At 36.0% G+C, this 130,618-nt stretch overlaps 4 protein-coding genes and 4 pseudogenes across 5 annotated transcripts; 3 read left to right on the forward strand and 5 right to left on the reverse strand.

Moving 5' to 3' along the window:
• The first annotated feature begins 30,977 nt into the window (after positions 1 to 30,977).
• Positions 30,978 to 35,114, forward strand: LOC143633006 (auxin response factor 9-like). Its single transcript, XM_077101391.1, has 13 exons — positions 30,978 to 31,194; positions 32,084 to 32,187; positions 32,325 to 32,420; positions 32,502 to 32,558; positions 32,641 to 32,793; positions 32,875 to 33,050; positions 33,122 to 33,286; positions 33,369 to 33,482; positions 33,573 to 33,645; positions 33,738 to 33,891; positions 33,994 to 34,364; positions 34,437 to 34,624; positions 34,727 to 35,114. Exons 1-13 carry the CDS (start codon positions 31,158 to 31,160, stop codon positions 34,851 to 34,853), a joined length of 1,815 nt encoding a protein of 604 aa, XP_076957506.1. The 5' UTR covers positions 30,978 to 31,157; the 3' UTR covers positions 34,854 to 35,114.
• A 2,547-nt stretch (positions 35,115 to 37,661) lies between these two features.
• LOC143633007 (cellulose synthase-like protein G3) lies at positions 37,662 to 44,332 on the reverse strand (annotated as a pseudogene). The gene is made up of 7 exons (XR_013153611.1): positions 44,037 to 44,332; positions 42,811 to 43,143; positions 41,144 to 41,293; positions 40,935 to 41,060; positions 40,043 to 40,463; positions 38,817 to 39,164; positions 37,662 to 38,279 (listed from the first exon to the last, which is right to left on the reverse strand). The product of XR_013153611.1 is annotated as a cellulose synthase-like protein G3 (transcript).
• Positions 44,333 to 52,098: 7,766 nt separating this feature from the next.
• Positions 52,099 to 55,745, reverse strand: LOC143633000 (F-box protein SKIP2 pseudogene; annotated as a pseudogene).
• A 3,933-nt stretch (positions 55,746 to 59,678) lies between these two features.
• LOC143633008 (glutamine-dependent NAD(+) synthetase-like) lies at positions 59,679 to 67,275 on the reverse strand. Its single transcript, XM_077101392.1, has 12 exons — positions 66,940 to 67,275; positions 65,255 to 65,560; positions 63,565 to 63,788; positions 63,392 to 63,495; positions 62,747 to 62,881; positions 62,510 to 62,678; positions 62,300 to 62,435; positions 61,762 to 61,900; positions 61,498 to 61,674; positions 60,610 to 60,873; positions 60,039 to 60,167; positions 59,679 to 59,966 (listed from the first exon to the last, which is right to left on the reverse strand). Exons 1-12 carry the CDS (start codon positions 67,131 to 67,133, stop codon positions 59,781 to 59,783), a joined length of 2,163 nt encoding a protein of 720 aa, XP_076957507.1. The 5' UTR covers positions 67,134 to 67,275; the 3' UTR covers positions 59,679 to 59,780.
• A 1,992-nt stretch (positions 67,276 to 69,267) lies between these two features.
• On the reverse strand, positions 69,268 to 75,462 carry LOC143633010 (glutamine-dependent NAD(+) synthetase-like; annotated as a pseudogene).
• An 8,388-nt stretch (positions 75,463 to 83,850) lies between these two features.
• Positions 83,851 to 87,349, forward strand: LOC143632995 (putative trehalase; annotated as a pseudogene).
• Positions 87,350 to 92,354: 5,005 nt separating this feature from the next.
• On the forward strand, positions 92,355 to 96,881 carry LOC143632996 (short-chain dehydrogenase TIC 32 B, chloroplastic-like). The gene is made up of 7 exons (XM_077101384.1): positions 92,355 to 92,576; positions 93,296 to 93,527; positions 94,147 to 94,383; positions 95,289 to 95,370; positions 95,537 to 95,624; positions 96,527 to 96,573; positions 96,669 to 96,881. The coding sequence occupies exons 1-7, from the start codon at positions 92,453 to 92,455 to the stop codon at positions 96,864 to 96,866; spliced, it is 1,008 nt and encodes a 335-aa protein (XP_076957499.1). The 5' UTR covers positions 92,355 to 92,452; the 3' UTR covers positions 96,867 to 96,881.
• Positions 96,882 to 106,259: 9,378 nt separating this feature from the next.
• LOC143633001 (uncharacterized) lies at positions 106,260 to 106,718 on the reverse strand. Its single transcript, XM_077101386.1, has one exon. It carries the CDS (start codon positions 106,716 to 106,718, stop codon positions 106,260 to 106,262), a length of 459 nt encoding a protein of 152 aa, XP_076957501.1.
• Between the last annotated feature and the right edge of the window lie 23,900 nt (positions 106,719 to 130,618).

Below are 130,618 nucleotides of genomic sequence, written 5' to 3' on the forward strand. Positions count from 1 at the left end.
TTATGTACTTAGAAAGAAAGGGTGGTGATTGTGAATGAATTCATTATCCATTATGCATGCTCCATAGTCATGGGCTAAGACCTTATCTATGTTATTCAGAAAAGACTTGGGCTTGGTCAAAAGTCGCTTCAACTGTTTATTGGGGACCATTGGATTTGGACCACTCCCCTCTTTTACTTTTTTTCTTCTTTTGTTACACTTACAAATTTAGAATGTGTTTGGGATTGCTTATTTAAGTAAAAAAAATGACTTTTTGTTAAAAGGGCTTATTAACTTATAAATTTTCTAAAAGAAGTATTTAAAAAAATTGGATTAGCTTATGTGTCGGAGAAAACGAAAATGACTAAAAAATACACTTTTTTAAAAAATGGGTGTAATATGTTTTGAGGGTTAGAGGGGTGTAACAGGTAAATCAAACTCATTAAGTTAATAAGTTAGAGATTCCTAACTTTTCGAAACCCCTTTATTTTGCCTTCTCCATGAGTTAAAATCCATAAAACCTTATGGTTTGCCAAACACCTTATACACCTTATTAACTTTTCAAAAAATTTATAAGTTATAAGTTGATGAAAATTAGGAATCCAAAACATCCCCTTAATCCCTCATTTTACAATTTAGAAAACTAGTGATTTGGAATTTCATGTTACAGTCTAGTTACTCATTATGCATCAAATTTATTATAAATCAAGCTTGTGCTCATATTATTTCCTAAAAAAGCACCTTACTTTTACTATTTTTTGACACGATTTTCGCAAATCGAATCTTTGTAGTTCAGTTTCATTTAAAATATCACTTTTGAGGGATACTGGATTATGTATCCCTCACTTGTGGGTTGTGGTATAGTGGTATGAATGTTTGGGGTTCTCCAGTGAAGACTCGTTCCTCACTTGTGGTACTTTGGATGGATATTGGCAATTAATGATTTGAGTTAAGCCTTGCGAGGTTATCAGTTTGGATCCCGAGCCAACCCTGGTTTTCATCTCACTGTGTGTTACGCCATAGAATTATGCTCTTGTGACGACACAACGAATGTCAAGTGGCAGCTAGCGGTATGGTTTCCGGTAAAATGTCCAAGCCAAACTCTGAAACCAACGGAGCTCTTCAAATTAGAAACTACGGTAGCCTTACCCTAAATTAAGTCGTCGTTTTAAAGAAAAACTAAGAAAACTTTTCTTGTTTTGCTAAGTCATGTGTTGTCATTAATTAAATTAATTAAGATAAAAAGTGAACCTCTACATGCCATTTTCATCAACATCATAGTAGTCATCATTTCTTACATGAAGCAATTGTTAGATCAACAATGTATAGTAAATTATTTTCAATGATTAATCTATGTATTATTACACAACTAATCATATACCATTTTTGCCACCAAAATATCTCCTCTCCTCTAGTTTCACACATTTGAGTATACATTAAATTAATATATAGTATCTCATTAGCCATATAATAAAACCTAATTGCCTACAAGTATCCTTGAAAGATATCTAAGCATCAAAGTTCTATTCAATTTCCCTAATGACATCATAACCTTAATTACTTTAATCATTTTTGCTTTAAACCTACTTTCTAGCCTAGGAACAACAAACAAATTGGTCTCCACATGGGGCATGAATTCTAAAATAGTTATTAGTTTCAACCATTATTATTATTAGCTTTTCTCCTATTTATATAATTTGCATGAGCATGAAATTAATATTTTATAACCATGTCTATTATTGTCACACAAAGTTAGATACTTGTGTGATAGTTTATTATACCGAAAGTTTTTCCAAATGTAGATAGCCGTATCGAGTCATTCATATATTACACAACTTAATGTGTTCAAATGATTATTCATAATTGTGTACTATTTAAAAGCCCGGCAAGTGCAACTTGTGAAATTAAAGGCAAACCTTTAGTACATTTTGTTTTTGTTCTGTTTCAATTTTGCTTTAAGGATATTAACAATCATTACTAACGGCTTTACTCACAGTCTAACTTACATTAGAATCAAGCCATAGTCCATAAATGAGGTTGTTTTGGTCTAGTTCTTCACCTCTTTGTTAGTATTGGTTGTAGAATAGCATTATTGTTTTTGTTATTTGCAGGGTCGTCTTCGCGTATTTAAATACCTCAGCCGAGCAAAAATAAAAAATGTATGTATACATTGACAAAAAAAAATTTATTCGCTAGCGTACATACTTTTATCGGCCGATTTATAAGCAGAAACCAATCTGAGCATATACTTATCTCATAAACCATTGCAAATAACCTTATTTTTAACACCAAAAAACATATATATGTAACATGCATAAAAAAGTTTGTGCCCCCGAACCTTATGTGCCACGACCAATGGTGCGGCTCGCACACCCTCCGAGCCTCCCCTAGTTATTTGGATCTAATTGCAATCTAGAATGTTTATTTGTTTATTATCAAACCTAGAATATTTTTTGCTGCTATATCTATTTAACTATTTTCTGTATATAAATAGTTTTTAGTATTAATAAGGGATATTAGTTTTTAATACTCCAAAATTTCACCCATTGGATGATAACACTCTCAACTTTCGATTTGTTACGCACCACTCACAACTTTCATCATATTTTCTTGTACCACTTCCCGTCTAATGATACACTAACCTCGTTAGTGTTTTGGACAACAGATGTCATTCAAATTAGTTTAGGGGGTGAAAAAGAAGTTTATTTTGTTTAACATATAACCAAATTTGCCTCCACCACACACTAGATCTAGCACCGCCACTCCACCACCTGCTTCAAGTACGCCTCTGACAGCCGCACCTCCTCCGCCGTCTCCCACACCAGAATAGACAGCTTCCTCATCATCCTCCGGCTACTCTTCTTATTCAAGTTATGATAATCCCAATTTTCATTTCTTTTTCAGCTGTTGTTAAACATGGTTGCTTGGTAGGGAAAGAACTCATCGACCAAGAACAAAGATCACCACAGGAATCAAGACAAGGTTTTAAAAGACACTTGATTATCAGTAGCAAAAATGATAAAAGGCAGAACAAGAGCTTTTACGCCGTCGGTCTGAAGCTCAAATTCTACATATGGGTTTTCGGGTTTTGATTCAGATCCTATAGGGTTTCCGTTGCCGGATCCGAATCCGCCCACGTCGCCGGTGAGTTTTTTATGTTCCCAGATCTGGTTTGGTTTCTTCTAGTGGTGACTCTTCGGTTTCGTCTTCGGTAGGCGGAGGGTGATGAAGGAGACATTGATTCTGATGAGGAGAAAGTGTCGGAGTTGCTGGAGGAGCAGCTGAGCTAGCATACTTGAAGCCGGTGGTGGAGTGGTGGTGCTTGATTTGGTTAGGCTGAGGGGTGTGGGGGGCTCTAACGGGGGCGCGAGTGGGGGCTCCAGCCAATAATATTGTGACGTGTGGCAGAGAGAGAAACTGGATGAGATGGGTGATGGAGCCCCCGCTGGAGCCCCTGGCCCTGGTGTGGAGGGGCTCCAGCAGGGGCTCCAGCGGATTTTTTTTTTATTTTTTTATAAATATATTCAAAAAACGTATTATTAAAAAAACTCATAAATTATTAAAAAAACACACATTAAAAAAAACACATTAATATCTAAAAATAAAAAAAAAAATAAAGTACTAAAAAAACATTATTCTTATTCTTCGGCTTGGTCTTCTTCGATCAACCTCTTTCGGATACGTTCCTTTTGCTTTTCCATCAGCATTTGATCGACCGGATTTAGGTTACTGAAGTCTCTTGTAAAGAAGTCCAAATCTCTCATTCGACTTTTTTCCTTTTTGTCATTAGAGACCACCTCCATGGTTTTGTTGAATTTATTGAGGGATTCAACAAGATCGACGATGTTTACGGCTCCCCCCTCAGCCGGTTTTTTCCCCTTGGCGTCCCGTCCCAATGGCCGCCTCCTCGGCGGTGAAGACGTTTCCTCCCCCGCAATGTTTAGGTCAAATCCACCGCGGCAATCCGACCCGGCAGTAGTGCTATACGCTCCAGGCGAACTAGTTTTAGACCGTTTCGGCCCTACTTTCGCATCAGTGTCCGGCGCCACCAGCTCAACCCACTTGGAACACCTTTTCAACCTCTCCCACAACTTTACATCGTACCACGTCTTCACCGTCCCATACCTCCGCAAACACTCCTGCCTCCACTCTTCGACAGTGAAATTGTAAACCGCCAAATCATCACTGCCACTTGGTCTCATACGACCGGCGTTCCTGTTGAAAAGATTAGTAAACAAGCCGACAAATTTTCTGATTTCGGACCACCGACCCGAAATCATATCGGCGTTTCGCTCTATACTCCCAACGAGCGTATAGAACGTCTCCCTAACCTTTGTCCAAAAAACCTTGCTTTTTTGGTAGTCGGCTGCAAAATGAATAATTAAATTAGATTTCCAGTTAACTTTTTTAATTAACTTTTTTTTTAAAAATCATTATTAAAAACGTTAAAACAATTACCGCAACGCCGATCCTCAGAAATGACTATCCAAGCCCGACACAAGGCTTCCTTCTCATCCGATGACCACGGAGTGGTTTTCCGTTTCATCCTCGGAGTCGAAGCCGGTCCCGGCCCGTCCGTTGCAAGTTGTTTTTTTCGGTGGACGCGTCTTCTTGCTCCCGTAGCATCACCGTGTGATTCTTGTGTCTCCGGAACAACAAAGTTAGGAGACGGTTGTATGTTGGATTGTTGAAAGCCGGATGTTTCTTGCGACCCCGAAAAAAACATCGATTGGTCTGGTGACGACCACAAATCGTCGTAACTATAACCTGAATCTAGGTTTGGGTACCAATTTCCAGACATGTTTTTAAAAAAAAGTTTGGAAGATGGGTTGATTTTGGGTTTTTTTTTGAAGTTGTGGTAATTGTTTTATGTGATTTTGGGTGTGGTAATTGTTTTAGGTGATATTGGGTTTATATATAGGAAGAATAATTTTTTTTTTATTAAATTAAAGAGCCCAACGGCTCATTTGTGTACACTCCAACGGCTATGTCACGCACCCCAATGCTCCTTTACGCCACCTTTCTCCCGCGACCCACCTTGTGCCTGCTTTGAATTCCGCGCTCGCGCCCCTCTCGCGCCCCGGTGGTGTGGTGCTCGCGCCTGGGGGCGCGAGCGGAGGGGCTCTCGCGCCCCCGCTGAAGCCCCACACCCCTCAGCCTTAGTGTGGAATGAAGGCAAATTTTGATCATGTTAAACAAAATAAATTTCATTTTCACCCCTTCAACTAGTTTTAATGACATTTGTTTTCGAAAACACTAACAAGGTTAGTGTTTCGTTAGACGGGGAGTGATACAAGAAAATAGGGTGAAAGTTGAGAGCGGTGGGTAACAAATCGAAAGTTGGGAGTGTTATCATCCAACTGGTGAAAGTTAGGAGTATTAAAAAATAATATCCTTATTAATAATGACTTATATGTAACAAAACTGATTTTGAGACTTAAAACCTCAAAATATAAAAAATTTGTATCAACTTTTATATTTATCTTTGATTATATCTATCAATTTACTTATCAACCATTCTGTAAATTTTTAGAAGTGTGTTTAAATTACTATAAACAGTATAATAATTGAAGAGAGATGACAGAAAGGAGTAAAAAAGCATCCTTTTTTGGGGATTGGTGGGGAACATATGGCACGTCTCTTGCGGGGGCTATTGAGGGGATCTCAAAGCTATAGATGTTCAACGAAACCGGTTCCTGGAACTGAACAGGTGGACCCGAACCGGACCCGAACCGGTTCCTACCCGTTTTTTGTAGGAACCGGACCCTATCTGATTCAACCCGATGATCCGTGACCGGTTCTTGCATTTCTGAGTGGGGGCGGGTAGGAACCGGAACCGGTTCCTAACCGGTTCTAGCCGTTGGATCGAATATAGCCGTTGGAAATCGTTTTTTTGGCCGTTTTTTGACCGTTGGGGTCAAAAATAGCCGTTGGATCGAACAGGAACCGGGTTAGGAACCGGTAAGAACCGGTTAGATAGGTTAGGGGTCCGAGGGTGGGAGAACCGGTTCGGTTCCCTAACCGGTTCGAGCCTGGAACCGGTTTAAAAGGGGGTTTTGAATATAGGAACCGGTTAGGAACCGGTTCCGGTTCATAGTCCCAAACCGTTTTGAACATGCCTACTCAAAGGTACTTGTCCTTTAAAACAACTCAAGAGTATATCATCACCTTAATTATAAAACAATCCAATGTCTATTATTGTTACTATATACAACTAAAATTTAAAAAGTAATAGACTAATTTATGTAATCTAAACTTTTGATACACAACATCCATTTATGTTATCATATTGAATGGTTTTGATTTCTCATGATATGGACTTTTCATTCACTAGCCATAGACAACGACAACGTTTGTAGTCAATCCCATATATATATATATATTCACGCATGGTGATCAAGAATATAGGTGACGCCTATGTCGTAAAGTATATTAAAATCAAGTTAATAATTTAAATTGTTTGAGTAAAAAAATTTATATCCTAATTTTATATAATATTGTTACATATTTGAGACTTTTGTAAAACCCTCTGATTTTCATGTAATTTTGTTTTTTGATAGTTTGGTTAATTTTTTGTAATCAATTTTGTGAGTTTTATAAATATTTGTTGTAGAAAAATAACATAATAGTCATATTTTCTTATTTAAACGCAAGAAAAATTATTTTAGCCACCACTTTATAATGTAGTTGTGATTTGTTACACTAATAGACAAACCTTCACACAACCTAATTGTGATTGGTTTGTCTCTTCTCTTGTCCACCATCTTTTTATGATTTTAACTTTTTTTCTTTTTCTTTTTGTCATGAGGCCTTAAATTAAACAATTTTAATATTTTTTATATAATATTAAGTGTGTTGATTTTGACGTAAACCGGTTAAATATATGTTTGTTTTTCAAGCTAAAGAGTCTCCACTCCAGGACATTTTAATTTAACAAATAAGTTAGATTTTTACCCATGACACATGTTAAACAATTTACAAAATAAAATTTGTCGTTATAAAAAGACAACATAACTTTCCTAAAATTACAACAAATGGGTTCAAAATAAATAAATTAAAAAAAATCAATTCAAGCAGTGGTGGTGGTGGCGATTTAAATGATTTGGGAATCAAGGAATGAAAGATGACTTAATTATTATATATTTATGTTTTTGAATGACCAACAAAATAAAATAAGCGTTTTAGCAGCAGGCTAGACACACACCCTTACAACCACCAAAACAAAAAAGGAAAACGTCACCCCCACCCTATTCCAACTGAAATTTGTGCCAATCCCCAGTCTATTTCTAAATCAAAGAAAGCCGGACACTTTAATTTTTGTCACCAAATTAAGTAACTGAATCAGGACAGCTCTAAACATCAACACTTTTCTAGTCTTCCACGAGGACCAAATAAATAACATGAAAAGCATTTGTCTTCCCTTTATGAAGCTAGAAGTACTTACAGCTCAACCATTTCGAAAACCAAATGAATAAAACATTGGTTACTTACACCTAGCTCTACATCGCTTGGGCAATATTACAATATAGGAACAGATGCTCAGTTGATTCCTTAATATAACCACAATACCGGACATGTCATCGAAGCAATGTTATAAAAGTAGGTCTACAAGGCCGAGTACTCGCAGGTATGGTGCCGAGGGGAGTTTCTTTAACTCCGCCTAGTTACTAAAAATTGTTCAAATGTGGTCAGCATCAACCACAAATACATCTAGTCAGTTAACTTGGACCTATTTTGACTTAAAAAAACAGCACGGTTCGTATTTCTATAGTATTCAAGAAAGAATATCATTTTTTTAATTAATGATTAACAATATTTAGAATAATTTATTATTTAAAAATGTATTTCTCTTATTTATATTGATATTCACTTATTTTGTTATAAATATTAGTAAACTTATGATATTTGAAATATATATATTACCCTAAAGTTAGTTTTCTTTATATTTATCATGTCCGAGTACTCTCCGAGTACTCCCCGAGTACTCTCTCCAATGGGTTCGGCCGCCTAGGGACCGTCTAACAACTTTTGATCTATTGTTATCAATGTATGGCAATTTATAAGCGCATGGTGTCATATCCCTCTGACATTTGCATTTGAGGCTCATGATGTCTTGGAGCTTCATGACAGTTTGAGGGACGGTAGTGCTAAGAAGAAGGTGATTCAATCGATGATTCTTATGACTTGGTGTTTACGGTAAGCAAAAAAATGAGGTGATTCACAATCCTAAACGAGCTTCTATTAATCACATCATCGAAGACATTAAAAGAGTTAGTTTCTTTTAAATGAATAACAGAACGACACTGGTTAGCCTATGTTGGGCATATTTCGCCTCTGACGTCTTGTTAGTCTATTTTTAATAAAACTGGTCATTAAAAAAAGTTATTTTATGGAAATAAAAATATTCCTTAAATATAAATTATTTTGCAAAGTGATGCAATAATTGGGGTGGAATCCGAAGTTTGAGGCATTTAAGGTATTAGGTGAGTATTCTTCCGAGGAAACAATCTCAATCATATATTTAATTTAATATAATAATATCATTATTATTTTCATCCGAGGAAGCAATCTTACTATATTGTATTTGAGTTTTCCGTTCAAAAAAATAAATAAATAAAAATAATTCGAGTTTTAGCATTCTATAAAAATCATATATTATAGTTAAAAAAAATACTTCGTTATCATTTAAAATAACGAGAGAGAAAAACTTCAGTGCCTCAATTAGAAACCAATATAACAATCTTCCTTAATAGGTTTCAAACGTTTTTAATAACGTAAATATTACACGTTGTGGCCGCCTAACAAATGTTTTAGTCTTGGATGAGAGTGTGGGATAGACAAACACCACAAACCTTTCTATTCCTGTTGTATTTTACTACATTTTGCCACAACTTACAATCTTACATTGTCTAATCCAACCATCATACCTTTCCTTTGTATGTATATATCATGTTAACATGAAGTTGAATATATTGTTCGTGTTCACATGTCCTCATCTTATGACAAGTTGAACACGTCTATGAATCATTTAAAACTTAATAAAGCTTCCTAATCAATGTTGACATATAACGCAACATTAGCATGATGTTAGATTATACCACGTATAAGTGAAGTTTTAATATTTTTCTATAAGCATCTAATAAATTAAATGATTAGACCATCTCCATGATTCCATCGTATGCCCTTGGAGTATGCTGGTCTAAATAGAGTGAGGTGGCGATCCGTTGAAAGGGATGTTGCCTAGAGATGAAGAAATGTGTCGGAGCTTCTCTTATTCAAGGGGTGCAAAAGAACGAGTTTACGAGGGAGGAAAGATATATCGAGACTCATGAAAACGAGAAGAGAGAATGAAAGGCTAGGCATAACTCTTTTAGCCCAAATACTAATACTGATAGTGAATCGGTACCGACTAAACATAGTCTGCACTAATACTCGTTTTTCATGTTTTTCATATTGGTACAGTTAATTTCCGGTATTTTTGGGATTTACCGCTCGATTCCAAGCCGAAAAATAAGTATTGCATTCGGTATATGGTTTCACTCTTAGAATTGAAATTGTTTGATTTATCAAAAACATATTAATAGAAACTAGGTAGAAAAAACATGAGACACAATGATCAATGTGGCATGCGTCGTCATATGTACCCGGTTGTGGTCATATGTAACATGTTGGATGCTAATTTGTTGAATGAAACGACATCGTAGAAGAATGCATAAATGTGTGGTGTATGTCGACCCATATGAAAGAGACAAAGCAAGTGAGTATGAAATGGACATTGGCGGATCCAGCATACAAACGGGTGGTTCCCCGGAACCACCCGAGTTTCGAAATAATAGTGTACGGATATATAGAAGACGCGTAGGAACCACCTTATAAATTAAAAGGGAACCATCTAAAAAAAATTCCTGGATCCGCCACTGGAAATGGATAATTGACTAGTCATGTGGGACCATGTAACTTAATCACGTGGCAATAGTATAGGTCATGTACTAAAGTGGGGACCTTGAAATAGGTAAAAATGTTTCCTCATTATTTATCAACCAACCACTTCCCCGTGGTATTGTGGGCTCCACTTATGTCATATTACTTCATTTTATCAAGTGGTTTTTTGGGATACCCACTTTTTTTCTAAAAAAAAACTTGTATTGTTATACGGGTCATATACGGAATACGCCCTATATATAGTTATACGGAGTGTATATGGGGCGTCTGAGTGTCCATAGTAAGACCCTTTTTATCAATTTTATACAACTTAAGACTAGTTGTTAGGGGGTGTTTTGGATTTTCTTATCTCACCAACTTATAACTTATTAACTTTTAAAAAAAATAATAAAGTGTTTGAGATTTGATTTTGGGGTGAGAGTGAGAAGTTATTAAGTTACTCTTATTTAACTTATTAAAAAGTTATAAAGAGTTTTTATAAGGAATCCTAAACACCTCCTTAGTTACATTATAGTCTTCACAGGGGAGGAAACAGTTTCCTACACCATCTTCCCGAGTAATATGGGACATTTTTGGAGGCATGAGTGTATCCACAATAAAGTATATGTGACTTGAAGTGACAATGATTGAAGACACATTAAGTACACATGTTTTGGACAAAAAAAGTGATGATGATGTGACATGAAATATTCTTTAAAAGACATTAAACATTACGTATTGCCTTACTACCTTAGTGAAACTCCAACGTAATCTAGTGACAACTATCGAGGTTTAGAATTTTGTTTGAGTAGTGATATGATTGGATAGCTTAATTGAATTATTAGCTTTAATCTACGTTCAAAGTCAAAAGTTAACCGATGATTGAACGAATTAACAAATTCGTCTATAATTGAATTGAATTGTTGTCAAAATTTATAAATGATAATTGGTTACGGGATTAATTTTAACGAGTAGCCAACCCTATTGTAACATTCGTCATTTTCGATCTTTTTTGTATTTGTATTTGTATCAAAACCCGACTCGATTTGTAAACCAAATCTTTCACTAATATAAAATGTTGGATTTTTATGTTTCATAATCATCTCTTACCTTTTGGATTTGTTACTAGATTGTATTATTTAAACTTTTTTTTAAAAAAAACACATGCAAGTATTGATATAAAACAAGAAAAACAAGTTTGACTCCTTCCCTATATAAACAACCCCATCCTCTTTATTATTCTTTGCCCATTCATCTTCTTTCTCTCCCAAATAAAGTTCATATCTCTAACCTCTAAGGTTCTTAATAATCAAGCAATAACCTTCTTTAATTCTTGTTTGTTACTTATTAATTCATATCTTGTGGCACAACATATATATAATATGCACCCCTTGTTTCCTTCGGCTTTCATCTTCTTTGGGAGGTGATATGCTACAAGGCAAGGCTACATGGAGAACTCTTTGTAGTTTTTGTTTATACTATTTTCCTTTAATGCTTTCCTAGTCTTGTTCATATTGTAAGTAGTTTAGCTTTTAATTCATGTTTAAAGAGTTTCATGGTATTGGTTATGAAGTCACTAGTCTCGGTTTTATCCCGAGATTAGACCCGAATCAAGACCGAACCAAGACCAAACTCTTGTTTACTAGTCTTGTTTATACTATTTCCATTTAATGCTTTTGTTTATATTGTAAGTAGTTTAGTTTTAATTCATGTTTAAAGAGTTCCATGGTGTTGGGTGTGAAGTCACTAGTCTCGGTTTCATCCCGAGATTAGACCCGAATCAAGACCGAACCAAGACCGAACTCTTGTTTACTAGCTTTTGTTTTAAATAGTTTTGTTTACTAGTTTTGTTTAAAATAGTTAAATAAACATGTTTATGAAAGATTTGAACCTTGTAACTTCTAAAACCATTTTGATAGTTCTATGGTATTTGGGTATGTGGCAACCATCCTCGGTATCATTCCGAGTCAAGGACCGAACCAAAACCGAACTAAACCGAGTTCACTTGCCTAAGACACACAAGTGTGTTTTTGGCCATCGAAACTCATCTTTTCTTCAAGAATGTATCTTAAACTAATTTTAAGTATTTTATCAACTTACTTGGTGTGTCGGAATCCAACTTGATCTTATAACAAGCTTGGACCGGTGATACCAAATACACACTTAACGGACGTTAAGGTTCTTCATAATAGAACTATATACTTGGTTAAGTCTTTCGATTTTATTGAATTATCTCAAAACATTTTGGAAAGTTAACTTTGAGTTTAGTTAATTATCTAGACCCAAGTTAACAAATCCGAACACTCGATTAAAACCTTGTTTTGGTGTTCATATACCCAAAGGGTCTTGCATTAGTGCATTATAACCCACATAAGTTACTTAACATAGGTTGAGTAATAATTATGAATGAAATACCAAGACCCGGTTTCGAGTAAACTTACCTTTTAGAACATGTCTTTAATTTCCCATGTATTTACATTTTTAAACCATAAACTTCATTTATTTACTTTACTTGTCATTTTTTATTTTAAACCCTTCTAAGACTACCTACTAACTTAAGACCCGTTTAATCTAGGTCTTGCTCGTTAAACCCGATCTCCGATTATTCACGAATCAATCTTTCAAGTTACTTAGTTAACGTGAGTACATTTCATCCCCCGTTTTCACTTTTATCTTTTGGGGGTAACATGCATACTTATTCAAACAAAATTGATTTATATTATACTCATTTCTCAAACCACAAACTTTAGGGTATATGATGCTAGAATACTTGCTCTATTGTGTGTTATATGTCTCATATGCTTGACGTGCGCGAGTGTTTATTTTTATGTTGTTGTTGAGCCTCATTAAGTATGATCATACGCTCCCCTAACTACTTAGCCTTGTGCTAGTAGAATAGGGCCTCATTATCCAAGTATGTCGGTATTCTTACCGATTAGAAATGATCCTCATTTACATATGTTTTATATACCATGATTGATGATTTTATTTATAGTCTCATATACGTTTGTAGATTTCACTCGTATTATATATACTCAATACTATGAAATTGCTCACCAACATACGTGTTGACAAATGTTATTTTATGCATGTTACAGATTTGATTATTACTTGAGTTGGAGTTTGAAGACGTCATTCTATTTTGATACCGCTAGGTTATTAGAAGAATGAACAATATCTATTTCTTATGTTTTGATGTTATTTGTATGAACAATATGTGTTACTTTGGTGATTGAATGAAATTAATGAGTTGATTAAATATTTAATAATGTCTTGTGTATTTGTCCAATCACGTTGCACCCCGGCATGTTCTGCCGCCTTTGGTCGGGGTGTGACACCTATTGGTGCTTACCTCTCACCCGTTAGACTTTCGCCTGCAAATTGGATGTTAGCATTGGAGAGAGCTTTCATAACTCTCACCCCTTAGATGTTCACCTGCAAATGGGATGTTAGCAGTGGAGAGAGCTTTCATAAAAGTTAGTGTCAACAGACATGTTGATGAAAGACAACGAGCAGTAACGTTTATTGTGAATGGACACAAGAAAGTTGGTCCATGAGTTTTCTTGCAAGTTGCAAGGATATTATTTATGAAATTTATTAAAAATGTCGTTGAGGGTGTTGGAAAACAAAACTATAAATGTGTTAGCAGTCAATATGTTGTTGATGTGTTGTGGTGATATGCCAGAGAGTATAGTATGTGTGATGGCGATATCAATATGTATAGGATGTTTATTAGCCGTTAAAAGAAATCGTATATGGTGATATCCGTACGGAGGAGGCTTGTTCATGAATAGATCATATCTACAAAAGTACAATAATTATTACAAGTAGACGTGTTGATTTATTAAATCATGTTTAAACGTTTACAGCTATAGTAGTTGCCTCCTCCATCGTCCTATGTATTTTAGCATTCTCCTTTTATTATCGCTAAAACAGTAGAACTGAAAAGTTCAAATTTGGTAATAAATGTGATCTTTTGCGACCAGTGACTGAATTGGAGCGTAATACTTTCGTGAAGTCGTTATTTAGATGTATGGAAAATAATATTTGCATGCCCGACTTTCAATGAGATACAACTTTGAAGAATTGCTTGATACAATGACGGTGTTAATACATAAGAGTTTATCACAAGTAACCAAGGACTACATAGGCCGACTTTCAATGAGAGACACTTTTTTAATCTCTTACATTATTTATTGTAATCAGTTAATAAGCAACTAGATTATTAAAGGCATCTTTTAGGGTCTTAAATAACATATATGTGATAACTCTTCTGAAAAAATATATCAATTCAATTAATGAAAGTCGATTATCCCTTACTCAAGTGACAAATGTTTATTGGGTTAAGTGTGAGGCAAAACAAATATATCATGGTTTGAACCACACATGTGTCAAAAAAATTATAAGAATCTCTTTGGAGGTTCCAGTTTGATTCCAACAAGTATATGTCATTAATAGTGGAGAACATACTATTATAGGGTTTAAACTCGTGTAACATGACTTGTATACACGTGATAGTTTTTCGTAGTTTCCCAACAACCACTTGTACTAAATCGTTCAAATAAAAATATAAAAAAACTAATGGTAATAAATTACAAAAAGAGTAAAGGGGCATGTGATGGTGGGTGGGGGGTGGCAGAGTAATGTTGTTTATGGGTGAAAATGAATAATAATAATAATAATAATAATAATAATAAATCATAAATGGAAATACTCGAGTAATAATAATGTGCCGGGTTTAGCCTAGCCAGCCTTGTTACCTGCTCACGAAACACTCCCATACCCACCACCCATGTTACCATGACATCCTCTTTTAGTAATTCATCCAAGTTTTCTATTAATAAACAACACTTGTTTTATTTATTTACAAAAGAAAAATAACTAAAATGAATTGGTTAAATATGTAACTTATAAAAAATAACAACGATCAAATTGAATTATCAACAAACATATAAATGGTAATGAGCATTATCTACACTGATATTAAAACGAAAAATGAAAATTTGGAATAAAGGTTGCAATGTTTTAAGTTTGACTCCAGGCGCACGGAATTGTCTTTTAACATTGGACCATGAGTAACTGGATTTAATTATTTGATGAATCAATAAACATAGCTTTCTAAATGATAATTTAGAAAATGAAAATGCTCACGATATCAATATATCGTGTTGATTTGATATATGTAACTTTAAGTGAATCAATAAACAAAAAACACGATTACTCTCATATTTCGTTAATTTCCTTTTCTAAATTATCGTTTTTGAATATGTGTATTGAATATTTGGATATAACGGTTTAACATATGTTGAAAAATTAGCCAAATGTTGAAATGTAATTTAGTCCTCTTTTCTTTATAGAATGGTCCCCTCGCCTTTGGTCATTAGATGGTTGAATAAACGAGCATGAAAGTTCTACCGGTCCCCACACTATTGTCAGTTTCGCTTGTTTTAAATCGTTAATCAGATGCTTGAAAGTGAAGGTGAGGAGAAACACAACATACCCAAACTAACACGAGACCAAAAGGTTAAGCCGATCCGATAGACTTGCACATCTGTAAGGATAAATGTTAAGAGATTTTAGAGAGACGTCTTGATTTGTCGAACCATGTCTTGGTGTCTAGACACCTCATGCAGGTTTATACCATTGTTGTAAAAGTAGGTATAGATAGCTGAGTACTCTCTGAGTAATTACAACAAGATATGATGCTTAAACGACTTTCTTTAACTCTGTCTAGTTACTAACCTCAGCTAGTATCATACTTAGTCGGTCAATTTGGATGGATTTTGACTTAAAAAACAAAACATAATTCGTGTTACTATAATATTAAAGAACGAATATAATTGTTTTAATTAATGATTAACAATTTTTAGAATAATTTAATATTTAAAAATGTATTTCTCTTATTTATATGTGTATTCATCTATTTTGTTATAAATATTAGTAAATTTACTACTTTATGATATTTGACATATATATAATATACAAAAATTAATAAACTTTATATTTACAATGTCCGAGTATTTTCCAAGTACATCCAACTCTTTAGTTAGCTGTCTAGGGTCCGTCTAGCGACTTTTACAACTTGATTTATACATTAGGTACGCAGGTTAATTAAATGATTAGATCATATACGTTTATGTAGTTTAATTATATCATAATGCTTCAATTTAAAAACACCCAAAAGTTAATTTGCTCAAAGCAATCTCATGTGGTCCCATGATTATTCTGATCTTTAATATTAATATTGATTACGAAAAACAATCCGTCATAACATCAGTTAAGTTGGCTTTAGCAGTTTGCTTTTTCCGTCAGAATGATGTCACTAGTTAAACCTTTTTTCTTCTAAAGTTTAATATTTATTTTAATGATTTACATGATTATGATTACATTTCCCTAAAAGACGGAGAAGTGATTTATAAATGGCATGTATTTAATTCATATAAGATTATAAGATGTATTTAATTCATATAAGATGTCACACCCTCAAAATCCACTAACAGAGTTTTACCGTCAGAGGGTGTGAACTGGCAGGATCGGAATCATTAGTTATAACCAAACCAAAGAAAAACGTTTAAATGAAAGTAAGTGCGGAAGCGTAAAACCTTAATTCAAAAGTTGCGTCACGCAGGACGACTTAAAACCAAATGTAACTGTTAAAATTAAGTTTGCAGAATAAAAGTGTTTTCATTAATGCATGCTCCTAAACCGCGCGCCCGCCTCGGCTACCTGAGAATAACATACTAAAAGTGTCAACACAAGGTTGGTGAGTTCACAAGTAAAATAAGATAAATCGTTTAGCGTTTTGCGTAACCTCGTTACGACGTTTAAATGTTGCGTAACCCCGTTACGACGTTTGAGTGTGTAACCACGTTACAGCGTTTGAGTGTGTAACCACGTTACAGCGTTTGAGTGTGTAACCACGTTACAGCGTTTGAGTGTGTAACCACGTTACAGCGTTTGAGTGTGTAACCACGTTACAGCGTTTGAGTGTGTAACCACGTTACAGCGTTTGAGTGTGTAACCACGTTACAGCGTTTGAGTGTGTAACCACGTTACAGCGTTTGAGTGTGTAACCACGTTACAGCGTTTGAGTGTGTAACCACGTTACAGCGTTTGAGTGTGTAACCACGTTACAGCGTTTGAGTGTGTAACCACGTTACAGCGTTTGAGTGTGTAACCACGTTACAGCGTTTAAGTGTTTTGCATTACCAGATAGTGTTATGTCAAATTATATATCGATAGGTAGCTAATCTATACAACAAGTATCGCTAAGTGGTTCGCGACCGAAGCTGACTGTTTATCAAGCGCCCGTCACCAGGTCCTCCAGACCATGGTAAGTGTTAGCCAAAATTAACACCCACTCAACCTCCAGTTGAGCTTAGCGTCGGGTGGGGTTTGTCAAACCCAGTAGTACTACCCAAAAGTGACTCGCTATTCCAAATATTAACCGGTCCGATGTGTGGGACTTCAAATGTTACGTATGCCGCTTAGCCTTTACAAGTGATATATAATTTATAACAAAATCTTTCATATGCGTTTATCTCAGAAAATATGTTTATCGGAGTATGTTATCTCCCCCAAGTGAAAAACGTTTGAAAACAGTTTAAGAGTGGGGTAAGTGAACTCACTGTTTGCGAAGAATATCCGATCTAGATCACCGAGTGATGCGCGTCGTAGAAAACTCTCTAGCGTTCTTCCTAGCACCTTAATCTTCAATCAAACTTGAAAAATCTTGAGTGTGTGTGTGTGTATAGGTTCCGATCGCAAGGTTAGGGTTAGGATTAGGTTCCGATCGGAACTTTGTGAGGAAGAAAGAATAGAAGTTAGGGTTTGGGTTATCATGTATTTATAGACTAATATGTTACACATTGGCCCCTCAACTCCTAAGTATTACTTTTTCTAGAACATTCTATCATAACTTGCACATTAAGTTAACATTAAGTATTACTTTTTCTAGAACATTCTATCATAACTTGCACATTAAATTAACATGACAATAATATTATCACATAACACATAATCCTAACACATAATTATCACATAATTAGTGTTTTAGTGTGTTTCGTTTATTCCTCAATCGTTTGCGTTTCGGTGCAAATCCCGAAAGACTACTACACATGTAGTAAGTGTTAAGCGTCATTTAAACCCTAGTTTAAATGTAATGAGGTTTGCGTTTAGATTCAATAAATCTAAAGTTTGAATTGACGGAGTTGCGTTAACGGAGTTAACCTGAAATTGACGATTGTCACATCATTCCCATGTTAAAGAATTTTCGTCCCGAAAATTTGAGTCAAGTCGTGATGAGTGTCTGAAAAAGTAAGAAAAATTTTCAGTTTGTCATATCATCCCCTAGTAGAAAGAAATTTCGTCCCGAAATTTAATTCATACCCTCGGTGATTTCTGACGGTTTGCCGGGTTTCACGGTTTTCTGTGTTTGGTCAGCCCTTCAAAAAGGTGAGGATACTTTTTCATCATTTGATCCTCGCGTTCCCACGTGAACTCCGGTCCACGTCTCGAGTTCCAACGAACTTTAACAATTGGAATTTTGCTGTGCTTGAGCGTTTTGGTTTCCCAATCCAAAACCTCAACTGGTTCTTCAACGAAGCGTAATTGTTCATCAACTTGCAGTTCCTCCAAAGGGACTACTTGAGTTTCATCGGATAGACATTTCTTTAAATTCGATACGTGAAAAACGTTGTGTACACTGCTGAGTTCTGCTGGTAAGTCCAGTCGGTACGCCACGGGACCAACGCGTTCCGTTATCCGGTAAGGACCAACATATCGTGGGTTGAGTTTGTTTCGCTTTCCAAAGCGAACCACACCTTTCCAAGGTGAGACTTTGAGTAACACTCGATCGTTTACTTGAAATTCGAGAGGTTTTCGGCGCTTGTCAGCGTAACTCTTTTGGCGATCACGTGCTGCTGCCATGCGGTTTCGGATTTGAACAATCTTTTCCGAAGTTTCGAGTACCAGTTCTGGACCAGTGATTTGGCTATCACCCACCTCTGCCCAACAGAGCGGTGATCGACACTTCCGTCCGTATAGTGCTTCAAACGGTGCTGCGTTAATACTTGCGTGGTAGCTGTTGTTATACGAAAACTCTACCAAAGGTAAGTGGGGTTCCCAACTTTTTCCGAAATCCAACACACATGCACGCAACATGTCCTCTAAGGTCTGAATAGTTCGTTCACTTTGCCCATCCGTCTGAGGATGGTATGCGGTACTCATATCGAGACGTGTGCCCAGTGCGCTTTGCAGCGACTTCCAAAAGTGTGAGGTAAAACGAGAATCTCGATCGGAAATGATCGAGACAGGCACTCCGTGTCTCGACACTACTTCCTTCATGTAGACACGAGTCAGTCTTTCCATTTTGTCTGTTTCCTTAATCGCTAGGAAGTGCGCCGATTTAGTCAACCGGTCAACGATCACCCAGATGGTATCGCATCCCGTTGGTGTTTTAGGCAAACCCGTAATAAAGTCCATTGAGATGTGTTCCCATTTCCACATTGGGAGTTCCGGTTGTTGCAGTAGACCAGATGGTTTCTGGTATTCTATCTTGACTCTGGCACAAGTCAAGCATTTGCTCACGTAGGTGGCAATGTCGGCTTTCATGTTCGGCCACCAGTAAAGTTCCTTTAAATCATGATACATTTTATCTGAGCCGGGGTGGATAGAATATCGAGACTTGTGTGCTTCGTCCATCACTAGAGTTCTCAACTCTCCGTATCGTGGAACCCAAATCCGGTTCTCAAAATATCGGACCCCGTCCGATTTGGTTTCAAGTTGTTTGTCCATGCCCCGCATGAGTTCTGATGGGAGATTATCATCTTTCAAAGCTTCAAGTTGTGCATCGCGAATATGGTCGAGTAAGCTGGCATGAATTGTGAGTTGCAATGCTCGCACTCGTCTGGGTTTATCGGTTTCCTTTCTACTGAGGGCGTCGGCCACTACATTGGCCTTGCCAGGGTGGTACTTGATAGCACAATCGTAATCCTTAAGCAACTCGACCCAACGACGCTGTCGCATGTTCAGCTCCCTTTGATCGAAGATATGCTGGAGACTCTTGTAGTCGGTGTATATGGTAAACTTGGTACCGTACAAGTAATGCCTCCATATCTTAAGAGCAAACACTACAGCTCCGAGTTCCAAATCGTTGGTCGTGTAGTTCTTCTCGTGAATCCGTAGTTGTCTAGAGGCGTAGGCTATAACCTTCTCGAGTTGCATCAGCACACAACCGAGACCTTGTATAGATGCGTCACAGTGTACCTCAAAATTTTCCGTTCCCTCGGGGAGGGCTAAAATAGGGGCGCTACAAAGCTTGGTTTTCAACAGTTGAAAAGCGGATTCTTGCGCGTCACCCCAGTTGTACTTAGTGCCCTTGTGAGTCAAAGCGGTGAGGGGTTGAGCAATCTTTGAAAATCCCTCGATGAAACGCCGGTAGTAGCCGGCCAGTCCTAGGAATTGTCGCACCTCAGTCGGAGTCTTAGGTGCTTCCCAGTTTTTGATGGCCCCTACCTTACCGGGATCGACATGGATACCATTCTCGTTGATCACATGTCCTAAAAAGTGAACCTCGCGAAGCCAAAATTCACATTTCGAGAGTTTAGCATACAGTTGTTCCTTCTTCAGTAGTTCCAGAATTATCCTTAAGTGCTCTTCGTGGTCAGTCTCGTTCTTGGAGTAGACGAGTATATCATCAATGAAAACAATCACAAACTTGTCGAGGTACGCCTTGCATACTCGATTCATGAGATCCATAAATACGGCTGGTGCGTTGGTTAGGCCAAAAAGGCATAACCGAAAACTCGTAGTGACCATACCGTGTTCTGAAAGCCGTCTTTGAAATATCTTCTTCGCGCACTCTCAGCTGGTGGTAACCGGATCGTAGATCGATCTTCGAGTAGTAACTCGATCCCTGAAGCTGGTCAAACAAATCATCAATTCGGGGTAAAGGATAACGGTTCTTGACCGTCATCTTGTTCAACTCCCGGTAGTCGATGCACATTCGGAAAGTCCCTTCTTTCTTTCGGACAAACAAGACAGGGGCTCCCCATGGCGATGAGCTAGGTCGGATAAAACCTTTATCCAACAAATCTTGCAACTGGGTGGACAACTCCTGAAGTTCCGCCGGTGCGAGCCGATACGGGGCTCGTGCTATGGGTGCTGCACCGGGTGTCAACTCGATCTGAAATTCGACTTGACGAATAGGAGGGAGTCCGGGCAAATCCTCCGGGAAAACTTCCGGAAAGTCTCGCACAACCGGTATGTCCTCAATTCGTTTCTCCTCCGCGGGTTTCTCAACAATCTGCGCCAAAATTGCCGGATGACCCTTTCGTAAATACTTCTGTGCCTTCAAAAGGGTAATAACGCTGGTGGTCATGCCGCTTCTCTCGCCTCGGACCGAAATGATCTCGCCGGAAGGGGTGGTAATATGGACTATCTTATCATGGCATATAATCTCCGCTCGGTTCTCGGATAACCAGTCCATGCCGACAACGACATTGAAACTACTAAGCGTAAAAGGAATAAGGTCGATGTCAAAGACATGACCTGACAGTTTCAACTTACATCCCGCAAGTATATGAGTTGTTACTACAGTTTTACCGTTAGCTAATTTAACAGGAAACTTAGCGTCTAACGGGGTTGGAGTAAGGTTTAAAAGTTGGCTAAAAGCTTTTGACACAAAACTCCTATCAGCTCCAGCGTCAAACAAAACAGAAGCAAAACAATCGTTTACAGGGAACTTACCAGACACCACATGCGGATCATTGCGGGCTTGACCCGATCCAATCACAAACGCTCTTCCTTTGCCATTTCCTCCACCATTACTGCCACTTCCATTACCCCCATTATTGTCGTTCTGTTTCAGCTTGGGGCAATCCTTCCGGAAATGACCTTCCTGTCCACATTCAAAACATCCCTTAGTCGTCATCGGTGGCTTAGGAACACCCTTCGCCGCAAGGTCAACTCTACATTCCTTCGCTTGGTGACCTATCTTTCCGCATCTTTGACACTTGACACGGTCACACTGACCAACATGATGAAAGTTGCACCTGTTGCACTTTGGATATTTCCCAGCATATCCGCTCAAAACCTGCCCGCTACCGTTGTTGTTGTTGTTGTTGTTGTGATTCTGAGTATTGAAACTCCGAGTAAATTCGGGCTTACGGTAGTGGTGTTGCGGTGGGAGGTTCGAGAATGAGGATCTGATGTTGTCGAACTTTCTCTTTCCGCTGCTCAGGTTGCTGTTGTTGTTGCTGTCAGTACTCGGGTTGTCACGGGCTTTAGTGGTTGAACCCCTAGGTGGTAACGCACCTTGGGCCACTGCCTGATCCGTCAGTTTGTAAGCTAACCGGATCGCTTGCTGTATCGTGGCTGGTCTGGAAGACGTCACCATGCCCTGAATCTGTGGTGCTAACCCATCAATGTACATTTCAATCCTCTTACTCGGCGGATCTACCATCCGTGGACACATCACCGCTAACTCGTGAGAACGGGTAGTGTAAGCTTCGATTTCCGAACCCACCATCTTCAATGACCAAAATTCCGACTCCAACTTTGAAATCTCCTCCCTCGGACAATACTCTTCTCGCATCATGTTCTTGAACTCCTCCCAGTCCATCGCGTTAGCCAGTTCCATCCTCCGGTTCTTCTTCAGGTTCCTCCTCGGGATCTTCCTCAGGATCCTCCTCAGGTTCCTCTTCGGGATCTTCTTCAGGTTCCTCTTCAGGCTCTGCCTCAGGCTCGGCCTCAGGCTCTGCCTCGGGTTCGGCTGCGTTCTGAGCAATCTGCATTTGCAAGACATCGCAGCGCTCTAAAGCTATCTCGGTTCGGGTCCTTGCTACTTGGAGTTGCTCTTGCAAGTCTATCATCTCTGCTTGCATCTTCCTCATAATCTTCATCTGTTGGTCACTAGCCTCTTGCATCTCCTTCATGGTCGCTGCCATGCGAGCAATTTCTTCCTTAGTTTCCGTTCCTTCCTTCAACAGTCCGGAAACGTTAGCTCTCGTATAGCGCATGTAACCCACGTCACGCTCCAAGCACGTAACAACAGCTGCGAGAACTCGCTCTACAGGTTCGGTTATGGGTGGTAGGGTGTTGGGGAAGGCAGGATGGTTCGGGGGTGGTAATGGGGGAACTTGCTCACGATAGATCATACGTCGGATCATATTAGGGTACCAATCCCAGCTAACTTCGTTTTCGTACATGCCTCCGGATAAGCGATACCTCTTCGGTGCGGGAGCTTCGAGTTCCGGGACTACTCGGGGTGGCGATGCGGTAGGTAACTGCGGTTCCTTCCCGTGAGCATGAGTCATCGGATCGAACGATGATGAGGATGGCGTCGACATCTCTACAGGTAAGCCGTGTATGCGCGCGTAGTGAGAAGGGGTAGAGAGATAAGATAACAAAGAGTACACAAAACTATGCAATGCGAATCATTATAACTAATGGGTCGTCGCGGTTATAGTCTAGTATGCATGCAGCTTCTAGTTCGCTATAACCAATGGATCTGATACCAATCTGTCACACCCTCAAAATCCACTAACGGAGTTTTACCGTCAGAGGGTGTGAACTGGCAGGATCGGAATCATTAGTTATAACCAAACCAAAGAAAAACGTTTAAATGAAAGTAAGTGCGGAAGCATAAAACCTTAATTCAAAAGTTGCGTCACGCAGGACGACTTAAAACCAAATGTAACTGTTAAAATTAAGTTTGCAGAATAAAAGTGTTTTCATTAATGCATGCTCCTAAACCGCGCGCCCGCCTCGGCTACCTGAGAATAACATACTAAAAGTGTCAACACAAGGTTGGTGAGTTCACAAGTAAAATAAGATAAATCGTTTAGCGTTTTGCGTAACCTCGTTACGACGTTTAAATGTTGCGTAACCCCGTTACGACGTTTGAGTGTGTAACCACGTTACAGCGTTTGAGTGTGTAACCACGTTACAGCGTTTGAGTGTGTAACCACGTTACAGCGTTTGAGTGTGTAACCACGTTACAGCGTTTGAGTGTGTAACCACGTTACAGCGTTTGAGTGTGTAACCACGTTACAGCGTTTGAGTGTGTAACCACGTTACAGCGTTTGAGTGTGTAACCACGTTACAGCGTTTGAGTGTGTAACCACGTTACAGCGTTTGAGTGTGTAACCACGTTACAGCGTTTGAGTGTGTAACCACGTTACAGCGTTTGAGTGTGTAACCACGTTACAGCGTTTAAGTGTTTTGCATTACCAGATAGTGTTATGTCAAATTATATATCGATAGGTAGCTAATCTATACAACAAGTATCGCTAAGTGGTTCGCGACCGAAGCTGACTGTTTATCAAGCGCCCGTCACCAGGTCCTCCAGACCATGGTAAGTGTTAGCCAAAATTAACACCCACTCAACCTCCAGTTGAGCTTAGCGTCGGGTGGGGTTTGTCAAACCCAGTAGTACTACCCAAAAGTGACTCGCTATTCCAAATATTAACCGGTCCGATGTGTGGGACTTCAAATGTTACGTATGCCGCTTAGCCTTTACAAGTGATATATAATTTATAACAAAATCTTTCATATGCGTTTATCTCAGAAAATATGTTTATCGGAGTATGTTATCTCCCCCAAGTGAAAAACGTTTGAAAACAGTTTAAGAGTGGGGTAAGTGAACTCACTGTTTGCGAAGAATATCCGATCTAGATCACCGAGTGATGCGCGTCGTAGAAAACTCTCTAGCGTTCTTCCTAGCACCTTAATCTTCAATCAAACTTGAAAAATCTTGAGTGTGTGTGTGTATAGGTTCCGATCGCAAGGTTAGGGTTAAGATTAGGTTCCGATCGGAACTTTGTGAGGAAGAAAGAATAGAAGTTAGGGTTTGGGTTATCATGTATTTATAGACTAATATGTTACACATTGGCCCCTCAACTCCTAAGTATTACTTTTTCTAGAACATTCTATCATAACTTGCACATTAAGTTAACATTAAGTATTACTTTTTCTAGAACATTCTATCATAACTTGCACATTAAATTAACATGACAATAATATTATCACATAACACATAATCCTAACACATAATTATCACATAATTAGTGTTTTAGTGTGTTTCGTTTATTCCTCAATCGTTTGCGTTTCGGTGCAAATCCCGAAAGACTACTACACATGTAGTAAGTGTTAAGCGTCATTTAAACCCTAGTTTAAATGTAATGAGGTTTGCGTTTAGATTCAATAAATCTAAAGTTTGAATTGACGGAGTTGCGTTAACGGAGTTAACCTGAAATTGACGATTGTCACATAAGATTATAAGAGTATTTCAATCGGAGTCAAGTTAAGTTGGCTCGTTTAATGTCGAACATAAGTGAAAGTTAGCTCTATTTAGGTCGAGTAAAAGACTTGTTTACGCCCTAGCTCACATCCTTGATTAGAATCTATTACAATTTAGCTATAATGGTCATAACCGAAGATTTAAGTAAAACTTTTGTTCTTACTATATGTTATTTATTTTTATAAAGTTATTATTTTTTTGGACGATAAAATATTAAAATTTACAATGACAACGAAATACAATACATAAAACGTATTAGACGGAATTAGATTATCATAGATACATGTTACGTAACTTATGGGTTGAACTACTAAAGTCCGACATATTTAAAAAAAGGATTAAATTATTGATTAATGTTAGGACTAGGATCATGATCCATCCTAGTACAATGAAATGACATCTAATTAAACTAAGAGAGACACCAAATAGAACAATAATTGAAATTAAGCGTCACAACAGAAATCATTTGTCTTGATGGGCACGACTCCATCTCTTTATGAGTAAACTATAATGATATTTCTGGAAATGTAACAAAAGTACACCTTATACACGTTATATTAGGTTTTTATTTATATAAATTGAGGTTAGCAAAATTAGGGCATAAAACACGTATCTTATTTTGACAATAAGATTGACCGCCTGTATATATTATTAAGTTAATTCAATGGATAGTCATCTTTAATTAGAAAGTTTCGAGGTCGTTCCGCAAACTCTATCTTCCAAGAAAACTGCGAGGAGTAAAACTATTTCCAAAGATGGGCAAGGCGTTCATGGCAAAACTGATAAGTTCACAATCCGTAAGGATCAATGAAGTAATCTCAACGATCGTCCCCTTTAGAAACCAAAAAGGTCTTCAAATCCCAAGAGCATGAGCATGTCGCCCTGAATCCAATTCACCTGAGGGTGAAATTCACGTTCATCCTACCTATCCTCCATGAGTTTATAATGAAATGAATGTTTGTTTACCGTAAAAAAGAAACACATCCTATTACCTATATATATGGAATCTTTTCACATAAAATTCATCAAAATTCTCACATCACACCCACTTAACAGGTTATATTTTGTAATTTTGTTAAAAAAACAAACAAACAAAACAAAGAAAGTTCACCCACCATAAAACATTTAAAAACCCTAAACTATTTCCGCGAACTCTATCTTCCAAGAAAACCATGGTGAGCAAAACTATTTCCAAAGACACGTTGGACTAGAGATGTTCAACGAAACCGGTTCCTGGAACCGAACCGGTGGATCCGAACCGGACCCGAACCGGTTCCTACCCGTTTTTTGTAGGAACCGGACCCTATCTGATTCAACCCGATGATCCGTGACCGGTTCTTGCATTTCTGAGTGGGGTCGGGTAGGGACCGGAACCGAACCGGAACCGGTTCTGGAACCGAACCATCCGGAACCGGTTCCTAACCGGTTCTAGCCGTTGGATCGAATATAGCCGTTGGAAATCATTTTTTTGGCCGTTTTTTGACCGTTGGGGTCAAAAATAGCCGTTTTTTGGCTCCCCCAAGCACCCCACTGTATTTGGTGTCATGGGTTCATCACAACACTCAAAACACAAACCCGAACGCAAAAAAATACAAAAAAACGCTATTACAACGTTTTGAGTTCTCTAATATCTTGTTTTCTCTTTTTCTATATTCATATTTGTTGTTACGGCTGCCTCACAATCATCGGTTGGTCAAGGTTCCAACGCCGAACCAAATTTCGTTCGTATTGTACCTCATAATCGTAATCAAGAGATTTGGTGCAATTGGGATTTGGTTGAATTGAGTGACCATTCATTGAAGGCTCGGTGCAAGTTTTGTGGGATTTATTTAAACCCACTTTCGAATTCAAATTTGAAGAAACACATCGAAAAACCGTATTGCAAGGCGTTGAAAAAGAACGTCGATTCGCAACAAACGCAAATGGATAGTGAAGGCGGAATATTTACATACCAAATTGATCGAGTTCAAGATCGTATGGCGAAGTTTGTGATTCAAGAAGCTTTGCCGTTTAGCCACTTCGACAACCCTCGCTTAACCGCCATGATTCGAGATACGCTTCAACCACAATACACTCACGTAAGTCGTCATACTCTTAAACGTTATTGTTTAAAATTGTGGAAGAAGGCCAAAAAGGTAATAATTGCATATTTTGAAAATATAAATACGGGAATAAACTTAACTAGTGATGTTTGGTCGGCTCCACATGGTCTACCCGAATCTTATCTTTGTGTCACCGCTCATTGGGTAGACCCGTCATCGTGGGAAATGATGAAACGCACCATTGCTTTCGAACTCTTTAAGTATCCACATACGGGAGATAATTTGTTTGAAATTTTAGATTATGTTATAAAAACTTATAAACTAGAAAATAAAATATTTTCAATGGCATTTGATAACGCGTCGAATAATACATCGGCGGTTGATAAATTTAAATTAAAATATACGCCGATTTGCAATGGTGTATTTTTTCACTCAAGGTGTGTTGCACATATCATTAATTTAATCGTGCAAGACGGACTTGCTTCGGATGAGGTTACATCGGTTATAAACGATTTTAGACTAATGATACATGAAGTTTTTAAGAAAAGTAAAAAAAGACAAATGGAATATAGAAAATTTTGTAAAGATACGGGAAGAAAAGCTTTGGGAGCTAATTGGGATGTACCTCATCGATGGAATTCCACTTGCATAATGTTTCAAAGTGCTTTGAAACAAAGAGAAACTTTACAAATGTTTCATTCTAGTCTTGCCGAGAATGATTTGGCAATCCCCTTTTCAAATGAGAAATGGGAAATTATCAATGACTTGTCGACTTTTCTTGAAGTTTTTAAAACATCAACTACGAAACTATCGGGAACGTATTATCCGACAAGTCTCTTGGTTCTTTCGGAGTTATTTTTAATCGTTAACAATCTTAAAGAATTTGAAAATAAAAGTCCAATGTTTTCAAACATCATATTACCAATGAAGTTTAAATTAAAAAAATACTTTCTTGAATTACCACCGGTTTTTACTTGCGCCGCCGCTTTAAACCCAATGTTAAATGTTACGGGGGTTGAATGTGTGATAGACGAAATTTTTTCAGCTTTAAATATGCATGAAGTTGACCCAAACTTTTCAACAGAGGCAAAAAATGATTTTAACTTGAATTTTAAATTTATGTATGACTTTTATTTATATAAATATGGGTCAAACATACACATGCCTATGCCGGGGGGGTCTTCATCAAGTTCAAGTGCTACTAGAGTACGAGATCCCATGATTAGCCTTATGAACACCGTTCGCAACGTAACGGCTAAAAACAAAGGGGTAACACCTCTTCAAGCGAACTAGGAAGGTATAGAGCAAATGATTACTCTACCGGTTTATCTGAAGAGGAATATGGCACTTTTGATGTTTTGGCTTGGTGGAAGGTAAAGGAAACCGAGTTTCCGATTCTTGCCACCATGGCCCGTGATTTACTAACCGTCCAAGCTTCTACGGTAGCTTCGGAATCCGCTTTTTCTCTTAGTGGCAGGGTAATATCGGTGAGAAGAACAAGACTAAATTCGGAGTCGGTGGAGATGTGCATTTGCTTAAAGGATCACTTGGACTCAATCGATCGTATTCAACACGTAACCACTCTCGAAGATGAAACACCACTTGATGTTCGAGTGCACGACGAACAAGAAGGCATTTCTACAAGTAATTCCGAGGAAGAAGTCGCCGCTCAATAATTACGACGAACAAGAAGGCTTTTCTATAAATAATATGTCACAACTTTATATTTATAAGTTTAATGTTTTGTTAGTTTGTTTTTGAAGATTTTAAAACATGTAACCTTTTTTTTTTTGAACTTCTTAAAGTAAATAAAATGAATTTTATGTTAATTGTTTTGTTTATTTTTCATGCTATACAAATACGAATCGTAGTTTAGAATCCAAATCGCAAACGAAAAACGAAAAAAAAAACTAAATGCACTTGTATTGCAAATCCAATGAACAAGTTTACATTCTACAATGGTTACATATTTAACTGATGATGTTCCAACTGATGAAACTCTGCAACTGATGTGTCACTGATTCATATTTTGCATCAGTGACAACAAACTCTGCAACTGATGAATGTTCCCACTGATGAGTATTCCTCATCAGTGGCAACCTTCAGTAGTTGTCTTCAGTGGCAACCTTCAGTAGTTGTCTTCAGTGGCAAACATCTTCAGTAGTTGTCTTTTCTTCATCAGTTAATTGTTTATTTTTATGTTAATTGTTTTTTTTATTTTTCATGTTATACAAATACGAATCGTAGTTTAGAATCCAAATCGCAAACGAAAAACGAAAAAAAAAAAAATTTTTTACACTGTAACCGGTTGGAACCGGTTACGGTACAGGAACCGGGTTAGGAACCGGTAAGAACCGGTTAGATAGGTTAGGGGTCCGAGGGTGGGAGAACCGGTTCGGTTCCCTAACCGGCTCGAGCCTGGAACCGGTTTAAAAGGGGGTTTTGAATATAGGAACCGGTTAGGAACCGGTTCCGGTTCTCAGTCCCAAACCGTTTTGAACATGCCTACGTTGGACGTTCCCATCCAAGTTGGTAAGTTCACAATAACCGGTTCCGGTTCTCAGTCCCAAACCGTTTTGAACATGCCTACGTTGGACGTTCCCATCCAAGTTGGTAAGTTCACAATCTGTAATGATCAATTAATTAATCTCAGTTATCGTCTTCTTCAAATCCCGAGAGAATGAAGATAGGGGTCGCCCCAAATCCAGTCCCTCGAAGTTCTCGTTTCATCCTACCTATCCTCTATGATCCGTCACAACCTTCTCTACTTTTTTTTAGTAAAAAGAATTTTCTTTTACCGTACAATAAAATTACAAAAGTCTTACATCACACCCACCTAAAAAGTTATATTAAATAATAATAAATAAACCAACTTCACCCAACATAAAACACTTAAATATTCACAAACCTAACCATGGTTAGTTAAGTGAAGTTAGCTTCACGCACTACACACCACCAACAAAGGAGACAAACATAGGCTTATTATTAAAATTAATTAATATTGATATTTATTACTTATTATTTATCTTAATTAATATTAATATTTAGTACCAGGGACATTATGTTGATGATGAGATACTAGACGAGTGTGTGACTTTCACTAGTTGAATTCTTAAGTAAACATGTTTTATCTCATAGCATCATCGCGCATTCGGGCGAGTGTTCACGGGTGTTAGCCTTTTGAGGTTTTTTTCCAAATCGAAAGACAAGTGTATCCCGATTAGAGGTGGTCAAATAAAACGGCTAACCGAATTGACCCAGAAACTGAAGTGAAACCGAACCGGTTTGAACGATTATGTTTAAACCGGTTCGGAACCGATTGAAACCGTCAGTTTGGAACCGGTTTGTAATCTTCTTCCCCAAAACCGGTTCCAAACCGAAACCAGGCGAAACCGGTCAAAACCCAAACCGAAACTGATCGTAACCCGGTTCCAACCCGAACCAAAACGATCATAAACCGGTTTTGACTTTTGTTGACCAAACCGAACCGGTTTCAACCCAAACCGGTTTTGAGTTCTAAACTGGCTTGCCCACCTCTATCCCGATACAATGAATTTAGCTAGTAGCCCATTCGAATATTCGTCAGCTAAATTAATAAAAAAAAGTAAAAAATATATTCACATTAAACATTCTAGAGTGAGAAGATATCTTTTTCTAGAGAGAGAAGATATCTTCAAGGCATATATTAAAACTCCATTTCCACATTTCTTTCATTCATATTCATTTTCATTCTAGTGAGAAGACACATTATTAATAATATTATTATCATCATCATTAATATAATATTATTACAACACCAACAACAAACACCTACTGTGTTTCCAGTTCTCCGATCTAGGGTTAGGGTTTCATCAACTTTAACCGTATAATGCGGTTTAATTTCACGGCGATTTGAGATTCGTACTGTTTCTGCTATGTTGAATCGAGGGTCATCTTTTCCGCCGCTTGAAGGTGAAATTAGTTGTGGGTTTTTGCTTAATTGCTTCGATTTACTGTTTTCCCCAAATTGATTTGATAATTGATTTGGGGTTTTGTTAATTTGCTAATTTATGCTACAATTGGCTGTTGATTTTAGTTTCTGTATGTTTTAATTTATTCATGGTGTTGTTAATTTTGTATTTATGCTTTAATTACTGTTTTCCCCAAATTGATTTGATTATTGATATGGGTTTTTGTTAATTTGCTAATTTATGCTGCAATTGGCTGTTGATTTCAGTTTCTATATGTTTAAATTTGTTCATTGTGTTGTTAATTTTGTATTTATGCTTTAATTGCGGTTTTCCCCAAATTAATTTGATTACTTATCTGGGTTTTTGTTTATATGCTAATTTAACCTAATAATTGTACAATTAGCTGGTTAATTATGTATTTAAGCTATAATTACTGTTTTCCCCAAATTAGTTTGATTATTGATCTGGGTTTTTGTTAATTTGTTTATTTATGCTACAATTGGTTGTTGATTTTAGTATTTAAGCTACAAATACTGTTTTCCCCAAATTAATTTGATTTTTGATCTGGGTTTTCGTTTATCTGTTAATTTAACTTAATAATTGCACAATTAGCTGTTTATTTTTGATACAATTGGTTGTTAATTTTATATTTATGCTTCAATTTACTCTTTTCCCCCAAATTAATTTGATTATTGATCTGGGTTTTTGTTTATATGTTAATTTATGCTACAATTAGTTGTTAATTTGTTAATTTATGCTGAAATTATTGTTTTCCCCAAATTAACTTGATTTTTGTTCTAGGGTTTCTGTCATCTGCTAATTTAACCTAACAATTGTACAATTACTTGTTCTTTATCTAATATGTTAATGATGTTGTTAATTATGTGAAGATCCACTTTACAAGGAGTTATGGAAGGCTTGTGCGGGCCCGCTAGTCAAGGTTCCGAGAGACGGAGAGCAGGTGTTCTACTTTCCACAGGGTCATATGGAACAAGTGAGTGAAAAAGTTTATTATTCTTGGCTTGCAAATTTCAGATCTGTGATATTTAAGTTTTTTATTTTATTATTATTATTTTTTATTTTTAGGGTTTTTGATGTTATTTAATTATGAAATTTATTGGCTTTGTTTAGTTGGAAGCATCTATGAATCAGGAATTAAATCAAAGGATCCCGCACTTTAATCTTAAGTCAAAGATTCTTTGCCGGGTCGTTCATACTCAACTAATGGTATGCATTTATTTTCGATCAATTGTGGTTGTAAAGGTTTCGACTTTTTGAAATTTATAAATATTTCTTATGGATTTGTAGGCTGAACAAGACACAGATGAGGTGTATGCGCAAATCACTTTACTCCCCGAGGCAGATGTAAGTATTTATGATATTTTTTTATAAAATTATAAAATAATGAAAAGTTTTCATTTTCAATTAATTTGTGTAAAACGTGCAGCAAAGTGACCCGACAAGTCCCGATGACTGCCCACCCGAGCCCGCCCGTCCAACCGTGCACTCCTTTTGTAAGGTGTTGACCGCTTCCGATACGAGCACTCATGGAGGGTTTTCGGTGCTCAGAAAACACGCGAACGAGTGCTTACCTGCTTTGGTAAATCCGTAACTCGTAACTCTTGTTATTAAATTATGTTATCTTTTTAATGTTGTAAACTTATTAAGTTTTCATGTTTAGGACATGACTCAAGCTACGCCTACACAAGAGTTATCAGCCTACGATCTACACGGAACCGAGTGGCGGTTTAAGCATATCTTTAGAGGTCAACCAAGGAGGCATCTGCTCACAACAGGATGGAGTACCTTTGTTACTAATAAAAGATTAGTGGCGGGGGACTCGTTTGTATTCCTAAGGTACTTTCGGTTGTATTTTGTTAAATTTTTTAATCAAGTTTTACTAAAATGCTTCTTTTTATATTTTATAGGGGTGAAAATGGTGAATTACGCGTTGGAGTTAGACGTCAAGCACGCCAACAAAGCTCTATGCCTTCTTCGGTTATTTCGAGCCAGAGTATGCATTTGGGCGTGCTTGCAACCGCTTTACACGCGGTTCAAACTCAAACTCGGTTTGCAGTTTACTACAAACCAAGGTATGATATACACATTAGTTTAAAGCGAGTCTTCGACTGATTTTCTTGTAATATTTGGTAAAGTTTTGATTTTTTTTTTCAGGACGAGTCAGTTCATTATCGGCGTGAACAAGTATTTAGAAGCTGTGAAAAACACGCTTAATATCGGTATGCGATTTAAAATGGTGTTTGAGGGTGAGGATTCGCCGGAAAGAAGGTAAATTATTTCGGTATTAAAGTTTCTTTATTTGGACGCTTAGTTAATTAATTAATCGCTTATTAATTTGTGTTTACGTTTTTTGGATAGGTTTACTGGCACAATAGTTGGAGTCGAAGACATATCGCCTCAGTGGGAAAACTCAAAATGGCGATTGTTGAAGGTTAGTAATAATATTACTGGATGCTAGATTCTGGTTCGATTCGTGAGTTCTTGCTAATTAATAAAGGTCTAACCTTTTGTTGACCATACCAGGTTCAGTGGGATGAACCGGCTAATATTACAAGACCGGACCGCGTTTCACCGTGGGAGATTGAGCCGTTTGTAGCCCCGGTTCCATCAAGCTTGGTTCAACCAGTTGCGCCGAAAAGTAAAAGACTCAGAACTCCGGTTGATATCCCTAATCTTGGTAAGTTATCTTTTCCTATTACCTTATTGCATATATATATAATTCTATATCCGATATGCATATTAAGTTATTAACCATTTAACCTTGTCAAATTTGTTCCAGAACCAGCGTTTTCAACTGTATCCGCTCAGTTTAGTAGTACCCATGACAGACAAACGGTGGATAATCTCTTAAGGACACAAATGGAGGCGGGCTTATCATCTTGGTCGGGTCATACAAGTTACTCGCCTCGTGAATCGCTCAAGCAGACGAAAGATTCAATCCAAAGTCCCGTAAGCGGATCAAGCTGTAGAATATTTGGATTCGACATAAATATCCCACCGAAATGTGACGATAACGTAGCGCCATCAGACGTGTTATCGGCTGGCGTTTCAGATATTAAGTCCGACCTGTCAAAAGAAAACGCGATCTTGCAAGTCTCGCCGAAAGAAATCCAAAGCAAACAAACCAGTTCCACCCGAAGCCGAACAAAGGTACATACATCTTTCTATTTCCGTTGTTAAAATGAGGATCTAACGTTCTTAACTCGGGTGTGATTTGATAAGGTCAAAATGCGAGGGGTGGCGGTAGGTCGAGCGGTGGACCTGACTGTGTTGAGAGGTTACGACGAGTTGATTGACGAACTGGAAAAGATGTTCGAGATTGAAGGAAAGTTACGCCCTCGGAATGAATTCGAAATCGTGTTTACTGATGACGAAGGAGACATGATGCTCATGGGAGACGATCCGTGGCCGTAAGTTCAACTGCTTAAGCTTGTTTGCAGTAATAAGGAAACATGTGCGTAAGCGTACCATTTATTAACGATTAACGAACTTTTTTGTATTTGTCACTGCAGGGAGTTTTGCAGCATGGTGAAACGCATAATGATATGCTCGATACAAGACGTGAAGAAAATGAAGGCGGGAAGGATGCTTCACGCTTCAACCGATTTGCTGATAAGCGATAAACAAGAGAGAGATTGACGATTCGGTGTTTAGCTGTTTTTAAGCAGTTTCTTTTTGTTTTGCTTTTGTTTTTAAGAAGTTGTTAAAAGGTGTCGGTTTCGCCTAGTTTGATATGGTGGCTAAGTTGGTTCGATGATTACCGAACCGACCCGACTATATGGAGTATGTGAGTATTTAGGAGTAAGCTTATATATAATATGTATATTAGAGGTGTGTTTGGATGCTGTAATGATTATGATGCTGATTGCATTGTATATATGATTATTATTATTAATATTATTATTATGTTAGATTGACTGATTGACATTTTAGGCTGTTAGCCACTCTTCTTTTTGTTTTATATTTGTACTTGATTGATATAATATCAAAGTTAAGAGCTTTTTGTAGTTTAACAGAAAGTTTCCAAAATCACAACTTTATTTGGTCTTAAGAAAAAGAAATCAAGTCTTTTGTCATTGTATCAAACAAGGTCAATGATGGCTGCTGAAAATCTCAAAATTCAGTTTTGGAGACCCTGAGAACTTGAGTTCCCAATTAAGCAATAAAGTTAGGCCATCTTCGAGAATCGCTTAAAAAATTAGAGCCGAAGGTGAGTATAAATTCGGGCATTAACCAAATAACAATCAAACAATTAACCCTAAATTTTATAAAATTAAACATATAAATAACCCTAAATTTTATAAAACTAAACAAATAAATAACTAAACATAAATAACAATCAAACAATTAACTCTAAATTTTATAAAATTAAGCATATAAATAACAAATAACTATTAGTTTAATGACATTAAGATTCAGTATTTTAGTGAAAATTTCAAAAATCTAACTATGGAGTGCTGACTGGCGTACTAGTGGAGGTCGGTTCCTGCACCGGCGGAGGACTGAAGAGTGTTCTATTCGGCGTTCACTGTTTGTCTGAAGTCTGATCGTCTCCTTATCTTTATCCTGTCTTAGTAGTTTGCAAAAGTTTTAGATGGGCTATTGGGTTGGTTAATGGTTATGAAGTTATGGACAGTTCATATATTAATTCAGATGGACTCGAATTAGGTCGGCTGGTTATGAACTCAAGGACTTATTATGAATTAGATCGGGCTGGTAACTTATAATTTTACACTTTTCTTTTGAAAAAAAATAATAAATACATATATAATAATTTAAATATTTTCGGGCTTAGCGGGGTGTCGGGCCGGTGTTGGTCGGTCACCCTGCCATGGTTGAGAGCCGGCATTTCCCACAATTTGTATCTTTTTTTATGCAAATTTATTTTCTAAGACGTGAACCCAACATCTTTGAGTGTTTAAGAGACTTTGTGTGAGAATTTATGTCAATGGTGTCTCTTATTATATTAGAGTGATACTCAAGGCTTGTATTAGTTGTCCTTCGGATTAGAATGCATGTGATTAATTGTTTTAAAGTTTCCATGTTTGTTAAATTTCTTTATGCATGTTTATAGTAAATTGTTTGTTGTTAAGTAGCTTAAATTTTTTATTCCTTGTTAGTCAGAAAGTTAATGAAGAGTACCATAATTAGCGGCCTAGCGTAAAGCAAGTTGTCGTTAGCGCAAAGCAATCTATAATTAGCATAAAGTAAGTTATAGTTTAGGTAAATTATAGTTGTGGCTTAATCAATAAAAGTTGTTTAAAGAGAAATGCGAGACTATTAAAGTGTTCTTTAGTTAAACCAGGAATATAGCGATTGTAATTGATTGTGTTGTAATTAGGGTTACAAATAGAGGGTTGTTTATGTTTATATAATGAATCATATTACACTGAAGACCCTAAACTATTCGATGATAGTAGGTTAACGTGTTTAACACGTATTTTTACGAGGCTATAAGGCCTCTAGTAGTAATGGTAATGAAATGATGCGTTAAAATTTTCAGCTAATTATTCTAACATAAGAGTTTATATATTTTGATTTTCTGTATTACTTCTAAACTTAAATTTTTAATGAAGTTTTAAAGAAATTTCTAAGTACCTTGTAAAACTTAGATTTTAGCATGATGAATAAAGACATAAAGTATATGCTATTAATAACGGACTACGCGAATCTAGTATAAATCACGAATCAAGAAACACAGGTGCGAGACAAACCCTTTCGATTTCTCTCAAAAGTCCATTAAGTCGGGCTATATGACTTTGTGCATGAGTGCCTTATTATGGTAATAAATTTATTGTCACGCTAGCTCAACGTGACAATATAGTTCAACCTAAATTTGGATGTAGCGTTAGCCATGAATTAAACAACTTAAAAAATAAACATACAATAAAAGTTGGTTTTCTACAAACTCATAGTTACAATCGCTATAATAATTATTATTGTTATTAAGATGTATTATACTAGTATAAATTACAATACAACAAGGGTTGATTCTAATTGAAAGTCATATTCATTGTTTTACAATTTATTTGTTATTCATGATGGCCCATTAGAATTTATAAACATCTATAGGAAATTAGGAATATAGGATTACGAGATATGATAGTATGATACCTAATACACAACTATTTTAAGCCAAATAAAATATTTTTTCCAATTAGTAAGTATATAAAGTCATTAAAAATTTACCATTTGTGATTTGTGAAACTGTGAAAAAACATAAAAAAAAGTTTAACGACAAAATTCTTTTAATCATTGTCTATTGGACTTAAATTCAATATTTCTTCATCTCAAACCCATGTGCTTAAAGGCTTTGACTTTTCAATGAATCACCACCCCATTGATATGAAAGAACATAACTAATCGGTTTGACCCAATATATTTTAACTATAACTAATCTTTTATATGATCAATGTATTTATTTAATGTACACCAATTTACAAAGATAAGTAAAACTCTTGATGATTAGTATACTATTGTAATAAGTTTTGATACACATTATTGTACTAAATTACATTTTCAAAAACTGTAGAAGGTAAGGAAGTAAATCGCCATTGCGGTCGCAATCGATGCTAACGTTATCTTCAACGGCATCTTCCCTTGATCTTTCCTCAAAAACATACCTTCATATATCGGCCAACTATTCACCACCGCAAATCCAGATATAAAAATTTGCACGAAAAACTCGTCGAATCTCCCATTTATAACCAAACCCATAAATCCTTTCACAAATGACCATAAATTAACCATTGACGCTACTGGAATAGGATAAAACAAAACCGAATCAACCCCGAATTCAAACACCCCTTGTTCATACAACCTTTTCCGTTCTTCATCCACTACTTTACTAGTAACATTAAACCCGAATGTTGATAAACCAAATGATTTAAGAAACCATTCGAGCAATGCGAATGGGTAGCTCGACAGCCCCCACATCAACCACATTCTCTGGTGGTTCCACCACCGTGCTGCGGGCCCCCCTCCGAATACCACGAAATCAAGAAAATCTTTTATGTAAGCCACAATAAAGAGGAACCCGTACAAGGAAAAACCATCTTCCGAAACCTATAACATTTAAGCATAAGTTAATGGGAAAACGACCAAAATGTCCACTTGAGTCAACTTGACTCACATTTTCCAAGAATGTCTACTAAAAATCCCATCGAATCGCCACCTTTTCAATCATTAATCGAGGACATTTTTTAACCAACAAGAATTCGTCACTTGTCTATTTTTAGAAAATTTTGTCGACTTGTCAGATAATTCCACAGGCTCGTCATAAATCCCTTCGACTCGTCCAAAGAATTACGTTGGCTCATCAGAAAATCCTGTCAACTCACATAGAAAATCCTGTTGACTCGTTTAGAAAACCCAGTATATTGTTCGGAAAATACCCTCAACTCGACGGAATTAAAAAAAACATGGCGAAACGGCGGGAATGGACAAGTGGCGAATTCTTGTTGGCTGAAAATCTCATTGATGGGATTTTTAATGGACATTCTTGAAAAAGTGACTTTGTCTGGTAAAATAGACATTTTGGTTAATTTCTTATTTTCTTATATATAAAGTTATTTGATCAAATATCGAACTTGTTATACATACCTTTGGGAATATGGGTACCGAATTTAAGAGCGAAATTTGAGGTACGAATGCGTAAATGATTATTGGAATCGACCAAAAAGATCTAAGAGTGTAGTGAGTGTAACATAGAGCGTGGAGCGGGTTCATGGATCGAACACCGTATATTAAGGGACAATATTTGTTGAAGAATATCTCTAGGAATCCCATGTACCATCTTTTGATTTGGGTGAGTACATCATTCAAGCTTGAAGGTGAGCCTCCGAGGAATGCGGGTCGTTTTGGATTGCAAAGAACCGACTTCCAACCTTCGCAATGGAGTCGAAAGCTCGTGTATGTGTCCTCCGTTATGGTCCCGTATCGAAAACCAATCTGCATAACAAAATCACTTGTTAATAAATTTAGTGTCTAGTGTTGATTAGTAATAGTAGTTTGTATGCAATTTTGGATAACAGACACTTACTATTTAATTGTGTCTTTTTAATCATCAAAATAGCCATTTTAACCGAATAGACATATGTCATTTGACGTACACAAAAGATTTTAATGTGACACAACATACATGATCACTTTCGCACAACAAATTCAACCCGACACAATAGATATAAAAATAACTAATTAAGAATGACATTTTTAATGCAAATATAAATTACTACAAAAATGTTACTTTGTAACAAGGTTGCAAAAACTGTTTGGCGGACCCTAGACGGTCGGTTGGGGAGTTGGGTGTACTCAGAGTACTCGGGGAGTACTCGGACATGATACATATAAAAAAAGTAATTTTTTTGATACTATATATATATCTCAAATATTATAAGTTTACTAATATTTATAATAAAATAGGTGAATATCAATATAAATAAGAGAAATATATTTTTAGATAATAAATTATTCTCAAAATTTCTAATCACTAATTAAAATATATATGTGATTTGTGCTTTAATATTATAGAAATACGAAATTATGTTTTTTTTTTTAAATCGACCCAAGTTCATCGACTAGATGCGATTCTAGCTAAGGTTGACCACCTTTGATCGATTTTTAGGAAATAGGTGGAATCTACTTTTACAACATTCCTTTGTAATATAAATAGTTAATAGAGAAAGGTATATCTGTAATGTAAATCTAATTAATAAAAATAAGTAAATATTATTATCAAAAAAATATATATATATATTTTGTGAAAGAAATAATTACACCTTTGTCACAATGGTAAAAAAAAAAGTTGGGAATAAAAGTATAAAACTAACCTGTGAACCCCATTTGGTATTATCCTCATAGTTGCAAGTTGCTACTTCATGTGCCAAAGCTAAAACATCTTCACTCTTCATACTTTTCGAATTTACTCCCTTTAGCGACACCAAACGACGAAGCGTCGCTAATAACGTATCGTTTGAAAAATCCTCCGGTGCCCATAAACTGCGCGCCTAACAACCCGTCCATACCAAGACTTAATATTCGTGTTTCGGGCATGAAATCGGAAGCATAAATGTCACTTTTATTAATGCCATGAAATCTTTGAGGAAACTGAACAAATCCCAGCTTAGGGTCCGCATTTGGGTCCATAAAGTAACACAACACGCGAAGTGGTGTTTCGGGATCGTTTGAGTACATGTCACAATCCAGAACTAGGACTATTTGTCCGTTGGTCATCAATCCCGACACTCGAAGCTATATGATGTAAGAAAACCGAACCAAAACAAAACAAAACAAAAACTACAGTTTAGTTTTATGTTTATGGAAAAACCAAATTTATGATTTGGTATTGCATTTAATAAAAATTGAAAAAGTCAAACTGAACGAATTTATATACTCGTATTATATATTATTAGCAACTTATTAGAATTTAGTAAATATATAACTCAAATATAACCCAAATTCATTATTTTAGGCGGATTTTTTTTTCGGCTCAAAATATTCTAGCTCAAATGAAAAAACCAAATAAATAAATAAATAAATAATAAAAAATCCTGAACTGGCCCAAACTAAAAACCGAAAAGACCGAAACCGAACGGTTTCTAAAAATATTCGGTTTTTGGTTCGTTATTAGCTAAAATCAACCGAAACCGAGTTGTCCAACCCGTTGATTGTCCCGAAAGGTTTTATATTGGTCAGAAATGTAACATACGAAATGAAAGTTACCATGACATTAAGGGCACCGGCTTTAAAATTATGAGGCTTGTTGCTGTTTTTTTCTCTAGACACATAGATGAGATTTGGCATGACACCACCTTTAATATCTTTGTCCACATTGTTGTCTAATAGAATCTGTGTTTGTGTAATGATGAAGATGTGGAACGAATTTATTTAGTTTTTAATGACGGTTTAGTTATTTATAAAAGAATGGGAACCTGGATGATGGTGGGATGATCTCGCCGTGTGAAACTTGACGTCCATTTGGTGAATGCATCCCGAAATTCGGGTTCTATTACTTGATCCAAACTAAGGCCGCCACTCTGCATCACCGCTTCCACCCTTGATTTCATGTTTTCATACATTAACTGCCAGTTTTATCCACATTCTATTAAACAGTAGCGTTTACATTGAAATAGAAGGCAAACAACAAGTTGTGTTGCTAGCCCTTTTTAAATAACAGAATTATGTCGTTTAAAAATTAGATTCGTAGATCCGGAAGTCATAACATAATTAACATTACTGTTTATGACCTGTTTGATATGATTAAGCAACTCCAGACATATTGTCAAGAAATACCTTTTCGTGTTTGATTGCAAATGCCAATATATAACTAATAAGTAAAAGTTCATTAAAAATATGATGTAAAACATTACAAAAGCAGATTAACTACTTTTCATGGCTAGTAATAATTAATATATATTCTTATAAGTAACGTGTAAATGTATAATATTGTTTTATACAGTATAACTCAGATAAATAGTCATACGGCGAGCCATATGACTTCTTCATTGATCAAATCAATCACTTATGCATTAGTCAAACACATCATACGAGTAGTATAATTTGCCAAACACCATCTCATTAAGGCGCTATCAAACTTATATGACCATTTTTACATGTCATATGACTTATCCACACGACACATATATCATACATGTTGTGTTATATGCCAATATTAATTAGATAATATCAATGGTGTTTTATAAGATGCAACTTTTTTTAAGGTTAAACAGATAAGACTTTGCACAACAATAAACGACAAGGACCGATCAATCTTACTCTGTTTGTTTTAAACTCCCAAGACGATCATCTCAAACTACAATCCGTATACATAAAATATAAATAAAATATTCACATATCACATATTTATTCTCTCTCATTTTTATAAATAAAAATATCATATATCCTAATTTTCTTATTGGAGATTGACACTTTACTCTTATTATAACCTTTTGTTCATTCAATTATTCATCTTTGCTTTACTTCATCAAATATTTCCACAAAGTGTTCCTTTCAAATAAAATCAAAAACATATTCAACAAAACACAACATTTCAGACTAAGACTACGTCATTATAGTATAAGGTCAGACAATCGTTTTAACCAAAAATTTCTGTCAATTTTCAGAACAGCCGTTCGATTATTAGACATGCCATTCTGACCAATAATTCAAAGAATGACCCTCCATGGTCAGACCAGTCGTCCAAATATTATTCAAACAAATATTTTTATCAGTAATTTTCAAAGTTAAACTTCTTTTATTCAAAACAGTCGTCTGAGTGCTTTGTGGACGCCTGGTGTGAAATCAAATGAGTGAGCCGCCTATTGCTATATACACATCGTCTGACATCTGATTCCACACCGTTATAAACAGTCGTCCGCATGAGGTTAGGCGGTCGTTTTGACCATAAACTTCCAAAGTTTTTCCGTCAAATTTCAGATTAGCCGTCCGAATACTAGACATGCCATTCTGACCAATAATTCAATGTTCAAACAAACATACTGACCAATATTTTTCAAAGTTTAATTTTTTTTATTCAAAACAGTCGTCTGAGTGCTTTATGTTACATGTTTAATAACTATAAACTAAAATTATGTATTACCTTAATCTCATTAGTCTCAGGATACCATGCATGCTCACTCCCAAAATAAACTTCAGGAGCTCTATCAACAACACCATGCATCTTACAATACGGTATCCACCTCTTAGCAAACTTAGCACACTCCATGAACGCGTAAAGCGTCATTTCCGACCCGCCGTCGTCCGAAACATACACCGATAGCTTCTCGGGTGGGTAATCATACGCCAAAACCGACAAAGCGGTGTTCACCACCCCGATCGGGGGCTCTTTAACCGGATCAGCCGTGCATATGAACACGTCTATCGCGGGGTACTCACTCTCCGTCACAAGTTGTTTTAGATTCTCTGGAAAAACCTTCAAGAATGAACTGATATAACTCACCAAAACGAAAACGATGAATTGGGGTTGAATAATTCTTAATTTTATAACCAGAAAAATATAACTCTAAAACAGATTACTTAGTCGTAACCAGTGTCGTAAAATCACCGGTCGGTAGTCTAGCAGTGAGGTGGAGACTAGCGATTAATCAAGATTAATCGGATTGGATTTTAATCTATATTTTTCAGTTTTATATATACACGCACACATTTTTATATGTAATTTTTAGTTTTATATACATAAACATATTTTGGCCGGAAATTGGCTGGAATCTCACTGGAAATCGCTGATTTTTACTGGAATCTCGCCGAATTAACCGTTGATTTTGGTCGGAATCTCGCCGGAAACAAATGATTTTGGTCGGAATCTCGCTGGAAACCGCCGATTTTGACTGGATTTGACCGTTGACTGATTAATTAGCCGACTAACTCAAAATTAATCATTGAAGTGGGGACTAGCGATTAATCGGTGCCTAGTCGGGAATTTTGCAACACCTCGTAACTAGAGGTGTACAAAACCGGTTTATTTCCCCAAACCGAACCGGTTTGGGTTTTGCATGGTCAAAACTGGTACCCAAACTAGTTCGGTCAAAACCGGTTTGGTTCAAGCGTAGAATAAGTCAAACTGATCCAACCCGGTTCGGTTTAGAACACGTTTTAAGTAGTTTTAGGAAGAAAAAACCGGTTTGATTGTGAAAGTGCCAAACCGCTATAAGAACCGGCAGTTCTGTTCGGTTTAGGAACCGGTTTTAGAAATGAACTCACATGTTTAATTATCTACTAGTATTATTAGCTTACATAAATTAAATATAACTAGTTATTTAATTAGTTAACTCAATTTCTATAAGTTGGAAATTACGTCCAACAAACCTTGCGTTCGACGGGATTCCAATGAAAGCAATGCGCGGTTAGCCATAAGAAGGCGAAAATGAAATCGGCTAGAAATAAAGCGGCAGAGACGAGAGTTGGAGAGTGGAATAGGTGGCGGCAGTGGCGGAGGAGGTGGACGGAGACCGCGGCGGTGTAGAGGAGTAAGAATATACGGTTGAGATAGGTTTTGGACAATGGTTTATGAGAGTGAAGTTGTAGGGTATGCATGGTTTACTACAAACACTTAATAAATGAAGGAGAAAGGGTTTGGGATCCTTTATATGTATATATATATATATCATTCTCATTATCATGTTTAGTTTATATATTGAATTATATAAATAGTTTATAACTGAATTATATTATTATTATTATTATTATTATTATATTTATATATTACAATTTACAAGTTTGGTGCCGCAAAAGCTCGACTGGGCCATTTTGCGACACACTATTGGTTGGATTTTTTTGTTTGTTGTTTTAGTTTCGGCACACAATGAACGTAATGGAAACCTACTGAATGTGAATTTTGTTTTTGCTCTCTTTTTCATTATCTTGTTTTAGTTACGGTATCGTGTCGAACGCGACGACAACTGACCGAATTCGCATAGGCTCACCGCTTTTTGTTTTAGTTCCCATACGTAATGAAAACCAACCGAATGCTAATTTTTGTTTGTTTTAATTCCGATACCGTAACGAACATGATGAAAACCGACAAAATTCGCGTAGACACAACCGCGTCAACACCCGGGATCGATACGGTCCGATTTTACCAACGATCGAGTTTTGCCAACCGAAATGACACCATTGGTCCGCCCCAATTTTTATAATATTTTTGTTTTATTTTTGTCTTAGTTTCGATACTATAACACACGTAACCGAAACCGACCAAATTTACGTCGACTTACCGTATCAACACTTGGGTTTTACCACCGCCCGAGTTTTACCGACCTACCGGGCGCGACGCGCGGAGAAAAATACTAGTTATATAAAAAACTGGATTTTGGGGGCACAAAGATTTTGTTGGTTTTTAGCAACTAAGTTAGTTTTTGATAAGTTTTTTAAAAAAAAATTATTCGGTTTTATTTTTTATTTAGTTTAGCGTTGGTTGGATTTAGTTCAAGTATCGTCATGAATCTAACCGATACAGAACAACGACACTCATAAAATCATGTTGATTCATCATTCCTAACATGTATTTTCCTTTCAACCTGATTTTGAGTTGACTAATACTATGTTTTTGTTAACAAGGTATTATTGCGTTTACAACTTTTTACACTATGTTATGTTGATGAAATGTCTTATTCGACATCTTGCTACATTAAAATACCCGATAAGGGACGCTTATATATGGCTAGTAATTATTATTAGTTTGTTATGAGCTAATGGCAAGACCTTCTCTAAGCATTGTGCGGTGTACACAAATCCCTAGCACCGTCTTCATCATCTCGCTTATGATCATATCATGAACTCACGATAGAAATGAGCTCAGTTCTTAATCAACATGACAATTCGTCTCAGACGAATAGACGATATGTAATTCTTAAAGAATAATAGTAATAATAATAATAATAATAATAATGATAATAATAATAATAATGAAAGTTGAGTAACTTTAAACAAATAAAAAAAAGTTCGAAAGACATGTACCAAGAAAGTCAGTATGATCTAACGTGAGCCTAATCAGTGTACTATAAGACCAAAACCTTAATATTGACTATTGATAGATATAATCTAAATCTAATAAAGTCACTACTTAATGTCTTGCAAAAAAAAAGCAATCTAACTTCAACCGTTCATTTGTAGTGCTCTACTAATATATTGTAAATAGTAAAAAAGCCAAAAGCCAAAAAAACAAAACAGTGTGAGCCACATCTATATTATTGATTTTTATTAATTACTATTCTAACAATATAAGGCTATGCGTAGTAGGCGCTGATTTGGGGTACATTGGGCGCGAACACCGCCTCCCCCCGGCGATATGTGGGTGATTTGGGGCGGGGGCGAGGTGTTTTCATCGTCTGAAAGAAGAAAATAATATTATTATTATATTATATGTTGTGTGTGTATATATATGTATATGTATATATGTTGTGTGTGTATATATATATGTATATGTATATATGTTGTGTGTGTATATATGTATATGCAAAATGAATCCTAGAAACAACCCGAACCAACCGAACCACCCATTCCCTCCTTTCGGTCAACACCATGGTTCGCAAAACCAACCGAACGTGAACTTACAATGGAACCCGATGAACCTAAACCAACCGAGCTATCCGTTTCAATTTACCGACCCGAACCTAAACATGTACGCCAACCGAGCTATATGTTTTTTTATATTTTTAGTTATGTATTTTTTTGTATTTCTTTTTAATTTTAATGCATTTTTATTTAATTATTTGAAGAAATTGGTTTTTATTTGATTAGTTTAATTATAAAAAGAAAATAATAAAAAAAGATACTGTGGGCCCAACTTGTAGCCCCTACACCATTACACTCCAAAAACAAATTCGCCCTCTTTGCTGATTGGGCGCCACATGTCACAATTCGCCCCCATTTGTAGCTCTTCCATTACACATAGCCTAATGGTCATTTGTATTAGACTTGACCAATACTATAAATTTGATTTTATAATATTTAAGATAGTTATGATATCATTCGACTTGGAAGATGCTAGATGGAAAAAAGAATAAGAAAATTATATGAAAAAAGAGAGTAGTTTAACCAATCTAACCAATTAATTTTACACTTGTTCTTCATACTTGAATATTAAAAAAAAATAAAATACATAAGTAACTGAAGAAACACTAAGTGACCCGGTGCAGATTATAGATAATCTGGGGGTTAAGTAATGTTTCCCACGAGAATGAGGTCCAACAGAGACGGTTGTTCTTCAGGGGACCTGCAAAACAAACACCGTAAGCTCGTCACTGAGAAGGGGGGGGGTTCCTCCTTGTGACCACCCTCCGGCATGAGAATCAGACTAGATTGCTTTGAATATAAGTGTATATTAAGAGATTGCTAGATAACAGGATAGCAGATGATCTTACCATTCCAAGATGTTGGAGTATTTATAGCCGAAGGTAGGTTTCCTAGAAGGTACAGCCGGCTGAATAGTATTCCTGTTCTACCAACAGTGGACTATGCATAGGCCATACTGGTTGGTGGATAGGTTACGGCCAACAGTAACAAAGTCGGCTGCACTATTCCACCAACTGTAGATTATGCACGTCCCACCTACTGTGGATTATACGCAGGCCATGCTGGTTGGTGAATAGGTTACGGCCAACAGTAACACTATTCTACCAACTGTAGGCTGCGCACGCCCCTCAGTAAGAGTTGGTGAGTAGGCAGCGGCTAATAGTGACAAACAGTACTAGAGGGTGCTCCTCCTCGTACTGTTGTCGGTGAGCTGTCACCCTGTGATTGGCTCATGGGCTGTTCTGGTCAGATTGTCTGTCCTATCCATACCTTGGTAGGTATAGTACAAAAGATCTTTCAGAATCATACGGACTGGCTCATTTTGGCGGGATTGTTCCCGCCTTGCTCATTCCTTCATGTGACTACTGAAGTAGCTATTGTCTTGTGCGTGTAGCCCTGCTGTCTGCGGGTAGCCTTCCCTGATGGCTTGTATCCGCAACTGCGGGAACAGGCGGGGTACTTCACCATTGGGAGGCTTTCCCTGCGTGTACAGCTTGCGTACTGCGCGTAAGGTTCTCTGAGCATGGTGGGTCCTGCGGGAGCAGATGGCCTTTGCGCAGACGTCCCTGTTTAAGGTGAGTCTTGCGGGACCAACTGGGCTCTGCTGGGACCTACCTCTTCAGTAACATTATCAAACAACACATAGTTTAGACTTTTTTTAATTAGGATATCGATTCATTACGAAGATTTTTTAAGAACGAGTAAACTAATATTATTGTAAGTGTGACTGGGTGTGATGGTTTCGTAAACTATTACGTAGGCAACACGTCATTTTCACACCACTTCTACATGAAGCAACAAATCAAGGGCGTTTAAAGCTATATATGAGACCAAAAATAATACTTTTATCTTTTAACATTTGTGAAATTCAGATTAAAAAAACTACAAATTTATGAACCGTTTAAAGTTGTATACGAGATCAAAAAAGTTGCGGAGTTGTTAAAAAATAAAATAAATATATGTAACTTAAATAAACATTTAAAGTCGTACATGCTAAAGTTGCTTACGAGACCAAAAGACTATTTAGATACCAACTCGGTTTCTATTAAAATTTATATCGAAGTTCACTAAAAAGAAAAGAAAAAAAATCGTATAATTAGATTATTTTAAAAAGTTAACGAGCAGTGGCGAAGCTTGGACGAAGATATCGAGGGGGCCGGATGAAAATACACATTAAAAAAACCGTATACAAAGGGGGCCGGATGAAAATACACATTAACAAAACCGTAAACAAAGGGGGCCGGGATCAAATTTTCGGTTAAAAACGGGTAAAATTACACTCCGTATAAATATTTGTCGAACGAAAACAGATAAATTTGCACTACTGCACAAAAAAACGGAAGTGTCAGGGCCACCCCTGGCCCCATCTATCCTTCGCCAATGTTAACGAGTACAAACTATTACTGGAAAATCAATTAAAGAAAGTAATTCCTAGAGTTTAAAACGAGTCAAATTCGTGCTCAAGTTCATGCAAATTAAATAAGCCGAGCTCGAGCCAACCACCTTTACATCCTTTACCGTCACAAGACATAAATTAAATGATAGCGTAAACTTCTTACATTTATTTTTAATACAGTTTTATATGTTGTTAATTGTTATTTTGTGTATTAACTGTTTTATGAGAAATTTTGGATGGGCTTCTTCTCCTGGATCTAATGTGGGCTTATGGCCGGAGTACTAATTCGGCTTAAGTGAAGAGTTGAAGAGTACGGGCTGCGGTCCAACCCGGTACAATAGGTCGTCGAGGCCGGTATCTTGCTTCGGGTAAAAGACGTCTCTATATAGCGTGTGGGTTTACATAAAAGATTTAGTTTTTAACTTTTTCTATATAACTTTTGAAGACGTTAAACTTTTCAGATGCTTAACACGTAAAAGTGTATATGTTTTCAGGATTCTTTTGCAACGCGAGGGTCGCAAATACTAGTTTATATTAAATTCAAGTATTTATCAACTTGTAATAATATTGAAAATGAAGTATATGTCTTGTATTACAATAAAAAGATAAACCATTCCAAACCTCTTCTTAATTTATTAACTCATTGTAGTAAACCATGCATACCCTACTACTTCACTCTCATAAACCATTATCCAAAACGTATTTCAACCGTATATTCTTACTCGTCTACGCCGCCGCGGTCTCCGTCCACCTCCTCAGTCACTGCCGCTACCCTTTCCACTCTCCGACTCCCGTCACCTTCACTCTATTTCTGCCCGATTTCGTCTTCACCTTCTTATGGTTAACCGCGCAAAGCTAATTTCATTGGAATCCCATCGAACGCAAGGTTTGTTGGACGTAATTTCCAAGTTACGGAAACATGATTAATTAATTAAATTAGAGATAAATTAAATGAGTTGTATTTAATTTATGATAGCTAATTAGATCAGTAGATAATATATTCTAATCAAAGTTGTGATTATGGTTATGCATATGTAATATGTTTTAGAGTTATATTTTTAATTATGAGATAAGATTGGTGGTTATTCAATCAAAATTCATCGTTTTCGTGTTGGTGAGTTATATCAATTGTTCACTCTTGTAGGGCAACCCCTGGCCCTTGAGAAGGCTCGCCCATGCCATCAGTAATAGTATCGAGTTATGGTCTATATGAATTAATCAAAGTTGTGATTATGGTTATAAGTTCGTAATATGTTTTAGGGGTTAGAAATAATAATTTGTCGTCCTCATTAACTAACGTGGATCCGAATAAAAAAAGACCTTAAATGGGTTGGATTTTCAAGTTCGAAAAATAACGAGTGTTACACTTTTATCCTCACCGTGGGTCTTTCACTAACAATTCTAACAATGATTGATGCTAATTATGTTTATGCTAATTTTTTTAGTTATACAGTAAGTTGATAACCATGGTTTTCGAAAACAGTAAACCAGTTAGTTAGACTGCGTTAGCTAAACAAATCAAAATAATTCAGTTTAATTATTTAGACCACACTTTGAAAAGCATAATGCGATCTCTCTTTCCTTTAGATCCATCAACTCTCAATTTACTTTATTTTTTTGAATGACCAACAAAAACAAGTTTATTAAAATTGAAACGACAAGTACAAAACATTCAGACTAGCAAGACACTAGTCAACACCACATCTCCAATAACAATTACACTTTAAACTTATACCGATCCTCTTTTTGTCTCGTCATATATCAACTTTGTTATCATTTGTACATTAACATACAAAATGAAGAATTTTCAAAATACTAATTTCTCTGTCTTTTGATATCTTTCCAAAATAAAAGTCAAGAAAACATCAATATAACTAAAATACTTGACACGGTTTTCTAGATTTGTTGATATTTTTTATTGAAAACTTATCAACAATAAATAATTTTCTGTCACCCTCACTAAGTCGTGGGATCCATTAACATAAAACATAAAGAGTAGAATTAGATAAGTGGTCCAAGTCATTTCAAAGTATTATCATTAGCACCAAACTCTACTTTTGAATATTATAATGTTAAACATGATTGCGACTTGGATTAGAAAAACCATCGATGCAAGCAGTGTTTTAAGAACCGGTTGAAATCAGCCGGTTAAACCGGATTTCACACAATAGCCCGGTATTTTTTGCCGGTTTGCTAGACCATCATGCTGTCGGCGTTTTTCTAAAATATCGGTTTTTACTGACAAACCGGTTTTGAGTACGAGAAATTTTTGATATTTGTGGCCTATATTTTTCCAAAATTACTTTTAACCTAACAGTTAACATTCAAACGAGAAAACTTTAGGACTATGCTAGTGTTTTAAGAACCGGTTCAAACCAGCCGGTTAAACCGGATTTCACACAACAGCCCGGTATTTTTGGCCAGTTTGCTAGACCATCATACCGACGATTTTTTTTCTAAAATATCAGTTTTTACCGGCAAACCGGTTTTAAGTACGAGAAATTTTTGATATTTGTGGCCCATATTTTTCCAAAATTACTTTTAATCCAACAGTTAACATTTAAACGTGCAAATTTTAGGGCTACGTTTGTCACCGCCACCCCCAGGTTCAACAGGTTAAAACAGGTAACTATCATAAAACTTCTTTTAACTTAAAAGAGGCCAAAATTGAACACCACCCATGACCATTATTTGTCTTCCTTCACTTGTCACTGCCGCCACCATCACCAACTGCCACGACCACCATGGATAAGCACCAAATTTCTTTTCTAAATGACTCATTTTAACGGAAGGAAGGGTGAGATGGCTTGGGCAGGTACTTTATCTTCTAAAACGACTCATATTAACCCAGGGTGGGGTGGGTGGGTACTTTTCTATACTGGATCATTTTAACCCAGAGGTAGGGATGAGGGTGGACTGTGCCCTAACGATTCATATTAACCCGATTTCATTTTGACTCCAACCAAACTGATACTTTTTAAAAACAGCCCAGATTCCATTTCGCTTAGAATCCGTTTTGGCCCGAGCTAATTTTGCTTAAAACGACCCGTTTAGACACGAGGTAATTTTGCTTAAAAGGACCCGTAACCTGAATTCTGCCCACTTTACCCGAGCTAATTTTGCTTAAAACGACCCGTTTAGACCCGAGGTAATTTTGCTTAAAACGACCCGTAACCTGAATTCTGCCCACTTTGCCGGGCCTAGTTTCCACCTGATCTTATTTGTTACCCAACCCACCGTTTTGTGATATTTAGTAGAATAGGTTTTGCGATTCAAATCGCTTACCCATTATCCAAATGTAGCTTGGTTTGTCTTAATATTATATAAGATGTTAATATTTGTGATTAGACAAAGTTACGGAGCAAAACTGAATAGTATTCAATCACAGACACAAGCAAAAGATAGATCAACATAACTCTGATTTGACTAACAAACACAACACTTTGCACCCTGCAGAAACAACCAAGATACGTTTTTAGGTGCGATCATGCGATACAAACATGTTTCTACAACTGTTTTCATGTGAAAAAGAATTGAAAGACAAGTTTAAAACAACAAAAAAGTATCAAGAGACAGGCCACACACAATCAAAACCAACAAAATGAACTAAATCAATCAATCAATCAATCAATCATACCCAGTAAAATCCCACCGACAGCAGAGCTATAGGTAGGGTCTGGGGAGGGTGGGATGTAGGCACACCGTACCTCTATCCAAAGGAATAAAGAGGTGGCTTCCAGAGAGACCCTCGGCTCTAAGAACATGTGTATGAAGCAAAAAAGGAAATCAAAGTTTAACAGTTATATAAAAAACTACTACTAATTATAATAATATTAATAAAAAGGTCACAGTTTAACCGCAATATAAAAGCTAATAATAATAATAATAAAATATTTAAGGGAAATACCATTATGGTATGTGACCTAAATAAGTTAAGTCTAAGCCCTAAGGTATTCAATTCTCTCTAAAAATCCTTAACTTTAATTCTACTTCTCCACGAATTCCTATCCTCAACCATGTCCTCGGAGAGGTTTAGGTCTATCAAATCATGCCTAATCCTCTCATCCCAAGTCAATTTCGGTCGTCCTCTACCCCTCCTCCCCTCTATAGTAATGTTTTCTACGGATCTAACAGGATTCGTCGTCTGTCTTCTCTTTACATGTCCAAACCATCTCAATCTCCACTCTCTTATCTTGTCTGCTATGTTCGCCACCCCTAATCTCTCGCGAAGCACAACGTTTCTTATTCTGTCTAGCCTTGTGTGCCCACACATCCAACGTAGCATTCTCATTTCTGCTACCTCCATCTTCCGCACTTGTGCCTTCTTGATGGCCCAACAATCTGTTCCATATAGCATTGCAGGTCTAACTGCCACCCTATAGAATTTTCCCTTCAGATTAGTCGGGAAACTCTTGTCGCATAATATACCTGTGGCTGCTTTCCATCTACACCATCCTACCTGAACTCGGTGGGTCACATCACTGTCTAATTCCCTATCGCTCTGTACAAATGATCCTAAATACTTGAACTTCGTTACCTGCGGGACCACCTGCCCTTCAATTGTGATGTGTGCGTCTTCACTGTCGTTTATCTCACCAAAATCACAGTGTAGGTACTCCGTCTTAGATCGGCTAATCTTTAAACCTTTTGTCTCTAAGGTTGTTCGCCACTCCTCAAGCCTCATGTTTAGATCTTGTTTTTTCTCAGCAAGTAACACAATATCGTCTGCGAACATCATGCACCACGGGAGAGTCCCCTGAATCGACTTTGACAACTCATCCAAGACTACTGCAAAAAGAAACGGGCTCAACGCTGACCCCTGGTGAAGACCTACCTCTATAGGAAATAAATCAGTATCCCCCACTGGCGCACGGACACTTGTTTCACTCCTGGTATACATATCCATAATTATCTCTATGTATTTCCTGGGCACTCTTCTACCCTCCAAGCACTCCCAGAGCACCTGTCGTGGCACACTGTCGTAGGCCTTTTCTAGGTCAATAAACACCATATGTAGATCACGCTTCTTCTCCCTATACTTTTCCATTAATCTTCTTATAAGGTGTATTGCCTCTGTGGTGGAACGCCCCGGCATGAAGCCAAATTGGTTGACCGTAACCTGAGTTTCTCGTCTAAGTCTAACCTCAATCACTCTTTCCCATAGCTTCATAGTATGACTTAGTAGTTTGATTCCTCGGTAGTTACCACAACATTGGGCGTCTCCTTTGTTCTTATAAATAGGAACTACAACACTGCTCCTCCACTGGTCTGGCATCTTACCTGATTTGAGAATACTATTGAACAGAGTAGTTAACCACATGACTCCTTCCTCCCCCAGACACTTCCACACCTCGATGGGTATGTTGTCTGGGCCAACCGCCTTAGACCTTCCCATCCTCCTAAGTGCGTCCTTCACCTCTTCTCGTGTGATCCGTCGGCAGTAGCAGTTATTCGATTGTTGTCGATGAAAGTTGAGATCAAATTGAACTAAACTTGAGATCAAATTCAAAGTAAAAAAAAAGTCATATATTAACACCAAAATGCAAACTTGTGATCAATTTAACTTCATATGTGAAAGATGGTTCATGAGTTATTACCACTTGACCATCTCCTGAAAGTGCAAGGCACAAAACTCCTACCTCCAAGAAACCCAAATCTTGTTTTGAATATCGATCCTCTTCGGCTCCCGGTCGAGTTAGATCTAACGGAACCAGGGTTAGGTTGAGTAACCGTAACAATCAGAGGAAATTCAACCGCATCTTCTTGCACAACACCATCACCATCACCACCATCCACCGCTTCAGTTTCAACCTCACACGGATCCAAACTAACCACCAACGAACCCCTAAGCGCACGCAACCAATCACCGACTTCAAAACCCACATTCTTGCATTTCTTCACCTTAATCTTGACCAAATTCGGACACCCCAAAGCGAACGCTTCAATCCCATGGTCCGAAACAAAACACCCCTTGATACAAAGCTTCTTTAACGCTACACATTTTTCCGCAATACACGATATCTCACTATCACCTATTGTCTCACTTCCACATAAAGCTAATCTTTCAAGCTTCCTACAATTTGTAGCAATCGCTTCTACGCTAATTAACCCAGGGTTCACTCCAATTAACACGAGTTCCTGAAGGTTCACGCTGTGCTTCGCAATCGCAAGCAACCCCTCGTCTCTGATCCTATTTGTTCTCCAACCGTCAATATGAAGCTTCCGTAAATACCTACGGTTCTCCGCCACGGTAACCACTCCCAAATCAGTACATTCCGGCGTCTTCACAATATGCAAAACCTCCAATTTCGTGCAATTCGAGAGACACGAGAGACCGGCATCCGAAACCTGAACCCTATCCAAATGAACTTCAACTAAAAAGTTATCCGAACTCGCAGCCTCCTTTAATACGTGATCCCAATCGCCTAAACACCGTAACAACTTTAAAGTTGTTAGGTTCTTCGCACCGGTAATCAACGGTTTAAACAACTGTCCGTTGTAAAGCTCTTTCAAACACACGGATTTCAGCAACGACGGCGAGGTAGAGGCACCGCTAAATGTTACATCAGCTGATGATGCATCTCCTTCTCCTCCGTCGCGTAAGCGCTTGACCGAGAGCTCCTTAAGCTCTGGGCGAGCGCATACACGCCCTTGACGCCAAACATACAAGATCCAGAGGAGAACTTGTTAAGATGTTTGCAGTTAGCGGCTAAATTTGCAATACCAATGTGGGTAACTTCTCCTCGACAGCCTCGCAGTTTGAGGCGGGTGAGATATGGGATGTGTAAGGATAATAAAAGCAGGGAATGGTCGGATATGCTAAGGGATCTGCGGTGGGAGCGTAGAGTGAGATTGGTGATGGAGTCGAAGCGGATGAAGAGGGTTGGGATGAAGGTGGAGAGGTCGTGGTTGGCGTTTAAGGAGAGGCGGTGGCGGCTTTGGCCTTCGATGTGGAGCCAGCGGGTGGAGACTAAGGAGCAGCGGTTGCGGTCGGCGGTGGGGAGGTAGTGGAAGATTAAAGCCAGGCAGTCGTCTGGTAGGTGGGATGTGAAGTCGGTTGCGGTTGGTGGTGGTGGTGTGTTTGATTGGGTGGTGGTGGTGGTGGTTTGTTTTTGGTAAGGTTAATAATGCAAAAGGTAAGGTTGTGGTGTGTGGTGAGAGTGAATTGGGTTGGAAGTTGGAAAAGGGTACCTGTTGTATTAATGGGTCTGACTAACGCTTATCCTTCTAGGGTGTGTTTTGTCTAGCTTTTATTATTATTACTAGTTTCAGGCCCGTATATTACATGGTTAATTGTTGAAAATTTTAAACTTTGATCATTAAGTGAAATACAGTCAACAAATTGATCATATATTGTTAATATAATTATAATTAAATTAAAATTACAGAAATTGCATAACTAAGATTCCACAAATATGTTACAAATAGGTAAAAACTTCTTTTTACATTACATTTGTGATTGTATTAGCATGTATACATTGTTTATCAAAAATCAAAATCTTTAGTTCATATTTGCTTTTAACTCTTAATAAAGTAACATCTTAATAAAGTAACATATAGGTCTCCTCATAACTCTTGATATAGCCATATATAATTGTTCGTGTGACAAAAAAAAGTTCTTTAAGTACATACCAACTTTAAATAAATGATAATATATATCCATGATACTAATAAAAAAAATATGCATACACATAAAATATCATAGTTTTTAATCAATTAATATGATATCATTTGAAAATTTATGTTCATGTTTATTAAAAAAAGAAAAATTGGTTTTAAATAATCCCAACTATGGCCTATTGGTAAATATCCATCCCAACTTTACACTTGCCTGCTGGCAGTACCAACTACCTGTGCATTTGTTTTTAACGGGCCGCGACTAACGGATGTTAACTCCGTTAGTCTTTGTCTGACGTAGCCATCCCAACTGGCAAAAACTTGATTACGTGGAACGCGACGTGGCGGCTGACTGTGTATTATTATTATTATTATTATTATTATTAATAATCACCATTTCAACTAATTTACATATTAGTATATTACCAAACCCTAGTCCCCAATCTTCTAGACACCTATGACTACTATGACTACATAATAATCGGCGGCGACACCACCGGGCGCCGACTGTCCAACAGCCACCACCCTAATCTCTATCCGACCCGGCGGTGATGGCTGGAACCTTGCAAACCCTAACCCTAACTTTTATTTACCCACTTCATTGTGCAATACCCGATCAAAAATTATGGCATGAATTGGAAAATCAGATCTGGATCTGGATTTAAAAATCAGCTACGGATCTGGATCTGAAACTTTATTGCCGGAGTATTTAGGGTTGATCGGAAGCACATGGCTCGTTTTAGGTATGATTCTTGTGTGCTTGTTTTTGGGGAAGAGTTTAGTGTGGATATTAGAACTAGAAGGCCATGGAAGATTATTTTGATAAAGATGTTGCAGGTTTGGAGAAGGTGTTGGTGGCTCGCCAGGGAAACGAGGGGGGTGGTGGTGGCTCGCTGGGAAACGAGGGGTGGTGGTGGTGGTGGTACTGAACTAACAAAAAGGGGAGGGGGTATAATAATAATAATAATAATAATAATAATAATAATAATAATAATAATAATAATAATACACAGTCAGCTGCCACGTGTCGTTCCACGTAGGATGATTTTTGACAGCTGGGATGGCCACGTCAGATAAAGACAAACGGAGTTAATATCCGTTAGGCGCGGCCCGTTAAAAACAAACACATTAATAGTTGGTACCGCCAGCAGACAAGTGTAAAGTTGGGATGGATATTTACCAATAGGCCATAGTTGGGATTATTTAAAACCAATTTTCTTTAAAAAAACATGATTATCCCAAAAACCATATACCTATAATCATCCTTGGAATCTTTATAATTTGAAATTTATTGATCATGATAAATTTGTTATCATTAATATTCTGTGTATGAAAAATTTTTAATTGACTTTATATTTTACAATAAAAAATTGTATAATCAAACAACATAAAAACTGTAAAGTTAAATATAACAAAATAATTTGTTTGTTTAATATGAATGTAAATAATAGTGATTATTCTGAGTTAGAAGAATATTAAAACATTTAAAGTTGCATAAAGTGAAGGTAGTGATTCTTATTTATAATCGTCGAAAGTAGGGGCTTTCACTTTTACTCGTAACATGAAACCCAACCCAAATTAACCCGACCCGAGAAACTCGAACCCAAGAAAATACAAACCCAAACCTGAACCGAAGTAATTCCGGTTGGTTCTTGGGTCCGAATTCTAGGTTTCAGGTCAACCTGAAAACTTTTTGTTTTATAATCATATGTATTTTTAGGTATTAAAGGCTAAGCCTTAGCCCTAACGTTATCAGGATTTAGTCCAAGTCGATTTTTCTCATTCCACCTATTATGAATCGAATGTTTATTGTTTATTATTTTGAATATAATCCCTAATAAACACTTTAATTAACACTATAAAATTCATTAATCGTCTCTTGTCAATCCATATTGAGAATACTTATTATATGTAGTAATTGATTTAGTTGAAATAAACCAATAATTTTAATGTCATATATTGAAATGACTTAAAAGACAAGGACCATATATGAAAATTGGTTGAAAAAAAATGAGAAGGGCTATGGTATTGACAAGTGGCAAAATTGGTAGACTTTTATTAGAAGAGATAAGATTATTATTATTTTCTTATGTTTATTTATATTTTAAGAAGCTTATATCATACTTGTATAATTATGTGTTTTAATAAGCTGTTAAATTTATCATTCTTTGATGTGTTAGAGTAATAAGTTGTATATAAGCTAATAAGCATAAACTCAAAAGGCTAAACCAAACACCAAATTAAGCTTATTTTGTAAAAAAAAAAACTAAAAAAGCTATAAGCTTTGTTAAAAAAGCTAGGGCAAACACCCCTTGGTATATTATTATTATTATTATTATTATTATTATTATTATTATTATTATTATTATTATTATTATTATTATTATCTGTTTGTTTGTTATAGGGTAATGAAATGAGCGATAAAATGGAATGAATGAGGGAATCGAATGGACGAGGAATGACATGAATTATTAGTTTTTATTTTTTGGTAAGCTAGAAAAAGTCATTATACAATAAAAATGGTAGTGAGTGACGGTGGGATGGTGGTGGTGGGCGGTGGGCGGCAGTAGCGATTGTTGGTGGTGGCAGGTGGTGGTGGAGGCGGTAAGAAGCAGGTGATGGCTGGGAGCGATGATTGGTAGTGGCGGTGTTGGGTGGCGATGGTAGGTGGTGGTCGGTGGTCGGTGGCGGCGGCAGAGGCGGGTGGTGGTGGTGGAGGCTGGCAGAGGCAGTGGTGGTGAGAGGGCAATAGTTAGTAGTGGTGGGAGAGTGGTGGAGATGATATAATGTGAAAGAGGGATGAAATGAAAAAAAAACAAGGGTAGTGGATGAAATGAATTTGGAGTGTTTTAGAGGGAATGAAATGAACATGGTAATGGGTGGTTCCATTCTATTGACCAACCAAAAACATTTTTTTTTTCATTCTATGATAATGGTCTATTCCATTTCGTCTGTCATTCATGCATACCAAACATTAACTTTTAGTATAAAATAACTATTGATAGCCTTGGAAAGTAGTTATTTATTATCATGATGTTTCATGTCACATTTTTAATGAATTTTTACATATGAATCAAATATTGGCAGTCAATGTTAGCTCATCCTATTTCGAGGTGTTTGAATTCGGGGTTGATTCGGTGTTGTTTTATCCTATTTCAGTAGCATCAATGGTTAACTTATAGTCGTTTGTGAAAGGAGTTACGGGTGTGGTTATGAATGGGAGATTAGACGAATTCTTTGTGCAAAATTTTTTATCTGGATTTGCGGTGGTTAATAGTTGGCCGATATATGAAGGTATGTTTTTGAGGAAAGATGCCGTTGAAGATAACGTTAGCATCGGTTGTAACAGCAGCGGCGTTTTACTTCTTATCTTCGGTTTCGTAAAATTTGTAAATCGTAATAATAATATGTATCAAAATGTAATAACATATGAAAGTTTATTATCTCATCTTTGTAAATTAGTTCAACATCATTTATTCATAAATCAACGACGAGCATATAACTGTCGATAACGGAAAAGTAAGTTAAAGACCAGCTTTAGGATCAACTGAACCAGCTGCTACAACTCCCACACCATTTGCTGATGCGGGCACGTCTTTACCAACATTAAGCTCGTTCACGAGTTCATCTATTTTCCGAAACTGATACGGCCATCTTGAGTTATACAGAAACTGCCTCAAGTCAAACCTGTTGTCTTCTGGTGAATAACTCTGTCAGCACGAAATCAGTTAGCACGTGCACGACAAATAAACATTCGGTTGTAAAAATATGAAATGGAATACCTCAGCATGATAAGACGGCGTTATTACTGTCATCTTGTGTCGGTTAATCGAATAATATTTAAAAAAGCGCTTCACTTTTTCAGCCACCTCTGCAGGACTTAGCTTTGATCCCCATCCAAAACAAAGATTCTGTATATGAACGAACATTTGTTCAGTGAACTGTTCATGAGCTGTTTGGCAGGAAGTTTGTTTACGTTCGTTTATTAAACGAATAAAAACTTTGTTCATTTAGTTAAACAAAAGAACATGAACTAATCGTTTATGCTCTTTAATCTATGTTTACTTATGCTAGTTTATGCTTGTTTTGAGTCCCGTTTAGTTACCATAGTTAATATACTCACTTAACTTTTTAGGCGCAACACATTGTTGTTTACAACTTTTAAATCGCTTTAGCGTTGATATGTTTGTTCGTTTATGTTCATGCACCGTTCGTTTATAATGTTAAAGAATGAACACAAATAAAAACCTCGTTCGTTTTCGATCGTGTGTTCGGTTAAAGTTAACGAACGAACAAGAACACATCATGTGTTTGTTCAGTTCGTTTACAGGTCTAAACAAATTTAAGACAAACCTTGAACATAGACACGGGCCCACATCGGAAGATCTTCCTCAACCTTCCATATACCGAGAGTTCATCATATGTCATCCCCATGTCCACCTCATCCAGTTGACTGTAGTTTGACCGGATGGGCTCCAGTTCAGCAGTTGGGGGAGCCGCTTCAATCTCGGCTAAAGACGAAAAACCGAGATGTGTAGCCGCCCATTTCAAAAACATTCTAAGATCCTGTTTGCTAATACTTCCGATAGGATTAATATCCGCCGAGCTGCAGTCATACTAAAATAGCAAAGCAAAATTTAAAAATAATAAAATTACTAAAAATAATTAAAAAAAAAGGAAAATTGGATTTTAATAATCCCAACTTAATGCAGTTGGCTGATAATAATCCCAACTTTGGAAATAGCTGTCACCGGTCCCAACTTTCACACTATTTATTTTCATTAGACCTCCGTTAAAAAAAACTTAACGACGTTATGTTTTTTTCCAAATTTCAAACTGATATTTTAGGGCTTTTGATCGGAATGAGAATACGAGTCGATTGATGTAAAACTTACATCCAAACGGTGGTCCAAACGACTAAAGGAAGCTTCAATTTCGGTGTTTAAACTTTTAATTAACAAAAATCAAGCTGTTTGAAGCGTCGTTTCGAGTTAAGTTTTACATCAATCGACTCGTATTCTCATTCCGATCAAAAGCCCTAAAATATCAGTTTGAAATTTGGAAAAAAACATAACATCGTTAAGTTTTTTTTAATGGAGGTCCAATGAAAATAAATAGTGTGAAAGTTGGGACCAGTGACAGCTACTTTCAAAGTTTGGATTATTATCAGCCAACTGCATTAAGTTGGGATTATTAAAATCCAATTTTCCAAAAAAAAAAACAACCGAGGCTTAACCGTACCTTTGTTAGGTAACCACGCAATCCTTCATCGACATTTGAGCTACCGAGCACTAAATAAAAACCCGATTTGTTATGAACCCATGGCAATAACGATGCTAACATAAACGCCAAAACCATCCGTATTCGCGCTTGAATGTTTTGCAGCCCTAAATTTTCAATGTTTGATCCTCCATCAACCTGTAATTAATTAATATATATATATATATAATCTCGTGAAAGAAAAATAAGATATAACGATTGAACATTTCGTGTTTTAACTTCTACCTTGTAGCGTGGTCGTTTTCCGGTAAGTGTTTGAAAGAGAGACAAAAAGGAGGAAACGACCGTGTCAATAGAAACATCAAGATGCCATGATCCAATCTCATCTGCAAGTGTTTTTGCTCGTGCACGCGTGGCATCGGAACTGTATATCACATTAGTAAAAAATACTTAACTTTGTAGAAAATGTTTTCAGATCCAATAAAAACCGTGTAGAAAATGCGTTTTCCAAATTCTTTAGCTGTATATTATATTAGTAAAAATACTTAACTTTGTATAAACTGTCAAACTACTCAAGAAATTACATGTTTTCAGATCCCATAAAAACCGTGTAGAAAATGTGTTTTGCAAATTCTTTAACTGTTTATTATATTAATAAAAAAAACTTAAACTTTGTATAAATTATCAAACTTTTCAAGAAATTACATGTTTTCAGATCCCATAAAAACTGTGTAGAAAATGCGTTTTGCAAATTCTTTAAAATAATATATTAGTAAAAAAAAACTTAACTTTGTATATATTATAAAACTTTTCTAGAAATCACCTGTTTTCAGATCCCATAAAAACCGTGTAGAATATGCGTTTTGCAAATTCTTTGCTGTCGGTAGGAAATTGCCCGTCGGTATAGTTTCCAATTCTTATAGCATCCGACTTAACTTGTTCGTCTCCATTTTCAATCTCTGAATAAATGAATTATTACATCATAATCTTTATACCAGGAAAAATATTTTTGTGAAAATAATAAAAATCTAACCTTTAACTACCAGCTGACACATGCATCCGACAATACCGGCTACTGAGGAGCTATCGGCCCCACCCGAAAGCGGAAGCAAAAAACCCGAAGCACCGCTTCTTCTTAAGTAATCCCAGAGCCAGCAACCGGGCCCGAATGCTATTTCTTCCTCGGGAGTATGATAATTAATCTGTTACATTAATGTAACACGGTTAAAAGGTAAAAGTAACTTCCATTAAATTACCGCACAAAACTTACCTTTAACGGGCTTGAAAGAGACATTTGGAGGTTAAAAGGCTTACAAAGCTTGTAAGGAACATTTATAGATGTAACATGCTTCTTACAACTTGCTTGTTCTTGAAAACTGCTTATTGATCCTCTTAAACTAGCAACCTTCAATAAATCATATAAAAAATTTAACATTTTTTTAAAAGAGTAAACTGCGGTTTTCTCCCTGTGGTTTGTCTAAATCTGCGGTTTTTGTCTAATAGTTTCAAATTTGCGATTTTCGTCCCGGTGGTCTCATTTCACTTGCAGTTAAACCTGACCCCACTAACCCCGTTAAGTTTGGGCGTTAAACCCATCATCGTGCCCCTCACGTTATGGGCAGTTTTGTCCCTTTTTTTTCAAATACACCCCAACCCCTCACGTGAGGGGGCATGCGAATTTGGGGAGAAAAAAGACAAAACTACCCCTCACGTGAGGCGCACGCTGATGGGTTTAACGTAGTACTTAACGGGGTTAGTGTAGTCGGGTTTAATTGCAAGTGAAATGAAGCCATAGGGACGAAAATCGCAAATTTGAAACTATTGGACTAAAACCGCATATTTAGACAAATTATAGAGAAGAAAACCGCAGTTTACTCTTCTTAAAAAAATGTGACATAAATGATATAAAACTTACTGCATCAAGATCTATTTGTGCGACAACCACTTCAACATCCTTTAACGAGAACTGCGTCCCTTGCGCGACCACATCTCCGTTAACAACAATACACGCACAACCATCTACAATAGATATAAAGATGATGAAAATAAAGTTCAAATGATTATAATTCAAATAACGAAACTACTAACCGTAATAAAGACGGCCTCCATCACACCCTTGATGATTACTGTACATATACACTCCACCACGCGTATGCGTAGCGCCTATAAATGCACGCATACGAAGGTCAAGTTTTCTTAATTGGTGATGACTTCCACTTGCATTCATAAACACTTCAACACCGTTTAATGCAAGCTCGGTGTGTGGTGGAATTGGAGTAAATAGTTCTTCGCAAACTTCTGCTGCAACCGCACTAACAAAGCACAATTCACAAGAAACATATATATTACTATCATGAATACTTAAAAAGTAGAGTAAACTGCGGTGTTCGTCCCTATAATTTGTCTAAATTTGTGGTTTTAGTTCAATAGTTTCAAATTTGCGATTTTCGTCCATGTGGTTTCATTTCACTTGCAATTAATCCCGACTACACTAACCCCGTTAAGTCTTGTCGTTAAACCCATCAGTGTGCGCCTCACGTGAGGGGCAGTTTTGTCTTTTCCTCCCCGAATTATCCCCAGTCCTAAAATTGCATGACCCCACACGTGAGGGGTTGGGGTGTATTTGAAAAAAAAGGGACAAAACTGCCCATAACGTGAAGGGCACGATGATGTGTTTAACGACCAAAATTAGCAGGGTTAGTGGGTCGGGTTTAATGGCAAGTGAAATGAAACCACCGGGACGAAAATCGCAAATTTGAAACTATTGGACTAAAACCGTAGATTTAGACAAACCACAGGGACGAAAACCGCAGTTTACTCTAAAAAGTACTTAAACGTAGGACTAAATGAACCGAACGTTCAACAAACTGTTTGTGAACGGTTTGGCAGGAAGTTCGTTTATGTTCGTTGGTTAAATAAATGAACAAACAAGATCAGAGGCCATGTTCATTCAATTGTGTTCGTGAACATTCGATAGCGTGTTCATTTATGTTTGTTCATAAAAGGTTTTTAAGACTTTTAAATGTCTTTTCTTTAACTGTTTATTATATTAGTAAAAAAACTTAAACTTTGTATAAATTATCAAACTTTTCAAGAAATTACATGTTTTCAGTTCCCATAAAAACCGTGTAGAAAATGCGTTTCACAAATTATTTAACTGCATATTATATTACTAAAAAAAACTTAACCTTGTATAAATTATAAAACTTTTCAAGAAATAACCTGTTTTTTTTTTCTATTTTTCTCACAAAAATATTTTTCCTGGTATAAAGATTATGATGCCATAATTCATTTATTCAGAGATTGTAAATGGAGGTTTGTGAACGTTAGATATTGTGTTCGTTTACGTTCATTTAAGTCTGTTTATGTTCACTAATGTTTGTTTGTTTGTTTACGTTTGTTCATTGAAGGTTTTTAATACTTTAGAACGACTTTTCTAATCTTATCATACAAATTTAAGTAAAACTATTAACTATAAAACGAATATATATACGAGTATTAAGTGATTAACTTATATTTAAAAAAACATGTGAACATGAATGTCCAAACCGTTGACGTTGACCATTTTCGGTTAGCCAAATCAAATAAAACATTGTGTTCGTGAACAAGTTCATTTCCTTAACGGACATGAACAAGAAAATTCGTTTGGTTAGTTGTTCGTGAACTATTCGCTTGTCCGATAAAAGCTTAATGGACGAACATGAACAAGGCCTTGCTCGGTTAAGTACATTTACAGCGCTACTTATAAGTGCTTAAAAGTAAAGTCTTTTGAACTTACGTGTCAAGAAACTGCATGAAACCGTAACCGAACGGTACCGTTTTCTGTTGCAAAGCTTCAGAAATGTCGGTTGGAAGATGAAACTCTTCAAGTTGGTCACTTTGTTTCCATGCTGTAAACCACCTAAGTTCTCGGTAATTTCCATCATTTGCAAGCCACATTTTCGCGCGTATCATTATTATCTTTCGGTTAAGACAAAGAACTTGACAGTTATACCGTTCGGATCCTTTGAGAACAGGCATACCAAAACTACATAATATGTCATCTGTCCAGTCACCAAGCAATAACTCCTTCAAGCACTCCCACCTGCAGTGTACTTTAATATTATAACTAACTAACTAACTAACTAACTAACTAAATTTCAACAAGAGTATATAGTTCTAATTTGTAAATGACTAAATGGTTGGTTTCGCCGCGTGGCGTTCAGTGATTGGACCAAATTTCTTTAGTCAAAGTTTTAACCAATTTACGTTTCTACCCCTGAACTTTAATAGACTTATCATACGGATATGACCCTGAACTTTTAATAATTTTGTTCTTTAACCAATTTACGTTTCTACCCCTGAACTTTAATAGAGTTGTCATACGGCCCTTTAAGTTTAATACAGTCATTTGTTTCTTTTATTAACCACTATTTTTTCTTTTTTTATTTTTTTTATCTAACTTATTATAATTGAAACTAACTTTTAACTTCAGACATGTTTCCTTAAAAGTATACCTTTGCTTATTATTACCGTCATTTAGGTTAAAGTATACATAATCTATATTAACCCATCGATATACCAGGTAACAGATATACCGAACCAGGGTCGTCCTCGCCAATCACCCACGTAGGCCCGAAACTTTTAAATTTATATATATATAATATGAATTTATAAAAATATATATTATTAATAATTAAACCCAATTTACCCAATTCATTTAAGCTTATTAAAAAAATTGCAAAGCCCAAACAATAACCCAATAAGCCCATTTAAAAATTTAATTTTTAAACCCAATAAAAAAAACCTTTTACTTAAAAGGCCCAATTTTTTTCTTGCCGTACCGCACCAAACATCACACACTGGTTTTAAACATTCCGTGCAAACATCTGCAAACGAGCCAAGCTGCTCGCGAGCTACTCGAGATCGAGTCGAGCATAAACGAGCCTGAGCCCGAGCCTAAAATAAAGCTCGTTTAATAAACGAGCCCGAGCTTCACTTATCGAGCTCGAGCCGGCTCGCGAGCCTAAACAAGCCTGTCATTTATATATTTTTTATAAATATATATATTAATATATACATATATATTTAATAATTATTAGTTGATATATATAATTTTATGAAAAAAAAACTAAATAACATATATTATTTTATACATAACGTTGTAATGAAAATAAATACACAAATATAATTATAAATATAAATAAAATTAATTAAAAAATATCATACAAGCCGAGCCCGAGCTCGAGCTTGAAAAACTATGAAACGAGCCGAGTTCGAGCTCCGTATAAGTTAAACGAGCCGAGCTCGGGCTCGGTTCCGCTCGTTTGCACCCCTAGCTGCAAACAGTTGGACTAAAGTTGCAATTTTTAAAACCTGAGGACTAAGCTTACGACAATTCATATACCCTAATCCCCAAATCAAAACCCTAACTAAATCTTGAACCAATTAACATACAATTGAACAAAATTAAACTAATCTTACGCGTGATTAACAGTATCAAGCTCCAGAAAATGATCTTCACACCCGTAGCCGGTGATCTCAAGCTCCGGGCCGAGCCGAATAACCGCGCCGGCTTGTTTAGCCTTAACTATTGATTCTTTAATGTTTTTCAAATTGCAGTCGAATTCCATTGCCCATTGGTTTAAATTGCATGTGGCAACCTTCAGCAGCCTCATATTCGAGACGGGTTTTTATCTAATTGAACAAATAATTAAGATTGTGTGTGTGTGTATTGTATATATATATATATAGGTTCAATTGGGTGTTCAAAGATTGATGCTTTCAAAGATTATATGGAATCTTAACCAAAGTTTTGGAGTGATGTTTGTTTTGGTTTTTATGTTTTTATTTTAGAATGTATTTTAAAGATATTTTTATTTTTTAAGTGGGTACGGTGCGGTTCGGTGTGGTTTGGATTAGAGGTGCGCAAACTGGTATAAAACTCAAAACCGGTTTGGGTTAAAACCGGTTCGATTTGTTCAACAAAAATCAAAACCAGTTTATGATCGGTTTCGCTTCATGTTAAAACCGGTTTCTTACCATGTTATGATCGGTTTCGGTTCGGGTTTTGACTGGTTTTTGCCCGGTTTCGATTCGGTTAACCGGTTTGGAACCGGTTTTGATGAAGAAAATTACAAACCGGTTCCAAGCCGACAGTTTCAATCGGTTCCAAACCAGTTTCTACATAATCAGTATCAAACCGGTTCGGTGTCGGTTTAGTTAACCGGTTTATTTGCCCACCTCTAGTTTGGATTAAAACTGAAACGAAAACCAAGGTTTCGGTTTTTTGATTTTTGAAAACTGTTTGGTTTGTTTTTTTTTATTTTGGTTTTTGGGTTCAAATCGTTTTTTTTGGTATTGTTAATCGGGCTAATAGTTTGCGGTCCAAAAAATTTGACCCGTAATATTTTACTAAAAACTAGACCCAAACCGTCGGTTTCTAATTCGATTCAGTTTTTTTGGTTAGTTTATTTGGTTTTTTAGAGTTGTTTTTTTTTTTCGGTTTTATGCATGCTTCGTATTCAAGTTGGGTTTGACTAATTGAACAAATAATAATCATGATTGTGTGTATGAAGAGGTTCAATTGGGTGTTCAAAGTCTAGCCTTAAGTTTTGGGTTTGAATCAAAATTGATGCTTGGAAAGATTATGTGGAATCTTAACCAAAGTTTTGGGGTGATGTTTATTCTTGTTTTTATGTTTTTAGAATTTATTTTTTATACGTATTTAGAATGCCAATAAAGCTAAAAAGTTTCGGGTTTGAATCGATCCCAATCGGGTGTTAGCACAACGTAGAAGTATACAAACCAGTTTCATGCCCTAAAGCGGTTTGGGTTGATAGCGGTTTGGTTTGGTCACAAAAGTCAAAATCGGTTTATGATTGGTTCCGGTTTAAACTGGTTTCTTGACTGCTTTACGATTGGTTTTTGACCGGTTTTCGGTTTCCATATAGAGATTTACAAACCGATTTTGAACATGGGGTTTCAGTCGGTTCCAAACAAGTTTATACATAATCGGATTCAGACCAGTTGAGTTTCGGTTTGATTTTTTGGTCGGTTTGGCTAACCGGTTTTTTTTGCCCACATCTACCACCGTGGGGCTTTAGGTAGCGGGTTTTTCCCTGAACAAGAGACAATGGGCTTAGGGTACCGAACATTGTCTGTGATCATGAATGTACGAATTTTCTTTTGTCATTGGATTACTCCGGATATTCAAGCTTTATTCGTTAATGGTTAATAAAATTACATATTTTACAAAAATTAAACAGAAATTGTATATTCTATTAATTTTTGTGGATATTTAGAATCACTTCCAAATGGACCAAATCTATAGTGGGTTCAAGACCACAAGTCCACAAGAGTAATAGAATATTTGAGTATTTTATGAATAGATTTTTTTTTCTTTTTGTTATATTCTATATCATAGAATCATAACTTATATTTTATTTTGTTTTAAATAGAACCTGGTTTTTAAAAGTTTATATTAGAATTTGCATATAAGAATTTAAAGTAAACTTTGTATTTATTTCTTAAAAAGTTTAATATTAATAAAAATTAGAGAAAACCAAAATACAGATTAAATGAAATTATGAAAAACAAAATAATCGTTTGGGAAAACCTCCATGACCACCTCATTAAAGCAGTGATAACATCCACACATGAATGTTACAAAGAATCATCATAAAAGATTTTGTTACTAGTACATGTCACTAAATTATCTCATAAATTTATTGCGAGTTTGCGACTGTAGTGGCGTTTACTTCTTATCTTCGGTTTTGTAAATCGTAATAATATATGAAGTTTACTATCTAAACAAAAGTACAGTCTGTCAACGACGAGTATATAACTGTCGATAACAGAAAAGTAATCTAAAGACCAGCTTTAGGATCAGCAGAACCAGCTGCTACAACTCCCACACCGTTTGCTGACATGGACATGTCTTTACCAACATGAAGCTCGTTCACTAGTTCATCTATTTTGCGAAACTGATACGGCCATCTTGAGTTATACAGAAACTGTCTCAAATCAAACCTGTTGTCTTCTGGTGAATAACTCTGCAACATTGGTTAACACAATAACACGTGCTCGATAAAGAAACATATGGTTAATGAAAAATAAGTTAAAAACTTAAAATACCTCAGCGTGATACGAGGGCGTTATTACTGTCATATCGTGTCGATTAATCGAATAATGTTTAAAAAAGTGTTTCACCTTTTCAGCCACCTCTGCAGGACTTAGTTTTGACCCCCATCCAAAACAAAGATTCTGTAAACAACATTTGCACCCGTGAATCGCAAACAGAAACAACAAAGATTTTGTAAATAACAAATATTTGTTAAGTGAAGCGTTCATGAACTGTTTGGCAGGAAGTTCGTTTATGTTCATGTATTTAATAAACGATCAAACTTGAACAAATGTCTCATACGTGCATTTATGTTCTTTGGTTTACATTCAACTATGTTAGTTTACGTTTGTTTAGGCCCGTTCGTTTACGCTCGTTAGTATACTCATTTAATTTTTAAGCCCGTTACAAATTAGTCTAGTTTTAATAACTTAAAAAAAATGTTTAAAAAAAATTACTTCTAAAAAAAATAATAAATAAAATAAAAAAATAAAAAATAACTTTTAGCCCAACATATTGTTGGTTACATTTACTTTTAAATGGTCTCAGCGTTGACATATTCGTTTGTTCACGTTCATGAACCAATCTTTTATATTGTTAACAAACGTTCATTAGTGAACACTTTCATTTCCTTAACAAACAAACCCAAACAAGAAATTTATTTATTTTTAACTTTAACCGTACAAATTATCAAACATGAACAGTTAAGCGAAAAACTGTTCATGTTTGATAATTTGTACGGTTAAAGTTAAAAAAAAACGAACACAAACATGGTATGCGCGTGTTCTTCAGTTAGTTTACATGCATAACTAAGACGAACCTTGAACATAGACACGGGGCCACATCGGAAGATCTTTCTCAACCTTCCATAAACTGAAAGTTCATCATATGTCATTCCCATGTCCACCTCATCCAGTTGAACGTAATCTGCCCGGATGGGCTCCAGCTCAGCAGTCGGGGGAGCGGCTTCAATCTCGGCTAAAGATGAGAAACCGAGATGTATAGCAGCCCATTTCAAAAACATTCTAATATCTTGTTTGTTAATACTTCCTATAGGATTAATATCCGCCGAGCTGCAGTCATACTATTAAACCAAAACAAAGTTTAACTTATTGTAACTTATTAACTTATTGAAAAATTATAAGGAGCTTTAATAAGGCTTAACCGTACCTTTGTTAGGTAACCACGCAACTCTTCATCGACATTCGTGCTACCGAGCACTAAATAAAAACCTGGTTTGTTATGAACCCATGGCAAAAACGATGCTAACATAAACGCCAAAACCATCCGTATTCGCGCTTGGATGTTTTGCAGCTCTAAATTTTCAATGTCTGATCCTCCGTCAACCTGTGGGGTTGGTATCTTTTCAGAACTCGCAACTCATAACAACCAAACATTTTTTAATTTTTTTTATATATTAGCACTATTTGAGACTAGTTTTATCATGTTTAAAAAAAAATTGATTACATACATAAATCACAAGTTTACACATGTTTAAAATTCATGTAATAACAAATTTACATATGTGTAAAAAAAACATAGATACGTGTAAAAAATAATTTTCATAATTGTAATCGTAAATATAGATCTAAAAAGTGATAAAACTACACTAAAATAATATTAACATACAATAAAATGATAAAAAAATTAGTTATTAAGAGTTCCTTAAGGTTCTTAAATAACTTTAGAGTTCTGTAATGAAACTCATCCTGTATGTGTGTGTGTGTGTATAAAATAATCTTGTTAAACAAATATAAGATCTCACAATTGAACATTTTGCGTTTTAACTTTTACCTTGTAGCGGGGCCATTTTCCGGTAAGTGTTTGAAAGAGAGATAAAAAGGCGGAAACGACCGTGTCTATAGAAACATCAAGATGCCATGATCCAATCTCATCTGCAAGCGTTTTTGCTCGTGCACGCGTGGCATCCGAACTTTTATTATATTAGTAAAAAAAACTTAACTTTGTATAACTTATCAAACTTTTCAAGAACTTACTTGTTTTCAGTTCCCATAAAAACCGTGTAGAAAATGCGTTTTGCAAATTCTTTGCTGTCGATGGGGAACTGCGCGTCGGTATAGTTTCCGATTCTTATAGCATCCGACTAAACTTGTTCATCTCCATTATTAATCTCTGAATAAGAATTACGACATCATAATTTCGGTGCCACAAAAATATTTTTATGTAAAAAAAAAAACCTTTTACGACAAGTTGACACATGCATCCGACAATACCAGCTACCGAAGAGCTATCGGCCCCACCCGAAAGCGGAAGTAAAAAACCCGAAGCACCACTTCTTCTTAAGTAATCCCAGAGCCAGCAGCCGGGCCCGAATGCTATTTCTTCCTCAGGAGTATGATAATTAATCTGTCATGTTAATGTAACACGGTTAAAAATTACAACAAATAATATTATTTACTGTAGAAAACTTACCTTTAATGGACTTGAAAGTGGCATTTGGAGGTTAAAAGGCTTACAAAGCTTGTAATCCACATTTACAGATGCAACATGTTTTTTACAACTTGCTTGTTCTTGAAAATTGCTTATTGATCCCCTTAAACTAGCAACCTTCCACATATAAAAATTTAGCAATATTTTTTTTATAAAAATCAAGGTTGCAAACTGGGGGAGTTGGGTGTACTCGGACATGGTAAATATACAGATTATTTTTTGGATATTATATATATGTAGAATATCATTAGTTTACTAATATTTATAACAAAATATGTGAATATCAATATAAATAAGAGAAATGCATTTTTAAATAATAAATTATTCTAAGAATGCTAATCATTAATTAAAAACAATTATATTTGTTCTCTAATAGTATAGAAATATGAATTATGTTTTATTTTTTAAGTCAAAGTCAGCTCAAATCCACCAGATAAATGTTATTCTGGCTGAGATTGACCATCTTTGATTGATTTTTAGTAACTAGGCGGAGTTAAAGAAACTCCCATCAGTGATATACCTTGTAGGCTTGTAGCGAGTACTCGGCCTTGTAAACCTACTTTTACAACATTGATAAAAATATGACATAAATGATAAAAGTATAAAACTTACTGCATCAAGATCTATGTGTGCGACAACCACTTCAACATCCTTTAACGAGAACTGTGAACCTTGCGCGACCACATCTCCATTAACAACAATACACGCACAACCATCTGCAAAAGACATTGTTAAAAATAAAGTTTAAATGAAAGGTATTCATATAAACGAGACTACTAACCGTAATAAAGACGGCCTCCATCACATCCTTGATGATTACTATACATATAGACTCCACCACGCGTATGCGTAGCGCCTATAAATGCACGCATACGAAGGTCTAGTTTTCTTAAATGGTGGTGACTTCCACTTGCATTCATAAGCACTTCAACACCGTTTAATGCAAGCTCGGTGTGAGGTGGAATTGGAGTAAATAGTTCTTCGCAAACTTCTGCTGCAACCGCCCTAATGAATAACAATTCACAAGAAACAACTATGTTCGTGAACGTTGGATAATGTGTTTGTTTACGTTCAATAATGTCCGTATATGTTCATTAATATTTGTTCATTAAAGGTTTTCGATACTTTTAAATGACTTTTCTAATCATATAGATTTAAGCAAAATTACTAACTATAGAACAAAAATATATGAGTATTATGTAAATATGAATAAACAGAATTACAAATTTTGTCCTTTAAATATATGCGATTTATGGATCAGGATCTTTAAAAAGTTTATTTGCGGGCGGTGTCCTTTATATGACAAAATACATTCGCTTTTTGTCCTTCACACTAACTGTCATCCAAAAACTCAGTTAAATCCAAACATGCCAAGACTTAACGGGGTTTCTGCTTAACATATTTTATTTAGTTTCTTTATCTAATAATATATTTAATTTGTTTTCTAATTATAAATACTTACATAGTATGCGTAAAAAGACTTAAATGCCCTCGCATGCCAAGACTTAACGGGGTTTTGGATACCAGTTAGTCAAAAGGACGAAAATCAAACAAACATGCCATGTAAAGGACTTCGTCTGAAAATATACTTTTTAAAGGACCTAATCCATAATTTTCATATGTTTAAAAAAATACCAATACAAACTTGGTAGCCGGACTGAACATTTGACCAAATCATATAAAACATTGTATGTGTTCATTTGCGTCCGTAAACTATTCACGAACAAGTTCATTTTCTTGTGAACTTACGTGTCAATAAACTGCATGAAACCATAGCCGAAAGGAACGGTTTTTTGTTGCAAAGCTTCAGAAATGTCAGTTGGAAGATGAAACTCTTCAAGTTGGTCACTTTGTTTCCATGTTGTAAACCACCTATGTTCTGTGTAATTTCCGTCATTCACGAGCCATATTTTCGCGCGTATCATTATTATCTTTCGGTCAAGACACAACACTTGACAGTTATACCGCTCGGATCCTTTGAGAACAGGCATACCAAAACTACATAATATGTCATCTGTCCAGTCACCAAGCAGTAGTTCCTTTAAGCACTCCCATCTGCAGGATATTTTAGCATTATGGGTAATTATAATTATAACCAACTAGTGTTATACCCGGCACTGGTAAAACCCAAACAATGTTAAACCCAAACGGTGTCAGTCCTGAGCGTTGAGGCGGTAAGTCGACGCAAATTCAGTTGGTTTCGGTTAAGTGCGTTATGATATCGGAACTAAAAACCAAAAATAAAATAAAATATATATAAAATTTGAGGTGGATCAATTGAGTGGCGTCAGTCGGAAACACTCGGGCGTCGGGAAGATCCAAGCATTGCCGATCCCGAAAGTTGAGGCGATGAGTCTACGCAAATTCGGATGATTTCCATCACATTTGTTACGGTACCGAAATTAAAAACAAAATGCAGTGTGTCTACACGAATTTGTTTGGTTTCCGTTATATTTGTCACGGTACCGGTACTAAAACAAGAACAAAATAAAAACAAAATTCAAAGACCAATACGGTGCTGTCAAGTGGCTCGATCAGCACTTAGCGGCACTAAAGTTTGTAATTGTATTATATATATTATATAAATAGAAAAAAGATGGAATACAATAATACATTAACGTACAATAGGTACGTGAATACCCTATATTCAAGAAATCGATCCATGAAATCACATCCCAACATCTCGGAATCATCGATGCATATCCAATTAATCATTGGTTCACCGAAAAAAAACCGTTTTGGATCGAATCGATCGATTTTTTACTTTTTTCACGAAAACCGTTTTTAAGCGTTTTAGGTTTTTGGCTGAGCGTTTTAGAATTTTTTTCCTCGTTTTTGTTTTTACCTTTGAGCGTCTCGCGTACCTATCGTAAATTAAGCAATTATTGTACAGTAACCCCTCACACAATATAAATAATACTTTGTATTTAAAGAATTTGTAATCTTTAATAATTCTTTTTATTTAAAGAATTTACGTTTCTACCCCTGAACTTTATTATAGTTATCATTTTAGTAAAACTCTTTTCTTCTTGTAACATATATTTTTTCTTTAATTTTATTATTAAAACATATATTTAACTCTTTTTTTTTCATTTAATTATTATAATTAAAGCTAACTTTTAACTCTAAAGATGTTTAAATAACCAGGTAGCTTGCTTATTTTTTACCGTCTTTTAGATTAAAACATGCATGGCGTATATTAATTAAGTGGACAATAAACAATCTTACGCCTGATTAACAGTATCAAGTTCCAGAAAATGATCTTCACACCCGTAGCCAGTGATCTCAAGCTCCGGGCCGAGCCGAATAACCGCGCCGGCTTGTTTAGCCTTAACTATTGATTCTTTAATGTTTTTCAAATTGCAGTCGAATTCCATTGCCCATTGGTTTAAGTTGCATGTGGCAACCTTTAGCAGCCTCATATTCGAGTTGGGTTTTTAATTATCTAATTGAACAAATGATCAAAGATGGTTTAGATGCATACATATATATATATATATATATATATATATATGGGGTTTGAATAAAAAATTAAAATCAACATGCACAAGTCTGAGTCGACAAGAAAGCATGCACAAACTTAACGAAGGATAATCATTGGAAGACATGGAAGGTGGGTAAAACGTGGCTTCAATACCACAAACTGAGAAGTTATACGTGTAAATTTAAAAAATGGTTCGGTTTGGTTAACAAAAGTCAAAACAGGCTTATGACCGGTTTTGGGTTCGGGTTGAAACCAGTTTTTTGAATAGGTTACGATTGGTTTTGGTTTGGGTTTTGGTCGGTTTCGAACAGGTTTTGGTGGAGAAAATTACAAAGTGGTTCCAAACCTACGGTTTCAATCGGTTACAAACCGGTTCACTGAAGAATCGGAAAAGTGTGTACCATGTATAGACAATAAGACATGAATTTACTGAAGAATCGGAGAACGGTTCGGCTATTCGGTGGCTGGGGGCGCCGCTGCAACTCCGAGGAGGTCGGAGTGTTGGGGATGTGGAGAGGTAGACCAGAGAATCGAAAGGTTGCGACTACCGGAGATCCAGAGAGGGAGAATCGGAGAAGGGTTTGATATTGGATTGGAATGATGTGCGTTGTGTTCAATTGTTTGGTATAAAAAGTTATGGTTAACTATTTAGGGTCTATAATATATTATATTGTTATGTATTTTTGTTTATAAAAAATATAGTCAAGCACTTAATAGGTAAACAGATATTTTACATGTTTAGACATGAAAATTAACATGTTAATTCATGTCTATATGTTTAGTACACGAAAGTTGTTAAGGTCATACCCAATACATGTTAAAGTCGTGTAGGTTTATGTCATGTTCGTGTATGATGTCTAAATTGCCATCCCTAATTAGAAGTATTTAAACAAAAGTATGTATTTGAATTTGTTAAAAATATTACAAATTAGGAAGGAATATCAAAATATACATTTAATAAAATATTGAAAAGAGAAAAAGAAAGATGATATATATATATAGAGAGAGAGAGAGAGCTCAGAGAGGAGTTCGCTACCTTCAATAACGAATCTAGTGATTTGTCAGAATCTATAGGAGTTAAGTATAGGGCTACAAAGAGATCTGACGTTGCGTTAGCATATTAACGATTTTTATTTTATTTTATGTGTGTAGTGATGATCAAGTCCATTGTCGCCCTCTTTTTAATCTTTTATTATTATTTTCAATCATACACCGACGACAAAGGTATGCCCCCCCCCCCCTCCCCACTATCGCCAAAAAAATCACACCCGTGGAGGGTGTTGGCGCCGAAAATTGCCCAAAAAACCCCCACTTATCGCCCCATGACGTATAGCCTTAGGGGCATGTATCATTTTTCAAAGCCACATAGTTTTATACAAAGCTTTCCGTATTTAAGGTTATCACACGTTTATGGAAAACTATGGAGAAAATGATCAATGAGTGAGTGTCACCTTAAACTTAAAATCTTCTGCTTTGCTAACCCAAATTTCCAAGCCATGGTGATGGCGTTGGTGTAGCCGAGCTACTCAAATGAACCCGAACACAAACCGAGACACCACTAATACCCTTAGGCCAAGTGAATGGTAATAATAACTAACATTAAGACATTAACAATGTTACGAAGAATTATGATAGATAAAATTTTTTGTTATTAGGCTAGTATAGAGTAATTAACAAATAGTTTTAACATGATTATTCCCTAAAACTAATATTTTATATACTAATTAATCCCCTTGTTCTCTCCAGCAAATTAGCATCTTTGTATGATATACAACCTCGCTCTCTTCTCCTCAAAATGCTTTCTTGTTGTTTGCTTCTGTGCATAAGAATCAGGGGTTTTCATGATTTTCGTATCCGCTTCAATTCTTCTTGTTAGTATCTATGTTGATTGAAGTTAGCATGATTATAATTTCCTTTTGAATGGTGAAACATTAATGTTTTGCTTGTTCTTTCACAATGTTGTTTCATAAAGGATGCACATTGTTCCTTATATTCAGCTCAACAAAAGCAAGCAACCACTATAATATTATTGTAATTGAGGTTGGTGATGCAACTATGTCTCATTAATATCTGAATTTCATGTTTGTGTCCGTGACATAAGAATATTAAATCATGTCAAATTTGTTTCAACTTCATTAAGTAACTTTTTACCGAATCATAAGTCCATGTGTCACGGTCCATTTCGCTTTACTGGGTCGGATCATGCCACCAGTTAGGAGAGCAACCCGTAGATTTAACAATCAACATGGATTTTATAAGGGTTTGGTCCATTTCAATCTTATAGCAGTTACGAGTTATATCAAAGTAATCAAGTAAAGCAGATAGTAGCCAAATAAGTCTCCATATCTGGATTTCCCAAACCAAATATTCGAACAACAAATTAATCACAAACATGCACAACTCGTCACTGCAAGAACAAGTTCCTGATGTATCCAAGGTTTAGTGAATACATACTCTAGGAGTTACTAGAACTTTAGGTTCGATTACATAATCTATAATAAACTCGATAAAGTAAAAGTGATATGATGAACCCTCTCTGGCAAAATCCCTAACATAAGTTATATAGTTTGTAACACAAAGCGGATATTCGAGAAGTTGTTGCCTTAGAATCAGGCGAGTCTTATGAACATATAAAATTGTGAGAGATTTGTAACTGTTGAAATATATGGACATATTTCAGTTCAATAGCAAATAATATTGGAAAAAAATATTGCTGAGGTTTGTAGTTCTATTTTTATTGTTTAGTTGTTAATACCATTAATTCTAACACAATTGTGTTTGTTTTGTATGTTGTATTGGGCCGAGATCAGTTTGGGCTAAACATAAGTCGGTGATGGGTTGGATGTTGGTGCTGCTCTCGTGGACTGGGCTCAAGTTCTTCATGGATGTATTAAAGAGAAGAGATCAATCGACGTCTTTGAGATCTTGAGAAACAAGTTTTCATTCAGTATGGTTTATCATCTTATTCATCAGTGTCTCAATTGCCAGCGTATCAATCACTAGTAGATTTCGATCAGCCCGTGTTATGTCAAAGTCTTCAAGAATATTGTAAATCACAGCTATCATCAATCATTAACTATCGGGTTTATCTCTTATATCACAGCTATCATCAATCATTAACTATCGGGTTTTATCTCTTATAATCGCCCTTAGTTTTTTATCTTTATCTTATTTAGGGTTTATTCATGTTGATATTTCTTGTCTAATTCTGTTGTGGTTCTGATGGTATTCGTATATATGTTTGACCAGATCGTTGTTTTAAGTCTGAATTTGTTGTTTGTTTGATTCAGCTTGTGTGTATTCGAACTCTTGTATTGTTCTTGGGTTAAACAATTGTAATTTGGATTTAATAAGATATGATTCGATGTTTGTGACAGCAACTTACCTAAATCCTTAAACATTATTGTAATCTTCATTTTGATTTGCATGTAACTACGTTGCATTGCTTTGATCTCACCTTCACGATGGTGTCACCCCATTGATGTCACTATGGGTCTATGACATACATGTGGAACCACAAAGGGTAGAACTCGGGAATGGTATTACAAATTATGAAATTATCAATGTCACATATCCAAATAATTGCAGTAGCAACTAGCAAGGTACAATTATTACATAATTATAACTGTTTATTAGAGACATGTGTGTAAAAGGTCAAAACATAATATAATGAGAAAATGACCATAGTGTCACGTTTTACCAATTCAATTATCAAAATGTTTATTAAAATCTTAACTTTCATATTTTTTCCATCTAAAAAACCTTTCGGACCGCCCATTTTTAAGTCAATCACAAACCCCCAAGTGTTATTCTTCTGACAAACTTTGATCCAATCTTTAAACCATGAGGCTACCAGATTTTATTGATGACTACCATTTTTTTAAAATCCGGTCAACTACCAGATTTTCTTGATATTTGATTGACTACAAGATTTTCTTGAAAAGATCTGGTAGCTATCGATAAAATCTGGTAATCGATCATAGTTCAAAAAAATACAGTAGCTGCCAATAAAATACTGTAGTCGTTGGCAAAATCTGGTAGCCGAACGAATTTCAAAACAAAACTGATAGCCTCCTTGTTTAAAATTGGAACAAAAAATTTGTTAGAAGAATAAATAGGTTAAAAAAAAGGCGACCCAAAAGGTTTTTAAATGGACAAAATGTAGAAGTTAAGATTTTAACGGACATTTTAGTCCTTGGATTTGTAAAAATGGACATTATGGTCGTTTTCTCTAATATAATCATCATATTAGGATTTCAAAAAAGTCCCCATGAATGTTTTATCTGCATGTGAAAGCCAAAGGGGTTTCAAACAATAACACATCTAAATAACCAATAATGCATCCATTGTACACAATATATTAGGGAGATAAAAGACGTACATAAATTATACACGTCTTAAAAGTAGATGATGTCTTTGTAGACTTGGTCACGTCTTGTTGGAGTTATGGTACTACGTATGTAGTCAGTTTTGTGAGTGTATTATATATACTTTCAACACGAGTAAAAGTAATTATACAACTTAAGAATAGATGCATTATTTTTTCATAGATGCACATGTAACTTTAAAGTGGTGTGTCGTTGATCATAATTGTAGGTATGAAATTGTTCTCACATGACACTAAAAAATGTTTTCATGACTTTTCTCTAATAACAAATAATAAAGCGATAGCAAGGCCAGCTTTGAAGGAGGGGTGGGTGGTCGAAGCCCCCTGACCCGATCACCTCGGTAGGACCGAATTTTTTTTTTTTTAAATATATATTTATTTAAAAAAAATGTATTTTTTTATGTTTAAATCTAATCACTCAACTTATTCAAGCTCATTTGTACTAAAAAAATTGTTTGCGCAACTTAAATCATAAAAAATAAGCTCATTTAAACATATAATTGCTTAAGTCAAATAATTTTTTTTATTAAATGCCTAAATTTTTTTTTGTTTTCCAAAAAAAATTTAATGATTCTCAGAGAGAGAGACGACCCTGATTTACATTAAAAAAAAAAGAAAAAAGGATAGCCTTAAAAAAAGAGAAGTAAAAGAAGAAAACATGTTTTTAGTAAACACTAATAATATGAGTGGAGAATAAGAGTACGAGTATATTTATTTTCTAATAAAAAGGTAAGGAATTGTAACAATATATAATTCTACCACTACGTTGTCATGAATCACGATTGTGGCTAACATTTTCTCTCTTATTAATTTAGTAATAATGCTGATGTCTTTACTTTTTAGTGTTTGATCGAATCTCATAACTAAATGACTAAACCAAATAATACAAGATATGAAGAAAAATGATTTTAGGGTTTCATTCAATGCCCTCAAATGTCACGTGTAAATTAAAAAACTTTAGATTATAGACAAGATTTGAATAGATAACCATTGTTAATTTGACATGAAATATTCTAATTGCTATTGCCGGCAAAAAAAATAAATAAATAAATCATATCTTAATTTTCTACTTTTCAAAATTACTTTCTAATGAAGTAATTTAAATAAATTATCATAATCTATCGTTAAAAAGTATATTTAAGTAAAGTTAACTAAGACCATCTTCAATGTCCATTACGTCGATTGTTCTAGCTTCTCCCCTCTATGTTAGTTTTGTAAATATAACTCTCTTAACTTCTATCACATGGTGTCATTCCTCTCTTATGGACATGATTAATCGTAATGGGTTCTCCCATCCCTCTCAAGCGGGCAATCAATCCGCTCCACCTAGACGGGGTTTACATTTGAGAAGACTAAAGACCTATAGCTATACAAAATATTAATCAAAGACATTTATCCCAATGGTGTCTTTGTATGTTAAATGGTGTTCAATATCCTAAATGCTGAGGGTTTGAATCTTGTTTTAAATGTGGAATAAGAACTGAAAGTAGTTTAGATGCATGTGTGAGGTTTTGTTCTATAAAATGAAATGATTTAAAAAAATATATGAAGTATGTGGTTAATTGATATTTATAAATAGTTGTTCTAGATGACTTGGCTAAAGGTAGGAAACGCCTTGACGTGTACAACACATACTAAACATAAATACGACTAAAGAGTTTCACCTTTCAAACATATAAGGTGTGTGTTTGGAAATACAGAAACTTTGTTACTTTTTCCTGAAAAGATCTTTCGGTGAATGAAGTGGTGTAGTGTAGACTGTCAAGTCGTTGGGGGTATCTTTAACACGATGAAATATCAATAGGTAAAATATAAATGAGAAAATTTTAAATACAAAGGGTAATGCTTTGGTTGATTATTCGAAGAATAAGAATAAAAATAAATTTACATTTAAATAATCCAAAAGAAAGTATTCAAATTCTTATATAATTCTACCACTATCTTGTAAATATTCGTTGATGACATAAGAACAAATACCTTCTATATTTATAGTATAATAATCTAGTACTAACTATTAACAATTTCGGTCTTATGCCTCTTAGCGGGTAACTAGAGGTTTTCATTGGTTCGGGTTTTCATCAGTTGTCAACTGAATAAAAAAAAAAAAAACCGATTCGATGATCCGTTTAGGTCCTTGTTCGAAGTTTGTTATTTAGTGTAATTGGTTTCAAACCAAATAATGAATAAATCCTACGAAAACTCGAAATTACAAAATAAAAGTTCACTTTTACATATCCTACATTTATTTGTGCTTTCATATCTCGTAAGTAGGTGGGCAGTGGTGTTTATTGACTACTTTACAATCAACCAGATTTTAATGCTAACGTTACGTTGTTGACAATATAAGGTTATCCTTATCTTTAATTTTGACTATCATAAATGGTTTTCACGGGAACTAGTTTTTAACCCGGAGTACAGAAACAATTTTGGCAAAAATTTGTTAGAAACCAAACTGAAACCGAACCGTTTGTAGAAGGGTCAGGAGCCCACACGTTTAAATTGGTTAAAATGAAAACAAACCAGTGAAAAATGAAACCGGGTTGAAACAAAACTGAGCATTTTCCACTCAGAAACCGGTTTGGACAAAAGCTGGTTTTTACTATTGTTGACTCAAATCGAAACCTATTGGGAAGTTGAAACCGAAACCAGCCCAATTAAAAAAAAGAAAAGAAAACGGCTTATGCACCTTTCGTTAACGTTAAAAGTGTTATTGTTACATTACAAGGTATACATTAACCTTATCCTATATTATTAATCTTAAGATATTACTTAGCAATTTATGTCTTATAATCTAGATTACAGTCGAGTAATATTTATAAGATATATATCCACACTAGTTTAGAAACCTATGTATTACACATGTTAAATAAATGTTTCTAAAAATATTTATTGCAAATAACATATCAAGTATTTTTTGATATTTCAAAGACGTTTTAAAAAATTTGAAAAATACGACTTATGGTGCAATTATATCATTACCAAATTAGCAAAACTTATTATTTGAGGGTGTTTGAGATTAATTATTTTTACCTACTTACGACTTATAGCAAAAAGTTGTAAGTTTGTAAGTTATCAATTTACTCTTTCAAATAATAAGTAATCCCAAACATCTTTATTAACTTTTGGGAGATAAATATCTCATAGAATAGTAATGAACTTTCAAAATTGTTTCAATTAGGTCACTTATGCATATTTTTCTCAAATCGGGTCACTAAATCTACAAATCAAGTCTCATCGATTTTTTTGTGCTTCAAGAAAGAAATAAAGGATAAGATGTGGGGTTCAGAATTTGTAATATATGTAGTTATACTTAAAAAAAATAAAAAAACGTTAATTATATTAAAATTCAAAAATAAAAAATAAAATCCACGTCGTCACTCAACATTAACATAAAAAAAAGATAAAAATATTTTCTATGTGAAACAAAAAAAAAAACTAAAAAAACATGTTAAAACATTTAATTTAATAAAATATAAAAATTGAATAACTTAATTAGAACGTTTTATAAAATAAGTGACTTAATTGAAACACTTTTGAAATTTGGTTAGTATTATATGAAATTGCCTCTTAACTTTTTAATAAGTTATAAGTCAAATAGGCTAAAATAAGTAATTCCAAACACACTAAAAATAATTAGGTGGGTCAGTACACATTAATGATCCACAAATAACCATTCAAAATAGAATATCATTAGGAGAAGAAAATAACATAAATATTGTTTGGATGACGTGTAGTACTTTATACCAAACATAAATAAGCCTAAGAGAGGTTTCAAACATAATCATATTGATTTGAGTTTCACTAACAACCAAGTTTAAGGATTCAGTCTCATCGTTCAATTCAAATATTATTAGTAGCCGGCCCTTGTTTTGTCAGGTAATATATTTATCTTATATTCATATATATATATATATATATATTATATACACAACAACAATAAAACATGTTCTTCCTATGTTCTTTGTTATCCTTAAATGGCTTCTTTCCAATCCTTAAAAACCATCTTCATGTTGTTAACATTAACAGCCGCCATGGTGCTTACGTCAGCCTGTGATCATGGTCCAGTGGTCCCCACAACACCACTTGTCATATTTCTTCAAACTCTTCAACAAACAGCTCTTCAAACATTTGGTAAGTTCAAATTCGACCCGAAATTTTACGTTGACTTGTCGTTGAAGTATGATCTTCCAAACGTCGAAAGCGCGTTTAATGGTCTCCCGAGGACGAAAAATGGGTCGGTTTCGGTTTCAGATTTGAACGGGTTTTTGAACAAGTTTTTGAATGGTGCGAATGTTGACTTGGGGTATGTCGAACCCGTTGACTTTGTGGTTGACCCGGAGGGGTTTTTGCCGAATGTGGTCCACCCGGGTGTGAGAAGTTGGGCATTGGAAGTTCATTCTCTTTGGAAGAATTTGAGCCGCAAAGTGTCGGGTCGGGTTTTGGAAAACCCGGAGTTGCATACTTTGTTGCCTTTGAAATACCCGGTGATTATACCCGGGTCAAGGTTTCAAGAGGTTTATTATTGGGATTCTTATTGGGTTGTACATTATTATATCATATAATATTAAATTATGCTATGTTGTATTATATTATATTATTTTACGTTATGCAGAGGACTATTGACGAGTAAAATGTACGAGACAGCAAAAGGGATAGTTTTGAATTTGATCGACTTGATTGACACGTACGGGTACGTTTTAAATGGGGCCCGGGCATACCACACGAATAGAAGGTAAATACATTTTATTTTCTATATGTTCTTTAAAATAAGTACGGAAAAATAAACACATGTGGAATTATTTTCAGTCAACCTCCGTTGTTGAGTTCTATGGTGATTGAAGTATATAAACGAACTAACGACGTTGACTTGGTCAAGAAGGCACTCCCGGCCCTGATCAAAGAACACAAATTTTGGAATTCGGGTAACTTTTAATCGCTATAATATATATTATTTCGTTTCGTTACTTAGACTTATGTGTTATATATAGGAATACATAATGTGACAATTGAGGATTGTCATGGTGCAATACACAATTTAAGCCGCTACTATGCTATGTGGAATCAACCTAGGCCCGAATCATTCACAATCGTAAGATGTCACACCATAACTAGTTTAACTATCGCGCTTTTGATAAATATTTTTTAAACATATACATTTTTTTTTGTTTCATAGGATACCGAGACTGCTAGTAAACTTAAGAATGATTGTGATAGAGAGCATTTGTCTCGCGAGCTAGCTTCGACTGCAGAGACCGGTTGGGATTTTAGTACTAGATGGATGAAGTAAAGTTAACTTATTTTATAAACATTTACTTATATTTTTTTGTAAGAATTGATGATTTGTGTTTTAGGAATACTTCTGATCTCACGACGTTGTCTACAACGACGATTCTACCTGTCGATTTGAATGCATACATATTAAAGGTGTGTACCAGATAGTATGTGCGCGTATCATGTTTTATAAAATGTTAAATTTTTTTTAATGTTTTGACAGATGGAACTTGACATATCTTTTTTGGCAAATGTTGTTGGAGACAATAATCATGCTTTAGAGTTTGCTAAAGCTTCGGAATTAAGAAAGAAAGCCATGGACGTTGTTTTTTGGGACGAAAACAAGGGACAATGGTTCGATTACTGGCTCAAGGCTAGCTCTAACCACAAGGTAACTATGCATTGATGGTTCAGACCATGAGCCCGTGTGTTCGAGCCATACGTTTTAATGTATAATGGGCTGGGAATTTTTTTCAGGATGTTTACAAATGGGATGCTTCGCACCAGAATCAAGATATATTCGCCTTGAACTTCATCCCTTTGTGGCTTCAATCGTTCAACACAGGTTCGTTATGATCTCTTTTTATAGGGCTAGGGTGTAAATGAGTCAAGCATAAAAATAAGTTTGTTTAATAATACGAGCCTAAGATTCACTCTTCAAGTTGACTTGCTAGCTTAAATGAGCCTATTAATTTATATAACTTTTTATTTAACGTATTAAATATATATATAGAATAATTGTTATCATGCATTGAATTTTTTATAAAATATACTATGTGATAAATAAAATTTATAATTAAAGAAATATATAAAGTATAAATATAGTTGTGTATAAATTAATTAATAAGTAATAAACGAGCTGAGCTTGAGCCTAGTCAGGATGGGCTCGGGTTATTTCCCTTTCTCTTTTGCTAAAAGAATTAAGGTAACTTGATATGATACGTGTAGATAAAACTTTAGTAAACAAAGTTGCACAAAGCCTTGAAAGCTCGGGACTGGTACATGCGGCGGGCATAGCAACTTCTTTGAGAAATTCGAGCGAGCAATGGTAATCTACGTGATCAAAACTTATAATTTGTAGGTTTTAACGTTTAATAACAACGTTATTATGTCGAAAATAGGGATTTTCCAAATGGGTGGGCCCCTATACAACACATGATAGGTCTTGTTAAGTAAGGATCAAAGGAAGCAAGATCATTAGCTAAAGATATTGCTATAAGGTGGATTAGAACTAATTATGTTGCATATAAGAAATCAAAAGCAATGCATGAGAAATATGATGTAAGCAAGTGTGGAGAGTTTGGTGGAGGGGGTGAATATGTGCCACAAGTAAGTATACTTTCGCAATGTCTTATTATTTGTCATAAGTTAATGGGCTTTGCTACTTTAGGGCTGTTTTCAGTATGGGCTATGTGCCCAGGCCTAGGCTTATTATTATTATTATTAAACAATTCCAAGATTTTATATGATAAATACACCACAACCTACACCGTGCACTCTGCAAGAAATGAACCTCCAACTTTTGGGCTGTAAGACACACCATTTAACCACCAAGATGTCGCCTTAGGTACAGGGTGTTTTTAAAACTGGGACCGCTTTGGTCAACAATGTCAAGAACCGGGTAAGGTCGGGTCTGGTTTCTGAAAATTTTAGATTTTTGATGGGTGTGACCACTTTGGCTGTTTTTTTTATCAGTTTTTGGCCTGTTAGGATTTTGACTGGGTAGAGGTGGAACCGGGGTTCGGTTCCTGGCATGGGGTTCATGTTGTTCTGGATCTGGTTCGGGTATGCCAGGTTGTGTCAAGAACCGGGTTTTTTGTGCATCTCTACCCTTAGACCTTAGGGACACATTATTATTATTATTATTATTATTATTATTATTATTAAATGTTGTTATGTAATACAGACTGGTTTCGGGTGGTCTAATGGAGTTGTGCTGGCCTTCCTGAAGGAGTTTGGATGGGCTGAAGATCTCAGTCCATATTGCCAGTGATTATTTGAAGCTATTGGGCTTGATCCTGGGCCTAGGCCTGCTGGTGGCCTGGGATCATTCCTTAAATTTATCCGAAGGTTGTAATTTACTGAGCCCAGTGAAAAGCACTGGTCATTTATATTTATTTTATCCATTGTAACTTCTAGTTGGAATCATTTAGAAGAATGCATAGATGTGTTACCATTTATCTTTACATAACATAATACATACTACTTTTAATGGTTTGTTTATAAATTTTCGTCATATATCTTTTTTGTGTGTGTGCGTTCGCGTATTAGTGCAATTTTTATTGGTTTAATAATTCGAATTGTTTGCATATTTATCAAGTAGTTTGAATTTATAGATATTAGAAGTTAGAATCCTAATATGTTTAGGAAGTTATTTAATATAAGTAGATGGTTAGGGCCTATGTAATTAGTTTCAATAATTATAATAAAGAAAAATAGTACTCGATCTTGGTTGAAATCAAATTTCGTATTTGTGTTCTTGTGTTGATTTCGAACAAGAGGTAGTGAGTAATTGCTTAGTCGATGATATATGATTATATTACCAAAATAAATGATAGGCAAAGATCAATTTTTTTAATTAGATCTCACACATATATGATACATGTTTCTTATTGTAAGAACTCAAAACACATGTAATGTTTTATCATGAACTAACAAATTATGGAACTAAATTGTTACAAAATATCATATTTATAAATTGTTTATATTAAAGTTGGTAAATATGGCCACTAAAATGACATTTGATTTATTTATTTTTGTTGTAGTTTGATTGTGTGCATCATTACTTAAAACTCTTAGCATAATTATCAGAGTTGTAATTTTTGCTATAATTTAATGTAGTTTGTTGACACTGGACTGTTTGACTTGGCTCGTTGTAATGTGACCTACTTTTTGCCTCATTGACGAAAACATCCGGATCCGCCATTGCCTAGCCACTACAACTTATGAGTGAAACATGAAAATTATATAATTCAATTTTGTGGTGCACTTTTAAACAAATGTTGGATTTAGCTATTAGCATCATCATGTTTAATGCATCCTTGATGGTTACAAATATATTTAAGGGTGCATGTTATGCTTTAAAGCTTATAAATTCATGCATTAACTATTTTAAACATACCAGAAAAGAAAAGTACAATTTTAGGATTAAAACTGCAAAAGTAAACGCATCCTGTGGGAACCCTCAACACTTGATCAATCACTTTTTTGGTTGGAATGTGAAACCATGGATACAAATTGTTTGAAACATTAGATATATTATACTACTTAAATAAGTAACATTTTTTAATACATATATTCGGTTGTATGTGCAATACAAAACCAACAAATAGATCGACTTATGTGAATCACATAAACATTTGTATCTGTATATAATACACGAAAGATAATCACATATTATTTTTTTTTTGAACGGTGACTTTCATAGTGGTTGAATAATCAGCTACAGCTCTCGGAGAGAGCCCCAACCGCCCCACTCGGCCAAGACTATGTTGTCTTAACCGGGCCCACGCTTGGCATCCGAGTTTGGCTAGGCGTTCCACGAGAAAATTTCGAGCCCCTGCCACTTGACAGGAGTTGTCCGCCCACAAGAGCAAGCTCTCTGAGAAGGGACACTCTAATAGAAAACTCGTGTCGCCATCAAGATTCGAACTTGAGAGACCAACCGGCATCAAGCTATTATCCATCATTTAGTTGGCCACTTGAGCTAGCCCAAGTGGTTAAGATAACCACATATAGTGAGAGAGAAAGATCAAATAATTAAAAACTCATTTAAAACGTATAATAGATATAAATGTCTTTATAATTCTTATAAGTTCTTGTAGTTCTTTTCATAAACATGGGTTTGCTTCACATCTGTCAAAATTAACAAAAAGTTGTAAATATAATTAATCTTTTTCAACATTAAGAAGGGTAGTGGTGATGGTGGTAAGGGCACTATCCCTTTTATTTAATAATTAATATAGTTTAGAATCCAAAAAGCCTAATGTGTGGGAGATTAGCAATCAAATTTGCTTGGTTTATGAATGTAGAGTTGATGAATAGGACAACATTGGTAATCAAATTCTCATTAAAGTTGTGCTTGATTTTATGATTATTTATTATTGATACTAGAATAAATAATGTTATACCACCACTTTAAAATTAAATATTAAAAATAAGAAAAGAAAAGAAAAGAAAAAAGAAATCCAAGTTTGTTTAGGTGTGATGATATTGTGATTGGAAACTTTCTAAGTTTATAATGATTATTTTCATACATATAGTTTGACAACCTTACATCATAAGAAATGAGATGATTAGTCTCATTAAATCATTTGCTAACTTAAGCATCCCTTAATACTCTTCCTCCTTTAATAAATAATAAAGTTAAAAATAATTTCGTCTGAATTATTGCAGCGCGTATAATTTAAAGATACAACGATACGAAAATACTTTTATAAGAAAATCAATTTATACAAAATATATTTTTATATGCCAAGTTAATAAAAGTGGTGTAAGCTTTTACAATCAATAAATAGTAAAATATTTTTAAAACTATTTTACTACTCATATTGCAATTCCTCATTTCAGGATAAGATTACGTATGAAATAATATATTAACATAAACATGATATGTATATATTGTTTTAAAAAAAGCACAAAACTCCTAAATACTTTTGGTAGAGGGGTATCCAGAAAGATTATGGATCCATCCATGGGAAAAGCATGGCAATCATTTGATTTGAATGACCACATTTGAGCACTAACTTTTCACATTTAATTTCTAAAAGAAAATAAAGATTAGGAATTATGGGTTAGTGGGAAGTCATGACAAGATTCTTGATAAAATTTATATTTAGTTATTGGTTGTTTAAATGTTTATTAATTATAGTAATCTTTGTGGAGTATATACTGTAGTAGCATTTTTTGTTAGTTGGGAACTAAAACTGCCATTTTTCTCCGATTTTGGAATATGGTTTCATTTTACAAAACCATAATTATACTAAAATAAATATATTTTATCTATCGGTTAAATTAAATAATAATTTATTATATATTTATAATAACTTTTTTCTCTTTCCTCTATTTACGAACACTTTAAAAACTATTAAAATATTTATATTATCTCATTGACGGGATCTCTGCCGCCGTCGTTTCCCACAGTGTGCCTGTCAATGATGTCACTGACGAGCTGACAAGATTTTAATTTATTTACAAAAAAAAGGCATCACCATCGCTTAGGTTATAAAACCCGTCTATGCAACTTGTATAGGGCTATGTTGATCGAATAAATTAATATACGATCCATATAGTTATACATGTAAGTCATATAGTCCTATACAGGTTATATATCTATTATTTTTATGTTTCATAGTTAAAAAAATTACAACCATTAATAGGATTACATAATAAATTCTTCAAAAGCATAAACTAATTATCTTTCAAAAACAAAAAGCATAGACAAATTATTGTTATTTTTCATATGAATATCGGGCTACATCTTTTGGAATACTAGGCGTCTATACTATTCTTGAGGCTTTATACGAGACATCACGACATATACGTCTCATATAGAATTGTTCCTTTGTAGTTATACGACTCGTATACGCTATCCACAGGTTTATAGGAGTCGTATAGACAGTGACATACTGATATATGAGAAGTGAGATTGGTGTCCGAATATAACATCCCGTTAAGAAATTAAGATCAAAACAGAATACCTAAAATAAAATAACATTAATTTGTTTTGTCCCAAAGTGTTAAAACTTAAAAGAGGGTTGGGGGGGCTTGACATTAAAATTGACAAGTCGTTGTCCTTAAAGCTTTGGAAAGTCTCACGTGCAATCGTGTTCATCCTCGACACTTGTGTCTGCCTTGTTATTTTGTCCTGTACTGTTGTTCAGTACAACAGTTGAAATTAGTTGGTAAAACATATATAATCGATCTCTCAATCAAATGTTGTCTACCAAGGTATCATCTATGTTATCTATCTCATTCATAATTCCATATTTCTACTTGTATTAGTAGAAAGAAAAACAGAACTTTTAACTTTTATATATTACTGCTATATAATTCCATAATTCCATTTAAACATGTGACTTGATCTTGACAAACATTAACTTGTATGTAACAACTAACAAATCATTTTATTTGATGCATTTCATGTGAGAAATCATCAACATTTACGTATGGGCTGATAAGTGATAACTCATATTAGTCGTGTATGTGTTAGCTAATTATGTAAATGAGAAACCTAGTTTCAACAAGAAAGAAAACAAGTAATGTTTTAACCAAATAACCGTGCCGGTTAATCAATGGAATTAGATACTTCACAACTTCTAATTAGAACGTGGTTTTCAAAAGGTTAAGGTAGGAGATCAGTGAAAATCATTGAGCTTCCTACATGCATGTACGTAAATTATGTATATAAAAAGCATCAAATTAATTTCTTCGTACATGTTTTAATTTTACACCATTAATTAACCTATCTTTACATAGTAATATTACTAGCTTACACTTCAGTTATATATACAAACTAACAATTAATTAATTTTTTTAATTAGGAGAAAACAATAACATTACATTTATATCATTTTATTCTATTCATGTTTTTTAATAATTTGTGCCCTCATCAAATTTTAAAATCAAAAGTACTTTTATTTTATTTATAATAGGTCTAAAAAACTTTTATTTCAAAAACTTTAAAAAACTAAATTGAGTTATTTTTCATACAAAATATAAAAGTATACATAGTTTTTCTTTAAATAAACCATAACTTCAAAAAAGAAAACTCTTATAGCAGTAATATATAAAAGTTAAAAGTTCTTTTTTTCTTTTTAATTTCTCTCGAATTTTATCTCTACTTATTATTATGCCAAACTTGTATTCATATTATATAACCCACCATTATATATTCATTTCCAAATAAAAAAACATATAACAACTTTCATTAACCTACAAGTATATATAAGATATTAAGATGGACTCCACAAAAGAATCCAAAGCAACCTTCTCCATCTACATCTCTATATTAATCAAAATACAAACAAGTTATATATAAACTTATATATGTGTAGCTTGCAATAATAATAATTTCACATACAGGAAGGACCATCTTCTCTACACCCTATCTATTCCTATCACCATCCCTACCCCTCTAACCCATCCCTCTATTAGCCACCGGCCCACTCTTCCTTTCACTAAAAGCTTCATTTGTACTCGGTCTATTTATATATATATATATACAGCTTTTTTTCTTACCAACACATTCAATGAACTTATTATTTATAAACATAGTCTAGACATGCTTAAAACTGTCAAGTACTTGCTTGGCTCGGCCGGACCGAGTGGCTACGGCTCAAAATCCACGGCCGAACAAGTCACGGATAACTGCGACGGTTTACGCTCTTGCACCGCTCTCATCACTGGTAATTTATCATTTTTTGTAAGGGGTCGTTTATACACACACTGTCTGATATCAAATACTAGACTTTTCCAAACGACTGTCTTGGTAGAGTTCAGACAACCGTTTTGCACAAATTTCAAAGTTTGACTGTCGTTTGAATATTGTTCAAATAACTGTTCTGAGTTATGACCAATAATTTTCTAAGTTTTGACGGGTTAAAAAAAGAAAATGACGGTCTGAGTGTTTTATGGACGGCTGTTTGAAAAAAATTAATTTTGAAGTTTGACTTTTTTTTTAAAACGACAGTCTGAGTGTTTTATGACTGTCGTCCGAATATTGTTCAAATAACTGTTCTGACTAATAATTTTCGAAGTTTGACGGTTTTTTAAAATAAAAGAAACACGACAATCTAAGTGTTTAATGGACGACCGTTTGACAGCATGGTATCTAAAAGGGTGGTGTAATTACAAGATGACCAATAATTTTCAGAGTATGACCGTTTTTTTTCTAAACGATCATTTGAATGTTTTACTTACGGTCGTTTATTGGTGTGACATCAGATGTGGTGGTGTAGCCATATTAATCATGTTCATGCACATGCACTCTCATCATTTTCCTATCATTATTATTTTAAAGAAAGAGAATCCTCTATTTTCTTCTGTTCATTGATTAATAAATAATAAGTTATAATTACTTATATATATATAGTTTATATTAATTTTTATTATTTATTATAATTAGGTGCAACTTCCGGCATTGGCGCTGAGACGGCTTGGGTACTGGTTAAGCGCGGCGTGCGGGTTATCATACCCGCTCGGAACCTCAAAGCGGCTGAGGAGATGAAGAGCCGTATCGAATTGGAGTTTCGTGATACTCGGGTTATTGTCATGTATCTTGATCTTAGTTCTTTGAAATCAGTCAGGCGTTTTGTTAAAGAATTTGAAGCTCTTAATTTGCCTTTGAATATCCTCATGTAAATCAACTTTAATTCATTCACTGTTTTTCTCCGTAGAAAAACCATTTATGGAAAACCGAGAAAACTACTACCAACTATAAAAGATTTTGTTTAAAATTTTATATTTAGTTTTAAGTTTAGTACTATAAAATAAATTTTAAATAAAAATATTGTTCACAAAGTTACATAGTAACACATACGGTGCACATATACTTAAGTTACGTGTTACACATATATTATTTTTCTCTGTAGAAAACTAGCTATAAAAAACCGAGAAAACTATTACCATCGGATAAAGTTTTTGTTTAAAATTTTCTTTTTGTTTTAAGATTAATATTATAAAATAAATTTTAAATAAAAATGTTGTTCACGAAGTTACATACATGTAACACATACTATGTACATATTCGTAAATTACGTGTTACACATATATAACTTGCTAGTTACGCATAGTTTTTTTTTTCCTTTTTTTCTCAAATATTAATAAGATATACAAACAATGTAAAAATAAAATATATATTAAAACTAAAAGTTACTGTTTGTTAGTAGTTTTCTCGGTTTTCTTGTAATTAATTTATGGTTTTTTCATGATCTTTTCCCTAATTGTTTAAACTAATAAGTGATCTAAATATATTAGCAACAACGCTGGAAAATTCGCATATGATCATGGGGTAACTGAAGATGGAATAGAGACGACGTTTGCGACGAATTATCTAGGTCATTTTCTTTTAACAAAACTATTGTTGAAGAAGATGATAACGACTGCGAAAACGACTGGAATACAAGGACGGATAGTGAACGTAACGTCGGGTATCCATTCGTGGTTTTCCGGCGACTTAATTCGGTCTCTAGGACAAATAACTCGAGATAAAAGGTATGGTACAATAATTGAAAATGGACAAGAATTTGTTTGTGCATGAGTTTGGTTTTGAATCACCTTTGTTTGCTAGTTGATCAGTTTAGAATATTCTACGGTAAGTTCCATCTGATTGTTACATCATGAACAGAAAATAGGTGAATTATCACAATGTTCATTTAACCAGTTAAAATAAACATTTTATTCATTTCAAATATGGTTATTTGAAATTTTTTAAAATGTTGACCGTAAATCCAGTAAACCCGTTTACTTAATAATTATTACCAGACTAAATTTTTCAAGCAACCAGGTTACGCCAATGTCGATATGAAGATATCTCGTCAAGACACCTGGATTTTTTTTATTTTTTTGTCGTACCCATGAGATTTTTTAGGCATACCGACGGGATTTTTTAGGCGTTCTGAAGAGATTCTTTTTGCTTTTGACAAGATTTTTTTTGGCTTCCGACAAAATTTCTTTTGCCTCTGACGAGATTTTATGTCTTCCGATGAAATTTTATTTACTTGGCTGAGATTTTTTGTTTCCATCGAGATTTTTTTGCTTTGTCGAGATTTTTTTTACTGGTTGATAATCTCGTTGGATGATGATTATTAAGTAGGCGGGTTAATTAAATTTCGGATAGACATATACAAAAAAGCTGGTAAAATGAATATTTTATTTATTTTAAGTTTTTAACAACAAAAAATACTAATAATAGAATTTTTATCATTTTCTCATACAAAAGTTATATAATTTAATGTACCAAATATAGTGAACTAGCTAGTAACTTATTCCATTTGATTACAACTGAGGTTTGACTGTGTTAATTCACATAGAAAGCAGTGATGCATGATATATTAAATTAAAATTAAATGAATGTGTTTGACTTTATCCTCTGTATATTTGTCTTGTGCTAACAACAGTCATTACGATGCAACACGTGCATATGCGATCTCGAAGCTGGCTAATGTTTTGCACACCAAGGAACTTGCTTCCAGACTCCAGGTATTATTATTATTATTATTATTATTATTATTATTATTATTATTAAGTTGGTCATCATGAATACCATGCCATATGATTCTGTATATATACTATAAATAAAGAGTTAAAGAGAATATATTATTGTTGCTAATTATTAAAAGAAAGTAACATTTTGTTTTATGTTTAGATGATGGAGGCTAACGTGACAGTGAACTGTGTACATCCTGGGATTGTGAGAACTCGACTCACAAGAGATCGTGAAGGTTTCGTTACAGGTAGTTTTACGGGTTCTGTTTATATAAATAAAATAAAACGTCTACATCCTGGGAAAATGAATTGTTTTCCAGTAATGTATGCATTATAAGGAGTGCATATATATCATAATAATTTGTAGTACAAACTCGTCAAACATACAATATTGCTTTCTTTCTCGTAAACTTTTGGTTTGTGGGAATCTGAACGATGTTGGGAAGCTAGGGTTTTTCTAGATAACAAAAGTTAGTTTGGAGCGCGGGCATGGTGTATCTTCTTATTATGAATTGATCTTCTGATTATCATGTCTCTAAGAGATCTAACCCTCGCCTATGACGTATTTGGAATGGCATACTAGACTTACGGTGGTAAATTCGGATAACAAATTAAGTTACCACTTATAAAGTTTCTTCTTAGTGATTTTCAACTTATATAACCAAATTAGAACTTCACCGACATTCTCATTCTTGTGTAACTCTTTTGTCATATCCGATTAAGACTTCGTACCTTTGAACTATTTTGATATAATAACTAATTATACGATTTAGAAAGTTATCCAGAGTTGATAGACTTTAGTGAGATATTGATGTGACAAAATGGTTGACGGTATACCCTCAATTTTGTCAACATCGATTTAGTCGACCGAGGACTAACTACTATAGTTAGTGTGTTGTCCTATTACCAAAATTCAAAAGTCTCATCAAGATTCCTCTTGACTGATCCGCTCATAGTGGCAGGTCCTCCTGTTTATACTAAACCTAAACCTTGCAAAAATTTTACTTTCTTCGTGGTACTTAAATGCATCTATAGAACTTAACATTTTTTCTCTGTGATATTATTATTATTATTATTATTATTATTATTAGTAGTAGTAGTAGTACATCAAAATTGTTGTTTCTAAGTTTTGAAATTATAAATCTTGCAGACTTGGTGTTCCTTCTAACATCAAAGTTCTTGAAAACAATTCCTCAGGTAATATACTAACATGTCTCACTAATAGTTAACATATCTACATTTTAAGATATTAATTCAGTACTAATTAATATATCATAACTTTGCATGTGCAGGCTGCTGCTACAACATGCTACGTTGCAACTCATCCAAATCTAAAAAATGTGAGTGGAAAATACTTTGAAGATTGCAATGAAGCTTCAAACTCCGAAATTGGATGCAATGTTAAAGAAGCCGCGCGATTATGGTCATTCTCAGAAATCATGGTTTCAACTTATATCAAATCTATTTTTGCTCCTCCTCCTATGAATTAGATTAAGCATACACACAATACAACAATAATAATTTAAGATGAGTGAACTACGGTTTTCGTCCCTGTGGTTTGTCCAAATATGCGGTTTTAGTCAAATAGTTTCAAATTTGTGATTTTCGTCCCCGTGGATTCATTTCACTTGCAATTAAACCCAAATGCATTAACTCTGGTCGTTAAACCCATCAGGGTGCCCCTCATGTGAGGGCATTTTTGTCCTTTTTCTCTCTAAATAAACCGTAGTTGTAATTCGCAGGCCCCCTCACATGAGGGGTTGGGGTGTATTTTGGGGAAAAAAGGACAAAACTGCTCTTCACGTGAAGGGTACGCTGATGGGTTTAACGACCAAATTTAACGGAGTTAATGAATTTAGTTTCAGATGAAATGAAACCACAAGGACGAAAATCACAAATTTAAAACTATTAGATTAAACCACATATTTAAATAAACCACAGAGACGAAAACAACAATTTACTCATTTAAAATTAATTAAGTTAGAAAAATAGTTAGATACCTATATGAAAATATTATATATATACTTGTTAAGACATGTTGTTCTTTGTTTTCTAATGTAAACATTATTATATAAAGGTATACAAGTCAAAAGTGCATATGCAAGGTTAGGTTTTTATGAATTTAATATTGTGGGTGCAATGTTAGGCAGATTCTTTCAATGTTATGGTACAAGATTTGGCACTTAGTAACGTTGATATTTGATGCTGATTGGTAGATCAGATTATTATGAATCCATCTTTTATAAATCTTTAGTTTCGTCTTTACTTGCTCAATCATCATTTCCATTAATGTTTTAACTTTTGATATTATATATATATATATATATATATATATATATATATATATATCAAGTCGTATGATACATGCTGTCTTAAGATATTTAACACACTGGTCTTAATATAAATCATGAAATTTATCATTTTATATGTCTTAGTTATATGTATATAGTCATATCAGAATCAGACATATCAGGCTATGTGTAGTGGAGAAAGTACAAAATGGGTCGTTTTACGGCATGTGACGTCCAGTCAGCAAATTGTGGGTTTTTGTTTTATGGGTGTAGTGGTGTTGTGGTCCTATATATATATATATATATCACACTCACAATATAATAATAATAATAATAATAACAACAACAAACACACAAAGCAACAACAAAACTCATCTCCCCCACCGCCCTATTGCCCCATTTGTCGTTCGGGAGGGGGGGGGGTTCCAAGTGAAAATCACCCCCTAGTAGTCGTCCACTACACACCCCCTCAGAAACACGTAACATATTTAGACATGAGTTGTATGTCTACTCTTACAAGCATATCATGCTTCTTCCCATAAAAAAATGATGACTTACACTAATGTGATACGTCACACCATATCATGTATTCACTTATGCATCTTTATTCGTAGAATAAAAATATTTTAGGGTTAGGCGAGTAAATTAGTGGGTAAATATACTAGGTACACAACCAGAGATTTGAATATGTCATGACTATATACATAAAATTATTTTGATATTACCACACAGATGTAACAAACATAAAAGGATGGCTACTTTCGTGGCTTTCTATTAAAATCTTGCTAAGGCTACTAGCCTTTTATGCGTCACAACAAATGTCAGTTTGGTCCATAACTAACTAATAAAACTAGAGAGGGGTCGGGTGTATGCTAACCATTCGTCTAGCTAAATTTTCTATATAAAGAGAGATCTAAAATCGTTTAGTTTAACCCCAAATTGACGCTAGTAAAGCCGCTACAACTACAGTAGTATGATTAATTAATCCAAGTAAATACCTAGAATACATATGTATATGTAGTTATTTTATTTTTCTAGTGAAAACCTCATCCACATCTTCTTTAAAGATATTACAACCACACCTACCAAAAGGTAAAAGAAATGGGTCCAATGTTTGATGTTTAGGCATGGAGAAGGACCATCTTACCACCCAACCACTTTACATTGACTCAACCCAAAGCCTAACCCCTTTTGCAGTGTATAAGCAGAAGGTCCAAAAAATTCAATGTACAACTTTTAATGCGTAGGGTATAAGCTGATAAGAGGTGAACAAAAAACCCGAACCTAGAACTATATCCGGTCAAAATACCCAAAATCGGGTTCTTTTTGAACCGGTTTTTAGTACCCGAATTTACCCATAGAGTACGCATATGGTATGCATTTCAATACCAATACCGACCCATACCCGATAATACCTGAAAACCAGAACCGATTTCACACCCGAAACGGGATTTTTCTGTTCCCTGAAACTGGGCTTCTCCAATACCCGAAAACTACCAAAAGAGAGTGCACTATCTTTATCAAAAAAAATATCCGAAAAAATACCTTAAAATAGGGTGCTTTTTCTATACCAAAAAATAGGATTTACCCGGTAATGGTATCTGGTTCCGTTCCAGACCCGGTTATGGTCAATACCGATCTCTCCATATGCGGAACCAAAACCTGATTGGGGGCATCTATAGACAAATACATTATCATTATCGAACTTCCATAATGGGCTGGCCCATCAAAAAGGGGTCTGATTGAAAAAGTTGAACAGAAGAAAATATGCATTTTGCCCATTTTAGAATCATTCGTCGTGGGTTGTTTGCACCCACCATTTTCTCACAAAGTAGATGTGGGCTATGCAATTATGTATGTACGCATCTCTTTTTATACTGTCACCTTATTAATATACTATTAAGATATATTACTTTTAATATTATTTGATCCGAAAGCTTAATCACATTTCGAAAGGCAATATGTTATCCCATCCCTACTTTTTAAACTTTTGAATTATTGGTATATGAATTCCATGTAAATAAATAACTGCTTGCAGGGTCATCTTGGAGAATCGCACCAGAATCAAGATATATTCGCCTCGAACTTCATCCCTTTGTGGCTTCAGTCGTTCAACACAGGTTCGTTATGATCACATTTTATAGAGCTAGGGTGTAAATGAGTCAGTTTAAAAATAAGTTTGTTTAACAATATGAGCCTAAGATTCACTCTTCGAGCTGGCTCGTGAGCTTAAACGAGCCTATTAATTTATATAACTTTTTATTTAACGTATTATATATATATATATATATATATATATATATATATATATATATTTATAATTGTTATCATGCATAGCATTTTTATAAAATATACTATTTGATAAATAAAATGTATAATTAAAAAAATATATAAAGTATAAATATAGTTGTGTGTAAATTAATTAATAAATAATAAATGAGCCGAGTTTGAGCCCAGTCAGGCTCGGCTCAGGTTATTTCCCCCTTTTTTGCTAAAAGATTTTAGGCCGAAGGTGAAAAAAATTGGCCCATAAATTAGTTGAGTAATTGAGTTTAAAGTTTAAACATTAAAGATATATTTTTTTTTTCCAAAAATTTATATATAACCTAAAAACAAAAATTCGGGCATATCGAGATGTCAGCCTCATAGCTGGCCTTGGGAACTTATAAAGAATTTTGAGATCAATATGAGTTACAATATAAACGGGTCAAAGGCCCGCACGTCAGCTCAACCTAAGCGTGCCTAATATTGGTAAACCCAAACTTGGGTTGGCCCATTATAGTTAAGGCCCAAATATCTTTGAAAGGCTCTCTCCTTCCACAATATTCTTTTTCCTATCAACGTTCTAGCCCTCTCCTATACGATTAATGATCTCAAATGATTTGATACATATAATTAATTATTAATGATCTCAAATGTGGGTTGTACTTATATACAACTAATATGATACATGTATGATTAATGATACAAATGTGGACCCGGCTGACTTGAGAGTTCGAGTGCCCACACATTTAAAACCTTCGGCCCTCTAACGAGTATAAGAATGGTTTGTATGTTTAAAAGATAAATGTTGCTTAGTAAGCTTGAAAGTTAATTTTTGAAGTGATTGAAAATATGGCAAGTAATTAAGTTGATAAAAGAGGATCCTAGCTCCGGATAGCCAAACCCTCACCTTTGATCGAACACAACTTTCTCTCCAGTGTTAACCTTATGGGTCCTCCTCGGGTCCTCTTAGCCCGATACCTGTGCTCTTAAAGCTATTTGGAGCAACAGTTCTTGGTAACAACAGTAGATTGCGCATGCGGTCCCGAGCACAAAACCTGCAACCTCTTTCCTTTTCATTTCATCTCATCTTTTTCTTAGACCATGTAAATCTGGGCTCATTATTTTACAGCCCAATAGAAAAATAACTTAATGCCAATGGGCCAATGGTGCCTGCAAAAAAGGCCTTGCTCAGGCCTCAGGGCTTTGTGTCACATACAACAAGTCCATTGCATAGTTAGCCCCAAACCTATAGCACTTCTATTTTGTGGATAAAATAGAGCACCATTCTTCAAGAAACATTTTAAATTATGTGTGCTTATGTATTTTTAGATTTATAATTTTTATAACCATTTTAAAAATTTTGGATATTATATAACGGAGTATTGGAAATATTTTTTCTTCTTTTTTGTAAGTAATGTGAGTTAGTTTTTCGTATTACTTTAATATATATTTTTTTATTTAAATTGTTATGTTTCAGATAATGATATAAGAGTTTGGGAATATCATGCAAAGTGTGCGTAAAACTCGAAACGCCTTTATGAAAATGTGTATTTCGGGAATTTACCTCAAAAAATATTGCACAACACATACTCTAACCCTTACAACATATTTTAAAATTTTAATTATCTAAACCCAACAAAAAAAACTCGTTTACTTAACGACCAAACTTTCTCTCGCCGTCAATCTAAAGTTTTAACAATTCTTGAGAACAACCTTAGTACCAAGTAACAACCACATACTTGTCGACATAGTACGGACTCCAATACGACTTAATTTTTTTTTTGAATGGCAAATAATCTCACGTGTAATGTTCAAGGCCGACTCTTGATGCTCGAAACTGGATGGAATAAATAGCCCCTCGCCCCTTGTCGGACTCGAACATGGGATTATAGCCCTGATTCGTCCCGTCACCTAGATATCCATCGAACTAGTCCAAGTGAGAATTAAACATATGTCTTAATAATTAAATCATGAATTTGGGTGGCAATAATAAAACCAAGAAAAGGTGAAAACGATGTAGCGATTAGCAGCCAGCATCAGCAGAATATGCGATGGCTATTCTGCTATTGGCTTTTTATGCCGATCTACTGTTTTGTCAGGATTCCAATTATGTTACTAACTCACTATTAATATTTCAATACACTTTTAGTACCTTAACTTGTGCTACTCCCTTCTTTTGTCCCTATAAAACTAATTTCGCAAGTTTTTGCCCAATAATTTATATTCACGGTTATTTTATCCAATGTGGTGTAGTGGTAAGAAGCATGGGTTCTTCAATGTGAGACTGCTCGCTTGGTAGAGGCTCTTGCTTATCAGTGAAAGGTTAAGAGTTCTAACCCAGACAATGGATGTCGGTTATTGAAAGATTTTATCCGTTCAAATTAAAAGAACTAAAATTAATGGTCAATTCAATTGGTCACGTTGCCTTTTTCATTTAACTAAATCGGGATTCGTAGTTTTAAACGTTTCAAAAAGAACCAAAAGCAATGGTTTATATATCAAGATAGCAAAGTTATCTTAAGTTAAATGTTTATGATGGCTAATTAGAAATGTAGCGCATATATTATTGGTCTCATTGTTAGGTACAATACTATTTGTAATTTTGTATAGATTTGTGTCCATTCATTTATTAAATAAACGAACGTAACGAACTTTCCGTCAAACGATTCATGAACTGTTCGCTGAACGTTCGGTTCGTTAACAACCTTATACGTTATACACGTCTTCTTTGTCACTGTCTTGAAAGTGGTTACTTTTTAAGGGGTAGACAGTTAAAAGGTAGAAGTTAAGGGGGGCTGCTTAATGTTTTGTTATACGTCGTTATACACGTCTTCTTTGTCACTGTCTTGAAAGTGGTTACTTTTTAAGGGGTAGACAGTTAAAAGGTAGAAGTTAAGGGGGGCTGCTTAATGTTTTGTTATAAGATCCAACAACTGTGCACGTGACCATTCATTGTCTAAATGCATAAAGATCTCCTTATCACGTGGTCCTTTGGTGCCTAATACTTTGTCTAATAATAGAATTCTCAACCCATTTTCTAAAGTTGTCAATCCCATATTATTTATGGTAAATTTTAAGAAAACCATCAAAATCACCTCTTCAATCCATTCCCTATTATATGGATGAGCTATATAGCAACTAAAGTAAATTCCTAAATATAGGGACTCAGTTTTGATCCATACCATATAATATATTACATATCTACCAATCACCATTTACTATATAATAAGACAAAAAAGAAAAAAAATAACAAAGAATTAATTTATGGATATGAATAGGGAATAGAATGTGGAAGAATTTTGAAAATGATAGATAAATTTATGGAATGATGTTTTTTAGCTAAATTATAGGAAAAATATATGGAATGGAATGTGAATGCTCTAACTAGCTACAAAATAATTGTTATCAAACAAATAACTTACTTGTCGTCAACATGTTGCAATTGTGTTTTATTGTTCGTCATTTGGTGCCTTTAGACTTTAGTTACAAAGACCAAAATGATTCTTCCTTGTGTGAGAACACACACGCGACCACGAGTTTAAAATCTCGGACTTGTAACGTGTCCAGCAAAACATTCACTTATGAATTTTGTACATGACATGTTTAAGCCGTGTGTCTTGCATGTCAGGATGGGTTGGTTATCCGCCTAAGATCATACCATTTGTAGTCTCACGAGATGTGTGAGAAGAGCCGGCTCTGAGAATTGAAAAAAAAAAAATTGGCCGAAAGAGAAATATTTTGGGTCTTAAGTAAAAAGAGGATTTCGTTGAGTTTAAAAAAATTAATTTTAAAATTGGTTTAATTGGTTATGATCTGGGTTGTATAAAAAACTAATGTAGAAAAATAAGTTTAAACATGATTCAAATGAAATTAGAACCCATTACCTTCTAGTTAGAAGTCATACCTCTTTACTACTAGACCAAGTCAGTTGCTATGTAATTGAGTTTAAACATTAATAATGCATATCGTTTTTCATATAAATACATATAATTTAAAAAAATCGGGCCTAACGAGTAGTCGGGCCTATGGCCGTGGACCACTCTATTATTGGTCATGGCTGGCCCTGTGTGTGGCAACCGTTGGTTAACTTTAGTTAAAGTTTGATTAAGTTTCTATTCTTTTAAGAACTAAAACTGCCAAATAAAAAGGTTAACGTAGTTAGCACTCGAATAACAGTCAGATATGGGGATTTAGGGTTCTTATTAACTTCTTATTCATCAATAATATTTTCAATTCATAGTCGTCAATAATAATGACAATCTTTTGATTCGTTCAATCATACACAAGGATGAAAAACGAGTAAACGAAATGGTCAAATATAGGTTTCTCCCTATAGTAAATCAACTTTTAATTAACAACAATGACTTTTATTCTAAATAAATATTTACAATTAATAAAAAAGTTTTGTACTAGTTTTAGACTTTTGCTCTATAAAGGTGACAGCTCACACACTTTAATAAAGACATTTTGGCACATGGGGTCACCTGCCTACCGAGTGCTACAGTGTATTATTTGAAAGTGTAGACAATATTTGAAAGGTACTTACGGTATGTTTTTGTTTTATTTGAATAATTCAAATACACATTTTTTGGTCTTTATTTTACCAAATTTGTAGCATACGAAAATAGAAATTGATAAACAGAAGCTTTGAGGACAACGTGGTGCATTTAGCAAACACTAGTTTTTTTAAGTAAAGTAACATTCTAATTGTCCTACGAAATTCATCTTATTATGTTTCAGTTACATATTAATACTTGAGTTCGATTATTTCTATGAAAACTTACATATCTTTTGTACATCGTCGAGTTTGATAAGATGATCTAGTGAATAACAAGCGAGTAAGTATAAAAACAAAGCTACGGTTAAAACTAAAAATAAAGCAAATTCGTTACTTTACAATTCATTTTTCTTTTATATATATAGTATAATGTAATAAATCGTCTTAAAGCTAAATCACTATAAAACAAAAGGTTCTTTTAATAAAGATAACATTATTGTGTTATTATTATTATTATATTATAATTCTAATATTTGTTATTATAATTCTAATAAGAAAGATTAACGTACAAATGAAATTAACGTGCTAAACGTAAGTATCAAATAGAGTATTATATACACATGTAGAGAATTATGTAACTAAATCATAGAATAATTTGTACTCTATGATGTAATTACATAATCAGTAATTATATATACATGTAGAAAATTATGTAATTATATCATAAAGTAATTTATTACTCTATGATGTAATTATATAATTTTTTACCTATATATATAACTACACTACTTAATTCTCATATTTTGAACGTTAATTCTTTTTGTATTTGATCCAAACTCAATTCAAATAAAGTATTATAATATTTTTTCTTGACAACTTCCATGAGCTTTAGATCGATAACTTTTTTGAGCTTTTATCCACTCTTTCAAAGTGGAGGTTGATAACTTCCATGAGCTTTAGATAACTTTTTAGAGCTTCTATCCATTCTTTCAAAGAAGAGGTGGTAGATTCAAACTTTGCAAAGATTAGAAGGATTTTAGATGGTAATAAATTTAAATTAAAAAAAAAAATTATTTGATTACATTTGGGCTTGGGAATGCGCTGAATGTTCTAAAGTCTCACCTTTAAATAAAGGGAGGTAAAAAGAAAATTCAGGTAAAACATGAGTTATGGCTTTTCATTAAAGTAAAAAAAAAAAAAGTTCCATTGCTACATATACCACAAAAATGTGTGATGCCTTTTATTTTACTACTTTGAGTTATGGCTTTTCATTAAAGTAAAAAAAAAGTTCCATTGCTACATATACCACAAAAATGTGTGATGCCTTTTATTTTACTACTTTTATGTTTAAAAGATTTAAATCAAATATAAATAAAATTAATCAAGCAAAGTAATTATATAATAATTACATAATATTCTACATATATATAATTACTATACCTGATTTTTATAATTAAATCCTTAATTTCATTTATGATTTTCATAATTAAAACCTTAATTTCATTTAAAATATAATTTTTCATAACTTTTCCATTTATAAATACATTCTACACTAAACCTAGGTAGAGGGGTGGTGGGGTGGGGAATAAAAGATGAGCCCCATCATAGTAAGTTAGTAACCACATATTTAACCATGAACAACCACTTTTTCACTAACAAACACACTTAACAAGTTGGCACTTTTTCACTAACAAACACACTTAACAAGTTGGCACTTTTTCACTAACAAACACACTTAACAAGTTGGCCATTCAAACCATAGAAATTCAAAACACAACAATAATAATACATAAGACACGACATGGTAAAACACGATATTACATCAACAACTAAGCAACCTTCAAGTGTGGGTCCACCTCCACCCTCCCAACACCCGTCTCCAACACTTTCGCCACCTCGACCTCTCCAACCACCACCCCATCCACCTCTCTCGCCACCCTCACCTCCTCCTCCTCATCGACATAATTCGGGTCCTTCTCGTCCACCGCAGGCGGCGCGGGGTCCAATTCATCATCCACCACACCCCCAGGGCCATCCCAAGTGTACTTCCCACCCCGACCACCTTTCGCTTGCTTCTCAAGCGAAATCCCGTCCCGCGGATGCCGGTCGAGCCGGTGCAACCCTTTATCTGTCAGTTTCTTCTCTATATGCTTCAAAGTATCAATATTGTGAGTTTTCACTTCTATTTTTTCCACCCATTTTCGGCCTTCTTCGTTCGCACTTACTGCTCGGATTGTCACGGGCTCTTCTTGCTTATTATTATTGTTTGTTTCTTTTGCTTTGTTCATGATGTTGTTGTTTTGTTATGTTGTCTTATCCAACTATGGATGTGTGTATGTACGTGGTGATTAAATAGAGTGCTAAGTGCGTACTAAGGAGAGTGCTATAAGGTGGTAGAATGTTCCGCCAGATGTTTTAGTTATTTGCTACGTGTTAGTTTCTACATTTCACAAGATCTTTCTGGATAATTCAATGGATATATATATATTCTTTTGTCCACATGCTTCCCCCTATATTACTTTAAATTATTTATATATATGTATACTTATAGTATATATAAATTTATATGGTTTGAATAAAAAACAAATGAAATTAACGTGCTAGACGTGAGAATCAAGTATAATAATTATATATAAAAGTAAAGTAATTATGTAAATACGTCATAGAGTAATACATAATTACTCTTTCTGATTTTCACGTCAATATATATATATATATATATATATATATATATATATATATATATAGGGGAGGGATCCGGTACAAATAAAAATAATATACTAAACATACAAATAACTAAAGTAATTATAGTTTTGAACAAGAGTAATTATGTCATAAAAAAAATATAATAGTGTAATAATAATTACTCTAATTTTAACATAGTTACTTTAGTTATTTGTACACTTCTCATGATAAAAGTCATTTGTATTTAATCCAAACCATATATATAATTTTATTAATCTTCTTTATATGTTTCACAATAATAGGTCGAGTCAGAGTGGTTTCGAGCTCGAGCTCAAAACTAAATGAGGCAGCTTAGCTAGGCTTGAGGTCGATTTTGAAGTGAAACGGGCCTAAGATCGAGCCAACGAGTCGAGCTTTGGTCGATGTTGGCTCAGTTACAAAAATTATCCAACTCAGTTTAAGTTGTTTTAAATCAAGTTTTTTTAGCTAGTTTTATTCGAGCTTTTATCAAATAAGTTATGAGCCCGAGCTTTGAATCACGGGCTTCTTGAACAACCCTAAACACTAGCTCAATGACAAAATGAGGATGGTTTACTACTTTTGTTAAAGCCATCAAATTAAAAAAATGCTGGAGGACATTATTTAATATATTTTCTTTCTATTTTGTAAATATTACTTGACAAAAAGTAAACATTACGGGCTGGGTTCGGTTATAAAATCCGGGTCGGCTCGGTCTTTGGTGCACGCACCCAAAAACCAAATATACAACCAAACCATCGTTGATTCGGTTATTTTAGTTTGTTTATGTTGGTTGCGGGTTCGTTAATCCGTGTTACGCACAATACCATTAAGAACCAAAGTTACATCCCAAATTGACCTATCATTAACGCATCGTAATTCGTAAACGCATCCCAAACTGACCCTACACGTAAAACACGTCATAACTCATTCTGTAATGTTCTTCTCTCTTTGTTTTCGTAGTTCATATTTGAAGATGCTATAAAGTTTTGTGTGCATATTGCTACCCATCAACGGGTGTTAACTTAGGCCTGTAAACGCATTGAGTGTTCAGTGAACTTTTTGGTGAGAAGTTCGTTTTATATGTTCCGTTCATTCATTTATGTTTATGTACGTTTACGTCTGTTTATTTTTGTTCGTTTATGTATAATATGAATAATTAAATATTATTTGGATGAGTCATTTACTTAAAAGTTTTATATTTGTTAATTTTATTTAATTTAATTATATTTATTATGTTCGTTTATGTTTGTTTGTGTTCATTTACATTTTTTCATATATTTTGGTTTCATTTTGTTCAGTTATGTTCGTTTAGATTTTAAACAAATGAACACAGACGGACAAGCATGCTCATTTTTTAAATAAACGAATAAACATAAATATTTGTTCAATTAAGTGCTCGTGTCCATTCAAAGTTAAATGAATGGACATGAACATGCCCTTGTTTGTGTTCGTTTGATTCGTTTACATGCTTTTAATAGTCATATTGATGATTATATATGCCTCAATCTCTAAGCTCTACCGATTTTATTTGTGTTCGTTTGTGTTGGTGAACACATTCATTTCCTTAATGAACGAACACTGACATATAATCTTGTTCGGTAAGTGTTCGTGAACATTATTTCGTTAACAAATGAACATGAACAAGACCTTTATGATGGTGATGGTGATAAAGATGATGATGATGGTGGTGATGGTGATGGTGATGGTGATGATGATGATGATGATGGTGGTGGTGGTGGTGGTTGAGGAGGTGGTGATGATGGTGAGGATGGTGATGTGATGGTGATGGTGATGATGATGAAGATGGAGAAATGATGATGTTGATGATGGTGATGGTGATAGTGATGATGATGATCATGATAATGATGATGATGACGGTGGTGGGGGTGGTGATGATAGTGATGATGATGATGATGATGATGATAAAGATGACGGTGATGATGATGGCGGTGGTGGTGGTGGTGATGATGATTATGTTGTGATGGTGATGATAGTGATGATGATGGTGATGATGGTGATGATGATGACGATGGTGATGATGGTGGTGGTGGTGGTGGTGGTGGTGGTGATGATGATGATGACATAATCGATTGTGTTACATTTTCTATTATGTTACATAATCGATCGAAAATGTAACATAATCGATTATGTTAAATTTTCGATTATGTAACATAATCGATTGATTATGTTACATAATCGATTATGTTACATTTTCGATTATGTAACATAATCGATCGATTATGTTACATTTTCGATTATGTAACATAATCGATCGATTATGTTACATTTTCGATTATGTAACATAATCGATCGATTATGTTACATAATCGATTATGTTACATTTTTGATTATATAACATAATCGATCGATTATGTTACATTTTTGATTATATAACATAATCGATCGATTATGTTACATAATCGATTATGTTACATTTTTGATTATGTAACATAATCGATTATGTTACATAATCGATTATGTTAGATTTTCGATTATGTTACATTTTCGAGTATGTTACATAATCGATTATGTTACATTTTCGATTATGTTACGTAATCGATTATGTTACATTTTTGAAAATGTAACATAATCGATTATGTTACATTTTCGATTATGTCACATTTTCGATTATGTTACATGATCAATTATGTTACATAATCGACTGTGTTTCATTTTCCATTTTGTTACATAACCGATTATGCTACATTTTCGATTATGTTACATACATTTTCGATTATGTAACATAATCGATTATGTTACATTTTCGATTATGCAACATAATTGATTATGTTACATAGTCGATTATGTTACATTTTTTATTATGTTACATAGTCGATCGACTATGTTATATAATCGATTATTATACATTTTCGATTATATTACATTTTCGATTACGTTACACAATCGATCGATTATGTTACATAATCGATTATGTTACATTTTCGATTATGTTACATAATCGATTATGTTACTTAATCGATTATGTTACATAATCGAATATGTTACAATTTCGATTAAGTTACGTAATCGATTATGTTACATTTTCGAAAATGTAACATAACGATCATGTAACATATTCGTGGTGCAGAATATGTATGGTGATGTTAATGATGATGATGGTGATGGTGATGATGGTGATAGTGACGGTGATGTTGTTGATGATGGTGAAGATAATGATGATTATGATGATGTTGATGATGGTGATGGTGATGGTGATGGTGATGATGGTGATGATGATGGTGGTGGTGGTGATGATGACGATATGATGATTCTGATGATGGTGATTGTGATGATAATGATGATGATGTAGATGATGGTGGTGGTGATGATGATGTAGATGATGGTGGTGGTGATGATGGTGATGATGGTGATGATGATGGTGGTGATGGTGATGATGTTGATGATGATGATGGTGATGATGATAATGATGATGATGTTCATGATGATGATGAAGTCGATAATGGTGATGGTGATAATGATGGTGATCATTATGGTGATAGGTGATGATGGTGGTGATGATGATGATAATGATGATGATGCTAATGGTGATGGGGATGATGATGATGATGGTGGTGGTGGTGATGATGATAATGATGGTGATGGTGATGGTGATGATGATGATGGTGGTGGTGATGGTGATGGTGATGTTGATGTTGATGGTGATGGTGATGATGTTGTTGATGATGATGATGATGATGGTTATGATGAAGATGATGAAGATGGTGTTGATGATGTTGATGCTAATGATGATGGTGGTGGTGGTGGTGGTGATGATGATGATAATGATGATGGTGATGGTGATAACGATGGTGATGGTGATGGTAATGGTGATGGTAATGTTGATGATGATGGTGGTGGTGATTATGATGATGGTGGTGATGATGATTATGATGATGATGATGTTGATGTTGGTGGTGGTGGTGGTGATGATGAAGATGATGATGATGATTTGATGATTGTGATGATGGTGATTGTGATGATGATGATGATGGTGGTGATGATGATCGTAATGGAGATGGTGATGATGGTGGTGGTGATGATGATGATGATGATGATGATGTTGATTGTGATTGTGATGGTGATGGTGATGGTGATGGTGACGTTGATGATGAAGACGATGCTAATGATGCTGATGCTGATGATGTTGATGCTAATGATGATGGTGGTGGTGGTGGTAATGATGAGGATGATAATGATGATGATGATGATGATGATGATGATGATAATGGTGATGATGATGATGATGATGGTGATGAAGATGATGATGGTGATGGTGATGGTGATGGTGATGATGGTGATGGTGATGGTGATGTTGATGATGATGATGGTAATTGTGATGATGATGATGATGATGGTGAAGATGATGTCGATGATGGTAATTGTGATGATGATGATGATGATGATGTGAAGATGATGATGATGTTGATGATGGTGATGGTGATGATGGTAGTGATGATGATGATGATGATGATGATGATGATGATGAAGACGATGGTGGTGGTAGTGGTGATCATGGTGATGATTATGTTAATGATGGTGATGATGATGGTGATGGTGATAATGATGATGGTGATGGTAATGTTGATGGTGATGATGATAGTGGTGGTGATGGTGATGGTAATGTTGATGGTGAGTATGTAACATAATTGACTATGTAACATAATCGAAAATGTAACATAATCGATTATGTAACATAATCGAAAATATAAAGTAATCGATTATGTAACGTAATCGAAAATGTAACATAATCGATTATGTAACATAATCGAAAATGAAACATAATCGATTATGTAACATAATCGAAAATGTAACATAATCGATTATGTTACATATTCGAAAATGTAACATAATCGATTATGTAACATAATCGAAAATGTAACATAATCGAAAATGTAACATAATCGATCGATTATGTAACATAATCGATTATGTAACATAATCGAAAATGTAACATGATCGATTATGTAACATAGTAAAAAATGTAACGTAATCGAAAATGTAACATAATCGATTATGTAACATAATCGAAAATGTAACATAATCGATTACGTAACATAATCGAAAATGTACATTTTCGAAAATGTAACCTAATCGATTATGTTACATTTTCGATTACGTTACATGGAGACTGTCATACATTATTTTGTAACCGTAAGAAAGAATCGGATCAATAATTATGCCCTGACGTCACCCTGTGGCCTGTTCGAAATTTTTCCAGTATTCAAAAATGTAACATAATCGAAAATGTAACATAATCGATTATGTAACATAATTGAAAATGTAACACAATCGATTATGTAACATAGTAAAAAATGTAACGTAATCGAAAATGTAACATAATCGATTATGTAACATAATCGACAATGTAACATAATCGAAAATGTAACATAATCGATTACGTAACATAATCGAAAATGTACATTTTCGAAAATGTAACCTAATCGATTATGTTACATTTTCGATTACGTTACATGGAGACTGCCATACATTATTCGGTCATAAATTCGGTCATGGAGACTGCCATACATTATTTTGTAACCGTAAGAAAGAATCGGATCAATAATTATGCCCTGACGCCACCCTATGGCCTGTTCGAAATTTTGTCATGGAGACTGCCATACATCACAATCCGTATCACAGAAGCGATGAAAACCATACTAAGTTTTATACCTGCCTACAACCTGTCTCTCTATGTCATAATACCGCTGAACATGGATCTGTGTTATAGTCTCTTAATTAGTATGATTCCTGTTCGGATCTTTTAAAAAACATGCAGGTTTTCGTCAAGACTGAAATTTGATCCCGTTTATTTAATTATTTAAATTTTTGTTATTTATTGGGTATTACGGTTTAACCTTTTAAACTTTTGGTTACTTGGTTCTTTGATAGTTCCTTTTAATCGTTTTGGGCGAAGTTAATGGCGAAGTTAACCATGGGTCATCTTTAAGCAGAGTTGTTTTAAGTTAAATAATGGGCGAAGTTAGCTGATGGGTGAGGTTAACTAATGGGTGAAGTTAACCTAACTTCGCCTCCTGGGTTTTTCAAAACTATATAACAGGGGCCTTGGTCAAAATTAGTCAAACCTTAAACTTCTAAACCCTCGGCGAACTTACCAGTTGAATCACACTTCTTGTTTATCAATTTTGATCCGTAATCCCGGTTGGTTCAATCTGTGTAACTCATAATCCATATTCAAAAGGGTTAATCGGGTTCTAAATGATCTCTTATGATCTCCTTTGTGCACCAAACCTTTCCCACTATGTCGGTCCGATTTGAAACCCCTTTTTAGTGATAATGAGTTATTGTATACTTCAATCGCATTACTCTTGTCCTATTAATACTATCTGATCGGCCATTCTTTGCCATAACTGGGTGTAAATCCTGCGCCGATTTATGTGGCGAAGTTAGAGTTTTGGCGAAGTTAATATAACTTCGCCTATCACTCAACATCGCTAACAACTTCGCCTGTATCATGCAAGGCGAAGTTGTAACGTGTTGAAACACTGATCTGATTTCATTAGTCTGTTTTGCAGATATGGCTGCTGTGGCAGGTGCCGGTGGAACTGGTGGTGACGAAGGCGGAGGTGATAAGAGACAGTTTTTTTCTGGTCAAAACATGTATATCACCTTGGATCCGGATGGTCGAGGAACTAATGACTTCCGTGAGATTATCACGTTTCTTATTCGCTCACGTATTTTCCATGCCATCACTGCTACTCTTCCGATCTCACTACCGAACATTGAAGACTTCTGGAACACGGTTGAGTATGACTGTCGTGTTGACCCACCTGTGATGCGTGCTACAGTTAACAATCAAGCAGTACAGTTCTCAGCCGATCAGATCCGGGAAGCTTTACAGTTTGGGGTTGATTCTACTGACGGCCCTACTGAATTTTCGGCCACTTTCAGAAATGGTACATTTGTTCGAATGGGGTATTCAGGACCATCGGCAGACTCTAAGAGAAGTAAGGGGTTTTTGTTAAATCAGTGGAGATTTCTGATGCACGTGATGATTGTGTGCATGTCTGGACGCAAGGCTGCTACAGATGGTATGGGTGCGACAATGCAATCGGCGATGACTGCGTTGACTTACAACAAGCCTTACAGCTTTAGTCAGATGATTTTCTATGAGATAGATCGTCAGCGCCGCGCAGTGGCAAGGGAAAGATTTTTGATGTACCCGAGATTCTTACAGATGGTTCTAAATCATGTAGCTCCCAATCTGCCACAACGACGTCCTATATCTTATGTGGAGAGTGTGTCTAAGAGAATTTTTGCTCAGTGTCGATCATCGAGTGCACGTAGCAGGGAAGAGCTACGTCCTAGGCACAAGGAATTATTTGGGTACTTAGTGAATCCTGCTTATGTTGCTCCTCCACGTGATGACTTCCTTGATCCGGGACCGCAACAAGCTAATATTCCTCATCCACCTCCTGTGGTTCAAACACCACCCGTGGTACAGCAAGCACCGCCTGCTGATCCTGTTGCAGCTCCAGAAGAACAGGTTGATCTTGAAGTTTCCTTTTGAGGGAAAGGGTTCTTTGATATGGAAAGGCTTGATCCAGCTGCTGAAGTTCAAGCCTCAGTCGCTGAGATGTCTGGTGTAGATGTTTCCATGGTCGCTACATCTGTGGCGGATTCTGAGAGAACTGACTCTGATTCCTCCACTGACGATATAGTTGAAGCACAACAAATTCTTGCCAGACAAGAAAGAATTCATGGCAAGCGAAAGAAAGACTCAGATGATAGTGAATCAGATTACGAGGAGGATTTATATCGTCTTGTACGAAGATCAAAGAAGGCAAGGGTTGGTGAAAGTTCAAGAGTTGGTGAAAGTTCGAGGGTTGTTCATTTTTCCCTACCATCGTTATCAGGTATGACTATGTTACATGTTTCTTTGACTGTCACATTGCCGGTAACCTCGAGTGTACCTTTGGCGAACGTGTCGTCATCTTCTGGTATTCCTCCAACTACGTTCCAGTTTACAGCACCAGAGATTGTTTCTTTACCGCCTCCTACACTTACTCCATCAGAGGTGGTTTCTAGATTTGTTGAATCCACGCTGGTAGCAACTGCTGGGTTACATGTCTCTATACCATCAACAGTTACCATTCAACTACCTCTGATATTCCAGCGAGTTTGGGAATTCCATCGCCGTATGCTCAAGATATTTCTCATATGCGGTTTGACTTTGATGCTACTCTGTCTGACTCTGAAAGGATTGCGGCTCTTGACTGGGTAGTTGCTGAATAGTCACGGATCAATCTCATTCAGACGCAAGCTATTCAGCGGATTGTGGCAGAAAATTAGATACAATCATCACTTCTCATTGAACACGGTAAACTCTTTGAAGCTCTTAAACAGTTCTTAGCATCTCAGGGGGAGACGAGCTACAAGAGTGATGAATTGATAACAAAGAAGAGGAAAGACAGAGACGATGATCCCAATGCATCGAAAGATGCAGGTGGCGAGTTGCCAAGAACTAAACAAAATCTTGGGACTTCCACATCTCAGGGGGAGTCTGCTGTTCCGTCAATCAGTACAGGTGGTGACACAGTGGTGGTTGTAGACGATGAGGGGGTGTTGGGAAATGATGATGAGTTAGTTGATGATGTGTTAACGGCTGGTGAGATTGAAAAGATTGGGGAACAGATAGAAATTGATAGTGAGTTAGAAGAAGGAGAGATAGTTGATGATGGTGTAGAGCATGATTTCCAAGTGTTGAGGAGGTAAAGCTGGGTCAAGATGAAAGTGTGTCGGATGAGTCTGAGTGGGAAGAACAGCCAAGATGGAAAGAAGGCTTTGCTCAGTGGTTCTTCAAGACAAAGAAACCTGTGGTACCAACAATGTTCAAGAAAAGTTACAATATCAAGGGCTATGCTGAATCAAAGAAAGGTATTATTTGTTGGTTGTATGATGAGCAGCTAAAATTGTTTGTGATAAAGCGATATGATGGGGTTCAGTACTTTAAGAAGGCTTTGAGATCGCTCAACACCTTGCCTGAGTGTGAGGCGAAAGATTTGGCACATTTGAGATTGATTAATCGAAGTGACGAAAACTTTGCGAGAGGGGTTGGAAAGATTGTGTGGAAGGAAAGTGTGAAGAGAAAAAGTTTGAGTTGTTGAAGCCTCAGAAAGGGAAGTTGGTCGAAGACAAGGAACGAGGTATAAGGGCTGATGGTAAGCCTTGGATGGTGACGAAATACAAGCCGATTCGATGCTTGAAAGAGGTTCCGATGAAGCTGATGCCCAAGGATGTGTTGAAGGATCTCAAGTGGTGGTATGTTGACTGCCAGACTGCTGAAGCCGTGATGGAAGATGAGGATGAACAGGACATCCTGAGAGTGTATGATCCCATGCACTTGGTTAATTTGTCTCAAGCTGATTTTCAGGTACTTAACGATAAGAAGATTTTCTATATTCCAGCGTGGAAGGATGAAGCTAAGAAGTACCAGAGGGTGGTCTCTGTCTGTGTGAGACATGGCATTCATGCTTGAAGACGGTGGGTACGTGATTTTTTGGATTACAATACACGAGAAAGAAGATAGAGATATGAAGCTACTACCAAGGGGGAGTCTGTTGGTGCATGATGCCAGTAGTTCAGTATCTCGTGTTTATCTGTGTATGTAATCGTTTAATTTGTTCTGAATGTATTGAACTTGTTAGTTTGTGTTAATGGTTAAGCGAACTTGAGTAGGTAGCAAAGTTAGGACAACTTCGCCAAGCATGTTAGGCGAAGTTGTCTTGATATATATTCCTAACTTCGGCATATATAGATGTGATTTTGGACGGCAGTTTTTGTAACACCTTAGTGTTACGTGTTTGGTTTATCTTTGCAATATAACAAGTATTATCTTACTTACTCGTGTTCTTTGTGTGTGATTTACTTGTTAATCGTCTCAACACTCGTATCGTATACGTGGGGATTCCGCACCCTCGTGTTACGAGATACTCCTGTGTAGATCCGGCTAGGAACCTACAATAATTATGCCTCACGCCACCCCGTGGCCCGCTCAAAATTTTGCTCGTATTGCCAAAGGGGGTAGTAGACGAGCCGGAGGAATAACTGATTATGGTCGAACCACTGAATCCGATCATAAATTCGGTCATGGAGACTGCCATACATTATTTTGTAACCGTCAGAAAGAATCGGATCAATAATTATGCCCGGACGCCACCCTGTGGCCAGTTTGAAATTTTGCCAGTATTGCAAAAGGGGGTAGTACACGAGCCGGATGAAAAACTGGGCATGGGTCGAACCACTCAATTGGATCATAAATTCAGTTATGGAGACTGCCATACAATATTTTATAACCCTAATAAAAGAATCGGATCAATAAATATGCCGTGAACCCACCCCGTGCCTCGTTCGAAATTTTGGCAGTATTGCCAAAGGGGGTAGTACACGAGCGGGAGAAAAAACTGAGTATGGGTCGAACCACTGAATCGGATCGTAAATTCGGTCATGGAGACTGCCATACAATATTTTGTGGCCCTAAGAAAGAATAGGATCAATAATTATGCCCTCAAGCCACCCCGTGGCTCGTTCGAAATTTTGCCAGTATTACCTAAGGGGGTAGTACACGAGCAGGAGGAAAAACTGGGTATGGGTCGAACCACTGAATCGGATCATAAATTCGGTAATGGAGACTGTCATATAATATTTTATGACACTAATAAAGAATCGGATGAATAATTATCCCCTCACGCCACCTTGTGGCCCGTTCGAAATTTTGCCAGTATTGCAAAAGGGGTAGTACACGAGACGGTGGAAAAACCGAGTATTGGTCGAAGCACTGAATCAGATCATAAATTCGGTCATGGATACTTCCATACAATATTTATTGAGCCTAAGAAAGAATCAGATCAATAATTATGCCCTGACGCCACCGCCGTGGCCCGTTCGAAATTTTGTCAGTATCGCCAAAAGGGGTAATACACGAGCCCAAGGAAAAACTGAGTATGGGTCGAACAACTTAATCGAATCATAAATTCGGTCTTGGAGACTGACATACAATATTTTATAGCCCTAAGAAATAATCGGATCAATAATTATGGCCTGACGCCACCCCGTGGCCGGTTCGATATTTTGGCAGTATTGCCTAAGGGGGTAGTACACGAGCCGGAGGAAAAACTGGATATGGGTCGAACCACTGAATCGGATCATAAATTCGGTCATGGAGACTGCCATACAATATTTTATGACCCTAAGAAAGAATCGGATGAATAATTATGCCCTCACGCCACCTTGTGGCCCGTTCGAAATTTTGCCAGTATTGCAAAAGGGGGCAGTACACGAGCCGGAGGAAAAACCGAGTATTGGTCGAAGCACTGAATCGGATCATAAATTCGGTCATGGAGACTGCCATACAATATTTATTGAGCCTAAGAAAGAATCAGATCAATAATTATGCCCTGACGCCACCCCCGTGGCCCGTTCGAAATTTTGTCAGTATTGCCAAAAGGGGTAATACACGAGCCTAAGGAAAAACTGAGTATGGATCGAACAACTTAATCGAATCATAAATTCGGTCATGGAGACTAACATACAATATTTATAGCCCTAAGAAATAATCGGATCAATAATTATGCCCTGACGCCACCCCGTGGCCCGTTCGAAATTTTGGCAGTATTGCCTAAGGGGGTAGTACACGAGCCGGAGGAAAAACTGAAAATGGGTCGAACTACTGAATCGGATCATATATTCGGTCATGGAGACCGCCATACAATATTTTATGACCCTAAGAAAGAATCGGATGAATAATTATGCCCTCACGCCACCTTGTGGCCCGTTCGAAATTTTGCCAGTATTGCAAAAGGGGATAGTACACGAGCCGGAGGAAAAACTGAGTATGGGTCGATTAGGTCAAGGAGACTGTCATAAAATATTTTATGACACTAATCAAGGATCGGATGAATAATTATCCCCTCATGCCACCCCTTGCCCCATTCGAAATTTTGGCAGTATTGCCAAAGGGGGGTAGTACACGAGCTGGAGGAAAAACTGATTATGGGTCGAACCACTGAATCGGATCGTAAATTCGGTCATGGAGACTGCCATACAATATTTTGTGACCCAAAGAAATTATAGGATCAATAATTATGCCCTCAAGCCACCCCGTGGCCCATTCAAAATTTTGCCAGTATTGCTTAAGGGGGGTAGTACACGAGCAGGAGGAAAAACTGGGTATGGGTCGAACCACTGAATCGGATCATAAATTCGGTCATGGAGACTGTCATACAATATTTTATGACACTAATAAAGAATCGGATGAATAATTATCCCCTCACGCCACCTTGTGGCCCGTTGAAAATTTTGCTAGTATTGCAAAAGGGGGTAGTACACGAGCCGGAGGAAAAACCGAGTATTGGTCGAACCACTGAATCGGATCATAAATTCGGTCATGGAGACTTCCATACAATATTTATTGAGCATAAGAAAGAATCAGATCAGTAATTATGCCCTGACGCCACCCCCGTGGCCCGTTCGAAATTTTGTCAGTATTGCCAAAAGGGGTAATACACGAGCCTAAGGAAAAACTGAGTATGGGTCGAACAACTTAATTGAATCATAAATTCGGTCATGGAGACTGACATACAATATTTTATAGCCCTAAGAAATAATCGGATCAATATTTATGCCCTGACGCCACCCAGTGGCCGGTTCGATATTTTGGCAGTATTGCCTAAGGGGGTAGTACACGAGCCGGAGGAAAAACTGGATATGGGTCGAACCACTGAATCAGATCATAAATTCGGTCATGGAGACTGCCATACAATATTTTTTGACCCTAAGAAAGAATCGGATGAATAATTATGCCCTCACGCCACCTTGTGGCCCGTTCGAAATTTTGCCAGTATTGCAAAAGGGGGTAGTACACGAGCCCGAGGAAAAACCGAGTATTGGTCGAACCACTGAATTGGATCATAAATTCGGTCATGGAGACTGCCATACAATATTTTTTGACATTAATAAAGAATCGGATGAATAATTATCTCCTCACGCCACCCCGTGCCCCATTCGAAATTTTGGCAGTATTGCCAAAATTTATATTATGTGTAACATCCCGAATTTTATATTAGTAAATAAAAGAAGTCCATGATTTAAAAACGAGTGTTAATATTTAATTAATATTAAATATAGAAAGAATCATGGACTTGGGTAATTACATGGATTAAGATGGTGAGATAAATACCCCTTAAACCATCTTAAAACCCTAACTTCCCATTCCATCTTTCCATAATCCCTACACACACCCGAAACACACACAACTCGAACCAAGATCCAAAGGCGTGGACCCGAGCTTGTTGGTGCTAGATCGTCGTGACGAACCAAAGCAACATCAAAGACCAGCTCGTGTTCGTAGTTCGACTCGTTTACGGTACGTTTATATCGAGAACTTGTTCGTTTAGGTTTGGATTAGTATAGAAATGATAGATCTGTGTTTGTATGGTAAAAACGAATCCAACAAAGCTAAACTTACTGAAAATGGTTAAGATTTGATGGGTTAATCGATTGATAAAAGAACCCGTAATCTATATGCCTAAATCGCACCCCTTAAACATTGATGTTAGGCCGATTTGATGGTTGGGGTTTGCAGGCGCTGGTCAGACGATTCCGTTGATACCTAAATCGAGTTATTTGGTTAAGATACGAAGATGATTATGGGATTTAAGAACGAACAGTAGCTGCAGCTGGCCAACTTCGCTGAAGCTAAGTTCGCCTGATGACAACTTCGCCATATGCTAAGTTCGCCTGATGACAACTTCGCCATATGCTAAGTTCGCCTGATGACAACTTCGCCATATGCTAAGTTCGCCTGATGGCAACTTCTCCATATGCTAAGTTCGCCTGATGACAACTTCGCCATATGCTAAGTTCGCCTGATGACAACTTCGCCATATGCTAAGTTCGCTTGATGACAGTTCCGCCTATGCTTAAGTTCGCTTAACGTTAAGTTCGCTGGAATTAGCAAATTAGAAAATAAATTAAAACCTAATGAAAAATGTGTTAAGACAGTTATTGGAAATAAAATTTTTCCAAGCTGACCTGGCAGCTCGACCCTAGCCAGTGGCTCTGCCCCTTGGACCCTGCTAGGGGCTGCCGCCCCTAGAACCCCACTGCCAGGGGCGCTGCCCCCGGACCCCCGTTCGTTGTGGGTTATATAAAGATAGAAATACAACATGAGTAGTAGTAGTTAATTGATACATGTAAATATTATACAGTCAGCCGAGCACAGTTGAAGAAGGGTTTAACTATCGGAGAAAGAAGCAGAGTTCATGTGAGTTTCTAGCCCCATTCCTTGTTATGTTTTCTGGGCTGTGTGCATACTCGATGTGTTGTTAATACATTTATCCTAAGTGATAAGTGTATGCCATATGTGATATATGTGATAGGTATGAATGATTGCTTGTCGGTACGCGAACGATCTTCGGATATTGCGCGTACTGTCAGGTTATAAATAAAGGTACGAATATTATATATGGAAGATGCATGAACATTACAAATGAACACTTGTCGGGGCGTGAACGATCTTCGGATATTGCACGTATCGACAAGGGGTATGGTTGTTAAATGAATGATGTAAAGAACGCCTAGAGTGTTCTTATCCTATAATGTAATTATTGTATATGTGAAGTATGTGTATATAGGTACACTACTGGTATGTGAGTCTTACGTTCGACATAGTAAGTTAGGATGGCGAATCCCTCTAACTTCTGTTGGACCTAGACTCGGCTAGTGATGACGTAGTTAAGGACTGCGGGCCTTATACGTGATGTAGATGATAGATGTAGACGTAGATAGGGACGGTGGGCCTTATAATTGTTATAGGAGATAAACGCCAACGTAGATAAGGACTGCGGACCTTATACGTAATGTAGATAGGCGTCAGCACAGGAAAGGACTGTGGACCTTATACGTGCTATATTTGTGTTCTGGTAGCATAGGGGAAGACTGCGGACTTCGTACGTGCTATGGTTTAGGTTGCGACATAGGGAAGGACTGAGGACCTTGTACGTGTTGTTAATGTAGAATGGTATAGGGAAGGATAGCGGACCTTGCACGTACCATAAATGGTGAGCATAGGTAAGGACTACGGACCTTTTACGTGTTCACGACCTTGAGTATAGGTATAGACGGTGGGCTATGACCATACTCTCGGTGTACTGAGGTAAGTGTATGTATGTATGTATGATAGAAGGGTAACAGATTAAGTATGGATACGTATCTTCGGATATGTAAGTATGTATGATGTGTGTATGTATTATATGTCGCCTAATTAACTAGAACTCACTCAGCGTAGCTGACTTTTAGTATGCACGCAGGCGAATATGTTTAAGGAGCTAGCATGAGGAGGACACATGACATGGATTGAACGGCTGGCATCGGATGATAGAAGAAAAGAGGTTTAAATATAATGTTTTGGGATATGGTCTCAAAGAAAATATTTAATGTTTTGTAACGAATGGATGATGTTTTATATTCCGCGTAAAGTTTTAATGAACTCTGATTTGTAAGAACTGTGTTTATGTCACACCCTCAAATTCCACTAACGGAGTTTTACCGTCAGAGGGTGTGAACTAACAGGATCGGAATCATCAGTTATAATCAAACCATAAAAACGTTTAAATGAAATTAAGTGCGGAAGCGTAAAAACCAAAAGACAAAAGTTGCGTCACGCAGGACGACTTAAAAACCCAAGTAATAATAGTTAAAACATGTTTGCATATCAGAATGTTCAAAAACCAAGCATGATCCTATACCGCGCGCCCGCCTCGGCTACCTGAGAATAACATACTAAAAGTGTCAACACAAGGTTGGTGAGTTCACAAGTTTAAATAAAATAAAGCGTTTAGCGTTTTGCGTTACCAGATAGTGTTAAATCAATTATATATCGATAGGTAGCTAGCCTATACAACAAGTATTACTAAGTGTTCGACACCGAAGCTGACTGTATATCAAGTGCCTTGTCACCAGGTCATCCAGACCATGGTACGTGTTAGCCAAAATTACACCCGCTCGACCTCCAGTCGAGTTTAGCGTTGGGTGAGGTTTGTCAAACCCAGTAGTACTACTCAACAGTGACTCGCTATTCCAAATATTAACCGGTTCGATGTGTAGGACTTCAAATGTTTCGTTTGCCACTTAGCCTTTACAAGTGATATATAATTTACTAACAAAATCTTAAATGTGTTTATCGGAGTATGTTATCTCCCCCAAGTGAAAAGCGTTTAAAACAGTTTAAAGGGGTAAGTGAAACTCACTGTTTGCGAAGAATTCCCAAAATAAATCACTAAGTGATGTGCGTCACAGAAAACTCTCTCTAGCGTTCTAAAACAACAAGGAGATTTTCTAAGTATCGGAACTAATATCGAGTCTCTAGACCCGGCACATAATTCCTAATCACAAGATACGTTTCGTGTTTGTTTGTGAATCGTGTGTGACTTAACGAGTACATTTGTGATACGATACGTGTGTGAGCAATTATTTACGTGTCATGTATTAATAATGTACATCACTAGCAATTACTCCCCGTAAGGGCAATTTGGTCACACATAACAATAAACTAGCAATTATTCCCCGCAAGGGCAATTTGGTCAAAACACGAAAACTGTAGGTTCCCAGCCGGATCTACACGAGATATCGCGTACTACGCAGGTGCGGAATCCCTACGTAAGACGTTATGAGTATAGAAAACAAAACGATTAACACACGATACGATAATCAAACACGTTGTATACCAACCTTAAACACGTGATACGAAGATCACTTGATTACAGACTCTCTCTCTCGAATACAAAAACTCGTAATCTATTAACTGATTGAATAAGCCGTAACCTAAACCTTATATAGACACGACAACTTCGCCTGCTATGTTCAGGCGAAGTTGTCACTAACTTCGCTTGTCTAACAAGTTCGCCCATATCAGCGAACTTGTTAGCAACTTCGCTTATACAAAACATAAAACATTACAAACGCGATTACAGACACTAGACACTGAACTACTGACATCATGCACCAACAGACTCCCCCTTGGCAGTAGCTTCATCTCTTTAGCTTCAAACACGTGTCTTGTAATCTTCAATCTTCTATCTTCAAGCATGCACTCCTTCTCTAACACAAACCGAGACAACTTTTTGATATTTCCTCGCTTCGTCTTTCCAAGCAGGAATATAAAATATCTTCTTGTCATTCAACACCTGCAAATTAGCTTGCGATAAGTTTACCAAGTGCATCGGATCGTACACTCTAAGAAGCTCTTGTTCATCTTCGTCTTCCATCACCGCCTCAGCTGTCTCACAATCTACAAACCACCACTTAAGATCTTTAAGCACATCCTTGGGCATTAGTTTCATCGGTACTTCTTTAAGGCACCGGATCGGTTTATACTTCATAATCATCCAAGGTTTTCCATCAGCTCTCAAACCTCTATCCTTGTCTTCAACAAGTTTTCCCTTTTGTGGTTTTAACAGCTCAAATTTCTTTTCTTTTATACTTTCTTTCCATACAATTTTCCCAATGACTCTAGCCATATTATCGTCACTTCGATTGATTAACCCCAATCTGGCTAAGTCTTTCACTTCACATTCCGGCAGTGTATTCAACGATCTTAACAGTCTTTTAAAATACTGAACACCGTCATACCTTTTAATCACGAAGAGCCTCAACTGCTCATCATAGATCCAGCAAATAATCCCTTTCTTCGCTTCAGCATAGCCTTTAATGTTGTAACTCTTCTTAAACATTGTAGGGACCACCGGTTTCTTCTTTTTGACGAACCACTGAGCGTAGCCTTCCTTCCATCTAGGCTGCTCTTCCCATTCAGACTCATCGCTTCCAATCTGTTCACTCAAATCTGCTTTCTCAACATCTGGAATGTCATGCTCAATATTTTCCTCAACTATCTCTCCCTCTTCTATCTCTGTATCAATCACAATATCTCCACCAATCTTTACTATCACATCACTTGGCAATACATCATCATCACCAACCAAGCTATCATCCATCTCCTCTACGTCCACCACCACCACATCATCACCACCAGCTGCAGATGTCGACTCCCCCTGAGTTGTGGAAGTTCCAAGAGCTTGATCAGTTCTTGGTAGCTCACCACCTGCATCTTTCGACGCATTGGGATCATCGTCTCTATCATTTCTTCTCTTCGTCCTCAACTCGTCGCCTTTACAGCTCGTCTCCCCCTGAGATGCCAAGAACTCCTTGAAAGCATCTATGATTTTTCCATGTTGTACCAGGAGGGACGACTGCATCTGATTCTCTGTAACTAGGCGCTGAATAGCCTGGGTCTGGATAAGATTAATCTTTGACTGCTCTGCCACGACCCGTTCCAGTGCTGCTATTCGTTCTGAGTTTGAGAGGGTTGCATCGAAATCGAACCTCATATGCGATAAATCTTGAGTGTACTGAGGAGGGATTTCCGATGTCACCGGGACCTCAGAAGTAGAAATAGACGTAACCGCAGGTGGTATCGTCATTGATAACTCTGCAGTGGCCACAACAGTCGACTCGATAAAGCGTGCCACGACCTCCGATGGAGTAACGGTCGGAGGCGGCAATGAAACGATCTCGGGAGTCGAAAGTTGGAAAGTAGTGGGTGGGAGGCCAAAAGTAGCCGAGGTAGCCACCACGGGAACACCCGTAGCGCTTGGCCTTGTAACCTGTAGTGATGCGGGAACCATTGTCATACCGAATAGTGCTGGTGGAGTGAAACGTACCACCCTAGAGCTCTCACCGGCTCCTGATCCTGCACCTATCCGTTCCCTTCTTGACCTCCTTATCAACTGTTGTACCTCTTCCTCATAGTATGACTCGTCATCATCATCTGTTATCTTTCGTTTCCCATGTAGTCTTTCTCGAGTCACCATAATCCTTCCCGCCTCTGCCACTTCATCATCAGAATCAGAACCAGCCGCCATAGCAGCTGTCCTAGTAACACTGACAGTCGAAGCACGTTCAACTGGGACCTGTACATTCTCCTCTGGATCCACCCAATCCATATCAAAGAAGCCTTGACCACCAAATTCTGCATCAAGGTCCACATTCTCCTCCGGTGACACAACAGGAGCAGCAGGTATAGCTTGAGGTGCTCCTGCCTGTTGTGGTGCCGGGTCCCTAAACTCATTCCCACGAGCAGGCACATACCCCGGGTTGATTAAGTACCCATAGAGTGGAGTATGGCGAGGATGAAGCTCAGGTTTGCTCCTCGCACTGGAGGATCTGCATTGGGCGAAGATCCGTTTGTTCACACTCTCAACGTAACGGATCGGACGGCGCTGAGGAAGCGTTGGAGCAACATGATTCAAGATCATTTGAAGGACTCTTGGATACATGATGAATCGCTCACGCGCCATCGCTCTTCGTTGACGATCAATCTCATAAAAGACCATCTGACTAAAGCTGAATCGCTTGTTGTATGTCAGAGCAGTCATCGCTGACTGCATGGTCGCGCCCATGCCATCAGTGCCCGCCTTTCTCCCTGACATGCAAACGATCATAACATGCATGAGAAAGCGCCACTGGTCAAGTAGAAATCCCTTCCTTCTCTGCGAATCCCCCAAGGGACCAGAATAACCCATCCTCAAAAATGCTCCATCACGGAAAGGAGCTACAAACTCTGTCGGGTCATCCCTTGTTTCATTTCCAAACCGCAGAGCCGCCCGGATATGTTTAGAAGAGAACTGACCAATCTGATTGTTTACTGTTGCGCGCATCACCGGGGGTTCGACTCTACAGTCGTATTCCACGGTCTACCAGAAATCCTCAATGTTGGGTAAGGATATCGGCAGAGTTGTTGTAATGGCGTGGAATATCCTCGAGCGTAACAGAAATGTGATAATTTCGCGGAAATCATCAACTCCGCTCGCCTCCGGGTTCAAGGTGATATACATGTTGTGACCCCGGGAAGAACTGTCTTTGTTGATCACCTCCGTCATCACCGCCTGCACCACCTGCTCCAGCAACAGCAGCCATATCTGCAACAAACAGGTTAAGTTAGATAAGATTCAAAGCGAATCACAAGTTCGCCTGTTACCATGAGCGAAGTTGTGATCAATTCTGTATAGGCGAAGTTAGAGGTGAGGCGAAGTTGGGAAACAACTTCGCTTCAACTTGAACTTCGTCTGATAACTGTTATGTAAAATGGTCCAGGCGAAGTTAATGAGAACTTCGCCTAATCACAACATCGCCTCTTAAGATAAACCTCAGGCGAAGTTACGGATAACTTCGCCTAAACTGTAACTTCGCCGAATTCGAATCGGCAACAGTTAGGATTTTGAACGACGTGTAGAAGATGATTTCAGAGATCGAGGACTCCGAAATACATGATTTTATGAAGTTTTATACGTTCAAGTGGTTTACTATCACGTAAAAACAAGTTTGAAATCGGGTGTTTAAGGTTTCGAAAGACGAGGTCGATAATCGAGTCGAAGCGACCGATGATCAACCTCAAAAACATTGATTATACGATAAAGGAATCCTAAACACCTTGAAATCTGATTAGAATCGGAAAAGAATGAACAACTGCAAGATCGATGGATTATACGATAAGTTCGCTTAGGTTTAGGAAGATAAGTTCGCTGGTTTTGAAAATTATGAAACTGTTTGACCTTAAAACTTCTTTATATAGGGCCACAGATGTATCGGCGAAGTTGTGGATAACTTCGCCTATAAGGCGAAGTTATGCAGAACTTCGCTGATATTAAAATTTTTCAAAACAAACCCCATAATCTGAACAATTTGCAATTAAGTTTTAAAACATCCTTTAAAGCGTTAAATGATACGATCAAGACCAAGTAACCAGGTATAAAATCATACAACTCCAAAAATAGAAAAACTTTTAAAATAAAGGTACACGGGATCAAATTTCAGTCTCGACAGGGACTACCATGTTTTAGAAAAGATCCGAACAGGAATCATACTAATTTCGTGACTGTCACACAGATCCGTGTTCAGCTGTATTATGACATAAAGAAACAGGTTGTAAGCAGGTAATCTACTTAAAATGGTTTTCATTGTTTCTGTGATACGGGTTAGGTTCAATTAAGCTCAAAACTTAAGTGGGCAACAACTCAGAGATTATGATGCCTCCTATCTATTCTCAAAGCGTATTTGGCTTTCCCCAAGTCACCCCGAATTGACCTCAACCCGTAGTGTCTGATTAAGTAATAATTACTCTTCGATCTTAGACTCTGTTTCCCGTTCACCTTCTTGCGTCTTGATTGACAATCATTAACATTATGAACTCTAGAATTTTTTTTTTTTTTAATCTAACATGTATATACACAACTTCAAGTAGAAAATAACCGCAAGTCCCGAATCTGGATCACTGCAGTGTCTTGACACGCTATCTTCACGGGAATCAGAACACTCACGGGCTCGTGTATGACTGGGTAATCGCTTTTCTGCCTATCATTCGGAAAGATATTTATGAAGACATGCACAACTCTTAAGGAGTTTCCACGTAAAATCGAGTAGATTTAGTTAGTATCACTTCTACTTTTACGCACCATAAAAAGCTACCATGACATACAATGACTGTTCTAAAGTCTTTTAAGCCTAATAACTTCACTAGTTAAGCACACACAATTAGTATATCTATCACTTTCCAAGGTTGGATCAATTTTCTGTTAAACATAGTAAAGTAACTTCTTACGAAGTAGTAGACTTGAAAAATAATTTCATCTCCCGAAAAGAAAAATGATAGAGACGATGATCCCAATGCGTCGAAAGATGCAGGTGGTGAGCTACCAAGAACTGATCAAGCTCTTGGAACTTCCACAACTCAGGGGGAGTCGACATCTGCAGCTGGTGGTGATGATGTGGTGGTGGTGGACGTAGAGGAGATGGATGATGGTTTGGTTGGTGATGATGATGTATTGCCAAGTGATGTGATAGAAAAGATTGGTGGAGATATTGTGATTGATACAGAGATAGAAGAGGGAGAGATAGTTGAGGAAAATATTGAGCATGACATTCCAGATGTTGAGAAAGCAGATTTGAGTGAACAGATTGGAAATGATGAGTCTGAATGCGAAGAGCAGCCTAGATGGAAAGACGGCTACGCTCAGTGGTTCGTCAAAACGAAGAAACCGGCGGTCCCTACAATGTTTAAGAAGAGTTACAACATTAAAGGCTATGCTGAAGCGAAGAAAGGGATTATTTGCTGGATCTATGATGAGCAGTTGAGGCTCTTCGTGATTAAAAGGTATGACGGTGTTCAGTATTTTAAAGACTGTTAAGATCGTTGAATACACTGCCGGAATGTGAAGTGAAAGACTTAGCCAGATTGGGTTAATCAATCGAAGTGACGATAATATGGCTAGAGTCATTGGGAAAATTGTATGGAAAGAAAGTATAAAAGAGAAGAAATTTGAGCTGTTAAAACCAGCAAAAGGGAAAACTTGTTGAAGACAAGGATAGAGGTTTGAGAGCTGATGGAAAGCCTTGGATGGTCATGAAGTATAAACCGATCCGGTGTTTGAAAGAAGTACCGATGAAGCTAATGCCCAAGGATGTGCTTAAAGATCTTATGTGGTGGTTTGTAGATTGTGAGACAGCTGAGGCGGTGATGGAAGAAGAAGATGAACAAGAGCTTCTTAGAGTGTACGATCCAATGCACTTGGTAAACTTATCGCAAGCTGATTTACAGGTGTTGAATGACAAGAAGATATTTTATATTCCTGCTTGGAAAGACGAAGCGAGGAAATATCAAAAGGTTGTCTCGGTTTTGTGTTAGAGAAGGAGTGCATGCTTGAAGATAGAAGATTGAAGATTACAAGACACGTGTTTTGAAGCTAAAGAGATGAAGCTACTACCAAGGGGGAGTCTGTTGGTGCATGATGTCAGTAGTTCAGTGTCTAGTGTCTGTAATCGCGTTTGTAATGTTTTATGTTTTGTATAAGCGAAGTTGCTAACAAGTTCGCTGATATGGGCGGAACTTGTTAGACAAGGCGAAGTTAGGGATAACTTCGCCTGAACATGCCAGGCGAAGTTGTCGTGTCTATATAAGGTTTAGGTTACGGCTTATTCGATATCGATAAGTTAATAGATTATGAGTTTTTGTATTCGATAGAGAGAGTCTGTAATCAAGTGATCTTCGTATCACGTGTTTAAGGTTGGTATACAACGTGTTTGATTATCGTATCGTGTGTTAAATCATATATTGTTTTCTATACTCGTAACGTCTTATGTAGGGATTCCGCACCTGCGTAGTACGCGATATCTCGTGTAGATCCGGCTGGGAACCTACAATAGACTCCCCCTTGGCAGTAGCTTCATCTCTTTAGCTTCAAACACGTGTCTTGTAATCTTCAATCTTCTATCTTCAAGCATGCACTCCTTCTCGAACACAAACCGAGACAACTCTTTGATATTTCCTCGCTTCGTCTTTCCAAGCAGGAATATAAAATACTTTCTTCTCATTGAGCACCTGCAGATCAGCTTGCGATAAGTTTACCAAATGCAT

Source organism: Bidens hawaiensis, unplaced genomic scaffold (genome assembly GCF_021521415.1).
Source record: "Bidens hawaiensis isolate Kalapana, Puna unplaced genomic scaffold, B.hawaiensis_p1.1 tig00006594_1, whole genome shotgun sequence".
Classification (NCBI taxonomy): Eukaryota; Viridiplantae; Streptophyta; class Magnoliopsida; order Asterales; family Asteraceae; genus Bidens; species Bidens hawaiensis.

What these genes read in the sequence shown, in the direction of transcription:
- LOC143633008 (XM_077101392.1), bottom strand. Translation starts at nt 67,133, where the DNA reads ATGAGGCTGCTGAAGGTTGCCACATGCAATTTAAACCAATGGGCAATG. An exon ending in TGGAGGCCGTCTTTATTACG is followed by an intron (nt 63,496 to 63,564) that starts GTTAGTAGTTTC and finishes TATCTATTGTAG; the next exon opens with ATGGTTGTGCGTGTATTGTT. An exon ending in TGCGTGGTTACCTAACAAAG is followed by an intron (nt 60,874 to 61,497) that starts GTACGGTTAAGC and finishes TTGCTATTTTAG; the next exon opens with TATGACTGCAGCTCGGCGGA.
- LOC143632996 (XM_077101384.1), top strand. Translation starts at nt 92,453, where the DNA reads ATGCTTAAAACTGTCAAGTACTTGCTTGGCTCGGCCGGACCGAGTGGC. An exon ending in TTGCCTTTGAATATCCTCAT is followed by an intron (nt 93,528 to 94,146) that starts GTAAATCAACTT and finishes TAAATATATTAG; the next exon opens with CAACAACGCTGGAAAATTCG. An exon ending in TCGTGAAGGTTTCGTTACAG is followed by an intron (nt 95,625 to 96,526) that starts GTAGTTTTACGG and finishes TAAATCTTGCAG; the next exon opens with ACTTGGTGTTCCTTCTAACA.
- LOC143633001 (XM_077101386.1), bottom strand. Translation starts at nt 106,718, where the DNA reads ATGAACAAAGCAAAAGAAACAAACAATAATAATAAGCAAGAAGAGCCC.
- LOC143633006 (XM_077101391.1), top strand. Translation starts at nt 31,158, where the DNA reads ATGTTGAATCGAGGGTCATCTTTTCCGCCGCTTGAAG. An exon ending in CACAGGGTCATATGGAACAA is followed by an intron (nt 32,188 to 32,324) that starts GTGAGTGAAAAA and finishes GGCTTTGTTTAG; the next exon opens with TTGGAAGCATCTATGAATCA. An exon ending in GAGGATTCGCCGGAAAGAAG is followed by an intron (nt 33,483 to 33,572) that starts GTAAATTATTTC and finishes TTTTTTGGATAG; the next exon opens with GTTTACTGGCACAATAGTTG.